The following is a 144,179-nucleotide window of genomic DNA, read 5'->3' as shown; positions in this document are numbered from 1 at the left end:
GCGTAAAAGAAAATATCTTGCCTGAAGAAAAACTCTCTTAACTCAAGAAAACTTGTTTTCTTGAAAAATTCGAAAATTTCTCTTGAATCTATTTTCATTCGACCAAGAGCAAGTTATTTTGTTTTAAGATAATAACAAAAATACGCTAGGAAGTACTTCATTCAAGAAACATGGCCATTTTTCCAATAGCTAAATACTCTTTTGATGAAAAATAATAACGACACGCCCAAATGAAATTACGTTTCTACAAGGGAGACACATGAGAAACAAAATATGTTAAAGTAAACCTAAGTGTTCATCTAGTTCTAGATACACGCAGGTTTATATTGATAGAATTGTGTGATACAGTGTTTACTAGTTGTATACCGTATGCACTCAAGATTCTAAAGAGTTTTTTGTAACGTAACAAATAATTATTAAAATGATGAAATCTGACGTCGGTATATGAGACATACAATGTATAAGTCATATGTATGTGTGATACTTCGTATCATAGTTGTGCCTATGGTACACACCTTGTAAAAATGTGACGTATACACATAGTATAAATATCTATATAGACACTTTGTAATAGTGTACAGTTGTGTCTACATTCTAGCATGAAATGAATGTGTGCGCACGCGCGGATAGCCTCAGCGTAGACACACCGACCAAGTGTATCTTATGTGTCCTCTCTCCTTTCTCCTTTCTCCTTTCTAGGAGTGGTATGTGTTAGCGGCCATTATTGTTTTATCATTCGGAAGCTCTATATAAATGTTCTGTTTGTGTGTAGTTTAAAAGAGATTTTAAGGTAAGTTTTTAATTACCTTGATACACCTTCCTAAGAGTATTATTAATATTATAGCAGCAACTCTTCCCTTACTCGATACCCAATTTACCAAATTTTGACTGCAATGACTGAAAACTCCAAATATTCTCGTATAATGATAAAGAGGTTAGCTCTGCAATATAATTTTTTTTAATTTGGAAATAATAAAAATCTAAATGGACCAGAGAAAGAAAGATTTAAACACTTCAAAGAACTTCTTACACTGATATTCGGTAAGTTATTGATGGATCAATATACAGATATGTTTAATATTCAATAATCAGTTTCATATAAAATTTAAGGGTGAGACTGTTAATCTGGAAATAAAATACAACAAAGACCAACAGAGTGCTCGATGAATGAGTATGCTAACAAACCAACTGCTTGGAGGGAAAAGAGGAGAAAAAAATGATTAAACGAGGTCCACCAAATCGTGGCGATATACCAGTGTTTACCATTTTAGTATGTTGTTATACTAGGTACTTATATTTTTAATACATTTTGATTCAAATTCTGTTCTTTTACACTGTTTTCTTACTTCTGGTTTCTGCAGTGTAAATAATTATTATTATTGTGTTATTTGCGCTATTGCGTTCCGTGATATAAAGAAATATAAGAATTTTATTTTTTAACCACTTAGTCCATTTTATGGAAGAAAAATGGTACATTTAATACAAAACAAAAATGGAACAATTTTAAGGCTACTTCTCTTGAACTTACGTTCGAGATACTTTTGGAAAATACAAAGTTTTGCCTTCCTAATTTTCGTTCTAAAAAGATATAATTGGTATCATTGAATAAATATTTCTTAAAAAAAACGAAAAGTTAGGCATCAAAACTTGTATTATTTCCTAAATTCGTTCATAAGAAGTAGTTTTATCTAGCACAAGATGTATATACGAAGCAAAATACATACGTATACACGCTGTAGTCACAACTGCAATGTGTAAACAGAGTTTAAACGTAATACACAAGCACTGTGTATCCTACGGCACACTGTGTATCCCTTACTTTGTGTATACGTTAATGCTATACTGTGGCTACATTGTGAGGCGGACGTTTAACCTTTGTGCATACGTGTTGAACTACAATGTGTAAACGTAGCAGATTTACATCGGGGGAATTGTGTCACCCTGTGTCTACATCTAATAATGTAAACACATCGTAAATGTGATTTGATGTGCTGTATGGGACGTCGCATTTCATAGGTCGCACATCATATTACGTTATGGGTTTTGTTGCTTGGAATTTTCCACTTGGAATTTTGCATAATTTGCTTTTTAAATGCATATCGTATAACAAATTTGTGATCGTTATTAACATGCATTTGTTATTTTTATGGACAAATTTTAGGATATATGGATTTTTTAAAGGAGTTTCTGAAAAAATAGAAATTAGAGCATTTATTTGCTATATTTCAAGGTAAGAAACATTTACCTAATGCACCTGTATAGATAATGCATGCGTGACTATAGATAGAATAAGAATATAGGTATCGATTTTTTTATGCAAATAATTACAAAAATTTTAGAATTTCAAGTCGTCGTATTAAAAAATTCAAAATGTGACCAAAGCTTATAATTTTAATAATTTGTTTGCTTTACTTTGATTAATCGTGATGTAACATTTTTTTGTAATTTGTAGGGAGATGAACCACACCAAAAAATACCAAGGAGTGAAGAAGCAGAAATAACAACCTATTATCGAGGAAAATAATATCACTTTACTTACTACAGACTAGGAAAACCTAAATTTATCAGAAAATAATATACCTCGTAATATGCTTGTGACTTCTCTTAGATCAAAATAAATTTTAGTTGAGTCAATGGTATTCACTATTGGTTTAAGAAAAGTGTCTCTTTAATCAAGAAATGTCCCTTTTCAATCAAGAATTTTTGCATGAATCAAAGAGACTATTGTTCTTGTAGCAAGAACTTCTTTGCATGTCAATTTTAGGTCAAGAGTGAAATACTTTGGACAGATAGATTCTTCTATTCTCTAAAGTAATTTTTTAAGCTTAAGAAAAGATAGTTAATGCTTTGGGCAAAGAAACGTCGTTCTTGGCCCTATTGAAAAGCGCCAATCTTTTGGGTCAAAGTCATATTTATTTCGACTGAGAGATCCTTTTTTTCACCGAATATGTCCATGATTGGCAACAATTAATTTAAAAATCCTGCCCTCGATGACGCAACTAAAAGTTTATTTCATATAAACAGTATCTGATATTCCGAGAGAAATTACATATAAATTGACAAAATAAATATTTAGCTAACCCTGTTCCGAAAAATATACTTATATTGTAATTATTAAATCAATAATGCATGAAAGTTTAACGATTGATTGGACAAAAAGATCTATAAAAATGTATATAACCCATAAAACATAAATAGAACTTTAACATAAAATTATTTATAGTATTGTAATTTACAGTATGTCCCCGGATTGTCTTTACAAGAGGAAAAACTTTTTTATTATTGACATTTTCAGAAAAATGCATTCTTCATAAACATTTTTGCTTGTTCTAAAATGATTAATTCCCTTTATATATACAGGATGTTCCAGAAATAAGTGCAAGTATTTTAAATGGTAGTATATTTCGGCCTTAGAAACACGCCTATAAGGTTTTGCGAAAAAAATCAAAAATTCAAGGCGGCGCGGCGCACGGTGGGGTATTAGCATGAAAAAGGTGATCGAAATTCGAAAAAGCAAATGTGGTTAAGATTTCCCAAAAAAAGATAAATGATAAGTTTAATCATCTCTGCCATGAATGGCGTTGCTATGGGTGTGTTTAGTTGCATTCATTTGTTTCAACGAAACGTCAAAGTTGTTACTTCTCACAGATAAGAGGTAAATGGCAAAATTTTATGTTTAAAATTATAAATTGTTGTTGTTCTTCTGCTCTTTTTACGTTTATATTATTGTTTTGATTCAAAATGGCTCAGCAAGCTGCAGGTATGTATTCTACAAAAACGTATTATTTATTTTGATATTCTCTATACTAACGATTTTTTTTTGCAACTAAAAGTTAGGCGTTCAGAAAATTTGATTAAATTTGTGACATTTTTATTATACTTAGAGATTTAGTTGCGCATTTCGAAGAATTCAGCATATTGTATATATACGTTTAACTTAGTAAACATTGGGCTTTCATACAGTAAAATAAAATACTGCGACTTTTTGCGACTTTGCTGATAAAATGAGAAAAACATTCTTCGTTTCCTTTAATTTGCCAATCAGTGATATACTAATGCGAGGTGTAAACCGCGATGGCATTGTTGTGTACAAAGCGATCGCATTAGTGCCATTAGCAGTATAGCACAATTTGGCATTAGTAGCGACTTTAGTAGTATGGGCATTGCTCGCGGATCAGCTCGCGAATCGTAGCATTAGTAGTATTAATTGCGATATTACTACTGGCATTAGTGGCATTGACCGTGGAAACACTGGAACAGTGATTTTTCTTTCTTTTTTTAGAATCGACGAATTATTCTTTATTTTGTTCATATTATTTCCTCTTTAATAGAAAGTAGCAATAATTTATATAAGGTCTACATAAAAAAATTTCAATCAAATATCTGTGTCAAATACCCTACTGTGCGGCGGCATGCCACGGCTTTGAATTTTTACTCCTATCGCGCATAAAGAAGTTTCACTTCATAAACACAACTTTTTTGCTCTAAATTAAACTACATACGATCTAAAAATTACATTACAATACAAACTGCCGTTCATCTTGGAGCGCCACCTTGTATAAGATATTGTTTGTTCCAATATTTTCAAGTTTTTGAAATTTGTTTGATTTGGATTAAAAAAGACGACATTATAAAAACCTTTTTTAAAAATAATCTATAAAAGAAATTTATTCGAAAGCGTAAATATAACTATATTTTAACGTTCTATTAGTAATTCCGAACATCTGATGGTAGAAATAAAAAGGCCGACACAATAGCCTTTATTATTTGTTTTATGGCAGTATTTTATTGCCGGAGGTGTAAGTACCCAGAAAATATAGGGATTTTCCAAACACGGAACATTTAAATACCACCTGAGACGTGCCAATAACTGCCTGGCCTGTACGTTCAATAAAAGAAGATAATATATTGTTCAGGTTTTATTAATAATTTGTTGCAAAGAATACTGTTCGCATTTTATCTTTGAGACTAACGGTTACCAGTTTCCAAACTTAAATCGGCACTGTTTCTTTGTTACAAAAGATATGTTGTGAAATTCGACAAAAAAAAGCAAATTCAAGCAAAGAAAACCTCATAAAATCTAAAGTCCGGGTTAGTCAATTAAAGTTTGTTTTGAAAATTTTGAAAACATGTTTTAAGTAGAAAAGATTTAGGGAAGTAAGATACACAATTTATTATTAATTTTGAGTACCTATACAGGAAGCTTAAAGAAAGAGTGGCTGACATAACAGTTATTTTGAATGCAACACTCTATTTTTTATTTAATTTTTAGAAGCGTAAAATTTTATAACTTTTTTATATACCGGGTGTTTTTCAGGAGTGGCTCACGCCTATAAATTTTTTATTTTTTTTTCAGTTAGGAAAGTTACATTTGGTATGTTACTATATAACATAAATCAGGATTGATGGTGGTATTCAATTACTTTCTGTAACTTACTGTTTCACCGGAAATGATACTTTTGATTTTTAAATGGTACCCTCGGCATTTTTTTACTTTGTAGGGTAGAAAATGGCATTCTGAATACAGGGTGGCGCCTCTCATACGCCGCCGAGGCGGAGGCCCCAAGGAGAAGGGTAACCTAGCTAAGTAGTAACCTAGCTAAGTAGCTAAGTAGTACCTAAACTAACCTAACCAACTAAAAGGTTTTTGACATATTTAACATTTTCTATAAATAAAGAATGTATAGCCTGATATTTAATTACTATAACCATTATATGTTATACCAAATTAAAATTTTACTCGAAAAGTTATACAGGATGAGACACAATTAATATGGAACATTGGTCACTTTTAAAAACAAGTTCCTCCTTTATTTTAAATGAAACACCCAGATATTATTCCACTGTTCAATAGGGAATTTATATATCTTCAAAATATTATCAAGGTTGCCTACCCCTTAGACAAAGATTCTCCTAGATATTTTAATTTTTATGATTTTGCGTCAGTAGATCTTTATTATTTGATAAAATCTAGGTGGCTGTGATATACCTTTTGTTAATTTAACACAAATTAAAGATGTAGAGTAAAATAACCATCGGTAATAAAAAGATACACGTTTAAAACATATTTCAATTATTACAGAATTAAAACTTGATATAAATCTATAATTATGTGACGAAAATTAGCTAGATGAAATTAAATGCTCAAAATGCTTCCTTTCCTGTTAACTGCACAAAATGATTCTATTTTCAAAACATATTTTCATTTAAAAGGCATATCTGGAGTTGTACTTCGAAAAGCAGCTATAATTATTTATCTCATGTGTGGTCGACCAAGTATGTCAAGTTTTGAGTTCTTTAGGATGCCCCCATATAAAAACCCAGATTAGATAAAATCAAGAGCAATTATGTATTCTATTAATTAGTAAATGCACACTGTATTTGCCAATTAATAAAATAATATGGATTCTCTATTCTCTCTAGTTCGCATTTCCGGCAAATTTCTGAGAATTTTTTTCTTTTACAAAATGATAACTAGTTGTTAAAGTTGGACTGATTAGACTTAAACTGCTATGTTGAAGTAACGTCAGACATATCTCAGCCACCTAGATTTTATCAAATAATAAAGAACCACTGACACTAAATCATAAAATAAAATTATCATGGAAAATCTTTTTTTGGCGGGTAGGCAACCTTAATAATACCTATTTAGAAGAGACATGAATTCCCCATTAAATATTGGAATAATATACTGGGTGTTCCATTTAAAATAAAAGAGTAACTTGTTTTTGGAGGTGACAAATGTACAATATTAATTTTGTCTAATCCAGTATAACTTTTTGAGTCAAGTTTTAATTTAGTTTAAAGTACAATAGTTATTTTAACAACATTTGTCAACATTTGATATTTTAATTAAAAATATGGTATTTTAAATACAAATCTAGAGTTTCATGGCTGTGTTTTTTGAACCAATAATTTCTAATCAAGGAGCTTTGCAAAAATCGAGGCAAAAATAGATTGGATGGTCTAACATTTTTCGTATATTTTCCTGACGAGTTAAAAGATGCAGAAATAGTATTTTTAATCACAACTCAATTTTTTTCAAATGGAACGAGGGTGGCTTATTAGCATACCGGGTGTTTCTCAAAAGTGGCTCACCCCTATAACTCTTCTATTTTTTCAGATAAAATAACGTTAGTATATGACATAAATTAGGATTGATTGACATATTCAAAATTGTTTTTGATCCCTTCCTGTTTCACCGAAAATTACTACAACAAAATTATTTATCTAGAAAAAAGTTATAGAAGGGTTTTATAAAAATATGTATTTTATAAAACCCTTCTTCTTTTATTAAGCATGATATTAACTTTTATTTTATAAGTTATTAACATATTTGTAATAGTTTGCGATTTATTCTGATTTTTTCTCTTTTCATCCTATTTTCAGCACATTTCGGCTGTAACACCCTATTTACCATAGCAAAAAGTTATAATTATAGAACTGTGACATTTCTGATTTTTAAGTATGCAACTAATGTAGCCTATAAGAGAAATGAGTAACCTATTTAAAATGAATTCTATATCCATCTCAAAATTACTACTCGTTTACTATGTACTGACAATTATTTGTAAGTTAAATCTGATTAATTAATTAAAATACTTCTTTTTAATAGTTCATTTCTGTAAGCATTATAATGTTTTTGTTTGAAAAAGACGTTTTATTTAATGGAGTTTTGAGAATCATAGTTGTAAACGTCAGAATATAAGGAGAATCGCGTGAATGAGAATTACGAATGTCACGAGCAAACTCGAAAATGAAATGAAATGTGGTTGCGGGACAGAATCAAATTTGTTTAACGTCTAAACGCGTGTAATACATAAAATGAACAATATTTCGGATATATATCAAATACGATTCCATCTGTTTTTTTTAATATTTCTGTTATAAACAAAAGTAAGTCAACTATATGTATAGAGAGTATCAATTTTTCTTTTAGTTTTTTTTAATATTTGTCTCAGTTTTCAACAAAAGATATATTTCACGTTATGATATTATTAATAGCGCTCATTGCAAAATTAGAACCAATATATTCTTATGGAGCCGCGTCCACATGTAATCAAATAGTCGGCCGATCGTACAGTGCAAAATCCAAATTTTAATTCGAATTTAAAAGAATCGTATGAGTTCATCACCCTAAATTTACAAAAAAAAATAAACCTATCGTAGCTCAAAATATATAAAATAAAATTATCAAACTCTAAGTAAGCTTTAAAAAAACCGTATCAAACACATTTTGTGTCAAGTAGCCTTGTATTTGAACATTATAAATCTGTGATCCGTTGCTGCTACTAACATGCACTTTTTGAGTTTTTTTCTTTTTTTTAAGAAAACGCAATTCTTGTTCCGAACGCGGCTTTATTTGATATTATGGGTATCAGCAAAAAATGAAGACGATATTCGAATGCTAAATAAATTAAAATTGGAAGAAACTTTCCAAATAAAAGATAGCCGGGATGATAGGTATTTCTAAAATATTAAAAAAATATATATTTTTGTATAAATGTGGAAAGGCTTTGGAGAGACTGCTCGAGGAATATTATCTTAATTTAGAAAAAAAAAAACATCAGACTTTTCTTAAAGGTAATTTATTGTTTCCGTCGGATATAATGAAATATAAAGAAGTGTCAGAACTACTAGAAGCAGACAATCAACTAAGGACAAGCTGCAGTAAAAGAGGCCGGCCAAAAATTAATTTTACAGAAGCTTGTCAAAAAACGAAGCTACGAAGGGTTGGGAATTTCCTCACAGAATATTCTACGGAAGGACGGTCTTTTGCTGCGGAAAGGTCCTTAAGAGTCCAATTCACTAGTCCGAAAAAGTAGAAAAATAAGCGTTCGGCATAGGTATTTTTACACAAATGAAGAAGGAAATTAAAGATAAATGATTATAATATATACGTATTGTAGTACATTTTGAGGCAACTTCTTTATTTTTAAGATTTTGATAGTCAAACATCAACAAAATATTCCTTGTTTGGACTAAATTTTCTTGAAAATAAAGATATAATTTAAAATTCTGTTACAATGAGGAAGTAGATTGAAGTTTTGTGATTACAGTGATATATAATTAATATGGTTTTGTAACAAATTGCTCGCTATTTTATGGCAAATGCTGAAGCTCTGCAAACCTTAATCAAGCCTTAATCAAAGCACGTATGTTTGGAATTTTGGGTGCGGCTTAACACCACAGGATTGGGCTAAGCCTTAAGCAGATTTCTGAAATATTATATATATTTTCTTTGGCCACACACCTGCTTTACGCGACCCCTGAGAGCGACCCGACAGCGTAATAGACTCTTAAAATTAAATGCATCTCATCAAGACAATAAAACAATTAACTAGACAACAAACTCTAGCATATTACGATTTAGATCTTTCCGTTAGGAAATATAATCTCTTGCGTTCTTAAGGTTGATTCTCATTATATCTCCATTCCATATCCGTTCAAAATGACCATTTTCGCAACATTGTGGATCGGTTTCATAAGAATGTATTGTTTCCGTTTGTTTAACTAAATAATCGGACCAAAAATTGTATCACAACGCATAGCCTAAAGGTGGAGATTGACTTGAGATAAGCGCTGTAATGTAATGCTTGTTCGCTGTTCGCGACGAGCGTTTTGTTCGGAGTCGAAACGCTAAAATCTCGTTCACAATGCTCAACTCGCTGTGCTCCAGTATTTTATCAGTCTTTGTGTGCTACGTTTATTCAGACTTTTTAGGTATTTATTATATTTAGGAGCACCTTTAACCACAAATAAAGCCACTGTATCAACTACATCCCGGTGGAGCATCGTCGTTGGAAACATAGGAAATCGCATCGCATGAAAATTTTAAACTGTCCAAATATTGGCTCTCATGTTGATTTTACAGCGAAGTGTCGTAAATAGGGTTTTTAAAGGTCTGTGGGGAATTAGTGTGTATGTTGAATACACATGCCAAATTTGAATAATTTTGAACAAACCGATTTTAACTAATTTAAGAAAAACTTATGCCATTTTGAACAGATAACAATGCAAAACCAGACAAATGCCAACATGTCAATGTCAAATGGTATTTTCTCTACTTTTTTTAATTAATTTAGGCTTTTGCTCTATTCTAACATATTTTAAATTACAAAAACGCACTTTGGGGATACTCACCGTAGGTACTATAACTTAGTATTGTACAGGGTGGACCATTTCGGTTGTTTCTATAGGGTATCTAGGAAACCGTGAGAAATATTCAAATTTTGATACTCGGGTTCTTTTTTTGAAAAAAATACAATGGCGCAAACGGATCGTGGCTATCTTGATCGGTTTCGAAGCTACAGGGGGATTCTCAAATTTTGTACTTTTTGAAGATGTCCGATAGTTTGTTTATTTCAGCCAACCACGAAAAAATGAATTATACATTCTAAAGGCACTTTTTTGCGTAGAATGCAGTGGCGTAGTCAGACTTTTTTCGAAACAAATATTTTTTGAGATATTAACTATACTTATGTTTTTTTAAATAGAGCCCCCTGTATATTTTTAAATTTTCTTATTCAGCTTGGCATGGGCTTCTCGAAAATATATAACACTCTATATTTATTTTCACTATTAACGTCAACATTTTTCTTAAAATATCCACTTAGTAGATAGTAGGCCGCGCCGAGTAACAAAGTAAACGGTTGTTATGGTGATCCGGATATACCTTTGATGGATGCGGCACATTTCATTTCAACAGATTGAAGTGTGTGTATTTTAAATAATAAAAAATGAGTAAATTTGAAAATTTTGAGAAATATAATATGTTAGAATGTTATATTGCGTCTAACAAACATAGGCAAATGGCAGCTGATTTATATTTTGAGCGGTATCCAGAGCGCGAGCAACCAAACCCAGCCATTTTTAAAACGTTAAAAGATAGTTTAATCAATTTTGGATCTTTTCAAAAACCGCGTCTGAAAAATTATCAGAAAGAAGATGAATAAAATCAATATATTGTAATATATGAAACAACTAAAACTGTAATATATGAAACAACTAAAATGGTCCACCCTGTACATAGCAGAACAAATTACATTTGACAATGATAAAATCATAGGTGACAACTTAAGGTATGTTGAACATTTGCCAGGTTTTACATTGTTACCTGTTCAGTTTTAATTCATTTAATTCATTAATAGATGCAGTTTTTCCTAAATTAATTAAAATCGGTTTGTTCAAAATTATTCAAATTTGGCATTTAGAGAAAAAACATGAAAATGAAAAAATGGGAAATACTTACCGCAATTTTAGTAAACACAAAACCATAAATATCAAAAAGATCCCTTCTTGACAGATAGCTATAATATACCTAGTAGTATGTATAGTTACTAATATTTTTTTTTTATCTAGTTGCATTCCTAGTAATAATTATTATATTGTTTTAACTGGGATTGAAATAAAAGACAAACATATATAAGTTGATATTTTTTTTATTAAATAAACGATATTTTTTCTGTACTCCATTTAAGAACACACATACGAGATTTCGCTAGAGGACTGTAAAATTTTCTAACATTTGGTCAACAGTTTGCAAATGATCTTTTAAAATTATTTATTTCCGTATAAAAAATCTCAACTAGAATAAAGTACAACGTCACATAAGATTTTCTATTTCAAATTGATATACTTTACGTTAAACAAGGGTGGGGAAAAATTATATTTTCCAATACAAAAAACTGTAGTGATACTTTATGGACTTCTCAGTGAAAAGTACTGTAAATATAATTTTTAATAGTACAATCTAATTACAAATTTACCTAGCAGATACATATCATAAGGACAACATTCAAGGACATTCGTGTTTATTTTACTAATATGGTACTCTACATTAGGCTGGAACGTATAAGTTTCAACCCAACATATATGAAGTGTGGTTTCCATGTCTACAGGGTTGTTCACCACGTACGACACGGAGTATTGTAGCTAAACGATTAGATTTTTACGAATTGTAAGTTTTGGGTTCGTTGAAGGACTATTATAGCTACAATTTAAAAATATTTTTACAGGATGCAGAGTGTCCCAAATAAATAAAAAATATCAAAATTGTTTTTTTAAATGGAACGCCCTGTATATTATTACATTTTTAGTTTCTACAATTAAAATAAAGGTAAATTTAATTAAGGTTTATCACACTTAAACCTTACCGTTTTTGAAATATTTTAAATTTTGTTAAATTGCAGTAAAAAAATTAAGGCTTCATTTCTCCAAGGGTATTAAAGTTTTTAATACTAAATATTTACTGAAGTTTATTTATTGATTAGTTATTGTGTTGTAATAATAAAAATAATACTACCTCATACAGAGTTTCTAAAAATAAATTTTAAATAATTTCTAGCTTTAAACGGCAATTACTTGTTTAATTTAAATAGAACACCCTGTATATTTTAGAAGAATCAGATGCACAATTTAATTATCTATCAAATTGTATTATAACATTTTTTACCTAATCTTTCAAGTTTTCGTAGAAAATGCATTTTCTTATAATTTAGACCTCATTTATCATATACCCATGAAATATTGACATTTTAGATTTAGTGATCTTAATGATTTTTAGTTAATAAACTATTCTAAATAAATGTGGATTTGAATCAGAAATCAATATAATAATAGGTAAGTCATGAAAATGAACGTCTCTATTGTTAGAAATAAGCATTAGTCAAAATATGAAGTAAAAGTTGTAATGTGTTACTTTTTACCACATTGTCTAATAGACATAAAAAATTCAGTTTTTTAGTATTTGGAACAATTATTATTAATCAACGCAAACAGTCAATTGATGTAGTTTGAATACTGGGATCATATTAATTGGTCCTCTTTAACAAATATTTAAACAGGTTTTTTTATTCTTTAATGAAATAAACAAACTATATCGACAATATTAGTATGTGTACTCTTTAAAAATGTGTTACATCTTTAAAAATAATCTAAAATGTCAATATTCCATAGGTATATATATAAATTGTGGTCTAAATATATAAATAAATATAGATAAATGTGGTCTAAATTATAAGAAAATGTATTTTCTACAAAAACTTAAAGAGATAGGTAAAAAATGGTAAAACACAATTTGATAGACAATTAAATTGTACATCTGCTTCTCATAAAATATACAGGGCGTTTATGCCGTTTAAAGCTAGTAATTATTTAAAATAAATTTTTAGACACTCTGTATAAGGTAGTATAATTTTTATTATTGCAACACAAAATTTAGTAAATACTTCATTCAGTACAATATTTGGTTTTAAAAACTTAAATACTCCTAGAGAAAATGAAGCATTAAAATTATTACTGTATTTTGACAAAAACCTAAATATTTCAAAAAACGGTAAGATTAAAATGCGGTAAACCTTAATCGAATTTACCTTTATTTTAATCGTAGAAACTAAAAATGTAATAATATACAGGGTGTTCCATTTAAAAAAATACAACTTTGATATTTTTTATTTATTTGGGACACCCTGTATCTTGTAAAAATATTTTAAAATTGTAGCTCTAACAGTCCTTCAACAAACCGAAAAATTATAATTTGCAAAAATCTAATCAATTAGTTACAATACTCCGGTCGTATATGGTGAACGACGCTGTAGAAATAATTTATTTTGTTATTATGATACTGATGGCTATCAGTTATTGCTAAAGAATTATTATTGCAGATTTAAATCGATTCTTTTTTGCTAATTAAGGTGTTATTTAACCATTATCCTTGTTCCCAAACGTTGAAAAAATTATAAGTTAGTTACAAACAAAAAATATGATTGATCAAACCATATGACTTTGGCTGTACAGTCAGAATCCTCATTCTTGATTACTAGTAAGACAATGCTAACTTCAGAATGTTTATTTTGTTCTTCCATTACATTTCCTAACACTATTCTTCTATGTCGTATAAGTTTTTGATCACACTATAACGCCCCCAAAGAGAAAATATGTCTGAAAACAATACGTTCCAACCATTAGCCTAATCAAGGTGCTATCATCCCACGAAACTATAAGAAAATGTAGTCCTGGAATTGGTCCTAAATGCTCTATATAATTTTTTTATTATCCTAAACATTTTTTTTGTTTGTATGTAGCTTACAATTGAAAAATGATACGAACATCGAAATATTTTTTTGGGTTATTACCTAAAGTGTCAATGAATATTTTTTTAGGTTTCTTTACATTTATATGTACCGATAATTATTGTACTTCTTCATTAAGTTTGGTAGTTTAAATGATGCCATGCAATATAGAAAAAAAATTGTAAAATCTCAATGGAAATTTATTTTTAAATTAAGTAAATGAGTGTCATATTATGTTAAGTTATGAATAAAATAAAATATTTAAAATTTGTTTTGTTATTAATTATATATTATTATTTATTATGTTTACAGTGTATTAATAACAAAATAAAAACACTAAATCACCACAATACACCAAAACACTTTTACTTTCACACTGGACGCGCTACACTCTGCTGATGATGCTAACATTGTTAGCGAAACGCGCGTCCAGTGTAAAAGTAAAAGTGTTTTGGTGTATTGTGGTGATTTAGTGTTTTTATTTTGCTGTGTAACACCAAAGGTTCCAACCCTCAACTGTAATAAAGTATTAATAACGTTTTAGCAATGTACCAAAACGATTAACTACTAATATTTAGAATTAGATAGTTCACAAAACAATGCACATTATTTGATTTTTTTTTTCGTTCATTTATATGTTTTATAATTACGAATCATTTATGAATTATAACACCGGATAACAAAATTAAAGATTTATTATATTTTTAGTTGAATTAAATAGTTTGGTTCCTAAAGACAATACCTAATTCTGTTGTTATTTTTCAAAAATTAGAGATTAATCTTTTGACTGCCGTAATCCTGTCTGAATTGTAGTCCTACCTAATTGTAGACCTCCGGACTGTAATTCAGTAATTACATTTCAATTAATTAAAAATTTAATTACTTTTTTTGATATCTTTTTTTGATATCCTAAAAAATCATTAAATAAGTTGATCTCAGTAAACATTGATCTTAGTATTAGATCTGATAACGCTAAAACATAATATGTGTAACACACTTAAAGGAATTATGAATTCATTGACGTTTAGACCTTGGCTTGATATGTTTTATTTTTTATTGCGTAAATTGTTTATGTTATTATAAGAAATTTTGATCCCTATCTGATATGAATGAACAATAGTTGACAAAGCAGTATCATTTGCAGATACTTCTCAAAGAAATTTTAGAACAGAGACGCATACTCTACTATAAATTGCTTACTGAAGACGGTAACTTCATCATAAATTAGAACAAAATAATAATAACTATCATACTATACGGCATTCCTTTACAATTTAAATTAAAATTATTATTGCAATCTGATATGTAGCATAAATATAAATAACACAGTTTTAAAAATAACTAGTCTTATTGTATTTTGAAAATAATGCGATATGTTGAATAACAGCAAAGACAACGCAAAAAATATTCATTGTCATAAGAGAGGACCAAGCAGACAGATTTTTTCCTTAAGTTAATACAGTTTAAGCGTTAACTATAATCGCCAATTAAAGCTCTATATCCAATAATTCTGTTCCTAACATTCTAAAAAAGATATGTGGTAATTTATTTAATATGTATATAAGACTGATCTGCAGTAAAAAATTGTATGAAATCTTATTTTTAGAGCTTAAAAAATGATTTCTGGTTGTGCGGCTTAGACTGCGATTTCAAGCCTTTTCCGCTAATGCTTGCAACTTTATTTTCTGCAAATACGATCCTGGTTAATAGAGTATTTATAGTCTTAAATGTACTTGACTATTAATATAACTAACTAATTGGTATAACTGGCCAGCTGTATGTATTTATAATGTCTTTTTTCTAGTAAAGATAATGCTTGTGGGATATGTACAATATGATATTAAGATATTGAATTTTCTTAACAATCAATAATAAATTTAGTAAACTGGAATACAAATATACAGGATCAGGCAATAGAGTGTCGGGTGCCTGTAGCTCCTAGAATTAAAAAATTGGGAATTTTGTTTAAGTGCGAACCTAAGGCATGTACAACGATGTATTTGAGGAAAGTTTTTTCACTTCTACAGGGTGGCTCAAAAAATGTGAGTGGATGAGGATAATTTATTTTACATGGAATATCCTATATATTACTGCATTTTTGGCTTCCTTTCGGATTACTTTAGATAGTCCTAAAATATGAGTAAAAATGTATTTCGATAATTTTAGAGAATTGAAATAAATAAAAAATGTTTCAGCCTTTTTTAAAAAAAATATTAAAAATACAAGAACTCTCCTGATATCAAAAAATATTAGTTATTTACCTTAGATGGTCTGTCCTAACTTTGATATAAATATCATAATCTCTCTTAAATCATACAAGATGTTCAAAATTCTACTCTAAACTTTCTAAAATATAAAATAGTTTTTCTTTCCTCTTTTAAATGGAACACCCTGTATATTATTTTTTATTAGATGGAGAATTAAAAAATTAACATTTTTGTATTTAGAAAATTTCAATATGTTTAACAGTTAACAGTCATATGGCATTTTCCAGAGCAAATTTTTATCAAAGCCACCCAATGTTTTTTCTCTGGTATTTTACCGTTGAAAGAGCCATATGAAATAATATCCCGAGTATCTGCGAAACCGTTAACAATTTTGAAATACTCTAAATACAAAAAATGTGATATTTTTAATTCTTAATATAATAAAAAATAATATACAGGGTATTCATTGAAAATAAAAACATTAAAAAACGAAGAAAAAATATTTTAATTATTAAAAAGTTTGGCGTCGAATTTTAAACATCCTGTATGATTTAAGGTTACGATATTTAAAAGTAAGTACAGAATATATAAAGTAAATACCTAATATAGTTTTGATTTCAGGGCAGTTCTTGTATTTTTAATATTTTTTTTAAGAATAAATATTTTTTATTTATTTATTAATATCTCTAAAATTATAGAAATATATGTTTACTCATATCTTGGGAATATGTAAAGTAATCTGAAAGGAAGCCAAAAATGCAATTATAAACAGGGTGTTCCATTAAAAAAAACATCCCGATCCACTCACATTTTTTGAGCCACCCTGTAGAAGCTAAATTATTTTCCTGGAACACCTACTACATAATCTAGGTTTACACTTTTCAACAAAATTTCTTTTATTTTATAAGCTACAGATATCCGACGCACTATTGCCCGACCCTGTAGAATTACAAGTGGACAACATGTTTAATAAACAAATATATTATGTTGCATCGCCATATAGGACACAGGAAAAACCATGTAAATGTTAAATATCACTAATCAAACTGTTGCATCTAATAAGAGAATTATACTTCTGATGTTGGTAAATTTTACACAGTTTAGTCTGTTTTTTTGTTCAATTGCAGCAATTAATTCATATATTATGTATAAAAATATTCAAATGTTTTAAATGAGAATAAAATTGAGCAAGTAATATTTAACAAGGCATTTGATTTTACCTTTAAAATTAACGAAAATGTAATAATTAATTCAAGTATTTAAATTGAAAGGAAACTAGTCGCTTCCAGCAAAATAAAATTTATTTTTGTGAAGAGATTATCCGGTTATTCGCCAAATACCCTAAACTTCGAAAATTTAAATGAAATGGAAATACTCGCAAACTTTTAAAGCATAACTCGGTTACCTAGTTATTCCTTTCTGAATATAACCATCCAAATCGCTAATAAATTCTGTTTAAAATACGGAAGAGTATTTGAAAAAAATAAAGCTGTAGCTTATATAAATTAGACTTTGTTTTTAAAAGAATTACCCATGCAACAACTGTAGTTACTTACTTTCGTTGCTGTATCAAAATTGTTTATTGCGTTCAAATTAACGATAGATATGGTTAATATTTGAGAAATTGCTTGGATCATTCGTTAAAAAACAGTATTTTATTATATATTTTATATATTTATTTAATTAACCATATTTAAATCGACTTTAAACCGGTAGATGTTATCTTTGCCCATCCTGAATCTAGGTCTCCTCATTTCCTTACTTGCCTGTCTAAAATGGAAGGTTGTGCTACTATCCAATTACTCTAACTGGATAATTTAAAATAGCCCAATCTTACATATAAAGTTACGTTCTTCTACACCCATATAGAAAATTTTACTAGAACTAGCTTAAGAGTAATAGCCTTACCTCTATGGTTTTTTTCTATACATATACAAGATCAAAAGTGTTACTTAGACAAATAGAATCTGTTTTAAAAACATTTTATTATCATTTTTAAGTCTAGTGGAGTTCTAAATAGTCGTCCTAGGGGATAGCAAGTCGATGGTAAAGGATTAAAAATATTTGTAGGTATCTTGACAAATGAATAAAAAAAATGAAGTACTTGTTAATTTCAGCCTACTTTGCTTTTAAATTCTTAATTGCCTAAAATGTAATAAATATTTGAAATATTACGATATCCATAGGTAGCAATATAATTTAATGATTAATTAAATTAAACATTATCTACCCAGAATGAGACTACAATGTCCATTACATCAAGTAAAGAAATATAAATAACCACAAATGCTACAGTTATATGAACAATTACAAAAATGTGCAATTAGATAGCGCCACAATTGGTCAGCATTATTTCTGTTTTATAATATATACACATCACTTCTTTGATGAACTATTTAGTATTTGACACACACTCGCCAGCACGAAAAACGAGCACCTTAAAATTTTCATCTATTTTAAAGTTTGATATATTGTGTTGTAGAAACCCGATTTTGATAACTTTTTAAGCAATATGTAGCTAAATTATTTGACTTTCTAGTATTTCTTTCTAAATTAAAAATGAAAGGCATCTGTCAATTATACTAATATTTTGGTGAAAGTTTTAAACGTTTAGGGAGGTACGTTGGAAAGCAAGGAATTTAAAATTTTTTTTCTAGGTCTATATTTTCTCAATAGTTTGTTTTTTCAACTCAATAGCTTTATTTTTTTTTTTATATCAACATAGGAAGATCTAGAATGTAGAAATGAGTTTGTTTTCACTGCGGCCTTCAATCTTGTGTCCTTGAGAGTCATCACAGTCTATAACCCATCATACCCCTGTTGTAGAGGGGATAGGGTATTTCCCATCCTCCTCTGACAACAGTTCTTTCTCCGAGGGTACACACCCTTCCACGGTTGGAATTTGGCCGTCCGTGCCGCCCTTCACAGTCGAGGAGCTTGCCTCCGGCTGAGGAACCCGTGAGGTGGAGGCTGGAGGATCTGTCTCCATTTTCTCCACCTCTTTAGCTTGGTCTCTCCTTAGACCTGATACCGGTGTTGTCCCGTATCTATAATAGAGGATATGTCCCTTTTTCTCTATTGAGGACCTGACCATGACCCTCCCCTTCGAGTTGATGACTCGCCAACTCGATGTCCTTACATTGAATTTCTGACCCTGGAGGCTCAGCAGGTAGGTGGTGCTTTCCCCTTGCTCTTCGGCAGAAAGACCGTGATGGCCGCCCGTTTAGGGATGTTTTCTCCCTTCACTGCAACCAGTTCCGGCCCTCGCCAATTTTAAGAAGATACTAACATTTTTTCGTATTTTTTACACTAAATTCATGCCTTTGCCTTTGGTCTTAGTCAACAAACCTATAGAGTAGTGGTTATGATTTATGTAATATCACTGTCTTTGAAAAATCATATTATTATTGAGTTGAGCAGTTACTCTAGCAAATATGGTTTTAAATCCAAAAGTTGATCTCTCCCATGATTAATTAAAGCAACAATAGCCTCTACTTCAAAATTTAAAACCATCTCTACCAGAGTAAACGTCAATAAACAATAATAATATATTTCAGTCACAGTGACGTTACAAAAACAATAAACACTATTATCAACAAACAAACTATCGAGAAAAGACGTACTACCTAGATGATAAAATAATTTTTGAATTCCTTCTTTGTTAACATATTACACAGGGTGTTTCAAACTTTCACCAAAATATCAACATTTTGTTTTCCCTCGTATAATTGACAGATGGAAACTTTCTTTTTTAATTAAGAAAAATACAATAAAAAGTCAAATAATTTAGCTACAAGGTGCTTAAAAAATCATCAAAATCAACCTATTAGAATATGTATATATTAAAGCTTTAAAATACTTCAAAATTTTAATGTGCCCATTTTTAGTGCTGGTGAGCGTATTTGTGTATAAGCAAATCTATTTATTTTAGTACCTACAGCTATACTTCGATTAATGATAATTGTTGTGACAGTTAGATGTAATTGTAAATAATTGTTGTGATAGTTTAATAATATTATCTGTCATGTAGACATTCTACTGTGTCCATCCATACAAAAAGACAGATTTAAGTAGGTACATAACTTTTACGGAAAAATGCAGAAGGTATTTTTTCCTAAATATTCCAGGCTATCCAGATTTAACTTTTTCCAAGATGATGGGCAAGTTTTCTTTAAATTTCGTTAAAAATACCATAGAACAATAATAATATTTTTGATTTGTATTCAAAATATATTTCACCAAAAGTTGTATTTCCTTAGCTGTGAGTTTTAAATAGAAACCTGTATGTTTATATTTTTACATTATAAATAATTAAACAATAATATAATCGAAGTATGACTGCAATTATTTAATATTACTAGTATATAATATGTATACATTTTTATTATACACCTAACATATTTTAGACGAAGATACTATTTCATGTTCTATACATACATATAAGTACACCGTATTGTTGTAAAGAGATATCAATTTACAGATGTTTATTAAAATGATTAAAAACTCTTAAAAATTCCATTGAATTTGTTACTTGATTTGTCTGAAGCATATGATACTTTAAATAATGAATGACTTTAAATTATTGAATAGTCCTAAAGACAATATAAATATACTCACCGGCAAAAAAAACCGGCCACTAAACACTAGTCCCAATTTCAAAGTTGGATTTCTCGAGAGCCACTCATTAGATTTTAATAATTTTTTGTTAAATTGTAAATTAATTCCTTCTTAATGGATGCTACGTCAGAAATTTCTATTCCGAATTTATTTTGAGCATATACAGGGCACAACAATAAGACGAAGTTTTTTGCCCGAACTTTGTAACACCCTGTAGGGTGTAGCAGCTGTAGTAGCTATTGCTAAATCAAATCACATTGTAGCCTCATCTTTTGTGAGTATTATATTATTTTAATCACGACATTATCTCTGTTTGTATTGGAGATACGCTGCTTTAAAACGAACGTCTCGGAAAAATGCTTCGCAGGCAGAAAGTTTTATCTATAAATAATCAAGGGAAGGAGATTTATGAATATTGGCAATATGAAAACGACGATTGTCAAATTAAAAAAAATACCATTATCTGTGTTGATTGTATGTTGCTCGTATTGTGGCTTTAATTTAGGATGGCCGAAGTCAACGTTATGTGCCCGATACCCTGGGTATACCTCGAACAACAGTCCAGGATGCCTGGAATCGGTATATGGAAACGGGAAATTTCACCAGGCGAGTGGGTTCTGGAAGAAAACGGAAGACAAATGCAATTGACGACCGCTTTATTATCCTGAATACTTTACGAAATCGTAGAATTACAGCGTTTCAGAATCAACATCTGCTACAAGCCGTGCGTAGAACTCAAGTCAGTGAGAGAACACTCCGACGAAGACTAAAAGAAAACAGCTTGTCTGCAAGGAGGCCTGCCACAGGACCCCATCTACTTTCAAGACATCGTCGAGCACGTCTTCAGTTTGCGCGTTTACATGTGAATTGGGATATTGAGCTATGGACTAAATCTTTTTTTGAGGCGTTTGTTTTAAAGCAGCGTAGCTCCAATACTTCTTCTTCTTCTTTACGTGCCGTCTCTTTCGCGGGGATAGGCGATCACATTGGCAAAATCTTCACGATTCTCGGCTTTCCTTATAAGTTCTTCAAAGTTAGGTGAGTCCAGTTTCTGATGTTTCTCAACCAAGATAGTTTCTTCCTGCCGAGACCTCTCTTTCCTTCAATCTTACCCTTAACTATCAATTGTAAGACGTGGTATTTTTCATTTCTCAATATATGCCCTAAGTATGATGTTTTTCTTATTTTTATTATATTGAGCAATTCTCTCTCTCTGCCTATTCTGTTGTAGACTTCGGTATTTGTGATATGGGCTGTCCATGGAATTTTAAGCATTCTTCGATATATCCATGTTTCGAACGATTCGAGGCGATTCATCTCTTGAACTTTCAGTGTCCATGTTTCTGCTCCGTATAATAGGATTGACCAAACATAACACTTAACGAGCCTAGTTCTCATCTCTAGGTCCAACCTGGGGTTCTGGAAGACGTCTTCATTTTTAAAAATGCATTTCTTGCTTGTTCTATTCTGGTTTTTATTTCCACGTCGTTGTTCAAGGTGTTAACTATCCAGGGCCCCAAATATTTGAACTTGTAGACCTGTTCTAAGGTATTGCCCTCTATTTTAATAGGAATTGGTACATTTTGGTTCTTTCCAAATATTATGACTCTAGTTTTAAGAGAATTGATCTTCATCCCGTATTTCTTACAGGAGCCTTCAAGTCGTTCCACTAAACTCTGGAGACCAGTATCAGAATCGGCAATAAGAACTGTGTCATCGGCAAATCTAATGTTGTTAATGACTTCGCCGTTGACTTTAATACCGCAATCTGTTGAAGAGAAAGCTTCCCGAAAAATCGCCTCAGAATAAACATTAAATAACGAAGAAGACAGCACACATCCCTGTCTTAGCTCCAATACAAACAGAGATAATGTGATTAAAAAAACAAAATGCTAACAAAAGACGAGGGTACAATGTGATTTTATTTAGCAACAACTACTACAGCTGCTGCACCCTAAAGGGTGTTACAAAGTTCGGGCAAAAAACTTCGTCTTATTGTTGTGTCCAGTATATGCTCAAAATAAATTCGGAATAGAAATTTCTGACGTAGCATCCGTTAAGAAGGAATTAATTTACAATTTTAAAAAAAAGTCATCAAAATCTAATGAGTGGTTCGCGAGAAATCCAACTTTGAAATTGGGACTAGTTTTTAGTGGCCGGTTTTTTTTTGCCGGTTAGTGTATAATATTTGGGTCAATAAAATATTTCTACCAGCAGAAAACACTTGGGAGAACAAGTTATTAAGAAACATATATGTATAGCGAAATACGAGTCAAATGTCAAGATACAGATTCCTAGTTTCTATATATATGTAAAAATATACAAGGTGTCCCAGGCTGAGAAGTGCATTTGAAGTTTATAGAGAATTACAATATCTAGATCTGAGACTTTTTGCACATTATTGTTTCACAATGAGATCTAGCGATTAAAAATATTTTCAATATAGCGGCACTTCCAGAAATATCGGAAGTTAGCAGCAACTTTCTTATTTTAAATGGGTGCTCCCATTTTTATTACATATTCAAATTCTCTGTAAAATTTTATGAATTTTGATATAAACATTCTATACCTAACATTAACCGTTTTTAAGATTTTTTTTTGTTTATCGTAAACGTCAAATGTAGTGATTACCACAGCCACTGTGACATAAAGAGAAGACATATGGCTATCTATTTCAAAAATTAAATTATTCGAATGTCATATAATATTGTCCGTAACTGTCATGGAATTAAGCGATTAACAAATTTTCATAAATGATGTTTTTCAAGTAAAAACTTACTTTTTTATTTCACTAGTGAAAAGCTTTTTCAATACGTTACTTTTTCAATATGTTACTTTTTGATTATACATGTTCCTATACCTAAAATAAATCGTTATTAAGTTATTTAAGATTTAGTGTTAAAGCAATATTTTTCTTGATTTTATCTAGCCTCCTTTGACATTAAGTGTCAAACAATCAGACAATTTAATTTCTTCTGTCAAAAAACTAATTATTTGAATTTCGTATAATACATATGCTTAGTGTCTGCTTAGAACTTTATAACGTGTGTTTATAAAAAATATATCTCGTATTTTTGCTCTTTAGAGATATCCATTAGTTGATATTATTAATAATATAGCGTATGATCAAAAAAAAAGAGTAAAGTTGGCTTGGAAATGACGATCGATGACATATTGATTTTTTTAACAAAATGTCACATTATGACATTACCAGATATATTGTTTTACATCGCTTGACGTTTAAAGTAATAGGCTACTGGTTAAAATCAAGAAAAATATAAGCTTTGAAACTAAATCTTAAATAACTTTACGAAAAACTTTAAGTATGTAATATAAAATTGAAATAAAAACTTACTATCAACTTCCAGTATTTCCGGAACTGTTTCCCGGAATTGTTTCTGAAAAATATTTTAATCCATAGATCTCATTGTGAAACAATGATGTGCTAATTATCCCCGATCTAGACACTGAAGCTATCTAAAAACTTCTAATGCACGCTCAGCCTGGGACACCCTGTATATGGTAGTAGCGAAATTTAAGTGTGGCCAGTAGTTTCTAAGACAAGTATAGGTGCTGATGTAGCATATATGAGCATATATGCAAATATTTTTTGGCTCCCTGTATGTCATAGTAACTGTGTTTAGGTATCGAACAAACCCTTGACCATCGACGTACCAGACCTTATCGAGTTTTTTAACTACAGGGCGGCGTCAAAACAACTGAGGCCCCCGACGCTCTTAGAAAAAAAAACGATACGTTAAAAAACAACAAAATCTTGTGTTGTATTTGTCTACGTTGGCGGTGTGCGTCCGTTTTACTTATTATACCTGTGTAATTTCTTTATCCAAAATTATCATCATCGCGCTATGAAGATCTACGTCCTAAATGTCTATGTCGATCATGGATTAAATTTAAATATTAAAAAGTACTACAGAAAATAGCTATAGTTACACCAATTTGAAATTTTATAAAATTTAAAATGCGAACCTAAAAAATGTTCATAATTTTTTTTTTTGTAATTATTATACATATAGATATTTTTAAATCACGATTTAACAAATGTAATACAAACACTAAAATCGTATAAATATTACCAAATACTTGCCAAATTAAAATTTAAACTCTAAAGAGTAGTAGGTAAAAAGTAGGGAAAAGTAGTCAGAGTCCATTACACTAGTCCGAAAAAGTACCAAAATAAGCGTTCGGCATTTAACGTTTTATGTAAAACTGGCTAGGTATTTTTACACAAATGAAGAAGGAAATTAAAGATAAAGGATTATACTATATCCGCATTGTAACACATTTTTAGACAACTTCTTTATTTTTAAGATCTTGATCGTCAAACATCAACAAAATGTTTGGACCAAATTTTCTCGAAAATAAAGATATAATTTAAAATTCCGTTACAATACGGAAATAGATGGAAGTTTTGTGATTACAGTGATATATAATTTATATGGTTTTGTAACAAATTGCTTGCTATTTTATGGCAAATGCTGAAGCTCTGCAAACCTTAATTAAGCCTTAATCAAAGCACGTGTGTTTGGAATTTTAGGTGTGGCTTAACACGACAGGATCGGGCTAATCCTTATGCAGATTTCTGAATTATAATATATATTTCCTTCGGTCATACGACCGCTTTACCCGACCGCTGAGAACGACCCGAAAGTACAGCGTAATAGACTCTTAACCAAGTTCCCCTTTTTATATCAGAAAATATAACAAAAAACTCAGACAACCTTTTTTTTAACTTGAGTTGTGCATCTTTGTTGTGCAACTCTTGTGCCTCTTTTTTATATCTAATCCAAGCTATTAATAAGCTTTCGATAATAGACCAATAGGAACGCAGTCGCAACGGCATGCGGCAGTTCAATAGCTGACTGTGACGTCACGACGATACTTGCGCGTGCCGAAGTAATGTCAGTCTTTCGCCATTTTTAAATTAGAGGATTAGTGGAAGGTATAAAGGGATTTTTTTTTCAATTTTCTAGTTTATGGGTCACCATTTCATTTGAGAAATAAACGTAAAATATAGGTGCATTTCGTAGAAAGGAAAATATCGCGAATAAACGTTAAGTCGTCGCGTTCGCTCGACCAAATACAAAAATACTTATCGTTAAGATTCGCAAGTTGTTGGAGGAGAATCTAGAAGGAGAAAAAGGTGGCGACAGTCCGCTGATAGGTGGCGCGGACGGTCGATATCGTAGGGATCTGCGCTGGACGCCGAGCGCTGGGTTCGGTGTTCGCTCGGCTCACCCTGCAGGCTACGACCCGGATGCTCCTGCAACAAACAGAATATATTTTCTATATTCATATCTCATAAAAACTCGAAGAAGTATATTAGGTATACCATGCTGGCAACTGTTACTCTTGGGTCGGTATTTACGTGTGAGGAAGTAAATCGCATAGGGATTAAGTCGGAGTGAGAGAAACGCGACGGTATGCTGTTGCGGAGTTGCCTGTACGCCTTTCCCTATCAATAAAAAAAGTAAAATCACGATCGCAAACCGCTTATTTTTAAAATACTTTTTTCAAAAAGATAACTAGATAAAATCATTAGATATGTTTCTGAGCATCTGAAATGGAATTATAAGGATATTGTTAGGGTGTCCATTTTTTTATAACGAGTAAACGTCAGTAATCGCGATAATTTAAAACTCACGTTTTTAACACATAACACGTCATAACTTAAGAACCACTTTAGATATTGAAACTTTTTCTTTTATTTTGTAGACCGGATTTTTTACAGTATGTTTAAATAAGAAAAAATCGATAAGGTTGTTTTTTCCATTCTAAAATTTTAAACAGCCCATCCTTTTACTTTTAGTGCATAACAATTTTCAGCAATCGTGTAACTTTTTTTATTTATAAAGATTTTCACCATACTGTCTGCGAAGAAAAAACTTTTGAAAAAACTACAATCAATTATTTCTAATATATTTCGAGATATAGATTTTTGAATTCAGAGTTCTAATAGCGCGACCACTGTCAAACACCAACTCAATTCCACTTATTTTTACCAAAAATGCAAGTGTTTCTAACTTGCACTTAAAATTTTTCAAGCTATAGGCAAAATTACAACGATTCGTTAATAAATAAACAAATAAAGTATCACGAGACGTAATTAAATCGTGCAGCTGGACGCATAATGTACACCTTTCCCTGGAACTTTAAGTACTGACAGATGTACTGTCAATACTGATTGGGTCGACCGGTCGACAGCGACAAATCTGCTATATCCCCTTCCACGTCTCTGAGCAATGTGCACAGTTTCTAGGTTTATTTCTTACGTTTGGCAACGTGTTTACTGTTCTCTCTTTGTTCAGTACATTAAAAACGCGTTGTACTCTTCTTACATACGGAAATCTCGACCCAAGACTAACCTTTGCCAGCCCTTGGTATAATATTAGGAAAGGTATGAAATAAAAAAAATATATAAAAGTACTAGCAGACCCGGCCACGCGTTGCTGTGGCTAAGGTCAGTGATGGGAATCTACCTGGTATATTGAAATTTGAGTAAGTACCATTACACTCGCTATAGGTATACCCGATCTTAATTAAAGGTATTCTATTTTTAAAACCAATTTGTAATATCGCTATTAACAAATAGGGGTTGATGGTAGAATGCTGAACATTTAGGGTTGTATGTGTTTTTTAATGCCATATCATAAAAAAATAAAAATAATTTTTTTTGGGTGAACCACCCTTATCACTTAGAGGTGTAAAAAGTAGATAAGAACAATTCAATTCTCAGACCTACTGAATCTGAATATACATATAAAATTTCATCAAAATCCGTCTAGCCGTTTCGGAGGAGTATGGTAACTAAAACTATTAAAAAAACAACCCCTATTAAAAAATAGGGGTTGATGGAAGAAAGGTGAAATTTTAGGATTGTATGAATATTTTAAGGCATCATCATAAAAAAATTAAAATAAAAATTTTGTCCCAAAATAAAAAAAAATTGGGGTGAACCGCCCTTATCACTTAGGAGTATAAAAAATAGATAAAAACTTTTTCTCAAACCTACTGAATATACGTAAATTTTTTTATCAATAATGGTTAAACCGTTTCGGAAGAGTATGGTAACTAAAACTATTAAGAAATAATTGGTCAAGTGCGAGTCGGACTCGCGCACGACGGGTTCCGTACCATTCATTATCTACACAACATTAGACACTATATTATTATAAACTTTTTTTCCGATTTAGCTAGAATTTTGAATGCGCGTATTAAAAAATATAATATAAGTATTAATCAATAATAAATATGTAAAAAGTAAAAAAAAAATTGGTAAAAATATGTAAAAATTAAAAAAAAACGATTAAAAAGTCACCTTGACCAGGATTCCAACCTGCCTTACTACGCCTGCAACGTCATAGCAGCATAAAGTCCTAACGCTTTAACCACACGGCTACCGAGGACTAGAAAGATTCTATGTAAAATTCTTACTTAAAAGATAATGTTTAATGAAAGTACTTTTTTATTTATAAACATTTATTTACTTCTGTTTTTAGTATTTGTTCTTATAGCGGCAACATAGATACATTATCTGTGAAAATTTCAACTGTCTAGCTATAACGGTTCATAAGATAGACCTTTGTGACAGACGGACGGACGGAAGGACAGCGAAGTGTTAGTAATGGGAACCCTATTACTAACACTTCGTTTGTACCCTTTAGGTACGGAACCCCAAAAAAAAACTCGTATTAAAAAATAGGGGTTGATGGTAGGAGGGTGAAAATTTAGGGTAGTATGTATTATTGTGTTTTTTAATGGCAACTCATAAAAAAATAAAAATAACAAATTTTGTCAAAAAAGTAAAACAATGGTTTGGACCACCCTTAGACTTATATGTCTAAGTCGAATTATTGAGTGTTAAAAAATAATTTTGCTCTATTTTAAAAATAGCAGAATATTTGATTCAATTCGGTATTTTATTTTTTTGTTTGTCCTTTTATGTCCATTTACGGTAACATCATTTCTGCAAAGTTATTCGACAATAGCGGGTTATTCCATATTCATAAGTTGTCTCTCGTATTTGCATTATGTTGATGGAGCAAAATCTGCCAAATTTCAGAATTAATTCGCTAAAATTTGCTTTTAAATTATCATGTTAATATTGTGCATATATGGAGAAGAAAGCTCATAATAAATTCTGGAAATCATATTTACAAATAAAACATTCTAATAATATTTACAAATACAACATACATGAAGATATTTAAAAAATTGCAATTTTCTCACTTGTGCATTGAAGTTATAAGATATACAGGGTGAGTCTTAAATAAGTGCAAATGTTTTCAGGGCCGGTAGACCTCGATAAAAGAAACATATTTTCTCTTTACCATTTTTGAGATAAGTCCAAAATAACCGAGTTATTGAAGTTTGAAAATTAAAAAAAATGATTTTTTTTTAAATTATGAGAGCCACTGGATTTTTTCTACAATTGCATCCCTTTTAGTGCCAAAACCATAGAGTAAAGCCGTAACGCCGTAACTATGGTAATATCAGAGATTAAAAAATTATACCGTGGGAAAATTTGCGGTGAACAGACAGTTCTAAAAAGTTTTCGAAAAATATACAGGGAAATTTAAAAGAAAATGCACGATTTTCAACATCTTTTTTTGTGAAAAAAACCTCATAGACGTGTTCCTGGGGTCGAAATATGCCAGCCCTGAAAATATTTACACTTATTTAAGACTCACCCTGTATACATTATAAGATACTTGAACCTTATAAGATACATGAAATGACTAGTGTTGCTGTCCAGTACTTGGTTGATTTCAATTCTTCTACTTCCACGTTCGAGGGACTAATTGTTGGAGCGTATGTCTGTACCACTTGCAAGCAATATTCTCTGAGAAACCTGTTATTTTTATTCCTTTGTCTTTCCAGTTCTTGATAAGAAATTCTATACGGCTTATCCTTCCCGTGAATACCAAACGGTCGGATGTACCTTATAGTCTGTTTCAAAATGACTAAGAGCACGAAAAGGGCTAGGGCCATAAAACAGCACAAACATAATCATAAATCACATGCGTTACAACTTTTTCAAATTTCATCAGCCGACTTTTTTATTTAATAACATAAATTGCCCGTGAATGAGTCCCTAATAGATTACAGAAAAAAAAATGTTCACTTTTTATTACGTTGGCTGATCGTTCTCTAGTTATTCTTTGGTATAAAAGATCACGTTATGGTTATGAACCCGCCAATTTATACCTGTAAAAATATATTTAAATATACCTGCCAAAAATTACGCGCATTCTGTATCTTTGTATCTACCGACCTTGCTGTGTCAATTTGCAAACATGGAGACATTTATTCCAAGCAAGATAAAAGGTATTCTTGATTTAAGAGCGAAAACTATACTTTTAAATGTTCATTGTAACGTTTTTAGTTCGTTACATGTCTTTGTATATGATATATATGATGTCAGACCTGATATTTTATTAATTTTTTGCGTAATTTTTACGTCCTCTAGTCGACAACCCTGTTATCGTTTCACTGCTTCTGTGGAGGCGCTGTCAACATCGCTCCAAGATTTCGCTCTCCGCACTTAACTTCATTTTTGGTCTGGCCTCTGGCCGGACGGTCGCCATCAGTCCCAGCTTTCAGAAATGGTAATTTAAATCTTGCTATTTAATTTGAATCGGCTGCTATTTCAAAGCAACAGGGTAGAGTTTTGGATTAGCCCACCTTAACTCGTATTTGTATTTTGCTGACACGTTGGAAAAAAGGACAATTGCCTTTGTTTATTATTGAGCCCTCGGAAGTATTTCAAGGGTCCAAGGAATGGACAGTGTCCAAGGTACGGACATTTTCCAAGGTACGGGTAGTGTTCCCATGTATATGTAATTTTCCTATGGACAGGTGTCCGATGGACGGATGTCCTGTGTACGGGTAGTTTACCCTATGTTTAGATTGCCCCAGTGCAGTGTGGACGTAGCGTAAGCCGCATGTTGCTTCGTTCCTGTTTTTAAGCCTAGTCGATAGTTACGGCTGTATTGGTTCATGGTGTCCTCATCCTGGCCCCTTTTGTTGCATTGGCCGAGAGAGAGAGTAGGTACAGAGATACAAGTCCCACCTCACGCTGCTACTCTTTGAAACAGGATTGCTGCAAGAACGAACAGCTAAGTTTAATTTTAAGTTCTGGTTTAATGTTTTACATATTCTCTATACTCAGTCTTAAATAATATCGTACAGACTTTACGTTTAGTGGTTAACCTTTTTATATCAGCTTAGTATTTGAAATATGATTTAGATCTTAGGTTTCATTACGAACATAATATCTTGTAATGTGTATTATAAACACTATAGAAAACTACAGAAAATACTATTTTTGTAAGATGCTTATATGCTATTTAGACTCAAAAATAAAGAATCACTTTAAAATTGTTTATAGGAAACGCCACTCATTTGTGCTTAACCATATGAATTTCCATTTTGCTTATAGTTTTGTGCAATATTTATTAGAGTAAAAAATGTTTTACATCAAGCTAGTTGCAGCACTTGCATAAGGGACGGTACTAACCTACTGTTAGACGAACCACTCGTCCTTCTGCGCGGGCCCGTCGCTCTGACCGTTCTGGGGGGCGGCGGGCGACGCGCCTCGGCCTACCCTGCCGGGCAGTAGGGGCGGTCCCGGGCCGGCGGCTTGCGGAACCCGGGCGGGCCCGCAGGGCGGCGCCAGTTTCCCGACGACGGCGGCGCTATCGTGGCGGCGGCGGCTTGGTGGTGACCGTCGGCCAGCGTCGTGGTGCTGCCGCTGCTCACCTTCACCACTTGGCCGTTGGATCCGTACATTTGACCTACTGGTGGTGGGAAGAGAGAGAGAACGGATTTGGTGAGGTGGTGGCGGATCAGAATCCGAGCTGTAAGTTTGTTACTGAACAAGAAGCGTCAGAAGGTTGTTGAATTGTTTATTGTTTCCCATAGGAGTATATCAACAAATTACCAGATTCTTTATAAGCTCTAGATAATATCGCCTAATATGAAGGTAAAACGTAAATAATATACAAATTTGATTTATATCCTAAAAGTAGTCATAGTGATACAAAATCAACCATACTAATTACTATTGATAGAAGTACTGGTACCACATGTTAGAGATGAGCAACAAATCGCAAACTGCGATTCAATCGCAGCGATTTTAAAATCGCAATTGGCTCTCGTAGGAAAACTGCGATTTCTGCTATTTGCGAGTTTCAATTTAGGCAACCAATATTATCTATTATTGTTGCGAGTTGCGATTTCGCTGCGGTCGTGCTTTTGTAAACTAGTACCGTGATAACCTTCTATCTTCGCTATTCGCGATTTTGTTGCGAATATAATTTTGTGGTCCATTGAATTTTGTGGTGCAATTGAATTTTTTCTTTGATTTTATTTATTTATAAAGGGTATTATTCAAGAACGGTAAGATGATCATCCTCATAAGACGTACGTTCGCCTCTTCCCGTGCTTCAGCTGACAGTTGTGACGTCATTGTAGCCCTTGTCAAAGCATTCGTGGCCTTGTCATGATAGTGTGTATTATTAGTTGCCTATGGTAAACTTATAAAAATAACAGCTGAGAAATTTTGAGTTAATTATTTTGTCAATTTTAAATGTGAAAAAGATGTCTTTAAAGTTTTTAGAGCTATAGAGTGTATAAATACGTTCATTTTGTGTTGTGGATTGTGACAAAGTGCATACTAAGTGCCCACGATTTTGTTTATTAATTATTTTAAAGCAAAATATGGAAGTACTCTAAAAAGAATGCTTGCAAAAGGTGACGCTGGGACCTGCTGTTCATAAAAATGCATTATCCGAGTATTTAATACGATTTATACAGTTAATTTTCTATACTGCATACATATAAGGTGTTTAAATAAATAAACTAAATAATGAACGTTTTGCATTCGGTAACCAATAATGCACGTGTGTGTATTATTGGTTGCCGGATAATGACTAATAACCATGACAAGGGCTACTATGACGTCACAAAGCGAGTTTTCGCATGCACCTGGCGGACACTTTTGGCTGAATGAGCAGTCCTATTAGGTTAACTGTTCTTGGGTATTATTATTCTAGCGCCAAGATCATAATATACCGGGTGTTTCTCAAGAATAGTTCGCCCCTATAACTTTTATATTTTTTTACTTTTTTTATGAAAAAACGAGATTTGGTATGTTAGCATATGACATAAATTAGGATTGATTGACGTATTCACTTCGTTTCGATCACTTCCTGTTTCACCGGAAATAACTACAACTTTTGATTTTTAAATGGTATTTTTTTACTCGGTATTTTTTTACTTTATTCGATAGAAAATGGCATATCATATGTCACCTTTTTACATTTGCGCTAAAAAAATCGTATTTTAATTTTCAATCTAGAGTGACATGGCTGTGTTAAAAACACTAATTTTTAATCAAGGATCGTCGGAAAAAAAATTAATTGTCTATTGTTTTTTGTGTCTTGTCCTGGCCGATTAAAAGATGCCTCAACCGTATTTTTAATCATATCTCAATGTTTTCAAATGGAACAAGGGTGGCTCATTAGCATATTTAGAAGAAGCATTTTTACGAATAATTTGGTACCACACATTTTGTATTTTGAGTCAAATTATCGTTATGAACCGCATGTTACAATTTGCAGTTAAACCATATGCGACAATGTCAAAAGTTGATATTATATGTCATACTATTCAGAGTCAGTCATTTTCTATCGAATAAAGTAATAAAAATACCGAGGGTGTCATTAAAAAATCAAAGATTGGAGTTATTTACGCTGAAACAGGGTTGAATACAAATCATTGAATGCGTCTATCAATCCTGATTTATGTCATATACTAACGTACCAAATCTCGTTTCTTTATCTGAAAAAATAAAAAAGTTATAGAGGTGAGCCGCCTTAAAAAAATAGTTCTTTAAGAAATGGATAAAGAATTAGATAACTGAGAACCGTAGAAAAAGTAGGTATTGGAATATGTAGTTGCAGCATATTATAAAGTTTTTATACCTATACTATGTGTAGCAGATGTTAAAAAAACTTAAAAACTAAACAACTGATTTTTATTAACTTTTTTGACTGTTAAGCTATAGGTTCGTACACAATCATATACCTAGTACAATATTTAAATATTAAAATCGCAATCGCAGGTTGTGATTGCGATTTTAAAATCGATTTAAAAATCGCAATAGCAGTTTCAATTACAATTTTCCTTCATCTTCCACTTGTTATCAACCGCTCATGTTTATTGTATGAATGTGCCCTACCTAATTGTTTTTCTACCAGTGAAATAAATAAATTGTTATTTCTATTAATAAGGCCACATTATTTATTAAATTTTAAATAGGCGTATAAAATATAGGCCACACGCAAATAGTAAAAAAACATTTAGTGGAAGAGGATTGAGTATACGTAGTCATTTTTTCGTAAAATTGATTTCAACTCTTCCAGAAGATATAATATATACTAGTGAAGAAACGCAAGAATAAATCCAACAGTTGGTCCTGAACAAATATCTTAACTAGCGACGACTCAGAGAACCCAATTTAAATTTTATTATCGTCATTAATAGTATGCGAAAAGGTCATCATTCAACTCGGAATTGAAATGAAAATTTATACAAGGTGTCCCAGAAATCAGTGCAAGTATTTTAACTGGTAGTATAGTTCAACCAGTAGAAACACGCCTATGAGTGTTTTTTTTCGCGAAAAAAAATATTAACATACTTATTAGTTGCTACATAGGTATTAGATTAAATTTACAAGAAAGAAAATCCAGAAAGCATCCAGTGGTCAAAATTTTAGCAAAAATTATATTCTTTGGAAATTTTCAAAGCAAAATAACTCCTTTATTTTTGGACTTGGATTTGAAAACGATAAAGAGAAAATATATTTCTTTATCGAGACTACCACCTCTTAAAATACTTGCACTTATTTCTGGGACACCCTGTATATTCATAGGAAAAGAAAAATCATCAAAAGGATAATCTGCAATATTGATGAGTTTAAGGAAAAAGCATCAAAAGTCACACTTCTGATAAATAGTGAAAATTGCTTGTAAGAAGATACAGAAATCCAGTGATTGAGTGTAGTGCAAAATAAATATAAAGAAAAAGCTTACACAATAGTGATTTAGTGCTCGGAAACAAAGTGTCAGAAAAAGACATCAGTGTACAGGGTGGGTCAAATTCGACGCTTTTAAATGGAAACACCCTTTCCTATAGGAAATAGACGAAAATTATCGGTGTGTCTGGAGTTCAATTTTCATCAAAACATGATGGTGAAAAACCGCACATCGATATCTGTAACCGTTTCTTGAGTGACGGGTGTTTTTCAAAATATGCATTTTAAATCGCTGTAACTTTTTGCTATGAAAAAAAAAATTTTGTATTTCTATGCACCTTTTTATGTAACATTTCCAAAGCACCTTTTATGTAGAATTCAATAGTTTAAGTATATAATTTTTAAAATTAATTTAAGAGTTATCACCAGAAAATTAATTTTTTATTTGGGACACTTGTTTTACTAATTGAAAAGAATTTAAAATTACTTTTCCAAAAATATAGCAATAATTTGATATTTTGTTATAATCCCCTTCGAAATACAGAATTTTAAAAAGCCGCCACTTTTAACTAGTATATAGGCTTTGGACACATCTTAGTGATGATCGGCCCCTAATGGAACTCGAAAACATATTTTTCCAGCAAGACGACGCACCGCCTCAGAACGCTGAAGTTATCAGCAAATTTTTGCAGCCAATTTCGAGAATAATAATTGAATAGCTAACCAAGATCCCAGCCGTTGGCCGTCGAGGCCGCCTGTCTTAGTGCCCATGGATCTAATTCTATGGATATATTTGCGAAAGAATAAAGGCTCCTAATTCTTCCGTATAATCTAGACAAGAATTAGAAATACTTAGCAGTTATGAGAGGGTATTTTTCACCTCCACTGAGTTAATGAATTCCGCGAGAAATGTTCAAAACTGCCCTGTCTGTCTGTCCATAACAGAAGACAGTCGATATGTCGAACACATGTAGCAAAATCTTATGTCCTGGTTTGCTATTTATTTTATTGTTATTAGATATAGTTTAAATGTGTTGATGTTGGTTAAATATATTTTAAAATTGTTATGTACCCTGCATCTCTCTCATAGCAAATATTATTTTCTGTTTTAATTGATGCTCACAGCTAGAATTTTTTGCATTACAGCCGGTGCCGTTCAAAGCCTACTTATTTAAAGTGGGAGAATTTTTATATACTCTATATCTGGAAGAAGAATCGAGCAAAATATCATGTGTTATTTTTTAGAAAGGCAATTTTTAGTTTTCAATAAATTCAAAATATACAGGGCGTCCCATATAAAAAATCAAATTTTCTGTTGATAATTTCACTATTAATTTTAAAAAAATTATACTTAAAACCATTAAATTTACGTAAAAGGTGCTTTGGAAATGTTTTCATAAAATACAAAAATTTTCCATAGCAAAAAGTTACAGCGATTTGTTAAAATGCATATTTTTGAAAAACACCCCGTCACTCCGAAACGGTTACAGATATCGATATGCGGTTTCTACCATCATGTTTTTGACAAAAATTGAGCTCCAGACACCAATATTATATTTTGTCTATCTCCTATAGAAAAGGGTGTTTCCATTTAAAAGCGTCGAATTTGATCCACCCTGTACAATAACTTACAATATTTATTTATATTACAAGGTTAATTTAAAACATAATTACTTATTTTATTGATCCTTCATTGGCTAGATGAAAGCAAACAAACTTTTTAAACGCATATTTGTCTACTCGTTCGTGGAGTAGTTTTATTAAAATAGTCTTAATAATTTTAGTTAAAAGGTTTATTTTTATAGGTTTATCGTTAAATTTCTAAGTCACACCGGGTAATTTTGACATACAAATTTCCTTTCGTTTATCTAATTTAAACAATATAAGTTAAACATCGTTAAGGTTAGTAACTAAGGTTAGTATTACTTGGTTAAGTGACTCTTAGGCAAAGAATATTATAGTTAACACAGAATTACCTTTGTCTTAGGTCAAACAACCATACTGTTAATTTGCGACAGTTAGTAGTATTAGAATAGCAATTTTTTATATAAACTTTGTTCAGTAACAGACACAGAAAGCAGCAATCCTTACATGAATAAGAAGCGTTTTGTTGGGCGACTGAGTTCCCTGGTCGGTGACTCCAGCCTCCTTTTCTACAAGCACAGATGGAAACGCCCAGAATGAGCATTAGGAACACCAGAAAGGTACTGATCACTACCACTACAAACCAGGTCACTTCTAGACCAAGGATGGTTCCCGTGTCGTTGTCTGAAAAGAATTAAATAACATTAAAAAATATATTTTTTCCCTTGGTATATACACTAAAATTGGAGTAGGCATTAGGGTAATATACAGGGTGTAAGTTCGAAATTGTCTGCTCGGCCCAATCATCGGTGGGCGCGTAATCAGAAGTTTCTTTGTATATTTCTATCACCGATTTGCTTGGTACGAACATCACCTTGGAACATAACGTTACATCGCCCTGATTTTAATTGTTTTAATTAATAAGGTTGACTATAAGAACATGTCTCTCTTTTTTTTTCTTTTTAAGCTTTAAAATGATAACTTACTTTGGCAAAGATTGTTGGACGATTCATCAGAACCATCCGCACAGTGATTAATGCCATCGCATACTAAGTCGGTGGCAATACAGAACTCCCGTAGATTGCAACGGAACTCCGTACACGTGTGCTCAAAATTAAAAAGAGACTTATTTTACAAATTAAAAATGATCTAATGAATAAAAATTTAAAATGCATCACCCAAAGAGATTAATTTAATGTCGACAAAATTATTTGAAAATTTATCGATAACATACTGAAAACATCGTCTGGCATTTCAATTTCACGATTCTGTGATCCCCGGATCGTTCTTATTAGCTAGGTTTTTCGATCCCCAGATCCCTAATAAATAAACTATACATATCGAAAACTAAACCAAACCAAAATCTGGGAAATTTCTCATCTGGACATTTTCAATCTAGGAGTGCCATGGCTGTGTTTAAAATACTAATTTTAAATCAAGAGGCCTTGGAAAATAGATTTAATGGTCTAATATTTTTTGTATCTTCTGGTCGGTTAACAGATGCCCATGTCATATTTTTTAATCATATCTCAATTTTTTCAAATGGAACGAGGGTAGCTCATTAGCATATTTGGAAAAGCATTTTTATGAATAATAATGCTATTTTTTAATTGAATATGTCAAAAGTTGGTATTTGCTATGTAATTCTATTCAGAATGTCATTTCAATCGAATGAAGCAAAAAATAAAAGAGTGTCATTTAAAAACAAAAGTTGTAGTACTCTGCTGGTGCAGGAAGTGACCGAAAAGAACTGAATACGTAACCAATCCTAATTTATGTCATATACTACCAAATCTCGATTTTTATCTGAAAAATAAAAAGTTATAGGGTGAGCTATTTTTGAGACGTACCCGGTATAATATTGTTGTAATATATTTTAATTAAAAAGATATGGTAATTAGGAAGGAGTCTCGTAACCCCGTTCAACACGTGGCTTGACCTTATCCCTAAGGAAGGTGTACGTTGGTGTAATCGAGAAATTCGAGATTAATTCAAAATCCACAATAAGCTATAAACCCCAGGGACCACAAAGGGTCTATAGTAAGTGAAATAAAACCTTTTCTCTGTAGAAAAAACTCAACAGAAAGCGAGTTTACAAATTTTATGCGGGTCAAAAGACCAAGGTTAATATGCACATTTGATAAAGCAGCGTTGGGAGAAGCATATTGCTGGATCTGGCATGATCAGCTAAATCTATATATATTTTTTTATGTATGCTAGCTGTCATTTAAATTGACCCTTGTTAGCTTTTCGCTAAAGCTGACAAATTCTGACAATAATGATAGTATGTAAAACCTGATCAAAAATCATGTCCATAACTCACTAAATTCAAAATATATGGACTACATACAGTTTAACCTATAAATAAACGAGACAATATAAAAAATGTTTTCTTCATATAGGTTGGTATTTTTCTTTTCGTTCGTTTGTATTTTTCTTCGTAATGGTTACTTCGTATATTTTCTATGTCAAGTCTATTAGTTTTCAATCATTGGCAAGTTCCAAACCAAAAATATTTAGTAATTTGTTTGTATTTATTGGTAAAAGTTTTATATTTCCTATTGGAGAATATTTAGCGATTGCATTCTATTCTTACTGTTGAAATTTATCTATACTATAGACGAATAGGTACTCCTTATTAACTTTTTATAACAAAATTTCACTCATCAGTATCTTAAGTAATTAATTATACTATTGCAACGCAACAATCCACAAAATGTGGGTCAACTGCATTTTGCAGAGATGCACTTTCTGGTGGGCATGCTCCACATAGATTGTGTATCTCAAGAATCGACGGTTTGGTTGGTAAAAACGGCACCTAAGCTTAAGAATTGGCAGGGGCCGGAACTAGTTACAGTGAACAGAGAAAACACACCAAAAGGGGTGACCATCACGGTCTTTCCGCCAAGAAGCAAGGGGAAACACACCACCTACCTGCTGAGCCTTATCCAGGCTCAGAAATCCAATGTAAGGACATTGAGTGGGCGAGTCATCAACTCGAGAGAGGGAGTTCATGGTCAGGTCCTCGCAGTAGAAATTGACATCAAATCCAAGGAGGCAATAGAGAAAGAGTTATAGTAAATATCCTCTACTATAGATTCGTGACAACCTCTGTATCAGGTCTAAGAAGAGACCAAGTTAAAGAGATGGGAAAAATTGAGCCAGATCCTACGGCCTCCCCTCCACGAGTACTTTAGCCGGAGACAAGCTCATCGGCGGTAAAGGGCTCGGAGGGTCAAACCCCAACCGTGGAAGGGTGCATACCCTTGCAGGAAGAACATCTGTGATAAGAGAGGAAGATGGAATATCACTGTGCCCTCTATAACATACACTGTGCCCTCTATAACAGTAAAGTCCTCAAGTATGATGAATTATAGACTGTGTGAAGAGTTTTCTTCCTTGAAACACAATGGATCTTTAAGGACACAGTTATTATCGTTTGTGGACAACACAGGCTTCCGACCATTTTATGTTGTGGTGCTTGGACCACACATGAACAGCAATGCCCGGTTTCATTGTTTCACCCCTTTGTGTATGTTTTTTATATTCGTCAAGTCGTACATGTAGAGGACATTTTGTCTCTCCAATATACGACTCACCGCACTCGTAAATTACCTGGTAGATGCACTCATTTTCTTATTTTGATGATTTTGGTTTTGTTTTTGTTAGGATACTTGTTCGAGTAGTCCCAGACTTAAAAATATTTTTTTCAAATTTTATACTGCTTAGCTATTCGCCTGATCTTCTCCGATGCTCCTTTCACATATGCAATCGTCAGGAGAGAGAGAGAGAGAGAGAGAGAGTATGATGTATGAATCGTCAGGAGAGAGAGAGAGTGTATCTCTTCTCAGGCTGGAGCACCAATACAGATCATGTGTGGTGCCAGCCACAACATAAAATGGTCGGAAGCCCGGGTTGTCCACAAAGAACCCCATTGGAAAAAGAGCAAATTTAAAGAGGTCGTATTCATTTCCAACAATAATAAAATATTTAGCAATCCAAATATGGAAAAAACAATATGGCAACTCATAAGATGCTTCAATGCAGGTATTCTTAGTGAAGAACCTCATGCATAACTGCACCCAACTAATTCACAGATGAATGCTCGACTCTAGTATATAAGCTCAGTAGTTTTAGAATTTAGTTTAGTTCACACTTGATAACGGCCAGTAATACTTCTGACCGAAACGTTGTTTAAGCAAAATAAATAAAGAGATTGCAAGTCCGAAATTCTTTTATTTTTAATACTAACCTTATAATATTTTTAACCTATCTTTACAGCTTCATGTTTTAATACGAGTTTCTCACATACAATTCGGAAGTCATTAGAATAATGCCATTGTTTATAAAATAGTTAGTATATTCTCTCGTCTGCAATAATTCAAGCGGTAGTAATCAGCACGACTCCCCTAAACACTCTATTTTTGTCTACATTAACGTGTTATACAATCAAGAATCAACTGTTAACAGAATTAATATAGTAACCCCGGCAAAGTTGGGGAAATATACATCACCGACGAAGACAACTTTCGCAAGCCGCCGGCAACAGCTCCGCCTTATGGGGAGAGAAGCCCTAATTAATACTCGCTTGGATCTTTAACGGCCATTACCAACAACTTGAAGCTGTTTTGCTCAATTGCCAGCTATATATTAAGGCAAATCGGAAGTCGCAGTGTCATAAACTACGCCTTGTTTGCATAGAAAAATGGCGTTAAAGAAAGGTGAATAGAGTATATCGTTAATTGAGTTTAAAACCTATATACATATATTGTTATACAAGAAAAAAACATTTCCTATACAGGAAAAAACTGGGTTTCTTGTAGCTAAAAGAATAAAATATGTAGTTACAATTTGTGATAAAAAAAATCCAAAGGAAACCAGGCTTATACCGTATGATCGAAAAAAAAACGGCGTCAGCGATGGTTATAAAACGAAGATCGCTGTCGTTCTATACATAAATTTATGTGGGAAATGTCATTGATTGTGATTTCCCAGCCAACTGGACGCCGTTTTTTTCGATCATACGGTATCAGTAAATAAATTTGTCAAAAAAAATAAAAGCAGGGTTCGCAACTCTCAACTCTCCCTGCCGTCAGAATTAAAAGAAAGTAACATGTATTTAAAATGGACTATTTCTTCTTGGGTACGATTATCTTTGGTACGAACCCCAGATATATTTTAATATGCATATTTTCATACGCATCAGGGGTTCAAAAATATCATTAACATGTATTTAAAATGGACTACTTCTTCTTGGGTACGATTGTCTTTGGTACGAACCCTAGATATATTTTCATATGCATATTTTCATACATATCAGGGGTTCAAAAATATCAGGGTTTCGATATGATATGCATATAATTTAGCAAGAACTTAAAATATAAACCATTAAATTTGTTTAAATTATTCAAACAGCAAAACATTAACGTATAAACAGTGGGTCCCTTGCACGTGTCGGGTAAAATTTAACTATTTATGATTACTAACACGTTTTGAGATAAAACATGCAAATATAAAATTAGTCCATACAAATTCCATCTGGAAAGTAATTAAATTAATTATTGACGTTGTTGTAGGTGACCTGGCGTGAAAACACTCTTCTGTTGGCGGTATGTCACAGCTTCGTAGATACATAAGTTATAATTAGGTAAACCATCCACCCAATATATAATATAGGACTCACCATTAGACCCAATACAGACACACAACCATAAAAAAGAGGACCTAGACTACCCTTTCAGGGTACAAGACAAATATTCAAGAGAAACCCCGAGGACGCTTTCACGAGCTTCTTGTCTTAATTGAAGAAGAAGCACAGGATAGGAGACTATCACCTGGCCGTATAGTTCCTGGAAGCTTAGGCCGTAAAACCAATCAAGAAAGAAAAAAGAGGTAAACCATATTGTTCTTCTATCTGCTTTTTATACGTTTTATTATTTATCTGTAAATTCTTCCGAATATACCTTGTTGGCTATTATATTTTAATATTCTATTTAAATTGTGTTTTTGTCAAGTGTTTTCCATTTTCCATTTGAATCATGACCAAACTTGATTATAATAAAGCCCATTCTGACAATTTATCGAAAGACGATTCGATGGTGATCGCCGACTTCAAATTTTCTTTTCAATAACACTTCCAGAGTTGCGTTAACTGAAAAATGCACAAAATTTTAAACAATTTACTGCAAATAGAAAAAAATAACCGCTTTGAAAATCAGCTAGCATCAAGGTAAAAACCATAATCAGTGTCTACAGGATGAGTCAACGATAGAGTAAAGTCCATTATCTCATTTGTTTCGCCGTTTAGAAAAAAAATGTTAAATATAAAAGTTATAGGGAAGGTTAAGATACCCATTTTAAAATTATTATAGAGTAAACAACATGCTTCAAAAAAGTATGGCTGATAAAACATATGTTTTTTAAATACAACACCTAATTTTTTGTTTTATTTAGAGATTCTGCGTGAAATTCCATAACTTTTTTATATATAATGTTATCTACCAAAAGTTAATAGTTTTTGTAATATTTAAATTTGTTTAAAGAAATGTTAAGTTGCAGTGTGGTAAAATTGTTAGTGGTGCTATTGTTTCTGAAGTTGGAGTACCAAAATTTGGGAGGAGAGATTTATAGAGACAGAAACAAATATATGGCGTAAATATATTTTAGTTAAATCCTACAGGGTGTTTAGAATATATTTATGAATTTCAACTAGTTAAAATTAAAAATCTAAAATTTTTTAAATGGTACACCCTATATATTATCATTTTTTCTGATAGATTTTACAAAACTCTTCAACTTTTATTACCTATTTTCAATAAATTGGGATTTATTCCAATTTTTCCTATTTTTACCCATATTTTTAATACAATTAGGCTATATAATAGTTGCCATGACAAAACAAAAATATTTATTACTTATCTTTAACAAGTAGTTTAATAATTAGTTACAATTGCTATTATTATCGTTAAAATTAATTAATTTTACTCAAATAAATTAAAATCGCAGTCGTGAATTTCTTGGTGTATTTCTATATTATCACAGAGAACATTCTCTGTGATATTATGAAAGATGAGACTTGGATTTTCCGTTGGGCGAATGGCCACAGATTAGGGTAATACTAGATTATCTAATTGTTGACGACTACTGATTTTACTACGGAATTTTCTTCGACATACAGTAATTAGTAATTCTTTTTCTCGTAATAATTCTGGTTTATAATGCATTTCGTAAAGCCAATATTACTAGTGCAGCGAAACCGTCCCATTACACACATTTCACACATATATATATATATATATATATATATATATATATATATATATATATATATATATATATATATATATATATATATATATATATATATATATATATATATATAACTCATATATACTCACTATATATATATATATATATATATATATATATATATATATATATATATATATATATATATATATATATATATATATATATATATAATATGGAAAAGTTTTCTGGATAATCTACATCTATTCTTATAGTACTTAACAAAGTACTATATAATATATAGTACTGCACCAAAAAATATGTTTTTTCTTGGCTTGTTCGTGTATATCACTCACATTGACTAATTCGTTTTCAAGAAGATCTGTAACTTACCTACCTTTACCATTTATACTTATAACAATACATCAAACTAATATTCAAATTTTTAGTTGATAATTATCACTTTTTGTCATGGTAACTATGATGTTAAAGCCTAATTGTATTAAAAATATGGGTAAAAAATAGAAAAAATGGAATAATTCACAAACTATTAAAAATAGATATACAGTGTGTCAATTTTAAAACTTCCCACCTTTAATATCTTTCTTGCAGTTAAAAATATGAAAAATCGGAAAGACACGTCAATTTTATTAGTAAGGGGGACACTTTAAATGTATATTTTTGGCCTTTTTCTTCCAACCCCTTAAGAGGGGTAGATGTTACCATTACAATCTTAAATGGGAATGGGGGTCAAGTGGCACATCGTTTTAAAGGACATTTCATTCTCTTTTCAGTGGTATCCTACTTTGTTGCTTTTTGTCCAGAGATTGCCGAATAATCGCGTTTCAAAGTTGCAGGAACAATTAAACATGCCTGCATTGAGATTTTGGTTTTCAGGCTAGTGTTTACACAAAAATTATTGCAGTGGATCTCCTTGTAGTACAAATGATTAGAAGATTAGGTGGCAACATGGACGTAGCCATTACATTTTTCTAGGGGGTCGAAATTCGAAATACTAATAAACAGAAAACATCATAAACATTAAAGTTTCCTTTCTCAAATTCGAATGAGTGGCAACCTCTAATCAGTTTTACAGGAGGATTTGTTAACATTCCAGCAGGACGGTCCTCCAGCTCATTATTTTCTTCCGGTCCGACAGTGGTTAAACGAGATATTTCCGGGTACATGGATTGGCAGAAGGGGACCAATTGAATGGCTTTCAAGATCACTTAGACTTTTGTTTTTTGGGGGGACACTTAAATTCATTGTTTATAAAACCCAATCTACTGATATTGATGATCTTAAAAGGCGAATTACCGCAGAATGCCAGTCATTTCCCGGTGTTTTCCGAAATGTTAGGGAGGTGTTTGAAAACAGACTTTATTACTGTTTACAGAAAAACGGACATTTTGTACAACTAGGCGACAACAAGATAGGGCGTAAGTGGTGTAACCTAATCTTCTAATCATTTGTACTACAAGGAGATCCATTGAAATAACTTTTGTGTAAACATTATCCTGAAAACCAAAATCTCAATGCAGGTACGTTTAATTGTTTCTGCAACTTTGAAACACGATTATTCGGAAACCTCTGGATAAAAAGCAATAAAGTAGGATAGGGTAGGACACCACTGTAAAGATAATTAAACGCCCTTTCAAACGATGTGCCACTAGACCCCCATTCCCATTTAAGATTGTAAAGGTGACATCTACCCCTCCTAAGGGGTTGAAAGAAAAAGGTTAAAAATATTCATCTAAAGTGTCCCCCTTACAAATAAAATTGACCAATTCCAATTTTTCATATGTTTAACTGCAAGAAAGGTATTAAAGGTGGGAAGTTTTAAAATTGACACACTGTATATCATACTTAATAAAAGTTGAAGAGTTTTGTAAAATCTATTAGAAGAAACGAAAATATATAGGGTGTCACATTTAAAAAATTTGAAATTTCTTAATTTTAAATAGTTGAAATTCATAAATATATTTTGTACATCCTAAAGCATTTAACTAAAATATCTTTACATACGTCTTTTTCTATATCTCTATAAAATTCTGCTATCAAATTTTAGTTGCCCAACTTCAGAAACAATGATATCACTAACAGTTCTTTACCATACTGCAGTCTAAAATTTGTTTAAACAAATTTAAATTACAAAAACTATTAATATTATGTATATGTATAACATTATATATAAAAAAGTTGGAATTTTACTCAGAATATAAAAATAAAATAAAAAATAAGGTGTTGCATTTAAAAAAAACAATATGTTATATTCGAGACACTTTTTTGAAGCACCGTATACTCTATAATAATTTTAAAATGTGTATCTTACCCGTCCCTATAACTTTTGAATTTAATATTTTTTGTAAACCTCGAAACAAATGAGATAATGGACTTTATCGTTGACTCACCCTGTACATTATAAGCTTAACATTCCTACCTAAAAATATGTTAGTAATCATAAATATTAAAATTTTGCAAACACGTGCAAAGTCCCATTATCTAAATAAAATACCAATAAATATTAATATTAAATATATAATATATTTAGAATTACCATCTTAGAATTATTTGCCCTCCCCCTTCTCAAGAAAACCACTAATAAATACTTACTGGGGTCCTTTACGGCCGTTATTACCAGCTTGAAGCCGTTGGAATCCGTGCCCCAACTGTCGGTGACGTATTTGAGGGTGACATAATTGGTTCGAGTAAACATAGCGCCTAAAGTCTGTTTCTGTGTTCTTGCAAGACAAATCAAACTGAAACAGAAATAGATAACAATAGATATTAGTATATGAATGAATTCCCAGCAAGATCTATTTGTTTGGGGTATTATATTACGTTAAAAATTATAATTAAGTTTGGTTTTTTGTGTACTGTGAGTTTTGATCGATGTACTAGAAACTAGTGATGGGAATACCGGTTCCACGTGAGTCGCATTACAATAGCGACCGTTCCAGAAAAATACCGGGACAAAATACCGCGATTTTGTAAGTGAGGTTCCGACTTCCAAAGTGTTGCGGTCTTCGCTAAAAATATATCTAACTTATCTATATTTGTAGATTAATGTAACTTTATCCGCCACTCATTTTCCAAATATCGAGTTTATAATTGTGTATAGCCAATCTATCTCATTTTAGAGAAAACGATGACATTCCTTGTTATTTTTTTTTTTTCTTATCAATTTTCGTTTAAATAAAATGAACGCCTCATATTTATGTGTATTGCAATATAATATATTTAATGTTAAAATCGAGAACAAAGTCCAAACCACTGTCAAAAAAAAATATTTATTGGTCTAACCTAACCTTAAAAATCGATATAAACAATAAAACTTATATAAATGTATAAAAGCAAATAAAATATTTTTATTTTATTTTGTTTGCTTTTGCGTTTCACCTTTCAAACAACACTATTTTATACCATGCCACTACATACCAAAAATCGCTATTTCGAAAGTAACGTAGCGACGGGAGCACCAACGCCAATAGTAACAGACCAAATAGCGACAGGCAAAAACCGAAACCCTAGAAACGCTCCAGCGACTGCTGGAACGAAGTACGTGGCAGCCGAGGTCGAGCGTCGATAATCAGTTACAGCAGTTACTTCTATTCGCGACAGGGAACTAAAACTCTAGAGCGCGACGGCTGGAGCGAAGTAGGTCGCCGCCGAGGTCGAGCGTCAATGCCCAGTTACAGCAGTTCCTTCTGTTCGTGACAGGGGATTACAACTCTAGGAGCGCGACAGCTGGAGCGAACAGCGAACACGTCCCGACCGAGATCGCGCGGCGCTACGAACATACCAGTTCCAGATACTACTGTTGGCGACCGACGAAATCGCGACGGCTGGAGCTAAACACGTCGCTAGGCGGTTACTACGGTTCGAGCTAATTTCAAGTGCGATTATAAATAATTTTATTTGCAAATTATAAATAATTTATAATTTTGTCGTCATTATGATCGTCGGTCTTCAGTAACAGGTTCCTGATTCGTTGTGGAGCGCGACACGACGTTACGAAAATACCGAAATACCGTACGAAAGAAAATACGAAAGACCGTACGGCAAAGATAAGCAGATACTTTGTTTAAATTGTTGTGCTATGAGAAACTTATTTACTTATTAGTCTAATTTTATAAAAAGATTCCAAAGTGTGCACCAATTTATAAAATGAACAAAAAAAGAAAAAAAGTTTTTTGAACCGTTAATTAGAAATATCGCGACTTATAATATTGTGTGTAAATTTTAAAATTATCATAGGCTTCTGTCAAACTTAAGAAACAAAAAACTTAAAGGAAAACAAAAGGAAATATTTAAAAAATTAAACATTCTACAGTAGAGGTGGGTAAAGATTGAACTGGGAAATTGGGTGGGAAAAATTGATTTTGTCGTTCATTGATGTCTCCCTGTTATGTGCTGTATTTAACCGCCGTTTACCTACCACTTCCCTAATGTCGTCCACCCAACGTTTCTGTGGACCTCCCACACTTCTTTTAGTTTGTCTAGGCCCCCACACTGTTTGGGCGCATAGAATAACAGTGTGGAGGCCTAGATTCAATAGAATAATTAGAAGTAATTTTCTAATTAAATATCATTTAAAAAGCACTTAGACCGTGCACACATGGGTCGTCTCAACCTCGAAGCGGAAGCGTCTCGAACTCTATTTCCTACGTAAATAATAGTAGATCCACGAACGGGTCGTTTGGCGGTCGACGCGGAGTCGATGTGGTTGGTATTATTATTTACATATTTACATACGAAGGTAGAGTGGAGGGAGATTCGGTTGGAGTTTGAGATGCTTCCGCTTCGAAATCCAGACGACCGGTGTGCGGACGCTTGTAATCTCTGCTAACTGTAATATCTACACTGTAAATTTTTTGCTGCTATGTTAACGGACCCTTTTTCAATGCGTCTGATTTTTGTTTATTTTCTTACTTCGGTTATAAAAATGTTGCAATTAGTTTAAAATATATTTAAAAAAAATTGTGTGCACTATGAGCGCATATTTGAAGTTAAACTTCTTACTAATAGCTATTAAATTGAAGGTTTTGAAGGACATGTTCGGAAAAGTTTAGTTTGAAATATTGAAAAAGTCATAAATTAAAAAAATATTTTTTTACGCGTAAAAAATTGTTTTTTGCGTGTAACAAATAATTTTTTACGAGTAACAAATAGTTTTTTGCACGTAATAATTTGACTCGCCTTCATGAAATTTGTATTAAAATAAAATTTTGATAAAAACACATTTTGATAAACTCGTGGACTGCTCACAAATTTACGTTGCGTCACTACGTATTTCTAAGCCGTAGGGCTGTCCTTACCACTTTTTCGATCGTTACCACTAGCTCGTGTGTCACGGCCTTGAATTTTTACTATCAGCACGCGTGAAGAAGTTTCACTTCAAAAAATTTATTAAGTTTTTTTTAATGATTAATATGAATTTGCCACCAAATATACACACTACATTATACCGTATGATCGAATAAAAACGGAGTCCGGTTGGCTGGGAAATGACGATCGATGATATTTTCCATATAAATTTACATATAAAATGACAGCGATCTTCATTTCATAGCCATCGTTGACGCCGTTTTTTCTCGATCATACGGTATTATTGATATAATTATTTTATTAATTAATCATTTTATATGCATAGCACTTAATACAGATTTAAACAATTCTCACCCGTATAGAAAATTAATTTAACCGATATCAAATGAAAAAATTACACTTTAACTCATAAATCTATCAAAAATAGAGAAGTTGCGGTGGGAGGAAACATTAAACATGACAAACGTTTAAAGTTTACTATAGTTCCGCTCTGTTCGGTAATATATCGTTAATTTTGCACTTGGCTACAGTTGGTTGTTTAATTTTCCTCTGCTACAAACATTAAATATGATAAAGTTTTAAAGTTTTTTAGTTTTGCGGAGATCGTAGTAGTAATTTCCTGGGGTTATTTAAGCGTTATTAAATTAAAAATTAATTCTACCACTCGGCATGCATAAGTTAATTAAATTTTGCAATTTTCGAGGGTAAATTAGTTTTCAAAATGCAGAATTTTTAATTAGTATTAATTAGATTGATATATATACTTTTGCGTTTAAAATGCATTTCAATTAATCAAGACCTTTTTAATTAAAATAATAATTTAACATAATTGGTTAATAATAAAAAACCGGAGTAATAATTGTTTTAACATGGATTCTTAAAACCCGACATTATATAACAAGATAATCTCTAAGTAGGTACGTAGATTTTAAAGCAAATGTGTTCGTAAGCCGATAAACATAGTACGAATAAACTGTGGGTATATTGTGTTTTCACAATTTTTTTGGGTATGATGAACATTTATTTATATGGAATTGATCTTTTGTTTTTATTATATCAATTTTTAAAAATATAAGAATTTAAGAAATTCTTATGATATAGTTTTAGATACTTTCATATTTAATATCATAAAATACCGAATTTTAATATTAAAATGGTCTATTTCGTTCAAATTTCCAAAAGTTTTCTTTATGTTATAGTTATTCTGAAAATGGGCAACTAATAATACTACTAATTAAGACGTGTTTCCAATTCTGTCTCTTTCTGTATAGATTAAAACAAAATAGTTCTTTTGATCAGAAGAAATACTGGTGCCAATAACATTCACCTTTGCATTTTAAATTAAAATTTGTCTATCAGCAAGATTTACAGTAACTTGAATGTTCTCAGTTTATTATATTATTAGATATTTTAGATTAATTTGAGTTTTATTTGATCTAATTAAGTTATTTTTTTATGAAATACTATTTTCATTAGTGATTTAAAATAGTGATGTGATCACGACTTCCAATCTATTCCATGACTTTAGTGAAAGCAGGCTCTCGTGATAACTTATATCGTGATTTCTAATATCAGTGATTTAAAAGCGTGATATGATAACGACTTTCGGTTTGTCCGATGGCTACTGTAGGATAGTGATGGGCATTACGATTCTTTTTACTGAATCGAATCACACGATTCGATTTCTCATATTGAATCTACTCCTACGATTCGTTCATTTGAACGAACTACATGCACAATTTACGTTTCATAAAAACAAGAATCGTAACTGGCACTATCGGCGATAATTTGGTCTGACAATTATTGAAGGGACCAGAAAAAGAAATATATAGTTCTTTCATTTGTTTTACAACACTTTGTGGCACTGGCGGGCGTAATTGGATTGATTATTTTACAAATAATATTAAATTATCAATCCAATTCATATACAGGGTGTCCCACAATTAGTGCGACAAACTGAAAGGGGTTGTAGAGGGCATCAAAACAAGTCATTTGAGTATAGGAACCCATGTCCGGAAATGTGCCGTTTTGGCAGGAGGTAGAGTGAAACGTAAATTTCAAGTTGCATTATTCATTCAAAACATTTACAAAAACTGCTCAAAGTGCCGTCCATTCTGTTGAAGACACAAATGCACACGCCAGTTCGCTGTTGATAGTAGGGCGTGCAGTCCGTGTTGGTACCTTAGTGCACGTCCAGTCAAGTTCCTTCCGTTCATTTTAATAATACCGGACATGGGTTCCTATACTCAAATGACTTGTTTTGATGCCCTCTACAACCCCTTTCAGTTTGTCGCACTAATTGTGGGACACCCTATATACCATTTATTAAAGACTTCTTAATACCACTTTAATATTTTACCATGTTTTAATTCCGATTTAATAATCATATAATAAATAATATATAATATCCTATGATCAAAAAAATGGCGTCCAGTTGGCTTGGAAATGAACATCGATGACATTCCCCATATAATTTTAAAATGACAGCGATCTTCATTTCATAGCCATCTGATGCCATTTTTTTTATCATGTTGAGCAGAGGCCAATAATATTTATATGAAGTTGCATAAAAACACGATTTCGTCTTTTAGTCCCACATTTAATTTTAACAAAAATATTAACGTAAACATTTTTCTTGTAAATAACTTTTCTTATCGTTTGGGTTTTATACCCATGATGTTTGTTTAGGGCTTTTTGCTCAAGTCTAAATATTGATGCCCGACTCTCTATGCCTATATCACCACCGCGCCCAATAATCGCATTGTGATCCGATTCAATTCTTACAACTCTTTTTACGGCTCATCGTTCAAATTTTATAGACCCGTGTCGGCCACGATTCAATTGAACAAACCGGATTGTAAGCAATGAATCAATTCTCACGACTCTTTGAACGAACAAGTCGTAGAAACGAACGATCGCATTGTGATTCGATTCGGTTCTCACGATGCTTTTTTACAACTCGTTAGCTCAAATTTTATGGATGCTGGGTAGATAACCAGACAATTCGGTATGTAGCAGTATAATTCAAATTGTGATCGTATATCTACATTAATATTATTAACAATGTATTATCGCCCACTCACCTTGTAAGTGCCTACAGCATGGGCACCATCGTATATAAAAAAGATGATCATTACAGTCGAGTTGCAAGCCGTCGAAACGCAACATAAACCTTTGCAGTATCGAATGCGTTTGAAAGGTGATGACGCAATCCAAGTTTCGTTCGTTTTGACTCCACAACACAGCTCCGTCGATTTTTCTATAAAGCTGTTGCAAAAAGTGGTTCTTGCACAGCGTTTGCATTGAATCTGTAACAATAGAATATCTAGTTAGAGTACCAATAATTAAATAAAACAAATATATTTCATATCAATTAAGCTTTTAGTTACGTAATCAAGACCGCGATTTTTAAATTCATTGTTGCCAACCATGATCATATTCGGCGCCGGGCTGATTAACTGGAATTTAAATTTCGCGCAGGGCATTCAAAATCTCAAGTTTCCACATTTATTTATTTATTTATTGACATTGTTATTCGTTTTGACACTTTAGTTTTGTATAACGAGTTTCTGGTTTAAATAAATAGTGTTGTGATACTTTAACCTTAAAAATGTTTACTAGCAGACATTACTGTCGAATATTGTTCTTTTTAGAACCTCTTTTAGTGCGAAGTGGACAAGATAGCTTAATAGCCGTAAAAAAACTCATCGCAACTTTATTAGAATATTTTGAACGGGAAAGCGGTAGTAATGGTCCTTTATGTTCCTTAAGTGCTGTTAAAAAGATGAGTTTTGTTTATGTAAACATTAACTGTTTATATATTTATAATTAGAAGGGAAGAAGACCAAGAGGCCGCTCGCCCTCCCGATGGATAGACCAGCTATCAAAAATCACCCACAAACCACTGCACACGCTTGTACATAAAGCACAAGACAGGGAATTATGGAGACAAACCTCACACATCACCTGACCACTACATTCCTTTTGTAGGAATAAAGACAGAGAGAGAGAGAGAGAGAGATATTTATAATTAATTCATTTTTGTTTCCTAGAATATTTTGATTAAAAGAAAATATGTAGACATGACCAACGCCGTGCCGGTCAAGTTTAATCACGTGACTAAAAGTTTATTTGATATGAACTGTAACTAATTAATTACTAATTAACAATATTTGAAAATTACAAAATAAAGTGTACCCATAAATTGGAATGTTTGAAAAATCCCTTTTTGAAATTTGTCTTCCCCATAAGAAGTTCTATTAAAAGTATTTTTCATTAAAACCTTTATTTCATATATGACAAAAGTTTAAAGAAATACAGTTTTAAATTAAAAAACATAATGGAAATATGTATTTTTAATGAGATTTGGGCTATCTAAAATAACACTTAAAATATATTTTTTTCCTGCTGCAACAACTAACTTAAAACTAAAAGAATTTCGAACTTCCATTGTCTTTATTTTTGATTAACACAACGTTTCGGTCAGAAGGATCACTGACCGTTATCAAGTGTAAACTAATCTAATTCTTAAAACTAGTGAGCTGTTATACATTCACCTTTAAAAAAGTTGGGAAGCAGTTAAGCATGAGGTTGTCCATTTAGAATGTCTGCATTGGTGTCTTATCAGTGGTTGTTATATCGTAGATATTTATGTACTAGAATTGGTAAAAACGTTGTTATTGTTAGCAATAAAAACAGCTTCTTTAAATTTAAGCTTTTTCCAATAAGGTTCCCAGTGGACAACCCGAGCTTCTGACTCTATATTGTGCAGTTTTGACCAAACATGGTCCGCAATACCTGACTTCATTGTTTCACCTTTTTATATATGTTTTTTGTGCTCGCTAAGTCGTACATTTAGAGGACGTTTAATCTCTCCAATAAACGACTCACTGCATTCACAAAATGCCTGGTAGATACCTGGTAGATGCCATTTCTCTTGTTTCAATATTTCCGGTCTTGTTTTCAAGGGTGGATTTACAGGTGAATGCCTAGTTAATAGCCTAGTTTATAAATAGAATAAAAAGACAATGAAAGACCGAAATTCTTTTAGTTTCGATACTGAATCATTGTCTACCATATTCAAAGTAGCAACTAACTTGTTAAAAACATCAACAGAAAATATTTAAGTGGTTTACTTACAAAACCTTTCGTAATATTGTTTTTTTACTAATAAAATAGAATTTTTTTATGGTTCCTGCGGTATGCCGGTAATTATAATATGAAAATAAACCATATAGTATATATTATTAATAATAAAAATATTTGTATAGAAAATATTGACTTAAATGATTTTTCACATTAATTGATGATGACTGATTGATGATCGAAATAAACAGCCAACTCGAAATTGCATGTCGGGGCCTAGCCTAAATCCATCTAAAATTAACTTATTTAATCACAAACAATTGACTTTATTTTAAATGCTAAATCTATAAATAAACATAATCGCCTTAAAATATCTATAAGCAATAAATCATCTTTTTTAGTTTGATTGACTTACTGTATTCTAAAAAAACCGTTCCGTATAATTTGTCAAAACTTGGCAAAAAATATCAATAGGGACGACAAAATGTTCCAACGAATAACCTTCAGAGTTCGATACAAATGGCAAGTTTCCATTCATTTGCCATGATTGGATAATATCGTTATAGCTTAGCATTACACAATAAGGTATTAAACCATTTTCAGGTTACGAAAAAAATTATAATCATTTACAAAAAAACTTTTTTAAAGAATAATTTTATAGGTAAATTTACATAATATAAAATATTCACTCACTCGATTAGTTATTTATAAAATAATGGTTCGTTATATATTTATTATTGATCAACGTACAATCCAAATATAATAAAATATTTATTTCTGCGTGCCAGTGTACCACTTAAATTTAGATTAATGTATGTATTTTCATAATTCATAACTTATTAGATTATGATTGACCGTTTCTTATTGATTGTTCCAAAAAATAAAATATCAAAAAAAATAGCAAAAACACTTGACAACGATATGACTTGGCAAAGATATTGAGAAAACCAGTTTTGTTAAAAATGATTAGAATTAAACGGAAAACCTGAGTAATTTAGCATCCCGCAAATCAGGAAAGAGAGAAGGACCTCAAACGATCAACCGAAATCGCATAATACATGAGAACGGCCTTTAAAAAAAATATTATAAAAATAAATTACCAGGGCACAAAAGTTAGGCCGTTGCCACTGAAGAGTTATTTCAAAATAACCGGTTTTCAAAATAATCTTAATTGATTTTTTAAGCGACAGATACCACTAAAAATGTAGTTGTCTAAGAACCTTTAATACAAACTCAGCTCAACACTCGATATTAAAAGTATACATGAAGGAAGTACAGATAGAGATTAATAGTCACATTAAAAACCAATTATGCTATTTAAAATAAAAATAATTAAAAATGTTATATTGTAAAAATATCAGATTCATAAACGACTTCATTGAATTCATAATGATTAGATCATGATTGACCGTTCCTTATTAATTATTCAAAAATGTGATTAGTCAAAGGTTTAAACTTTGACACATCATGGACACATCAGTCATTACACCGTGCTGGCAACTGTTACTTTTGGGTCGGCATTTACATGTGTGGAAGTAAATCGGATAGGGATCTTATTAAGTCGGAGTGAGGGAAATGCGACGGTCTGCTGTTGCGGCGTTGCCGGTACGCCTTTCCCTATCGAGTAAAGTAAAATCACGATCGCATAAACCGCTTATTTTTAAAAGATTTTTCAAGAGATAACTAGATAAAATTATTAGACATATTTCTGAGCATCTGAAACGGAGTTATAAGGATATCGTTAGGGTGTCATTTTTTTATAACGAAAAAACGTCAGTAATCGCGATAATTTAAAAACTCAACTTTTTAACACATAACAGGCCATAACTCAAGAACCACTTTAGATATTGAAACTTTTTTTATTTTTCAAGATCGGATATTTTAAAATATGTTTAAATAAGAAAAATTCGATAAGGTTGTTTTTTCCATTCAAAAATTATAAACAATCCATCTATTTACTTTTAGAGTATAGCAATTTTCAGCAATCGTGTAATTTTTTTATTGATAAAGATTTTCACATACTGTCTATAAAGAAAATACAGCAAAAATATTAACAAAGTTCTTGAAAAAACGACAATCTATTATTTCTAATAGATTTAGAGTTAATAGCGCGACCACTATCGAACACCCACTCAATTCCAGCTAAAAATGCAATATCAGCAAATGTCAACATACCTTAAGTTGTGAACCTACAATAATTGAATACAATTTGCTGTGTTGTCTACACTACTATGTTATAGTACCTACGATTAGTGTCCCCGACATGTATTTTTGTAACTTCAAACTTGTTCAAATTAGACAAAAGCCTTTGACAAACATATAACTTGACAACTGACAATATGTTGGAATTTCTGGTTTTACATTTTTCCCTGTTCAGTTTTAATTTAAGAATAGATGCAGTATTACCTAAATTAGTTAAAAATGGCTTGCCAAAATTGTTCAAATTTGGAATGTTTTCAGCATACCTAGACCTTCAAAAACCATATTTACAACTTCACTGAAAAATCAATAGGAGAGTGAGTCAATATTTATATATGTTTTCTAATGCCGATGGTATATAATCATATGAAAACTGTGAAATTTGATCCGTATTCCTAATATTTTATAGTTGTAAAAACTCTCGCATAATATTCATTTTAACCGAGATTTTAACTTATAGAATTAAAATAAAAGTCATAATAATAGCAAAAACACTTGAGTCAAAGATATTGAGAAAACCAGTTTTGTAAAAAATGAGTAGGATTAAACGGAAATCCTGGGCAATTCAGCATCCCGCAAAATAGGAAAGGGAGAAGGACCGCAGCCGATAACTCGAAATCGTATATTACACGAGAGCAACCCTTAAATCAAATCAATTACCGGGGCACAATGGCAGGCCACCGTAACCGAAAACTACGTTCGAAATGGCGGTATCGCCGCCGCCGCGCCGGTGCGGAGGTCGAGGGGCGGATGTGAGATCGAGCACCGGAAACGACGTTCGCGTTTACAAAAATGGGATAGAGGCGGCCGGCGGCCGACGTAGATGGAAGTTAAATTGGTCAATTTTTTACCTGGGCGTCTATGAATCGTAGCACTTTTATTCTTACCGTACAAATAACAAACGTATTAAACTTTGTTCAGCGATCGTTACGTCGTATTCTTTTTTAACAGATGAAAGAGATTATGGTGGTTATTACGGCACACAGAGGTCATTATTGCAGAATTAGGTGGTAATAAATACATGTTCAAAAAATACATGTTTTGAAAAGTTGAAACGTCTATTTTTTGAATGATAGCCGGTAAGTGATGTAGATTATATAAGTAAAATAAATTAATCGTACTTTAATACAGGGTGTTTGTTTAAATAAGTCATGGGAGTTCGTATTGGTGGACTAAATGACATGCTAGTAAATGACACGTCTAGGACTAAATGACATGCTAGTAATCAGGAGATGATTCTTAGACCCATGTTAAGAACCAAATGTGATTACGTCATATATTGTCGTACTCTTTTTTAACAGATGAAAAAGATTATGGTGGTTATCACGGCACACAGAGGTCAGTATTGCAGAATTAGGTGGTAATAAATACATGTTCAAAAAATACATGTTTTGGAAAGTTGAAACGTCTATTTTTTGAATGATAGCCGGTAAGTGATGTAGATTACATAAGTAAAATAAATTAATCGTATTTTAATACAGGGTGTTTGTTTAAATAAGTCATGATGTTCCTAAATGACATGCTAGTATTCAGGAGATGATTCTTAAGGTACATTCAGGCTGAGAACGTCGAGCGTCGCGTCGCGTTTGCGTCGCGCCTGCCCCATTGAACTCGAACCCCGACGCTCAGCGGACGCTAGCGCAACGCCAAACGCAACGCTGTCTGCCTGAACGGTCTAATTTAAGTTAAATAAATTGATTCCATTTCGACACGCGGACGCGATGCAAACGCGACGCGACGCTCGACGCTCTCAGCCTGAATGTACCTTTAGACCCATGTTAAGAACAAAAACCTCATATGAAAATATGTCTTAACCGTCATAACTTTTAAGATACAGGATAGTAAAATTTTCCTAAAAAAGTATAAAAATTAAAATAAAAAAATATATATCTTAGGTCGCCCCGGCATTTTACTACATAGATTGTGTTCAAAACATATGTCAAGACACGTGTGTGTTTCTCTTCAAAGGAACTGCCTGTGGACTGTACCGAATAGAAATCAGATAGCAACACAAATAGCACCCTCATTGAATTCATAATTTATTAGATCATGATTATCCGTTCCTTATTATTAATCAAAAATGTGATTTGTCAAAGGTTTTAACTTTCATACATCAGTCATTACTGTGGTATGGAAATTTTGAAATTTGAACCGTATTATCAATATTTTATAGTTGTAACAACTCTTGCGTATTCATTTTAACTTATACATAGATTTAAAATAAAACGTCAAAATAATAGCAAGAACATTTGGCAAAGATATTGAAAAACCAGTTTTGTGAAAAATGACTAGAATTGAACGGAAATCCCGAGCAATTCAGCATCCCGCAAAATAGGAAAGGGAGAAGGGCCGCAGCCGATAACCCGAAATCGTATATTACCCGAGAGCGACCCTTAAATCAAATCAATTACCGCACGGCACAATGGCAGGCCACTGCAACCGAAAACTCCGTCCAAAATGGCGGTTTCGCCGTCGCCGGTCCGGAGGTCGAGGGGCGGATGTGAGATCGAGTACCGGAAACGACGTTCGCGTTTTGAAAAATGGGATTGAGGCACCAGCCGCCGAAGATGGAAGTTAAATTGGTCAATTTTTTACGTGGACGTCTATGAATTGTAGCGCTTTTATTCTTACCGTACAAATAACAAACGTATTAAACTTTGTTCAGCGATTGTTACATCTTATATTGTCGTACTCTTTTTTAACAGATGAAAGAGATTGTAGAGGTCATTACGGCATTTCGTAAATTATTGCAGATTATATAATCTGCATTAATTTATAATATATAAAAATAAATAAAAGAATAAACTAAAAATATCAATTTCATAAGCAATCTCATTGAATTCATAATTTATTAGATCAGGATGGACCGTTCCTTTTTAATTTATCAAAAATGTGATTTGTCAAAGGTTTTAACTTTTATACATCAGTCATTACTGTGGTATGAAAATTTTTGAAATTTGATCCGTATTCTCAATATTTTATAGTTGTAGCAACTCTTGCATATTCATTTTAACTTATAGAATTAAAATTACACGTCAAAATAATAACAAAAACACTTGAGGCAAATATATTAATAAAACCAGTTTTATGCAAAATAACTAGAATTGAACGGAAATCCCGAGCAATTCAGCATCCCGTAAAATAGGAAAGGGAGAAGGGCCGCAGCCGATAACCCGAAATCGTATATTACACGAGAGCGACCCTTAAATCAAATCAATTACCGTAGCACAATGGCGGGCCGCTGCAACCGAAAACTACGTTCAAATTGGCGGTTTCGCCGCCGTCGCCGGTCCGGAGATCAAGGGGCGGATGTGAGATCGAGTACCGGAAACGACGTTCGCGTTTGGAAAAATGAAAATGAGGCGCCGGCCGCCGAAGATGGAAGTTAAATTGGTCAATTTTTACCTGGGCATCTATTAATCGTAGTACTTTTATTCTTACCGTGCAAATAACAAACGCATTAAACTTTCTTCAGCGATCTGTAGTTCAAACCAAACAGTAGTTGTTACCCCACGAAGTTATATGGTATAGAAAATATTAAAACAGAAATATTTCAAATCAATATTTTACATTACTGTTAGTTCTTCTATAGATATATTCTTCCAGATCTATTGATTCAGTCTTTCTTCTGTTCATATCACTTTTATGCAATATTAATATCCAATTTTAAATTATTTTTTGCAATAAAACCTACCTGTTTGATATTAAATACACTTTATATATAATAATTTAAAAGCATTCGTTTATATAAAATTAATTGCCTTATTACCACAATCCAATAATTGGTTTATTGAATAGTAATTTTAATCAATTTTCGATAATTCATAAATAAATATTAATTAAGAGCTGAAAATATTTCTGTATAGAATATAACATATTAAATTCCATATATAGCAGTATTATAAAAATGAATTAGGGTATTATTAGCATTATGATGTTCAATTACACAGGAAATATTTAATTTTGAATTATAATAAACTAATATCTACTTTTATCCATTTATTTTTCGAAACTATTGCCAGGTATCTGGCTTAGTTTTAAAGATAGATAGATATCACAAAAAAAGGTTATAAAAATTTGTTGATGACATCAGCAGTTTCCTAAAAAATTATGGCAAAAACCGCATCCCTGCAAAAGTGTAAAAAAATTGACATTATGTGATACTTTACAGTGCAGGTACTGGTACTGGTATTAATTTAGTGTATCAACTATGTATAGCCGCCCATAAGTATGTTAATAAAAAGTTGGTAGGCAGTTATTTTAGTTTCAAACTAAAGGAATTTTTCCAATTTTTTTTATCTCAAAAACTACAATTTGGACTGATTTTGGTGTTATTACTAATTTTGTTGCAAATATTATTCCTAATCTTAAATTGAAAACCGCATTTCGCTAGCTACTGTAATTTTGGAGTTATGATTTTTTAAAATTTTTATCCCGCTCCCATACCCCCTTACCAACCCCCCACCCACACCAAAAACTAATAGCCAGATTCTCGGGTGCCACAGTATTTTTGTGCCAAATTTGGTTAAAATCGGTTTAGCGGTTTTTGAGTTATCATGTTAGACACGGACAGACGGACAGACAGACAGACACCATGAAAACATTTGACACATGACATTTTTTTAGGTCATTTATCCGATCTTAATAGCCTACCATACTTGTTGGTATGGTCGGCTAATAAAGATTAAAGTTTGGAAAATACAAGTATTTATGTCACAAAACCAACTAATAATGGCGATCTTCAAATATTTTATTTTTTAATAACCATTCTCTAACCCAGTATGAGTTTATAAAGGAGTTTATAATAAATTTAAAACCTCTAGCGACGGGAAGGAGACTCATACGTCACAATTTTTTGGAATTATTTATTACAAAAAATAATTTTTCTTAGGTAATGGGGCAACATGTTTCGGATTAATTATATTCCATCCCCAGGTCCAAAGCTAAAATAATCACAAAACACAGTCAAAATAGGTAAATATTTTCGAGAAAAGTCATACGAAACAATGTCAAGTGATAAAATACAGTTACAAACACAAATTTAAAAATCATTACAAACATTTGATCATAAAAATGCTATAGTACGTCAAGTTGAGAATTAAAATTACTAAATTACAAATACAAATGACAGCAATTATTGTCAATTTATACTTTATCCAATAACAAGAAGAGTAATTAAAACATGTTCTGAAGAAAGGGAGGAAATTAGTTTATTTTTTGTTTGTCATTTACTATTATTTCAACCGTATTTAATTTTACTTTTTTATTTTTACTAATTTAATTTTTTTATTTCATTTTTTCTATCGCTAATATAACGATTTTAAATACACTCAGATGCGAAAAACGCAACGCAAACATTTTTTGTCTTGTTGAAAATGTTTTATTTTTTATTTTAGCCCCATTTCCTTGATTTTTTTAGCAAACTCTATATAAATATTAAATATATCAACTTTATTTCATAAACACAGTTTATTATAAACTTTAGTGTTTGACTTATACAGGAATAATCGAAGAGTTGTTTTATACCTTATTTTTAAAACACCCTGTGCAATAATTTCGCGAGCAAATTTTCCTAAAACATTATTTTTCGTTCAGAACCATGTCACCTAAATATTTTGTTTTTTGGCTTGTGTCAACACATGCTTTGCTTAATTTTTAAGAGCAAAATGTCAACTGAGAGCAAACTTGTCACAAACATTTTGCAGTTCTTTCAATTATCGTTACTTTGTGATGTTATTCTTCATAATGACGAGGTGGCTTTGGTGATTATTGTTGTATACGATTGAATATGGTTCTTAGTGTCGAAGATTGTGCAAAAGTAATTGATCTTATTGAAGATGGTCGAAATTATAAATATATTCACTGGGTTCTTTAAAAATGATGTTTTAAGAAAAGTTACTCACGAAATGATTGCACAGGGTGTTTTAATGTTAGGGTAAAATTACACCCTTCAATTAACCCTGTATAATAAGCCAAATACTACAATTTATAAAAAAACTGAGTTTATGAATTACAGCGCTTTCAGATAGAGCGGAGCGTTCGCGCTGTTCGTGTTTTTTTCAAGATAGCCGTCGCGTCCGCGTCGGACGAAATCATACGAACGGAGCATACGCGACCCATGTGAAATTGTTCATATAAACTCATGGTCCTTGATCGAAGTCGTGGACGCTCCGGAAAAATAGGATTAAAAGTAAAAAAATATAACACTTTAAACTTGACGAAAAAAATCTCCATTGCGTTTTTTGCACCTGAGTGTAGTTTATTAAGCTTAGTTATATTTCTTATGATCGGATAATATTTTTTAGGTTATAAAATCTACTGATAATGTTTAAAATACAATTTAGAATGTTGACTTAATTTATTTTATCTACAATATGTCCCCGGATTGTGTAAATACAAAAAACAGGACAAGAGAAAAAACTTTTTTATTATTGACATTTTGAGAAAAATATATTTCTTCATAAAAAAATGTGCTTGCTCTAAAATGGTTAATCCTATTTATAATTTTCCAAATTTCCATACCGTTTTAAAGAAAATAAAAAAAACATGAAAATTTGGTTGAATTTTGTGAAGTTCTAAAAACCAAAGGCTATGGTAATATAATTTCGATTTCGTTCTATGATGGTTATTCATTATTAATTTTGATTAACATCATATTTTTTGCAGTTAAGGTATCACATTTTCTGATAACTCTTATCACATATTTTAGAACAAGCCAAAATTTTTATGAAGCAGCCATTTTTCTCAAAATACCAATAATAAAAAAGTTTTTCCTCTTGTAAAGGCAATCCGGGAACATACTGTATATAAATCTTATAATATTTAACAGATAAACACTATCAGTTTCTAACTTTAATATACTATGATTCATATGTTAAATTATCTAAACTCCCAGACTAATTTTGGTTTGATTAGTAAATTAGCTCTAACTTGTCTTTTGCAGACTGCTCCTAAACAATTTCAAAGTTTGAACGAACACGACATGGCGAATTTCTTGCCCCAACGATCAAAGCGATCGCGGTTTGTTCTGTCTACTGAAATTTTGTCTGTCAAACGAGGACAAATTATTTGTGCGGTTTGTTTGATCCGCATTTAGAACTTGAAGCTGCTAGTTTGCTGGATATTATAAATAACAAAAGTATTTTTTCAGAAAGCAGAACATCGGTCTCTAAAGTGGCTCACCCGTATAATTTTTTTTATTTCTTCAGATAAAGAATCGAGATTTGGTACGTTAGTATATGACATAAATTTGGATTGATTGAAGTATTCAACTCTTTTCGGCCACTTCCTGTTTCACCGGAAATGATTACAACTTTTGATTTTTAAATGGCAACCTCGGTATTTTGTTACTTTATTCTATAGAAAATGACACTCTGAATAGAATGAAGATATAATTTCTGAACTTTTGACATTTTCGAAAATGGTTAATTTGAAATTGCAACATACCAAATTGAAATACCAAGTGTGTGGTACCAAATTATTCGTAAAAAAATGCTTTTACCACATATGCTAATGAGCCACCCTCGTTCCATTTAGGCACCATTTAGGATTTAGGCATCTTTTAACCGGCCAGGACAAGACACTAAAGACATTAGACGATCAAAACTATTTTTCCGAGGCTTCTTCATTAAAAAGTAGTGTTTTTAACACAGGCATGGCACTTTAGATTGAAATTTAAAATACTATTTCGTTTTAAGTAAAAATGTCATAAGTTGACATATATGTTATTCTATTCAGAGTGTCATTTTCTATCGAATAAAGTAGAAAAATACCGAGGGTACCATTTAAAAATCAAAAGTTGTAGGAATTTCCGGTGAAACAGGAAGTGGCCGAAAAGAATTGAATACCGTCAATCAATCCTAATTTATGTCATAGACTAACATACCAAATCAAGTTTTTTTTATCTAAAAAATTAAAAAAGTTATAGGAGTGAGCCACTTTTGAGACGCACCCGGTATAGAATACCTATCTGTTGTTTTTCAATTTCAATAAAAAAAAATTATGAGAAAAGTAAAAAATATTTATACAACTGATAATTTAATTAAACAAATAATTTGTGTGTACCCTGTATATAAAAGACATTATTCTAATATTGCTAACATAAACATTTTTTCTCCCCTAGCCATTTTTCTATTGTAAATCTGTTATCTTTTCTATTGTCTTCCGTCAAGGTTCTGTCCCCGAGCTGTTAACACCTATTTTTTTCTTGTAAAATTTAATTTAGATTAAAATATTTTTAAAAAACAGTTTATTTGTTTATTAAAAGTTGAGTCGCGTTTATTCCCCATATTCGCCAGAGTGTACCATCTTCTTATTATGAAAGCGACAATAGGAATTATTTACTATTAGTAAATCATATTTAAAAAAATAAATTTATGATAATATCTGAATAAAATTCTGGGTGTTTTGCCACTGTAACAGAAAACTGCAAATAAAGAAGTAATTGAAGTGAAACTTTTTAAGCGCGCTGGGAGTAAACTCAAGGCCGTGCATGACACACGACAGGAAAAGTGGCATGGACAGCCTACGTCTTAGAAAAAATCGTCCGATTTAGATGAAATTTTGTATATCGATAGATTGGACTAAGGCAAACTGACCCGTGCCACTGTGACAATTAGGTTTGACGTACATAAGAAATGTCAAAAGTTGATGTCGTCCGATCGCGACCAATTTTTTTGAGTAGGCTATGTGAGCGACGGTGCACACAGTCCCACCCTGCAAATATATGACTGCTATGACGTTGGGTTTACATCTTCATCAGGGTGGGACTAAGGATTTGATATTGAAGAAAAATGTGGGTCAATTTCGGCATAATTGGCGACGGGTTACAAGATGAGGCCCTCAACGTTTCGAACCAATACCTGTAAATGGTCGAAATCATTAGGATTTCTTAATTATGGGTCGATTGAAACCGATTGGAACCAAACTCGGCACGTGGATAGAGGTACCCGAATAGAGTCCTCAGACGAACAGATGGACAGACGGACATTTTAATACAAATTTTGTAAAAGTGAATCAAATTATTTATTAATTTTTAATTTATTACTTTCTTAACATTTCAAACTAGACTTTTTCAAACATTTTTCAAACACAATACGCCCACATAGTGCACACACAATTTTTTTCTTATAAAGTGTCACTGGGTTAAAATTCAATCTAAAACCAACTTTTCAGTGGTAAATAAACTGGCCTAACCAACAAAACACTTAACGCTGCAATATTAACCAGTTTCATAAAATCGTCATCTAGTTATTATTTTATTTTATTATAACTAAACTTTATAGTAAATAAACCACCATCGAAAAATTGTAATATATTACAAACACTTCCCTCGGAGGCTTACTATAGGGTGAGCGGTTATTTTATCCATCCCCTGCATCAGTGTTCTTGTCTATATGGAAATGAGAAACATTGGGTTTCATACTTTTTAATCCTTTGGGTGAATTCCAAAATAGGGTTATTAATTTATAAACTCGTATGAATTTAAAATAGATTGCGTATTGTGAAAACTATAAAAGTTCTATACATGAATTTGTTAACAAATTCAAATTTTTCGAACTAATAGTTTTATTTATATATTACTTTTCAATCATTGTAATTTTAATACAAAGTGGATAAATTGCCTGCTGGTCGGAGTGTCTTTCCAAGAGGAAACACTTTTTTATTATTGACATTTTGAGAAAAATGTATTCTTGATAAAAATTTTTGCTTGTTCTAAAATGGTTAATCCAGTTTGTACTTTTCGAAATGCACATATCGTTTTAGAGAAAATTAAGAAAAACATAAAAATACGGTTGAATTTTCCTAAAAATCAAAAGGCATGGTAGTATAATTTCGATTTCATTCTTTAATAGATGGTTATTATTAATTTTGATTAACATCATATTCTTTGCTGTTGTTAAAGTACCACATTTTCCGATAAATATCATACCATTTTCGTAGCGTTGCACTAAATAAATTTTGTGCTTCTTTAACATCTTAAAACATCACAAAATATTGCGTTAATTAAAATTATATGAAAACCAAATTATGTATTACTATAGAAACGCGTTTTTAATTCTAGGACTTTCAACTATATTTGAAAATTTTTGAAAAATTCAACTATATTTTAATTTTTTTTTTAATTTTCTCTAAAACCCTTAAACTCATTTTTAATCTCTATCCTTTTTTAATCTTTCTATAATTACTGTTAAATTTTATATTAATTTTTAGTAAAAGACGTCTAGAGATTGACCTTACAAAAATTATTATGGATTTTATCATACCCAAGCCGTCTTTGGCGCCGTTTTTACTAACCTCCAGAGTTTTTTTATAAACATTCAGTTAAGTTAAAATTGAAACGAAGACTTATTTCTCATGGCTTTATATTAAAGTGATTTTTAACAAACAGACCATTTCCTACAATGACTATAGACAATTGTTTATTTTAACAAATTTTAACTATTGTCCACGAAACAAAAGTCAGAACAATAAATAGCCAATTTGAATCGTTTTTGCCTCGCCATTCCTTACCAATAAGGATCCGGAAAAAAAACCTACTTAACTGCCGTCCTGAGGGAGAAACAAAGATGGAGAGATTCGTAACCTACAAAAGGCGACCGAGCTGAAGAGGAAGTCTCCGTTCTCCTTTATTTGTCTTTAATTCGCCGTTCTTCTGTTTGGATAGCACAAAAGCGTACGCGGCTTTTGTCCCCAGAAGAATCGAGTCGGGGGTGTCGGATATCAAAACGAAAATGGAATAATATATATTTAAAGCATGGCGTAAGTAACGTGCGTCACACCGATATAATATTGTGGTAAATTTGTCGAGTTTTTCTTTAGATAATAAAATAAAGTATAAATTCTATAACTCCTAATTGGAGTAAAAGGCACCTAAAAGACTGATCGTAAAAAAAAGAGTGCTTTGTTTTTGATCGCTTGTTTTATTTGGTTTCACATCTTTCCGGCCTTTCTGGAGCCTTCTAGATTCCATTCTGTAGTTCATATCAAATAAACTTTCAGTCACGTCATTAAGCTTGACCGGCACAGCGTTGCCCACTTTTACTTATTTTCTTGTAATTAAAATATTTTAGGAAACAAAAATAAATTAATTATAAATATATAAACTGTTATTATTTACATTAACAAAACTCACCTTTGTTACAGCACATAAGGGATATAAAATGCCATTACTACCGATTTCTCGGTTATTATTTACTCCTGGTTTATTCTAATAAAGTTGCGATGATGTTTTTACGGCCATTAAGCTATCTTGTACACTTCGCACTATTCTGTACCGCATTTATATTTTTTAAATATTCTGTAATTCAAATATTTTATTGTAAAATTAATTATATAGCATGCTAAACAGTAACAAGCAACATTTTTAATACATATTTAATTTATTAGCACATAAAAAAACTTAAACGTATTATACAACATGGAACCGAACGAAACACTTTTACTATTCAAAATAAATATACCTAACTTTGTCCACTCACAAAAACTAAATCATACCGAAAATATAATAAAATAAACCAAAGAGAAACTTTTAAATATTCAAAAAAATTATTTTTAACCACTGGAAGAAGATGAAAGTATTATCTAAACGTTTAGTCCTCTTCTATAAGTAGATATCTACCGGTAATACAATTGATTGGTCTATCACTTTAGTTTTTGCGAACAAATCTGTTACATTAGTTGCAAAAACTAGTAGTTTCATGAGTTTATTGTCTTTAACTAGTACCTTTACCTCTGGAGCATATTTAGCGAGAAACTCTTTCCAGAGATTTCCCAGTTTTCCTCGCTAAATGGAAACTGGGAAATCTCTGGAAAGAGTTTGTATATTTGCCCTTTCCGCATTACCCTATACAACAGATTATTTTAAAAGCAACCGAAAAAATTATTTAACAATTTAAAATTACACCAAATAAAGAAAAATAATTAAATAATATGAGAACTATTTCACTCACATAAACCGGCGCGGCGCGTAGCGGCACGCAGTACCGCAACTTCTGTAGTTGCCAGGTTTATGACAGAATTGCTACTGAACCAAAACCGCTGGATAGACAACTACTACGACCCAGGGTGTCAAATGTCAATATTTTTCAGGGTGTCAAAAAATATATTTTTTAATATTAATAACATTGATTTTTTTAATAATTATTTTCTTACAAATAATAATATAATAAAGATATTCTAAAAATTAAAACAGAGTTTATTTTCTTTGGGTACACTATTTTTTATTATTATGAAAAAATATGAAGATTTTGGACAACGTATTGGTATACTCTTTTAGATGTTTTACATTAAACTGAAAAAATAACAAAAAACTGATATTTTAAGCTGTTATATATACTGTTATAAATAACAGTTATAAATAACACTAACTTTTTCAACCATTATTTTAAAATAACGGTTTTACCCACAACTGGTTCCAACCCCCCACTATAAGCTTTGTTTGAATAACAAATTACTAACATTTGCAGCAATAAAAGTAAATACACTAGAATCGTTAAACATATCTGTTGGTTTTCGATTCGCTAAACCTACCTACGAATTTTCACCCTGTTACAATGTAACTATGACTTTTATTCTCATCTAAACATAACTTATTTACTATTTTTATTGCAAAAAAAAACAACAGAGCATATTTGATTGGCTGGCACTAAAATACGGGTTGGAAAACTCCATTTGCAATGCATCATTTGACGAAAATCTCTACTCTGAATAAAACATTTTATTTGTCAAACCCTTTCTGTCTAAAATTGATTTTCAAAATCCTCTCAAACAAGGAAAACTACTCTGCAAAAGAACAACAAATGTTAAATTCTATTAAATCTAAAAGGAATGTTATAGAATGCCGAAGACGATTGTCTTCAATATATATGTCTTGGAAGTTTTCTCTCGGAATTCTTATTGAATCGGATAGAACGATGTTTGTTAAAAATCGATCTTATCTGTTTGAACGGCTGCAAAACAAAAATATATATTAGACTTGGGTTCTGCTATAGATCCTTTTATCCCATTAAAAGAAAAATAACTATCATCAATAGTATTTTTGTGGTTTTGCGGTAACAAAGAATATATGAAATAACAACACAATAAACTAATATAATATACTAAAATATTTGTATTTCTGTTCCTTGAAAGTTTATATCTATTTTTCTAAACTGTTACTCCAGGAGTGACTGGATTAAGAGTGAATTTAGAATCTAAATTTATCTTAATATTATAGATCACTTTTATTATACCGGGTGTTGCATCGTCGTGCGGGATATAGGAAATCCCATGTAAATTTTAATGGGGTCAATTATTGGCTTCCCTAATTATTTTAGAGAATAATTCTATTTAGGTTTATTGAAGAGCACTAAAACCCACATTCAAAAGAATAACTTTAGATATTTTTTAAATATTTCTCCTTTCTTATGGCCCTGTATTTACTTATATAGCCGAGTTATTTTACTTTGAAAATTTGAATAAAATGTTTTTGAAACTCACTGTTTTTCCTATTCTTTCCTAGCTCTAAATTTAATCTACTACTTATTATCAAGATTTTTTGTTTATTTAACTAAAAATTAAAATACGTTTTTCCAAAAAAATCCCAAAATATAAAATTGTCAAATTTTAGTTTCAAGAAAAAAAACTCATAGACTTGTTTCTAGTGTGGAAATATACCGCCACTAAAAAATTTTGCACTTATTTAAGACTCATAGACTCCCCATTTTAGACTCATACAGGGTGTTTCAAAAAACATGTGCCATCTCTCCTGGGAAGATTTCTCACGTAAAAATAAGATTTATTTAAGTAGCATTTTTAGACACAAAATCGAAACAAAATCTCAACTGTGAAACATTGCGAAACAGTTTCGTCACATATGTTTCGTAACATAAATCGCTTCTTGTTTCGAAACATTTTACCAAAATATGGTTTCGCTACATAAGCTATAAGAATAAAGATCTTAGTGTCACAAATTTTTCAAAACTTTTAAAGAAACAGATGTGGCTCACATTTACAATTTTCGTACCCGTTTTGTGCCTAAAAAGTTTCAATAATTTATTTGATACTCTGTCATATGAGAACACGACATGAGAACATACCCAACAGGAGACCGAAGAAAAATGTTACCAGCAAACGTTCTTATCTCTTTTTTCCACAATGGAATACATGTTTTTATGTTTTAATTGTGTTATAATAAGTAAATAAAAATGTTTTAATTATTTTGACCAAAAGTTTTGATTGGCGTTGTTGACAGGTGACTAGTTCGAAATTCCTACACAGATAGCGCTAAATCGAAACATTTTGGAATCAAGGTTTCCATTTATTGACGATTCATTTTCGAAACACGAGTTTCTCTCTCTCTCTCTCTTTTAAACACAAATATAATATAATGTAGATGATTTGTATCTGACTCCATGTCAATTTTATAAAATAATTTTTAATTTAATTGCTAGTGATAGCGTTTTTAACTAAAAATATATATTTTGATCTGCTTTTGAGCTTTTAAACTCATAAGAACGCGTTCTATTTACATTGATTTATATATTTTTATTTTCAGAACCATGATATAGAAATAAAAATACATACATACATACTTACATACATACATACATACATAATAAAAATAAAAATCTATATTTCAAACAGAAATATTTTATAGCAGCAAATAATGATACATAGAAGGGGCATTAAAAATATGAAAGTACATTATTAAATAAAACGATGAATTTGCTTTTGCCAGACATTTTTTGTGCGAGAAAACCTAAAAATAAAGGCTTTAAGAAAAAAATTTATCGGAGGTCGACATTGTTGATGGTTGTTTTCATTTTGAAATCCACACACAGATATAGGCTATATTAGTTTGATATTTTGTTTCTTCACATTTAGAAACAGTGGCTGCTGGAAACGGGAACGTCTTGGACACAAATGGCAGAAAATGTTTCGAAAAACTTCCTCTTAAAGTTTTGATTCCGCATCGAAACATTTGAAGAAACGGCTAGTGCCACCACATTGGAAACACACGCAATAGAGCCATATAAAATATATAGGTTTCGAAAATGTTTCCTATTTTCCTATACCGTTCCCATTTTGTGTCAAGAATTATTAAAAACAATTATTAGAAACATTACCTAAAATGTGTCCAAAAATGCTACTTGGGCTTGATAAGATAAACACAATTTTATTAATTTGCCTTAATCCAAGTATATTAACAACATTTAAAGTGTTTTAATGTCATTAACTGACCAAAGTGTTAATTAAATTTAATGTCATTGATAACCCAGACACGTTACTGGTGAATATGTGGACACTTTTTTTAGCATTAAAATGTGTTACGCTTATAGTCATTTTTACCTTCAAAATTTCATTCGCTAAAAGCATTTGGAAGAAAATCATAATAAATCGCAAAAAACTAAAACTTTAATACCCTGTAGCTACGAAACGAAGCTACAATCGAATCTATTTTGATATGAAAAATTAATCTTAGACATATATTTTTTGAAACGTCCTGTATAATAAAGTTTATTTCAATATAGGCGATTTTGATTTAAAAGTTTTCAAAGAACGTAACCTCCGCTTAAAAAACGGACTCTTGTAAATATTTTTCTCAGAATAATTAAAAAAAGTGACCGGCCGTAGCGCAAGCAGTTAGTAGTAAGTGTGTCGATGTGCAGTGTGAGAGATGGGATGGTACTGGGTTCGATCCTCAGCCAGTACGACCGCTTTCTTTATTTAAATAAAAATATTTATTTATCTAAATGGAGCGATCAACGAGCCACCATCTCAAGGAAGGCAATGGCAAACCACCTTGAGTATATTTGCCTTGTACAGCCTCTCAATGGTGCCGTTCGGATTCGACGATAAACTGTAGGTCCTGTGTACTTGTGAAACACTGATGACACACATCACAAGTACATGCGAGAGATAGCCGACGCTCTGTATAGAGTATGGCACTGTACGAAGAAGAAGAATTAAAAAAAATCTCTCAAGCATAAAGTATTTCCAACAATGTGGAAAATGTGCAGGATGCATGATAAAATATAGGGAGAATTCTAAAGAAAGCAACCAAAAGGAGATAGATAATTTTCTAATATATAACAATAATCTGACAGCAAAGATAACCCTAAGAAGTTAGCAGAGCCGGGCTTTGTACATAAACTCCAAGAAATGATAAAATCGATTGCTTTTCAATATCAATATGTCTGCCAAGTTTTATCCGAGAATTCCTATTGAATTTTCTAAAACAAGTCTGTCAAAGGTCGATCTTGATATGGTTTCAAAGAAGAAATAGATATTTTATTTTCTTAAATAGAGTTTTTCGGTTCGTAATGGAATCAGAAGTAAAATATAGGGTATTCCGTTCCATTTTTACCATTTTGCTGTCCTGTACTATGTGCTGTCACTGTTTGTACATTATGTAAAATTTATTAATGGATTTTTATAATCTTAAGGAATATATCACTACAATTGCAAACATGACATAAATTGATATGGTATTTTCCTAATTTTGTTATGTATGTTACATATGAAGGGTCCAGACGAAAAACTTGATTTTGAACTTGAATTTTTTCCTCTGGACCCTTTATAAGTAATAAATACAAAAAATGTAACAATCTGTAAATTTGTTACATTTACCCATATCTGATGAGCACCCATTCTCATTTACGACATTTTATAGTTGTAGTAAAATCATCTTTCACTTTAATTATTAATGTAATATAGGATAATAGGTATGAATGACAAAAAAAATCGACATAAATTTTTTTGGCCAAAAAAGTAACAGGACGAAATCACCCAAAAGGGTAGATAAAGTGGGATAATGTTTTAATCTATGTCCGCCATTTGTAACCTTAAGCCCTACTACTCCCTAGAGACCGATATATCGGTAGAGTAAAGTGATAATCGACTTTGGAATGTCTGTAGGCTTTTTCTGAAACAACTCGTTTGCTTCAGCACTTTTTAAATTAGGGCGAATCATGATGTCATTTGTTTTGCGTAGTTTGTATGCCATTAACAGGTGGCAGTATATATTAATTCATAACATAAAGTTTAATATAGTAAATTAATATATTAATTAATTATTATTAAATACCGAATCTTTCAAGTGGTGGTACATTTTCTTTAAGAGTACAAACTTAATAGTTACTGCAATTTATTACAACAATTGCGTTGTACATTGTACAAGTTGATTGAATTTTGGATTTTTATTCTCTTTACATGGCCCATCTCAGTCTTCCGAATTTTATTATTTTCACTATATCTGGCTGGTTATATAGTTCTTCCAATTCCCTGTTTGTTCTTATTCTACACTCAGATGCAAAAAAACGCAACGGAGAAAATGTTGGTGAAATTTAAACTGTTATATTTTTGTTATTTTTAGCCCTAATTTCATGATTTTTTTAGCAAGCTGTATATAATTATATCAACTTTAATTTGCAGACTCAGGTTTTTATAAACTTTAGTACTTGGCATATTATACAGGGTTAATCGAGGAGTTGTTTTTTTACCCTAACTTTGACATACCCTGTGCAATAATTTCGTGTGTAAATTTTCCTGAAATATAATTTTAGGGTTAGAACCTTTTGGATCATGCCAATACATGCCTTGGTTAATTTTTAAGAGCGAAATGAACTTGCCACCAACAATTTGCAATTTTTTCAATTATAATTTATTTTCGAATTTTTTTTTCAATATGACAAGGCAGCTTTGGTGATTATTGTGAACTATATACTACTAAGTTTTGGAAATGCTTGGCAGGAGGGTTAGAGGTCGCGAAGCGTTACCATCTTCATTAAATGAACTTCGCTTTGTTCTTAAAGAAAAATGGGAAAACAGAACGCAATATGATATAATATGCAGCCTCAATGACAGTATGAACAAACGTATACAGGCACTAGTTATAGCAGCCAGGGGGGGCAATACGATGTATTAGGGTATTTTTTACAATTTTTTTTCTGTTTGTATACTTTAGTATTACAGATGTCTTCCTTAATATCGTTAGTTCTGTTATCATTATTAATATTTATTAAAACCAGGACTGTATCTTAGCCTTTAACTTTATTTTTTAATTTAGTATAGACTATCTGATGCAACGTAATATGACGTTACAATAATAATCGCCAAAACCATCTCGTCTTTTAAAAAATCACATCAAAAGTAATGATAACTGAAAAAATTGCAAATTGATCGTTATCAGTCCATTTAACTCTTAAAAATTAACCAAAGCATGCATTGACGTGATCCAAAAACAAAATGCTCAGGAGACATGGTTCTTACCGTAAAGTTATATTTTAGGAAAATTTACACACGAAATTATTGCACAGGGTGTTTTAAAGTTAGGATAAAAAACAATCCCTCGATTAACCCTGTATAATATGCCAATTAATAAAGTTTCCAAAAACCGAGTTTACAAATTATAGTTGATATAATTATATACAGTTGGCTAAAAAAATCATTCAAATAGGGCTAAAAATAACAAAAATATAACACTTTAAATTTGACCTAAAATTTCTCTGTTGTGTTTTTTTGCATCTGAGTGTATATTGTTGTGTGGCGTTGTCCTTTACTGGTCCGTATATCCCTCTAACAATTCTTCTTTCTGCTATTTTCAGTCGGTTTTCATTTTGTTTCGTCATCGTCGATGATTCACTTGCATATGCCATTATGGGTCTTATAACTGCTTGATAGATTCTTATTTTCGTACGGCGGGATACATTTTTCGATTTCATTATTGTTTGAAGTGAAAACCAGCAGCGATTTCCTCCTTGAATTATGCTGTTAATCTCTTGTGTTATGTTGTTATTAGAGATGAACGTAGCTCCCAAATATTTGAACTGGTGAACTCTTTCAAAATTGTATTGGTCTATTGTCACATTCTGTCCTATTCTGTGTGACATACCCCAAAACATGTTATTTATTGTTAAGATTTTTTTTAATAATCAATCATTGGAAGATATTCATTTATAATGTACTCACATTGGGTCAACCAACGTTTATTAACAAAATTTTTGTTTTTATATTAAATAAAATTTATAGTATGGTCCTGAATCATTTTAATCTAAGGTCCTAAAAATCCACACCTGTTCACTGGTATGACTTTAAACCACCCAGTAATGTGTTAAAGACGTTGGTTACATATGAAACGACTCTATTCCTAATATTTTCTAAAAGCGCTCGAATATGATAAAATATTCCTATTATTATTGTTGTCATCGCTGGGGCATCATCTTTTTGATTGGCCGCAAAGCCTTTAAATCCTCGACGCTAATAGGGCTCGTGACCGTCGGATAGATGGCTCGTACGTGAGGTATCACGAGCCGCCGCCACGACGAAGACACGGTGGAGAAAATCCCGGACGTTCCTCTTTTTTTTTACTTTTTCATCGTAGAAACCGTTGCTATGCATGCATACTTACCTGGTTTCTTCGGCATCGTTTTAGTTTGGGAAGCTTAAATTGCCGCCGCAAGTTCTCTTTACGGCTTTCGAATTCGTAAGGAAGCGCGAATTTTAAGCCCTTTTTAAAAAGGAGCCTTTACTGTGCTTGAACGTTTTTCAAAATTTCTAGACGCTGTAGAATAAAGGAGTGAGATATAAAGATTATTTTTAATTTTAGTTCATGATCCTTTAATAGAATTTTAAAAAGGTTTCCAAATAAATTTTGATAACATTTTTTGATAAATACTACAGCTATAAACTCAGATGTTTGGCATTAGCATGGTGGAGAAATTCATGAGGACAGAGATATTTCGTTTATAGTACATTCGCCAAAATTCACGGCAGAGATGATATTCAAAGACAGAAAGACAGTCAAAGTGAAGATCCTATCAAGGCATTCAAAGCTGAATAGGCATCAAAAGCTAATGGGATTGACGGACGAAGCCAGGAGCAGGTTCTGCCAATCTGAAGAAGAAACGAGAGAATACATTTTATGTCGGTGCAACAGCCTGGGAAATGTGCGATTCTTTGTACTAGGCAGTGATAGGCCATTGATTTTTGAAAAGTAAGGACTGGAGTGTAACCGAAGGATCAGAAGAGGACCACAATAGATCTGAAAAGGTCCCAGTGGAACATGCTGATAGAATCTAAAATCTATAAAAACATTTTACTTTTTACACTGGATGCACGTTTTGCTAAGCTCTATTAAGAATTAATAGTCTGTTTGAGCTCTTACTTGAACGATCTTCAGAAAAGGTCTGACATGGTTTTTCATTTAATCGACTCATTTGAAAGTTATTGAAGGTTAAAGTTTAACTTCACATCTTATATGATAACTTCTACAATTTTATATATTTTATTACGAAATAATGGCTCAAAAACAAAAAATGTCATATTTTTCGTAAAGTTTTTTATTAATAATTTTTAACGAATTAAAAATAATTATAAGAAAAATAGATTTTTTTCTATGGTTAATCTTAAGTGGCATACGATTTTTTTAACCTGAGTAATGACTTAAAAAAATTAATAAAATTTCTTATAAAATCCTAAGCCAATAATATTATATTTTCTTAAATGTCTCATTTACACTTGATTATGAACCCATTACTGCCTACTGATGAAAATCTGCTGTATGCAAGGGACAATATATATATTTAGAGATAATATTTATTTTTTTGAAGATCGTTCAATTTCCTACAAGAATATGTATTGATGTTTGCAACACGCTGATTTGTTAGAACGCAATAAAATTCCAAAAAAAAATCCACGTGTTATTAAATGCAAAAAATATATTCAAGTTTTCGAAAAAAATGTATTTTCTTATAATTTAGACCTCATTTATCATATACCCATTAGCAAGGGCCGGAACTGGTTGCAGTGAAGGGTAAAAACATCCCTAAAGGGGCGGCCATCACGGTCTTTCTGCCGAGGAGCAAGGGAAAAGACACCACCTACCTGCTAAGCCTTATCCAGGGTCAGAACTCAATGTAAGGACATCTAGTTGGCGAGTCATCAACTCGCGGGAGGAGGGTTATGGTCAGGTCCTCACAATAGGAATTGACCTCAAATCCAAGGAGGTAATAGAGAAAGAGGGACACATCCTCTATTATAGATACGGGACAACACCGGTACGGAGGGCCTAACTCAAACCAGGTGTGTACCCTCGGAGGAAGAACTGTTGTCAGAGGAGGAGGGAAAATACCCTGTCCCCTCTACAACAGGGGTATGATGGGTTATAGATTGTGTGATGACTCAAAAAAGGGGGGCACACAATAGATCTTTAAGGTCGCAGTGATTAACCCCCCCTCTTACTCATTCTACATTCTACATCAATATACCCATGGAATTTTGACATTTTAGATTATTTTTAAAAGTGTAACAAATTTTCAGAGTACAGATACTAATATTGTCGATATAGTTCTCCTATTTCATTAAAAAATATATAACATGATCTCAGTATACGGATTACATAATTGATTGCGTTGATTAATAATTGCTCCAAATACTAAGAAAATTGAATTTTGTATGTGTCAGAGACAGTATGGTCTGGTTTGGTTTGTAACCCCTTATAAATTTCATTTAATTTTTTGACGAATACTTATTTATAACAACAGAAACGTTCACATTCATAACTTATTATTATATTGATTTCTGCTTCAAATCCACATTTATTTAGAATAGTTTATTAACTAACATAATCAAGTACATTTATTAATATTCTATTAAGATTTGGACGGAAATAATGTTAGTGTATTTAACTGGTATACACTTTTAAAAAGATTTAAATAGTTTTTTTTGTAAGCAAATGGGCTAGCAATATTATCGGTTTTAGCACCTGTATATTTTATACATTTGTTGCTTTAAAAAAATATCTAAAATGTCAATATTCCATGGTTATATTGATAAATGAGGTCTAAATTATAAGAAAATGCATTTTGTAGGAAAACTTGAAGAGATAGGTAAAAATGGTATAACACAATTTGATAGACAATTAAATTGTGCATCTGATTCATATAAAATATACAGAGTGTTCCATTTAAATTAAACAAGTTATTGCCGTTTAAAGCTGGTAATTATTTAATATAAATTTTTAGACACTCTGTATAAGGTAGTATAATTTTGATTATTGCAACAAAATTTAGTAAATAGAAAATCTTCAGTGCAATATTTAGTTTGGTTGGTTAACCAAACTTAGGCTTTAGGAAAGGGAAGTCCCCCATTGACGCATTAAACATGGTGGTCAACGAAGTAGATCGAATTAAAACTAAGAGTTACCGACATAGGGGATTTTTGGCATTACTCACCCTTGATATAAGGAACGCTGTCAATTCGGCTCCATGGCTGGGCATTGCAACTCAATTAGAGCATAAGAGAATTAGCCCATACCTTGTACGCATGGTACAGTCGTTCCTGTCACATAGATATGTCATCACAGAGTACGGCGGGAAACACAGAATGACGTGTGGAAGGTTCGATCCTCGGACCCACCCTCTGGAATATATTTTACGATCAGATACTTAGAACCGATACAGGCCTGGGCAACACGATCTTAGCTTACGCGGACGACCTAGCCCTCTTAATAACTGCATCCACCTACACGATCCTCGAAGAAAAGATTCAGACGGCTGCGCTAGCGATTAAAAATAAGTTGGAAAGCATGGGCGTCAAACTGGCCCCCGAAAAAACTGAGCTGGTCATTCTCGTTGGACAACGCAAGGCAAAAGACCTAAGCATAAAACTGGATAATTTAGTTATAAAACCTCAAAAGAAGGTTAAATACATGGGGGTTTGGCTTGAGTCGGGCATGCGAATGACTTCACACGTCACAGAAATGAGAAATAAAACGACTGGCATCATCCAGCATCTGACGAGAATAACTCCCAATATCGGAGGACCTCGCGCGGTAAAAAGAAGACTTCTCGCTTCGGTAGTTCATTCGACCATACTCTACGCATCGCCGATCTGGGACAGATCCATGCGCTATAAGCATTACGAAAACATGCTAGAAAGGATAAATAGGAAGTTAGCACTCAGGGTTGCATCGGCATACTGCACATGTCCAACAGTAGCGGTACTGTGTCTTGCTAAGATACCTCCAGTCAGTCTACTGATCCAGGAAAGAAATCAAATATATAAAAATGGAACTTCCTTCCGGAAAGAGGCCAGAAACATGGTACTAGAGCAATGGCAGACACGATGGGAAGCATATAGCGGATGGACAAAGACTTTCATACCCAATATTAAAGATTGGATAAAATAAACACGGACTACTACATCACGCAAGCCATGACTGGCCATGGAGTATTTGGCGAGTATCTGCACAGGATCCGCAAGGCTGACTCTGCTAAATGCTGATAACAGTTTGTGGTACGAAGATTTCTAGAGTAAACGTCGGAAACCTTCTAACATCATCTATTGAAAATACCGAAGCGATTTGCGGCATGTTAAGGAACATTATGAAGAAAAAGGCGAAGGACGAAAAAGACAAGATCTGGGTACAGACAAAACCAACATAGAAGTATGATAAGTATCTAATCTTGATGAAATGCCTTCGGCGGTACCGAGATTGGCTAGCTTAGAGCACAGATGGGTTTTTAGTGGGTAGACCCTCTCGCATGAGGGAGATCCCCACACTCCGGCCCTAAAGGCGTTTCCCACCTATAAAAAAAAATGGTTAACCAAACCATACTAAACCAAAAAACTTAAATACGCCTAGAGCAATAAAGCATTAAAATTTTACTGCATTTTCACAAAATTGTAAATATTTCAAAAATGGTAAGATTAAAGTGCGGTAAACCTTAATCATATTTACCATTATTTTAATCGCAGAAACTAAGAATGTAATAATATACAGAATGTTCTGTTTAAAAAAATACAACTTGGATAATTTAATTATTTATTTGGGACACTCTGTACCGAGCTCTGTACCTTTTGAAAATAATTTTAAATGTAGATTTTTCCTCCAAGGATCCCATCACTCACAATTTTTAAAAATATAATCATTTAGCTACAGTACTCCATGTCGAATGAGGTGAATAACCCTGTATAAAGAAAACGTACGTAACTATACTCTGTTTTTTTTCTCAGGTAAGATTTCGACAGACGATGACAGAAGAAAAGCAGATGACGTCCCATACCAATCTATTTATTTTACTAAAAAAAGTTTCTAATAATTTTTAAGTTATCTATAGATGGGTTTAAATATAAATCCGTCATGCGTCGTGTCTTGTTTTTTTTAACCAGTTTTATTGGTTTATTTAAAAAATGACAGATCGTATTTTAATTTTATTGGTTTGACGGAACGATGAACGACAAACGGACGCCGATGCGTATGAACACGCCTTTAGATTTTTGTCATTTTTGACGCTTGTCAAAGTCTTGCCAAATTATAGGTTAGAATTTTGTGTCAACTTTGTTAAATACCCTGCGTCTTGGAAGATGATGCATGTTGATTCGTATTATTACGTGTGTTTTTGTGTCTTTTGAAGTCAAGTGGAGGGAAAAATCGAGTGAAAATTAACTGTAGACCCAGAGCACAGTTTATGGTTTATACTCGCTGCCCAGGCAGAAAGTTTTATACACCAATGAAGTTGCCATCGATAAAGTTTGTATACCATTTCGTCATAGATAAGTGCATCTCGTATATGGTAGAAGGATCAAACTAAACACATACTAAAAACAGGAGTAGCTGTAAAATATCGACAGCACACGATAGGTAAATAATGGATTTTAGTACTGCAGAAAAATAATGTCAAAAGGTACTGGTTTAAAAAAATTAAGATTAAAGTTAATTAATCAACCTTTAAGGTATAAAATTTGGTAGGTGTTATTATTAATAAAATAGTTTGTTTTATTTACCTATGTTGTTTTATTTATTCCTGTGGAATATTACAAATTTGTATTTGTACATAAGTTATATTTGCATAAATGCCGGTAGTTTCGTAAAGCTTGAAAGTAAATAATAGTTCTTTTTTATATTTTTTTGGTATGTAGTGTCTTGTTCTTGTTTGTTTTGTATTAACACATACCGTTTTTATTAAATAAAATAACTCGATTACATTTTTTCAGTTTTATACAGTTTTATTCACAATATTTTGAAGTAATCACTTGTCATCTTGTCAATCAAATTTTAAATATATCCTGCAATGCGTTCCAGTTGTACCAACTTATTTCTTTGTAAAATAAAATAAACTACTTTGAAATTAAAATGACAGACACATCTATCACTGTCAAGGATCTTCTCGTTGGACAGACTATATTTTACTTCCAATTATACAACATCATCGTAAAGAACCCTTGCACTTCCATTTAAAATAGTTCGATACAATTTACCCTAATCCGACGTTTCAAAACGCCACGTGACTCAGCCCCAAATCGAGCCTTTCACTTGCAAATTGAGACATTCCCTTGTATCATCTTTCTGGGATTTTTCCGATACATTTCACAATCCTCGCGTTACTACGCCGGCCCCACTGCTCCCGTCTCTCTATGCAGGAATTATCCGGCCACTCCGATATTCCCGACACGAAATAAATATTCGACAGTCGGTCTCCAGAATGGGGCCAGACGTTCCTGGGGGACGCGAAGGAGGGAACGACCCGACCGTCGAAACGGTTTGCCGTGTTCCTGGATCGATCGCAAATTAGTTTACTCGAACCGGGCTCGTAGGGAGATAGGTCATATCAGAGTGAATATAAAATACATTTAACTGGATTTGCTTTAAACCATATTATTTATTGGTTTATCGTTAGTTCGACTTTGTTTTGAATGTATTTTAATATCCTATCATCATATGAATACAAATTATAACAAACAAAAAAAAATGTTTGCGTTAAATTCTGAATCCAACGTTTTGGTTTAGTGACGATATTATAAAAACATTGCTGTATTGCATTTTGCCCCTATCTATGATTTTATGTTAGTTCTTCATTAATTAAAATGATGTATATTTATTTAAAATGGTAAAACTTTAAATATTTTTAAAACCAGCAAATCTGAATTTTGAAAACAGCAACACGGATTTTTTCTTTGGCAAAAATATTCAGAAAGATCTGAATACAAATAAGGGAAAAGGTAAACAAAATGAGGTACATACTTAAATCATACGTATTAACCAAACTACAAAAACTTAGATCGTACCATAGGGTACGAACATAGCGGAGGCAGGTTTCTGCTTTCCGGCAACGCCGTCTCTGGGGACCTATTCTTGACCACATATCGCTCACATCTCGCATCTCCGAAAAAGCCATATAACAATACACGTGATGCGTAAATTTGCGTATATGCCGTGTATTGTTATATGGATTTTTCGGAGATGCGAGCAGGGTTCGGAAGTAGTTAATTAAGAGGAAATTTACCTGATTAACTAACCTAACCTAACCTAACCATATCCAAACGCCGCTCCCGCCGCGCCGGCCCCGCACGTAGGGGTATTTGGTCTATAAACCTGGCCAAAAGTGAAATATTTTTATTTTCATTTTTTATCTTAACTGAATACAAATCTATAAATACTAAATGTAAGCGCGTTTATTAGCTTTTTTTTTAGTCGTAAGTTGACTATCAAATAAATAATATATTGCAATTATAAGTATGAATTATCTTGAGTGTATTCTGAAAATTTCTAAGATTATAAAATAGTGGAATTGTTTGTAGTGCTTTTTGCAAATTGTTTATAATAACTGTCATGATGGATACAGAGCCAGCTGGCAAGTCCTGTTTTATGCCATATTTTTTATTTTGAAACGTTTCCTTCTATCTATTTCTTTATAATGTTTTATATTTAAAAAATCAGAGGCATTTTTATAAGGTGTAAGACTATTCGGCAATATTCCGCATGGAAATTAGTATCCGTTCAATGCTTAAAGTCTCCAGCTTTGGAATATGTACAAAAATCTTGCCAATATTTGCCACTGCCAAAAAAAACATTGATTTAAATAGATTCTTAAAGGAAATAGTCTTTACCCTATAACACCCATCCTCGCTCAAATATCGTCTATAATATACAAATTACTTTCTTGTTCTAGCATCCTCATCCAATTGCTTGGTTTTGCACAGAATGGCCCTATTTGATCGGTGGAAAGGGTTTCAGAATAGAGGAAAAAATATTGTGTAGGAAAAACAAAATGAGGTTCCATATTAGCACCCTCTCCTCTAATAATTAATATTACTAGCAAAAAAGCAAAAAAATCATAAAACATAATTTTGGCCAACTTTTAGTTCTTAATACCCTCTGTGCGCCGTCGGCGCCTGCAAAAGCAGAAATAAATAAATTTTCGTTCCGGTAAAAGCGAGAACGCCGATGAACGCTGGTTGACGGCTCCTACCTGCTTTCACTGTGAACTAGCCGATTTGATAACACGCTTTAATTTTTCAAGGTTATAAGCGCGAGGCGGCGCGGCGCGGCGCTACTATGTAACCATATACAGGGTGTCCCAGAAATACGTGCAAGTATTTTAACTTAACTGGTAGTATAGTTCAACCCCAGAAACACGCCTATGAGGTTTTTTTCTAAATATTTTTTTTTGAAAATTCGGAATTTTTTGAAAATATTTTTGGAATTTTTTTGCAATTTTTTTTAGTTTTTATTTAAAAAAATAATTTCTTGATAATATGGCAACATAGGTAGTAGATTAAATTTATAAGAAAGAAAATCCAGAAAAGATCCAGTGGTTCTCAAACAAATCTCGAAGTATTGGAAAGAATATGTAAGGACCAAGAACTATTGACTACAATAAAACGACGAAAAGCAGCATATTTTGGTCATATTTTTCGAAATAACAAATATAGTTTCCTACAGCTGATCGTTGAGGGAAAGATTGAAGGACGACGAGGCATCGGGCGTAAACGGTTTTCCTGCATGCGGAATTTGCGCCAGTGCCATGGTTTAATATAGGAGAGGCAAGTGCAATTATCCGTTTGGCTCAAGACAGGGAGGAATTCCAATTGATGGTCGCCAACCTCCGATGAGGAGAAGGCACATGAAGAAGGTTCTCAAAATTTGAGCAAAAAATCATTTTTTTTGGAAATTTTCAAAGTAAAATAACTCCGTTATTTTGGACTTATTTGAAAAACGATAAAGAGAAAATGTGTTTCTTTTATCGAGATCTACCACCCTTTAAAATACTTGCACTTATTTCTGGGATACCCTGTTTATAACAATACACGTGATGCGTATACGCAAAGTTGCGAACGATGTCAAGAATAGGTACCCAGATTGGCGCTGGCTACCAGTAAGCGGCAAACCTGCTTGCACTGTGTTCGCACACATATACCGTATACCGGGTGTTGCTTCGTCGAGCGGAACATAGGAAATCCCATGTAAATTTTAATGGGGTCAATTATTGGCTTCCCTAATTATTTTAGAGAATAACTCTATTTAGGTTTATTGAAGAGCACTAAAACCCACATTCAAAAGAATAACTTTAGATATTTTTGATTAGCCCGTTTACAAGTTATCGCCGATTTCTTTTTAAATATTTCTCCTTTCTTATGGCCCTGTATTTACTTATGAGCAACAGTCAAGGTAAATGATAATTGTCAAATGAAGTTGTCATTTCAGAAATTTATGTATTTAGTGCTTTATTATTATTATTAAAAACTCATACCTACATCGAAAATATTAGCCATGAATTACACTACCGAAGAAAAAGTATTGATGATTAAATGGTATTATCAAGGAAATAGTTATCAAAAGGTATCGGACATGTTTGCTGCTCTGTATCCGAATAGACTGATAACTGGAAAATCTACAATCGCAAGGAATATCCAGAGATTTGAGACCAAGGCAGGAACAAAGAGAAGATGCAAGAAATGATACCGACTTGGAAGTTTTATTGTGCGTGGAAGAGAACGATGGAAAGATCAGCACAAGGAAACTTGCGGATGAAATAGGAATAGATCACACTACAGCATTTCGAATTTTGAAACGACATAACTATTCCTATGAATTAAACTATTCCTTCAAATATGAAAAGCACCAAGAGCTACGAGATGGGGACGAAGTACGGCGACAGGCGTTTTGTTTTGATATGATGGAAAGAGCAAACACGGATAGGGAATTTTTAAAAAACATATGTTTCACTGACGAATGCACGTTTACCTTAAATAATGAACCCAATGTTCAAAATTATCGATATTGGAACAAAGAAAACCAACACAGGTTTGTCGAAACAAGGACGCTATATCCACAGAAAGTAAATGTTTGGGCAGGGATATTCGGACACAATATTATCCGGCCATTATTTCTTACGCGAAATTTAAATGCAGAATATTATTTGGAACTACTCGAAAATCATATTTTACCTGCTTTACGTGATGCCGCTAGGGAAAATCAGGAAGTTTGGTACCAAATGGATGGCTGCCCGGCACATAGTACCCGGCTGTTCGGGAATATTTAGACAATAGTTTTAACGGAAACGTTATTGGCCTAAATCATACAGTAAATTGGCCAGCAAGCTCTCCTGATATTTCGCCAAATGATTTCTTTCTCTGGGGCTGAGGATAAAACATACCCAAATCTAGACGAGTTAAAAAATGCTATTTCTGCCGAATGCAATAGAATTTCAGTTTACCAACTAGCGAAAATTCTCTTCTTATACATTGAAGAGAATTTTATGATCGCCTGAGTTATTGTCTAGCAGTCGATGGAGGAATTTTTGAACATAACAACACAACTTAAATCCAAAGTTCTAACAATTTAATAGTACCTAAATTAATAAGTTATTGAATATTGTAATAATACTATAATTAACCTTGTAATTGATTACTTTATTTTACTTTAATTCATATTAATTTGTATTTATAAATACATCTTTAAGATTTCTGATGTAGGAATGAGTTTTCAATAATAATAAAGCACTAAATAGGTAAATTTCTGAAATGACAACTTCATTTGACAATTATCTTTTACCTTGACTGGTGCTCATAAGTAAATACAGGGCCAGAGCGATGTCGGTTATTTCAATAATCGAGTACTCGAGCGAATTTTCTCTCGACTTATCCCATCACTACTTATTTTATAGAGGTTATTTTTATGGGGTAGCTAACGTTGCTATTGTATTCATAATGCTATATCTCTTTTTTTTAATGCAAAATCCTGTACCTATATTATTTTTCTTTAAATGCAGAGTTAAAAAAAGGAACATTGTTTGTATTTAAACTAATCCTATATTTTTAACAGTTTTTCAGATATTCGCGTTAGAATATTACATACCTATATAGCTATTTCATAAGGTGGCAAAATTTCTACTGTTGAAAGAGCCATATGTAATATAATACCGCGAATATATAATATGCGAAACCGTTAAAAATATTAGATTACTTTGAATGCAATAAACGTTAATTTTTTAATTTTGCATCTAATTGGAAATAATATACCTACAGGATATTGAATTTAAAAATAAATTGAGATATAACATTATAAATATAGAAAGATAGGCCACGTAAAAAATATTCTGTATAAGATAATGTGAGTTTTTCCATTTACGGATTTATTCCGTAAGTTCAACAGTGTTAAAAAATATAGTTGTAGGAAAATATAGGTTTTACCTTTGTGGAAGGTGCATTTCTTCGAAATTCTTCTTTTTGTCCTAACTACAGTGGGTCCAAATCAAAATTCAGCTGCTTCGGCAACATATTCTGCATTTAAAAATAAGAAAAAAAGTTCGTATACATTTATTTTCTAAAATGCTTCGTTCCGGAGACACAGGATGTAGAAGTTTAAGTTTCATTTCTATTTCGATTTCTTCCAAATAATTTCTGAACGAAAGTCGATATTTGGATGAAAATATTGGTGTCTGGGAGTTTTTGATATGAGAAATTTGATTTCGATATCCATATGACTCCTACTTGTAAGGGGAGCCACCTACATATTTTTTAACTGGTAAGATATTTGGAATCGAAATAATCAAGTCATCATTGACAACAATTGAACATGTTGATTAGATTTTTATTAGACTGAAATTATAAATGTGAAATGTTTTTTTTAATACAAGAATTTCATTTCTAAAAAAAATCATGATTAACATGAAAAAATAAAAAGTTTACAGGTTTATTATTTCATTCAAATAACTATCTAGTCAACATGTTTATTTTTTGTCAATGATGACGTGTATTGATAATTTCCATTCCAAATATCTTAAGAACAGTACATTTAGTCGTAGCGATTTTTACCAAGAGAACTTTTTTACTTATAAAATTACGGAAACGTATATTTTTTCACTCAGTGGTTCTATACGGGTAAAAAAAGTTATTACCCTCCAAACCAGTTAAAAAATATGTAGGTGGTGCCCCCTACAATTATGAGTCATATTGATAATGAAATCAAATTTCTGATATCAAAAAACACATTTTTCATCCAAATATTTACATTAGTTCATAAGTTATTTGGAAAAAATCGAAGTAAAAATAACACTTCTTCACCCTGGATCTTCGAAAGAAAGCATTTTAGAACCTTAAGTTATCCGAACTTTTTTACCTATTTTTATCGGTAGAATATGCTGACAAAGTATCCCAAATACAATTCCGACCAGCCTGTATAAAACAGAGTCTGCGCTGCTATAATGGAGTGTACAGATAAGGAGAAATATCTTCGTGCATTAAAAAAGGGAAGTTTTTTTGGGTAATGTTTGGTTATGTTACTTTTAAAGATCGCGCACACTATACCTGCACGGACCGGCACGGACCAGACCAGTAAAATCTACCGGTGAAGGTGACCGTGTTATTTAATAGAGTAGAGCACACTAGACCAGTACCAGCACGTACCGCCACAAGCCACGACCGTCAAAACAGGTCGTGTCGGTCAGGGACAAAAATGAAATGACCGGCAATATTTAAGCCTGGTCGTGCTGGTCCGACCTAATGTGCGCACCGGCGAACCAGCACACCTCCACAAACATGCAAATATTGAAGGGTTCGTCAGTATTTCGAGTACGCTAGCTGGCTCAAGTCGCATGATGTAGGTTAGATTTCGTTTATTTTTGTTCGAACCTTTAAATCGTTTTAAATATGAATGAAGAAAAGCTTATTTTACTGGTACAAAAGTATCCAGAGCTGTGCGATACGAGCCAAGCATTTTATATATAGAGACCAAGAAAGAAAAGATGCAATATGGGAGTCGATAGCAAAAAAAATAATCATATTTGATTTGTGACATTCGAAAATATTGGAAAAACTTTTCTTCGAATCTTTTTAATTCAGGAAACAAATGATGAAATTCGCCATATTGCTTTCTCTTTTGATTTATAGGGTGAACCCAAAATCTTCTTTTTTTCTTAGCTTCCTTCTCTTCCTCCTCTTCTTCACACAACATGGCTAAAATAATAATTTCTTCCTCTGAACTACTCATTTTCAATACTTCTATGTTGCACGCTCTAGTAGTTGAGCCTTGACAACCGTACTTTTTTCGAAACTCTCGCTTATGTTGCTGGTCTGTGGCGGTAAAGTGTGCGATGTCATGCAGGACGCAGGTTTGTGCTGTGCTGGTCCGTACTGGTCCGTGTAGGTATAGTGTGCGCGATCTTTTATTCTCTCACCTATGGTTACTTTTAATTTTTTTTAGATTTATGCGTCATTAGCGCCGCTTTGGTCATTTGGTAAATCCTTATTCTTCCCATTTTTGTGACAACTTTTTGAAATAAAGCCCCATACGAGACAATTCTTGTCATCTCTACACTCAAGATAACTGATACTATACTGGATAATCTCATGTTCGTCGCGACGCAGAGCTTTGATTGACCCAGTGCGCGCCCGATCGATCGCCTTTATTTTTTTGCCCCTGTGTAGAGAGACCTCTCTAAAAAGAAGAAGAACGCCGAGAAAGGAATGGAGAAGAAACTCGGTTGCTCGAGTCTCCCCGCACCTTCTCAATTTCATATTCATTGAAAATAAAGCGCCCTTCTATCGACGCCGGCGGACAAAAGGCGTCGAGTCTATACTTAATAAGAGATCAAATTTATTGCTATACGTGACGCGATCTCGTAATAAGCGTTTTTTTTTAGAATTTGTCCTTTTATTTCGGATGATGTTGCTGTCAAATTGAGTTAAAAAGTCTATCGTTCTTTTATAATTAAGATAACTTAATTAGAATATTGTTGTTTGACATGATGTGTCATTCTGATATACAGGGTTGATAATGTATATTCACCTCTTTCGACACGGAGTACTGTACCCAAATGATTAGATTTTTAGGAGGACTAAACCTTTTCCAACCCAGTGTGAGTACATCATCTCAATTGCAAAACCTCTAACGAGGGGTAGCGGACACAAAACCTCACAATCTTTTCAAATGTTTATTTCAATTAAAAATGGGACATGTGTTTCGGGACTCAGTTACTTCCCATCATCAGGCTCAGAAAAACAAAAGTCACGCCAAAAAGTCACACGAACGTCGAAAAAATAAGAATTGTAGATTGTAGATTTATCTTTGTTATAAATAAGCATAAGCATATTTGGAGCAATTATTAATCAACGCACACTGAGAATATAGTGCGAATACTGGGATCATATACAGGGTTGTCCACCACATACGACACGGAGTATTGTAGCTAAATGATTAGATTTTTACAAATTCTAAGTTTTGGGTTCGTTGAAGGACTATTAGAATTTAAAAATATTTTCACAGATACAGAGTGTCCCAAATAAATAAAAAACATCAAAGTTGTATTTCTTTTAATAGAACACCCTGTATATTATTACATTTTTAGTTTCTTCGATTAAAATAAAGGTAAATTTGATTAAGGTTTATTACACTTAAACCTTACCGTTTTTGAAATATTTTCAATTTTGTAAAATTGTCAGTAAAAATTTTAAGCTTTATTTCTTCAAGGGTATCAAAGTTTTTAATACTAAATATTTACTGAAGTTTATTTACTGATCAATTATTGTGTTGCAATAATAAAAATAACACTACCTAATACAGAGTGTCTCAAAAATTATTTAAAATAATTTATAGCTTTAAACGGCAATAACTTGTTTAATTTAAATGGAACGCCCTGTATATTTTAGGAGAATCAGATGCACAATTTAATTGTCTATCAGATTGTATTATGCCACATTTTACCTATCCCTTCAAGTTTTCGTAGAAAATGCATTTTCTTAGAATTTAGACCTCATTTATCAATATACCCGTGGAATATTGACATTTTAGATTGTTTTTAAAGCAACAAATGTACAAAATGTACAGGCTAGTAATATTATCGTTTTTACCAAACAGATAATATTGCTAGCCTATTTGTATCCAAAAAGAAAACTATATAAATCTTTATAAAAGAGTATACCATTAATTAAATATACCACCATTGTTTCCGCCCAAATACTAAATAATTACATACTTAACTGTGTTCGTTAATAAATTATTATAAATAAATGTGAATTTGAATCAGAAATCAATATGTTATAAGTATGAATATGTAAGTTATGAAAATGAATGTCTCTTTTGTAAATAAGCATTTGTCAAAAAATGAAATATCATTTTTAAGGTGTTACTTTTTACCACACTGTCTAATACACATACAAAATTCTTTTCGTTTTTTAGTATTTGGAGCAATTATTATTAATCAACGCAAACAGTCAATTAATGTAGTTTGAATACTGGAATCATATTAATTGGCCCTCTATAACAAATATTTAAACAGTTTCTTTTATTTTTTAATGAAATAAAAGAACTTTATCGACAATATTAGTATCTGTACTCATTAAAAATTTGGTACATCTTTAAAAATAATCTAAAATGTCATTATTCCATTGGTATATTGATAAATGAGTTCTAAATTACAAGAAAATGCATTTTCTACGGAAACTTGACGAGATAAGTAAAAAATAGTATAATACATTTTGATAGACAATTAAATTGTGCATCTGACTCTCATAAAATATACAGGGTGTTTCATTTAAATTAAACAAGTTATTGCCGTTTAAATCTAGTAATTATTTAAAATAAATTTTTAGACACTGTATAAGGTAGTATAATTTTTATTATTGCGACACAATAACTCATCAATAAATAAACTTCAGTAAATATTTAGTATTAAAAACTTTGGTACCCTTGGAGAAATGAAGCCTTAAAATATTTACTGCAATTTCACAAAATTGAAAATATTTCAAAAACGGTAAGGTTTAAGTGTAATAAACCTTAATCAAATTTACCTTTATTTTAATCGTAGAAACTAAAAATGTAATAATATACAGAGTGCTCCATTTAAAAAAATACAACTTTGATATATTTTATTTATTTGAGACACTTTGTATCTTGTAAAAATATTTTTAAATTGTAGCTTAATAGTCCCTACAATACTCCGTGTCGTATGTGGTGCACAACCCTGTATATTAATTGGTCTTCTTTTACAAATATCTAAACAGTTTTTTTTTATTTTTTATAAAATAAGCGAATTATGTCGACAATATTATAGCCATGTACTCTTTGAAAATTTGTTAAATCTTTAAGAATAATCTAGAATATCAATATTACATTGGTGAGGTCATAAGTCAGGTCATAAGTGAGGATTATAAGTGAGGTCTAAATTATAAGAAAATGCATTTTTCACAAAAACTTGAAGAGGTAAAAAATGGTATAATACAATTTATCGCGATTGCGATTTTAAAATCGCTGCAATTGAATCGCGGTTTGCAATTTGTTGCTCATCTCCGTGTCAAAAAGTTTTCAAAATCTCTCTATTTCTTATTCCATAGTTTTTATTTCTATATTAAATTTCATAATTACTTATAAGCCAATCAAATTAGAGGGTTCGTTTGGAAAAATGTGTTAGAAAGCTAATTATGATCTTGATTTGTTCAGTTGACATGAAAGATAAGTATCCTAGTTTTGCACGGTTGCTAGGCCGCCGCTCGACTCAGGAGGACCAAAAGGTGATAAAATTTTCTTTTTTTTTCGACCTTCTTCAGATTTTTGCCTATAATTCCGAAACGTTGCATTCTAGCCAATATTTCACTATTACAAAAATTATAGAGCATTAAATTCTGCATATAATGAGTATCAATTTGGTCTAGAAGTATAGTAGAAATCAAGAGATAAAGAATGGTGATATTTTTTGCTTATAAACCGCATTACGGTGACATTCAAACGTTCGTCACATGGAAACGATAATTCTAAATAATAAATCGTACATTAAAAAGTACAGAGCATCAAATTAGCATTTTCCATCAAGTAATACATACTATTTATGGAGAGTTGGACGGAACGCGAAAAATGTATTTTCCTCGGCAACCATCTTTTGATCCTCCTGAGTAAAGCGGTGGTCGAGCAACCGTGCAAAACTAGGATACCTATCTTTCATGTCAATTGAACAAATCAAAACGATAATTAGATTTCCAACACTTATTTCCAAGTAGCCCCTATTATATCGGGTGCGTCTCAAAAGTGGCTCAACCCTATAACTTTTTTATTTTTTTCAGATAAAAAACGAGTTTTGATATGTTAGTATATGACATAAATTAGGGTTGATTGATGTATTCAATTGTTTTCGGCCACTTCCGTTTTCAGCGGAAATGACTACAACTTTTGATTTTTAAATGACACCCTCGGTATTTTATTACTTTATTTGATAGAAAATGACACTCAAATCACATATCATATATCAACTTTTGACATATTCGCTCAAAAACAAATTGTATTTTAAATTTTAATCTAGAGTGTGTTAAAAACACTAATTTTTAAGCAAGGAGCCTTGGCAAAATAAATTTGATAGTCTAATGTTTTTAGTGTCTTGTCCTGGCCGGTTAAAAGATGCCCAAATCGTATTTTTAGTCATATCTCAATTTTTTCAAATGGAACGACGGTGGCTTATTAGCATATTTGGAAAAGGCATTTTTTTACGAATAATTTGATACCACACACTTGGTATTTCGGGTCAAATTGTCGTTATGAACCGCATCTTACAATTTCATATAAACCATATGCAAAAATGTCCGGTGAAACCGGAAATGACCGAAAACAATTGAATATGTCAATCAGTCCTAATTTATATATACTAACATAATATAGTAACATACCAAATCTCGTTGTTTCATCTGAAAAAATAAAAAGTTATAGGGGTGAGCCACTTTTGAGACGCACCCGGTAGATCTTATTTGACTGGCCTATTAGTACAATTTCAAAATTTAATATCTTTTATACAAAATAGACTTTCATTTTTATTAATGGCCTATAAGTAGTAAACTACCGTATGATCGAAAAAAAAACGGCGTCAGCGATGGCTATGGAATGAAGATCGCTGTCATTTTATATGTAAATTTATATGTGAAATGTCATCGACCATCATTTCCCAGCCAACTGGACGCTGTTTTTTTTCGATCACACGGTAAGTATTTAATAGTGCTTGTATTTAAAATCATAAATTCAATTCCATTTAACTTTAATACATAACCTAAAACGAAAATTTTATTTTTAAGTAATTTTTTCCGTTATTGCGATACTTAATTCACTGAAAAAACGGCAATTTGTGTTTTAGAGCAGAAAAAAACAAGATACGAGATGCGTCAGTCAGTTCCTTTGAAGATTATAAATTAAACGAAATCCTGCCTCGTAATCCTAGATGAAAAAAGAAATGGAGTCTCGCAACGGGAACTTTTTGCTCTGGGAAGTTTTTGGAGGTTGGTTAGTTGAGGTAATTAAAATTCGCTAGGTCTGTTTCTGACGGGCTGAATTTAATTACTTCAAAGTATTATCATTCGAGAATGTTGGAAGCTTTTTTTCGTACCTACAATATACAGTGTCCCATTTTGGTTGCAGCTCAGTTTTTTCGCTTACTAACGAAGATAGACCCTGCTGTTTGTATAAATCTATCTTACTTTTAAGTAAAACCTTTTAAGATACCGCAAACAAAATTAGCATAGCCTTATTTTTTTTCCCTAGGCATCGATCACCAGGATCATTAGCCATATACAACTCATTATTGTTAACAATGCAATTACAGGGATCTATCTCAATTGCAGATTAAAATAAGTAAAAAAGTTCGTATAAATGTATGTCCTAAAATGCTTAGTTTTGGAGATACAGGGTGTAGAAATTTCATTTTTATTTCGATTTTTTCCAAATAATTTCTGAAGTAACGTTAATATTTAAATGAAAATTGGTGCCTGGGAGTTTTTTAACATGAGAAATTGGGATTTTCATGTCAAATAACTATACTCAACGTGTGCTTATTTTTTGTCAATGATGACATGTATTGATTATTTTCATTCAAAATATCTTCAGAACAGTTGCTCGTAGCGATTTTTACCAAGAGACATTTTTTACGTAAAAAGCCATGGAAATGTATATTTTTTTCAGTCACTAGTTTTATACAGGTACGGACGAAAAGTTATTACTCTTCAAAACAGTTAAAACACATGTAAGTGGCGCCCCCTACAAATAGGAGTCATTTTGACATCAAAATAAAATGATTTTTTTTAATGGAACACCTTGTATGTTATTCCATTTATGGCTTCCTTTCAGATCATTTTATATGATTCTATAATATGAGTAAATATATTTCGATAGTTTCAGAGATATTAATAAATAAATAAAAAATATATATTTGTCAGCCATTCTTAAAGATATTATTAGAAATAAAAGAACTGTCCTGAAATCAAAAATATATTAGGTATTTACTTTAGATGATATGTGCAGGGTGGCTCGAATTCGACGCCCATCACTGGTATTTCGGAAACCGTAAGAGATACAGGATAGGTTAAATAGAGGGAAAGTTGCGCAATTTGATGCTCTATAAAATGCCGTATTGCATTTTGAAAAATTCCGAATACTTCCGAATATATTCGAAAAAAAAACGGAATTTTCAATTTTGTTTTCTATTGTTTCCTGGGTTTATTTGTTAAGATAACTTAAAATGAAAGAGACGCATTTTCATGGCCACTTTTTCTGCTCTATAACTCTATGTTATTGAATATTGACTCTGACGTTTCGGTTTCTGGCGACCATCATCAACTTAATTTTTTTAAATACGGACCTGATTTTTTTTCAATTTAATTAAATCCTTTCATCACTCTTAAAACACTATATATAGTCACTGTCATATTTGCCGACGTTTCGTACAGTAAATTCAATCACCAAAATATTTTATGCAAAAAAAAATAAAAAATAAAAATTCAGTACGGCATTTTATTGAGCATCAAATTGCGCAACTTTGCCTCCATTTAACCGATCCTCTATCTCTTACGGTTTCCGAAATCCCAATAATGAGCGTTGAATTAGAGCCTCCCTGTACTTAGTTTGCTGTAAATATGGTAATGGTAAATCATACAGGGTGTTCAAAATTCTACGCCAAACTTTCTAAAACATAAAATAATTTTCTTCATTTTTTTTAACGGAACACCCTCTATATTATTTTTTCAATAGAGGGAGAATTAAAAAATAAACATTTTTTGTATTTGGAGTATTTCAAAATGTTTAATGTTATCGCAGATATTCGCGGTTTTATATTCCATATGGCATTTTCCACAGTAAATGTTTATCAAAGCCACCCAATGATTTTTATCTCGCATTTTACCGTTGAAAGAACCATATGAAATAATAATACATGTATCTGCAAAACCACTAAAAATTTTGAAATACTTTAAATACAAAAAATGTTCACTTTTTAACTCTCCATCTAATAAAAAAATAATATATAGGGTGTTCTATTTAAAAAACGAAAAGTAAATATTTTATATTTTAGAAAATTTGAGGTAGAATTTTGAATATTCTGTATGATTTACGATTACCATACCTTTGCTATAAATCAAAGTAAGTAACGACCATCTAAAGTAAATACCTAATATAATTTTGATTTCAGGACAATTCTTGTATTTTTATTTTTTTTAAGAAAGGCTGAAAAATATATTTATTTATTTATTTACTATCTCTAAAACTATCGAAATATATTTACTCATATCTTAGAATCATGTAGAGTGATCTGAAAAGGAGCCAACAATGCTATAATATACAGAGTGTTCCATTAAAAAAACATCTTGATCCACTCATACTTTTTTGAGCCACCCTATAGAAGTTAAAATATATTCCTGAAATACATTCTCGTATCGTACATACTTTAGGTTTGTACTTAAACAAAAGTCTCAAGTTCTTTATTCTAGGATCTATAGATGCCCACGCACTATTGCCAGTATAATAATTTAATTTTTATAATAGATTTATTTTATATAATAAACAAGCGATAAAATGATTTTATAAAAAAACAACGCCAAGTAGGCTTAGTGTTTAATGAGAAGAAAACTTGTTTATTGTACGGCTAATACTTTCCGAGATACAGCGTAAAATTATTCTTAGTGAAACACCCGGTACAATACACAAATAAATTAAATTCATTGTTAAGCGTTTTTATTTTAGAGTCTTTTTATATACTTATTTTATTTATTTTCTAATTAATGTAATTGTACTGTGTTACTGTAGAAGTAAGCAGAGACAATAAAGAATAACACTTATAAATAAATTTTCCAGTTTTTAGTCGAGTCTAATGGAAAATTTTAATTAAGCAGCGCGCTATTTATGTTCAAAACCACGTCTGCTTGGCGAAGACCCAACTGTTTACCTTTTCTCCCCCAACAACTCCATTTCTTTAATTGCTTCAAGCCGAAATTAAAATATTTACTCGACTACTAAACAGCTTTGTTGCTCTTAGCTTGTAATTGCTAGCTTTTGTAACCCTAAAGTAGACTAATAAATTATTCAAATATAAATCATAATAGCTTAAGAAAAACCAGAAATTATTTTCGGTTGATTTTTTTTGTACTTTTTTTGTTTTAAACGTAAAACAAACTAGAGTAGAATGTAGTATAGGAGAGGGGTTGGTTGGTTGGTTGGTTGAAGTGGCGAGTGCGACCGCTTGTCGAGCTCCAATTAGCAGAATTGTCGTTTTAAAGTTCTAAGGATGGAAAAGTTCGACCGTTAACCGTTTATAACCATTCGGTGGCATTAAAGCAACGGGTGACTTCTGTTATGCTCTTCCCGGCAACATCTTCAAGATTTACAAAGCTGTAACCACCGAGGAAACGGTTGTGGGTCCTATACAAAGCAGAACAGCGACACAGAAAATGCAGAACCGTTTCCCCTTCGTTCGGATCTTTGCAGCTTCGACAAACTTCCTTAAAAGGGATACTCATTCTCGCGGCATGTTCACCAATTGGCCAGTGTCCTGTATATACCGCCCGCCGCTCCGTAAGCCTGGCGATATCCTTACGCGACTTAGTTATGAGCTTTCCCGATTTCTTGAGGTCGTATTTGTGTGCCAAGTTTTCCTGGCTGTCCTGAAGGTGCTTAAAGTTTTCCAACTACTGTTCACCATAGACAGAAAATGGTAATATCTTCTTTTTATGGTATTGACGGGAGTAAAAACTTCCTCTGATGCATCTAGCTCAAGGCACGATCCTCGCCTTGCAAGTTCATCAGCGCGTTCGTTCCCTTCGATGTTGCTGTAGGCTGGAACCCAAAGCAAGGTTATATCATACCTATTTGCTATGTAGGATAACTTGTACGTTTTTTTGGCTATTTTGGAGGATACGTTAGATGAGTTCATCGCCGACATGGCTGTAATATCAAATTCCTTCACTAGTTTGTGAATCTACCACTCCTTTCTGGTTGGAATTCTGCCCCCAACATGCAGTCTCAGGCCTCCATCATACAGTCTCAGGACTTTGACAAAAGCCGGTATCTGAGACGGCTTCACAGAGGTGCCAGTTCTCGATCTCCGATATCAGTCAAACCGAAGTTTATAGCATGAATGGCTGTCTCGGCACACTCGGTGATGAGGTGGTCCAGTATTTCCCTATTTTCCCATAGAATATGCATTCGCCGTTGTTTCATAGCTTCCATCTACTGAGGTGTTTGTTGAGGAAACAGTGTCCTGTTAAAAACCTCGTGAGAATCGCAAGGTTGTTCTTACTTAAATCAAGGAAAATCTCTGATCTTTCTCGGTCGTAAGTTCTGAGAAATTCTTCGAGTGCCTTAGACCGTTGGAGGATTCCCATTTCAGGGTACGGATGAAATCTTCCAGGTTCTTAAGTTTCGTTTAAATTGATTTCCACTTGGGAAGCAGAACGGTTATGGTCTAGTTAGTGGAATATTGGCTCCTTTTCTAGCTAGAGCGTTTGATTTTTCATTGCCTTTTATCCCTTGGTGAGCTGATACCCAGAGTAGGAGGAATTTATTTTCTTTGCCTAATTTGTTCAGCTTCTCTAGGCATTGTTTGACCAACTTCGAATTGATGGTTACTGAGCTGATCGCTGTTAGTGCTGCTTGACTATCGGATATAATGAATATTTCCTGTCCCCGATAGTTCCTATCTAAGATAAGTTGTACGCATCTTTCGACACTGTAGATTTCTGCCTGAAGGATGCTGAGGTAGGTGCCTATTGGTTCGGAGTTTTCGGTGCTTTGGGTTTGGAAGCATTTAATACAACTATAGTGTTCAACACGGAAAAGAAATATATAATTATATTTATTGTCTATTTTCTTCCAGGCATTCAAAACAGCTTAACATATTCGGTGAAGTACCTTTCAGCCAATACAGAATCACATTCTTGAAATATGATACGCTCACATAATGGTACATTTTTCTTTTTTAATTTAGAAAAAAAAATTAAAACTTTTTACAACTTTCATATGTATCATATTGTATATTAAATACCTTTAAACAACAAATCTTTGGCATCAAACTGGTTTATACATTAATATGCATAATATGCAATATCAATATGCATTTGATGATCAAAATTTATGAGGCTATTGATATAATTTTATCTATTTTGAGATACTTTAAATAAAAATAGAAAACTTTCAAATCAAATCCATTGATTTCTCATATCATTTTAAATCAGCTCACTTATTAATGATAACTAATATAAATTATTTACTTTTTTGTTTATTTTGACGCTAATGATAACAGCTAATAAATGGTGACGTTTCGTAAATTTATTGCCAAGCAAATTAGCCAACAATTTCAATAATTTCTTGCCTCTTTGGAGAATTTTACAGGGATAGTCTTAAATAAGCGCAAATATTTTCAGGACTGACAGAAATCGATAAAAGGAATATATTTTCTCTTTATCGTTTTTCAAATAAGTCCAAAATAACCGAGTTATTTTAATTCGTAAATGTCCAAAAAAATATATATTTTTTGCTTAAATTTTGAGAACCACTGGATCTTTTCTGGGTTTTCTTTCTTCTAAATTTAATCTACTACCTATGTTGTCATATTATCAAGAAATTATGTTTTTTAACTAAGAACTAAAAAAAAATCAAAAAAAATTCCAAATTTTAATTTTTTTTCGCGAAAAAAACTCATAATCGTGTTTCTGGGGTCGAAATATAGTAGTAGACTCTGTATATTTATACTATATTTATAGGTTGGGCATGGAAACCAATATCGCTACTATGTTATAATGTCAAATTATATGAGAAATGATATCCATCGTCAGTTCCAAGACTACTTTTTTCAATCTCACGGTATTTCTGTTACATGTACGGTATTTTTGTAACATGTAACTGTTATTTTTTAAAGTAAATATGTTTTAATAAATACCAATCCACAGTGTAAAAAATCTATTCATATAACACAAAATCTGTTATACGGAAAAGCTTCAATACTTTCTTCTACACTTCCTTTTAAGTTTTTTTAATTAAAACTTCTATCTAGAAAAGTTGGACCCAGATCTTAAATAAAAGTGGATCGAAGCCAGCGAACAAGCTGGTCAAGTTAAATTTGTCAACATGGCGTTGGGGAAAGAACAATCGAAGGGGACGGAAGAAAAGGGTGTGGGTCAATTTATTTTGCTAAAATAGCATGGGGGGAACGAATATCTTTCATTCTCGAGCTAAAATATTTATTACGGAGCGGCTTTTTATATAAAAGAAATATTTTTTATTTTTTAAATGCCCCTCTTTGTGTTTCAAAAATTCGCAACAAATGGAAAAATAAATTATCCAAAAAAAACAGTTTTTGAGGAAGGAAAGCATTTAGCATGTAAAAAAATAATTTTGACATATGGAATGAGCGGAAAATTTAAAATTCATTTCTTTTAAATCCTTTCATCACTCTTAAAACACTATATATAGTCACTTTGATATTTGCCGACGTTTTGTACAGAAAATTCCATCACCGGAATATTTTATGCAAAACAAAATAAAAAATAAAAATGCAATACGGCATTTTAGAGCATCTAATTGCAGCAACTTTGCCTCCATTTAACCGATCCTCTATCTCTTACGGTTTCCGAAATCCCAATGATGAGCGTCGAATTCGAGCCACCCTGTGAATATATGGTCACCTTCATACAGAGGAGAATAATTATTTTAAAACAAATCTAAATTATTTGGTTATCTCTTTCATAGGTAAAAATACAAATTGAAGTTCTTCTTATCTATAGAATATTGCTTCAAATAACTGTTAGATCATCAAGATCTTTAAATCTCACGATTTCGTTTTTCAACGATTAGTTACGAGAGACATTATTGTTGTGTGAGAATTTAAACAAATATCTTTATCTTAAATTCACAAAAAAATAAAGATAGATTCTTAACAACATTTTCTTTAGTGCAATATTGCATACAATTTACTTTTTAGTTCTAAAAACTTAAAAGAAAAGCCAAAGTCATTTTATTGGGAAATTTCAAAGCATAACCGCTTTCACAACGTTCCGCTTCTCTCTAAACGGGATGTCGCGCTTATAAAGTTATTTAGTAATTCCATCGCCGTAAACAAGATCACAATCTGGAAGAGATTAATCTTTTGTTCTTAAACGACCGTCAAAAAGTTTCTTAACAATTTTTCATTAGTGCAAGATTCCAATAATGCCACGGTCGTAGCGAGAACTCCGAGTGAAATACGAAAGTAGTAAAGTTAAAAGAAAAAATAAGAATATAACAATCATAGTTTTATGAATTATGAAACAATATCTTTATTTGCGAAAAATACTAAATCTAACTAAACATAAAATAGATATTTTGCCAAGTTGAAACACTATTGCAGATCACCAAATTAGTTCAAGTACGAGCAAAAAACAAGATTTCTCTACAAATATCAAAATATATTTGTATTAAAATGTCATAAAGTTTCATATTTTTTACCAAAATAGTAAAGCTAAAATAGAAAGCAAGAATACGACGCTCATGGTTGGGTTGCTGCTTACAGTAGTATTCTATCAGCCTTTGGTAAATAAAAATAGGTAAAAGTTAACTGTAGTAACTCGCACGCTTTACTTTTCTGTAGTAAGATGAAGTAGTTTTATAATTTCGCAGAAAGGGTTTTTTGATCGATCAATTTCTACTGCGCATGTTAACTACTGGTTAAAATGCCTTTGTAGCGTTACGCCAAACTTACTTGTAACCGTTTATACCCATTTTGGGCTCAATTACTATTTTCCATGATGTACAAATGAACTTTATAGGCTTAAGTACAAAATTCCTATTATGCCTCCCACTATGCATTCCACAATAACGGTTTCGTATCTTTTAAAGGCTAAAATTCCTACTTTATGTCATACTACGCATGTATCCTTTAGAGGCACAGACGCAGTAACGGCATTGTTTTAACACAATTCCTATTGAATGTCAGTTATTATTTACATTTGAGTAACAGTTCCTTTTGTGTCTACACAATTCCTATTTTGTGTAATACTACACACATTGTTCCTTTTTTAAGCCAGTTTTGGCTCCAGTCGTGACGTCACTTTCAGTTTCGCGTCCTATTTGACGCAAAAGACGGGCCTGTTAACGTAACATTTAGCCTGTTAACGAGCACATTTCCCTTAAAAGAATAGAATGCTCACTGAGAAAATATTAGTTATTTTTGTTATCAAGTTAAAAAAACTTATCACCAAATTAGCTCGAACATGAGTAGCAAACAATATTTTTCCACAAACATCAAAATATATTTTTATTGAAATGTCAGAAAGTTTCTTATTTTTTTGCAAAAAATCAGAGTAAGATGCAAAATTGGTAAATTTACAATATAAACCAAGAATAAGGGTATCACATTCTCAAAAATTATGAAAATTTCAAATCTATTTCAAAACACTATAAAGCACATCAACACAAATTTTTATGTTACCAAATCATTTGTTTTTCAAGAGGCGAACGAAAACTATTCGAGATCACCAACATACAGGATCCCGGTACCGGTGTGGGCGGTAGAGCTCTCGTCTACCAAGCTAAAGTTTCTGTGTTCGAATCCTACAGCCGGCAGTTCATCAGCGCACTATTTTTAATAAAATAAAGATTTATATCTTCCGTATTAGATTAGTCTTTCATAGGCGATAAACTAGCGAAAATCATTCGAGAGAGGATTAAATGTGCCATCCGGGATCAGGCCAAACTTTTAACGTTACTTGGCGAACTTCTAATTTATTCTCGATCGCTCTCCGAAGCGCTCTCATGTTCGACATGATCTACCGTTCAATTACTTGAACTAATATTAGTGTTGTGTTCGAGAATCTGACATTATCATCATTGTAATTCGTTATTCTTCATTTCCTTTTCTCCATTAACTGATTTTATTACTAAAGGTGAGAGGATTTTAGTGATCTAATTTTATTGAACTAACCATTAAACAATCGGTAATGCATTTATTTCAAAACTGTTCTCTCAAATAAACAGTATTTTAATATGTTTATATTGTATTAAATTTATTATATAAATAAAAGGCTAAGAACTTAAGAACGTTGTTAAATATTTATACAGCTTTACTGACTTTCAGAGATTTTTTTAATAGCTCCTATAATAGCTGTGCAATTTTTATCTGAAAGGTAAAATTTTATTACGGTAACAAACACATACAATCACATACCAGCCCTTCAACTGTAAAATTCAATATTAAGTTTAAATTAAGACATGCTACGAGTATAGTAGTAATGGTTAAATGTTTTTTTTTACTTAACTTAGTACGAGTCGAGGGTGATGATTCGGGTCTCGGCAACTACATACTACATACATACATAAATTTACATGCACTACAACGGCAACTACCAAGGATACAAAGGTGGTCTAACTATAGAAAAATACGAATGTAAAATGTCAATACTCAAGACACTGTCAGTGTAAAAAGATATATTATTTTTTAGTTAACCAAGTTAAAACCACCCCAATATTTGGTTTAAGGCTAATCATCACATCCACCTAGATACACCTAGACAATGTGACAGTTGAAATCAAGATACAATAACCCTAATAAATAAGTCTTTTTCATCTGTAATTCTTGGCCTAACCAAACCAAATAACGATATTTTTCTAAATGAAAATTAAAAGGAGAGAAATTTGCAAGAACATAAAATATCTTTGCCCCAGGAGTTCTAAAGTAACGTGAAAACTAACAAGAAATTAAACTTTAACCTCCGAGGGTATGCTTAGCTGATGATTTATATCTTCTGAATTGGGTTAGTCTCTGGCTTGTCGCAAACTTTTCGTTGATTTAAATTCGGAACACTCGGGATGTAACCGATCCCATTTTTATAGCGATAATTTATTGTTTCCATAGGCGATAAACTAGCGAAAATTATTCGAGAGAGGATTGAATGTGCCACCCGGGGTCAGGCCAAACTTTTAACGTTACTTCACGAACTTCTAATTAATTCTCGATAGCTCTCCGAAGCGCTCTCAAGTTTGACATGCAATCCGTTCAATTACTTGAACTAATATTAGTTTTGTGTTCGAGAATCCTACATTATACTTCATTGTACCTCGATTCTTCATTTCCTTTTCTCCATTAACTGATTTTATTACTAAAGGTGAGAGAGTTTTAGTGATTTAATTTTATTTATTCATTTATTGTTCTCTCAAATAAAGAGTATTTTAATATGTTCATGTTCTATTAAATTTATTATATAAATAAAACGCTAGTTTTAAGTACGTTGTTGAAAATTTCTACAGCCATACTTTCTTTCGGCGATTTTTTAATAGCTGCTGTTTTACTACTATTTATCTGGAAGGTAAAATTTTATTATAGTAATAAACAATCACATACCTGCCTTTCAACTGTAAAATTCAACATTAAGTTTAGTTTAAGACCTGTTGAGTAGTAATGTTAAATATTTTTCTTTAAACTTAGCAAGGTGTGTCTCAAGTTCGTGGGTGACCATGCGGGTCTCGGCAGCTACAAAAAATGCGAGGTAGGTCTAATTATAAAAAAATACTAATCGTTTGATTTAAGGCTAATCATCATAGATACACCTAGACAATATTGCAGTTTAAATCAATACGAAAATCCTAATAGATATATTTTTTATTTGTAATTCTTGACAAACCTCCTATAATTCTCTAAATGAAAATTACAAGGAAAGAAATTTGCAAGAACATAAAATATCTACGCCACAGGAGTTCTAAAGTAACGTGAAAACTAACAAGAAATTAAACTTTAACCTCCGAGGGTATGTTTAGCTGATGATTTATATCTTCCGACTTAGGTTAGCCTCTGGCTTGTCGCAAATTTTCGTTGATTTAAATTCGGAGCACTCGGGATGTAACCGCTTCCATTTTTATAGCGATATTTTTTTTGTTTCCATTGGCGATAAACTAGCGAAAATTATTCGAGAGGGGATTGAATGTGCCACCGGGGTCAGGCCAAACTTTTAACGTTACTTGGCGAACTTCTAATTTATTCTCGATCGCTCTTCGAAGCGTTCTCAAGTTCGACATGCAATCCGTTCAAAATTACCTGAACTAATATTAGTTTTGTGTTCGAGAATCTGACACTACCCTTCATTGTACTTCGATTTTTCATTTCCTTTTCTCCATTAACTGATTTTATTAGTAAAGGTGAGAGAGTTTTAGTGATTTAATTTTATGTATTCATTTATTGTTCTCTCAAATAAGGAGTATTTTAATATGTTCATGTTTTATTAAATTTATTATATAAATAAAAAGCTAGTTTTAAGAACGTTGTTGAAAATTTCTACAGCCATACTTTCTTTCGGAGATTTTTTAATAGCTGCTGTTTTACTAACATTTATCTGGAAGATAAAATTTTATTAAGGTAATAAACAATCACATACCTGCCTTTCAACTGTAAAATTCAACATTAAATTTAGTTTTAGACATGTTATAGCAGTAATGTTAAATATTTTTCTTTAAACTTAGCAAGGTATGTCCCAAGTTTGAAGGTGACCATTCGGGTCTCGGCAACTACAAAAAATACGAGGAAGGTCTAATTATATAAAAATACTAGTCGTTTGATTTAAGGCTAATCATCATATCCACCTAGATACAACTAGACAATGTTGCAAATCAACGTACGATAATCCTAATAATTTTTTTTCATCTGTAATTCTTGACAAACCTCCGATAATTCTCTAAATGAAATTTAAAAGGAAAGGAATTTACAAGAACACAAAATATCTACACCCCAGAAGTTCTAAAGTAATGTGGAGACTTGGAGGAAATTGAACTTTAATCTCCAAAGGGATTTTTAGTTGTTGATTTATATCTTCGAAATTAGGTTAGTCTCTGGTTTGTCGCAAACTTTTCGCTAATTTATATTCAGGCATTTGGGATGTAACCGGTCCCATTTTTATAACGATATTTTATTATTTCCGTAGGCGATAAACTAACAAAAATCATTCGAGAGATAATTGAATGTGCCACCAGGGGTCAGGCCAAACTTTTAACGTTACTTGGCAAACTTCTAATTTATTCTCGATCGCTCTCTGAAGCGCTCTCAAGTTCGACATGCAATCCGTTCAATTACTTGAACTAATATTAGTTTTGTGTTCGAGAATCTGACATTACACTTCATTGTACCTACTTCGATTCTTCGTTCCCTTTTCTCCATTAACTGATTTTATTACTAAAGGAGGGAGGTTTTTAGGAATAATTTTATTGAACTAACCATTAAACAATCGATAAAGCATTTATTTCAAAACTGTTCTCTCAAATAAAGAGTATTTTAATATGTTCATATTCTATTAAATGTATTATAAACTCACCGGCAAAAAAAAACGGCCACTAAAAACTAGACCCAATTTCAAAGTTGGATTTCTCGCGAACCACTCATTAGATTTTGATGATTTTTCTTTTAAATTGTAAATTAATTTCTTTTTAACGGATGCTACGTCAGAATTTTTATTCCGAATTTATTTTGAGCAGATACAGGGCACAACAATAAGACGAAGTTTTTTGCCCGAACCTTGTAACACCCGCGCAGCTGCGGTAGTAGCTATTGCGAAATTAAATTACATTGTAGCCTCAACTTTGTAAGCATTTTGTTTTTTTAATCACCACATTATCTCTTTTTGTATTGGAGATACGCTGTTTTAAAACGAACGTCTCGGAAAAATTCAGAATACATCTCGGAAAACGCAGAAAGTTTTATGTGTAAATAATCAAGGCGACATAGGCGAAAACGGATTTATGAGTATTTGCAATATGAGAAAAACGATTGTCAAATTAAAAAATGCCATTATCTGTAACGGATGTTGCTCGTATTTTGCTTTAATTGGGGATGGCCGAAGTCAACGTTATGTCTCCAATACCCTGGGTATATTTCGAACAACAGTCCAGGATGCCTGGAATCGGTATATGGAAACGGTAAATTTCACCAGGCAAGTGGACACTAGATATTAGTTTCTTAAAATTTCTTTACTTTTTTTTTAATTTTCATGTTTTAGTTAGTTTACGTCTAAGTCCTGATGTTTGATTTGATTTTAAAGGGCCTTTTTCGAGGCCTTTGTTTTGAAGCAGCGTATCTCCAATACACAAAGAGATAATGTCGTGATTAAAAAAATAAGATGCTCACAAAAGATGAGGCTACAATTTGATTTGTTTTAGCAATAGCTACTACAGCTGCTGCACCCTACAGAGTGTTACAAAGTTTGGGCAAAAAACTTCGTCTTATTGTTGTGGTTTATATATACTCAAAATAAATTCGGAATAAAAATTCTGACGTAGCATCCGTTAAAAAGGAATTAATTTACAATTTAAAAAAAATCATCAAAGTCTAATGAGTGGTTCGCGAGAAACCCAACTTTGAAATTGGGACTAGTTTTTAGTGGCCGGTTTTTTTTGCCGGTGAGTGTATAAATAAAAAGCTAAAAAGTTAAGAACGTTGTTAAAGATTTCTACAGCCATACTGACTTTCAGAGACTTTTTTTAATAGCTGCTGTTTTACTAATATTTACCTGGAAGGTTAAATTTTATTATGGTAACAAACAATCATGTACCAACCCTTCAACTGTAAAATTCAACATTTAAGTTTAATTTAAGACATGTTATAAAAGTAATGTTAAATATTTTTTTAACTTAGAGCGGTGTATCCCAAGTTCAAGGGTGACAATTGGGGTCTCGACAACTACAAAGGATGCCCAGAGAGGTCTAATTATAGAAAAATACTAATCGTCTGCTTTAAGGCTAAGCATTACAACACGCACCTAGATACGATAATTTTAATAAAGAAGTTTTCTCATCTTGGCAAAACACCATATTTTTCTAAATGAAAATTAAAAGGAAAGATATTAGCAAGAACATAAAATATCTACACCCCAGAAGTTCTAGTGTTCCAGAAGTGACGTCGAGACTTGGAAGAAATTAAAATTTCACCTTCCAAGAAGATGTTTAACTGATGATTTATATCTCTCGAATTAGGTTAATCTCTGGTTTGTCATAAATTTTTCGGTGATTTAAATTCGGAGCACTCGGAATGTAACTGGTCCCATTTTTATAGCGATATTTTATTATTTCCGTAGGCGATAAACTAACGAAAATCATTCGAGAGAGGACTGAATGTGCTACCCGGGGTCAGGCCAAACTTTTAACGTTACTTGGCGAATTTCTAAGTTATTCTCGATTGCTCTCCGAAGCGCTCTCAACTTCGACATGCAACTCGTTCAATTATTTGAACTAATATTAGTTTTGTGTTAGAGAATCTGACATTATACTTCATTGTAATTCCATTCTTCATTTCCTTTTCTCTATTAACTGATTTTATTACTAAAGGTGAGAGACCCTTCATAATTTAATTTTATTTATTCACTTACTATAACCATTAAACTATAGGAAATTTATTAGTTGCAAAACTTCTCTCAAATATGGAGTATTTTAATATATTAATATTTTATTAAATTTATTAAATAAGTAAAAATGTAGTTTTAATGACGTTGTTGAAAACCACCTTCCCCCAATATATTAATTAATATTAACAGAACTGTCAGTCTAAGAAGATATATTATTTGTTAATTAACCATGTTTAAATCATCACAACGCAACATTTGGCTTGCCGGCCCAACAAAGGGCCGGCTACACGTACAGGTTTTACCATAAGCTTACCTGCACGAACCTGTTGTATCAGGAACTCGCTGTGTGTAGGCAGTAAAACGGTAGCATGCACAAACCAAAAGTATCAATCAAACCAAATCAAACCAAAAAGCGCGGCTTGCATAAACGGCGCGTTTCTAAAGATTTTAGTTTGTGCAAACCAGTTTATGCAGTAATATCATACGTGTAAAAGTAAAAGTGTTTTGGTGTATTGTGGTGATTTACTTTGCTGTCCTCTGTATAGTAAAAAAGTCTAGCTGTCGGATGATTATAGTAAGAAACAATGTTCTAATAATAGACGCGAAAGTGTTTTAAAGTTATTATATCACTCATCAAATACTACAGAAATTAAACAAAATATATCTAAAATACATCTAATGACTGATATTGCTCATATATCACGTAATACACCACACGCGATTTTAATTAAGGAAAGCCGAAATAAATTAATACCGGTTTTAAAAAAGACATGTAAAAGCGAGCGTGTGACGGGGAAATCTCACGACTGGATGAAATTAGCTGTCAGTTACTGGAATTGGATCAGCTGACCGACGTGAAGCTATTTTTTAGGGGAGGCTAGACCCCTCGTTCTTGTGAGGGGAAGCCGCTGGCGACGCGACGTAATCGTCTCCGCTGGCGTAAAATCGATAAGGTCCGTCACCCTCGGGCTCTTTTGTGAGACCGTTTTTGCCGCAGGGATTCGTGCCCTCCACCCCCCTAAATCCATCTAGGAAATCTCAGATATAATTAGGCGAAAAATGTTGTGGCGAAGTAAAGTTCTAGATAGAAGCGGAGTTTCTTTTACCAACTTTACTTCTTTCATCTTCATCCTTTCATCTTTTCCCGAAAATAGAAATAAAATTATTTATTACGTATTCAACAAAATTCAATAAACCGATAAAGAAATGCTTGGATATCGGATACTGTGACATTATTGTCAATTTAAAAATGTCCCATATTTTGCGAACTGTGTGAACTTAAAAAACTACATGCATTCTGCCATTACTCGCTGACGAGTATTTGACACGCATCAGAAAATCGTCACGCAATGCGTTTTCTTTCATGAGCTTTTCTGTGACTGAAAAGTCCGATACGTGATGTTATCTGTCTACCGCACTCCGGACATTCAAAAATCGCATTGCTTTGTTGCCTCTTTACTTTTTGGTTGTCGCTGTTAACTGAGTTTACAATTCTTCTCCATTCCGTTCTATTGTGAGCTGCGTCTTCCCACTCATTCTGCATGTTAATTCCCTTTAAGTTTTCGTGGAAGATGTTCTTGTACCTTTTGAGTTGTCCACCCGGCCTCCTCTTACCGTCTACAAGCTCACCGTAAAGCAGAGATTTTGGTATGCGGTTTTCTTGCATTCTGCATACGTGACCAGCCCATCTTAAGCGGGATTTTGTAACCATGACTTCAATACTCCCGCATTTAGCTTTTGTAACAGTCAAATTTCCTCGCAACGACCTCTGTGTGCTAGCTCATAAAATATCGCAAATAGCTATTATTTTTGCATCACGTTTACTATAATTTTATTGTTAAATATTATTTTATTTAAATTTTACGATTATGCAACCCGATATACACCGCAATATTATACACATTATTGTCACTGATGCCGACCAGCAGTAGGCTTTTTGTCCATCTCTCTATATCTTTCATCATCACTTTTGTCCGTCACTTGTCACTGTCAGATCAAATCAGATGTTTTTGGATTTATTTATCCTTTGTTTTGGTTATTGAAATTTTATAATTATCAGATAAAATTTCGTAGTTAAATTGGTTATTTTTGATGTGGATCGCAGTGTGCAATTCGTTCATATAATTGTGGGAATTTGTGAGTTTAGTTCGTTCATTGACCGGATATCGAAGATGGCTGTGAAAATAATCTAGAACATCATTTTTTATTTATGCCTTTTTGTGAGTTGGACTAGTCACGATATATAGTTCTCTATCTATATCCTGGAGGGAGATTTCCGGTTGAAATCTGATTTTCTGAAGGAAATCGAATCTTTGCATCACTTCTTGTGTACTCCCCGACCGAGAATATCGTCGTGAAGAACTGGCTGCCGTTTCGTGTATCATTCCCTGTTGGTGAATAGCAGGTCTTCGTAAAGAAGGATTAAGGCTTCCGAAACACATTTGGTCAGAGACGTGGTTGGATTTTGTTGAGTTTACATGGACCACCGACCAATTTCCGCAATGGGGTTAAAATAGCCAAATTTTTCCGACCGATATCCCGATTCCACGTGCCCAAGAAGTCCCCGAACAGTTCCAAGAGCAAGAAGACCGATCCAGACCGTAGTGCACAGAACAGTCCAGAATTCCATCCTATTGCCCGTGTAGAGGTACCCGTTGGACATCATAAACCCTCGTTGAGGTAAAGTTCAGATTTGATTAGTCCTTCTTTATTACCTTTATTAACTCCTACACGTGGTGCTAGTCCTTGTTCTATAATTGAGGCTCTTTTCTAAGACAACCAATATTATTTAGGGTTTTTATGTTCACCTTTTGAAGTCCTACACCTGGCTGGCATCCGTACGTCTGCTGACATCCGTGAACTCCAGTGACAGTACACCGAGCTGCTGTGCAGCGCCGTAGCACCCTGAAGCTATACACCGTAGCTCAGCCGGAGGAACTTCCGAGTTGTTTTCAAGTATGTCACATCGAGTAGAGTAAGACTGTTTAGATTTTAGTTAGGTTTAGATTTGCTATTTGTATTGCGCCCTTAGAGCATACTTAGTTTAAGTTAAGTGGGATGACGTCTTAGTTTTAGTATAGCTTAGATCATTTTCATTTTTCATTTATTCTTATCGATTTAAACTTTACTTCATTTCATATACATTTCATCATTTATACATTTAACCTTTTTGATATTTCAATAAATTGCTTAAATATTTTTAGTAGTATTATTTGCAGTCTAGTCTCATAGTTAAGTTAGAGTCACTTAAGTACAAATAGTTATAGAATATTTGAAGTTCATTATAGTTGCACTCAACAGTTCGAGGTTAGTGTTGAAGTCTACTTAATAGTTACATCTTTATTGCCGAGTTCATAGAGTATAATCTCGTGGCGCCCTTTTATTAATATCTTTGAACCCCGACCACCCGGCTGTTAAAATTAAAAAGCTAGTGGCCTCTATGTAACTCATTCTGCATTAAGTAAACTTGTGTTTTATTGAACTTCAAATTAGAAAGGGCGTGGCACTTTTTCAAGGACCGATACGTTTATTAAAAATGAGATGCAACCAAATCCTTCTGTGTTATAGAAGTATTTTGCTCTCGAATAGACTATTAGACATATCACCTACAGCGATATTTAAATTATTATTCCTTGTGGCGTTTCCAAGCCATTTTTCTTGACAAGATAACCGTTTATCACTCAAAACGTTAGTTTATGGTCACCCGCTAAACAATCTCGAACGCCATTAATCTTTGTCGCGTTGCTCAAAAGTTAACAAGGGAAAATACTTTAGACGCCTACTGTATACTCTCATTTCGGGATAAACTATAGCTGCCCGTTATTTATTTTATAAACAGTATATCACGTAACGTACCCTTTTAGTTCGGATGAAAAATTTCCTTTTTTTTTCTAGTCTCTGATAAACTCACCAGCAGCGACTGAATCCAAACGACTATAGTTAAAAAATTCGTGTGAAAAGCCAGATGTTGTCGTCTAATTAATTTAAATTAAATACGACTCTGTTTTTACCCATATAAATTTATTTTTATTGAAAAAATACGTTTTATACATTTTATACGGTTATTTTTTTATTGCTTTGACGGATATGTCGACTGCGTTATAAAAGTGGCTCACCCCTATAACTTTTTTATTTATTCAAATAAAAAAACGGGATTTGGTATATTAGTATATGACATAAATTAGGACTGATTGACGTATTCAATTGTCTTTGGTCACTTCCTGTTTCACCGGAAATGACTACAACTTTTGATTGTTAAATGGCACCCTCGGTATATTTCTACTTAATTCGATAGGAAATGACACTCTGAATAGAATATTACCTATGTCAACTTTTGGCATATTTGCATATGGTTTATTTGAAATTATAAACTGCTATTCATAGCGACAATTTGACTTAAAATACCAAGTGTGTGGTATCAAATTATTCGTAAAAAAATGCTTTTTTTCAAATATGCTAATGAGCCAACCTTGTTCTATTTGAAAAAATTGAGATATGATTTAAAATACGATTTGGGCATCTTTTAACCGACCAGGACAAGACACGAAAAATATTAAACGATCAAATCTATTTTTCCAAGGTTCCTTAATTAAAAATTTGCGTTTTTAACACAGCCCATATAAATACACTCTAGATTGAAATTTAAAAAAAAAATACTCTAGATTGAAATTTAAAATACGATTTAATGTAATTTTCTATCGTTTTACATTGTCATTTCCTATCGAATAAAGTAAAAATATACCGAGAGTGCCATTTAAAAATCAAAAGTAGTAGTCATTGAAGGATTTGAGGGACATGTTTAAAAAAGTGTAGTTTAAAATGTTGAAAAAGTAATAAATTAACAAATAATTTGATTCACTTTCATGAAATTTGTATTAAAATATCAGTATTTTTGATAAACACGTGGACTGCTCACACATATGCGTCGCGTCACTAGATATTTCTAGGCTGATTTCGTCTCGCTAGCTCGTCGGTCTGTGTCACGGCCTTGAATAATTACGTCTTGCACGAGTTATGTACTCTCTTTATGCCATAATGAACACTTTGTAATATCCGCAACTGGTCTTTGTATATCAGCACTTTTCCAGAAAATGACATAAGAATAATTGTTAATGTTGCGAAATTGAACGAAAAGAGAATTGAAAAAAAAAGAAAATATTGAGAAATAAATATGCCAGGGCACTCAAATGACTTACCCTTTTTTTGCCCACACTTTTAGGATGCGCGTAACGTTTTTGCGAAAAAATAGTACCAGAAAAATAGAAACAGTGTCGGATCTCTGCACTAGTGTTTGCGACTTGGTCTCTGCACACCGGCCGAATTGCGAATGTCTTCTCGTAGTACGCGCACTTTTATCGCGCGCACTGGGCAATAGAGAAATCATCTGAGTTTGAATTTTGAAACGAAATTTAATTTAATTTAATGATTTATGCGATCATTCTCAACCAAACAATTAATAATCGAGTAATGTAAAGAAAAATAAACAAAAAATTAAACTACTTATTTTTGCACATCACTTATATTGTATAAATGATTAAATATTGTAAACCCAAACCCAATTAAAGAAAACTAAAAAAAAAGAATAATGAGATGCATGAACAGTTAATCCGATCAAATAGTTTGTAGTAAATTCGTACCGTGAAATGGGGTGACTTTGCCTCTTGGGGTGACTTTTCCAAATTCCGTCCGAAAATATGTTAGACGTAGCCGTAGCCACTACTTGAAAAGAACGCGTTATGTGTTATCGGTAAATTATGGGTGGATGCGCCCCACGTCTCGAAAAGTCGCTAAACGCTTGCCGTCAGTTGCGATGTAGCATTTACAGTGCTGTGAAGCCAAATCTGTTTTTAAAGCCTATTTTGTGCGTTTCAAACTTAGTTTAGTTAACCACGCTATATTGAGGTAAGTATTATGCAGAAGTTCGTTATAATATTGAGGGTGATGAAGCATATTTTACGTAATTATGCTTTTAAATGGGGTGGCTTTGGTCTATCAATAAGAATAAGGAAGAGGACAAAGACACCCCATATAAGCAACTAACTTTGCCCATCCAGTTTTTTACTTTTTATATATATTATATATATATATATATATATATATATATATATATATATATATATATATATATATTTGTTTAATAAACAAAAAAGCGTATTATTGTTGTGTTGTCCTTATTACCACTTATAGCATAGACCATGCGCATTTGAGAAAATACAACAATTTTTGAAATAAACACGATTTAAAATTCAGAATTGGGTAAAGTCACCCCACTTCACGGTAATATACTTTCGCCGAAAATAAAGTTTTTAGTTTTATTGTATTTATTTAAATCAAGTCGGAAACATGCAGGCTTAACTGGCGCAGTCGATAGGATTAGACAAAGTGTTTCACTTCAAAACGAACATTTGAATTTTTCGACTATATAGTTTCTCAATGAAGTTTTATTAGTTGCAGTAGTTGCTATTGCAAAAAACAAAGAATGACGCAACTTTATTAGTGGCGTCATTCTTTGTTTTTTTTATGGACACATATAACAAGTAGTGCGTTTTAGTGTTGGGGGTTCCTATAAATCTGTCTGCAAAGGAAATTCTAAAATATCACGAAGTTTTATCATTCATGAATTCCTTTTTTGCTATAGGATTAGCCCATTTCTTTTTAGATTGTGATTAAGAATATACCACCAATCATCTAATGATTGTCTTTCGTAACCGCTATCAATTGGGAACGGTTCCAGAGATAGTGTTTCTAATTATGTTTGTGTTTAGGCGTCTTATCTCTTCCCACCCAAACCAAAGTTCACATTTTTCGATAAATTCGTCTTTGGAATAAAGAGCAGCTCGAGAATGTCCCAAAAAAATATTAACGTGCATACTAAACTTTTTTAAGAAATACGACGCAATGGTGATTTTGGTTATATCTATACAATTAGGGTTCAGAACTGGGAAATCCGGGTTCTTTTGGGACATCAAAGAACCGGAACTCGAAATTATTAATTCCCGGTTCTTTCGGCACTTTCGGGACTCGGTAATAATAATTAAAAACATATTTTTTGTTACGTGCGAAAGACTTTTTATACTTTCTAACGGTCGAACCGGAATTCCCGGTTCCGAAAAACAGCTCCGGTTCCGGAAACCCTACATACAATAAACTAATGGTCGTCGTATTACACGCACCAGCTCATCTAGCCGATTGAGGAAGCTAGACGAACACTCAAAATTCTACGACAAATACATAGTTCCTAATTTTTGAAAAGTTGGATAATTCATGTAGTAAAATTTACGAATTTACAAAATTTACGAATGGTTAGTATTCTAAGGTGGGTATTCTAATAAAACAAATATCTTTTATTTCACATTTTATAAACCATTTTTTTCTTTAAATTTTTAAACTACAGTGTGCTTAAGGGTATTACAATACATTTAAGCGTCTAATTCGATGGCACTATCGCGCTAAAACCAATATATCGAATTTAATAGCTTAAAGCTCTATTTTAAAAAGGGTAGAAAAGAGGGTTTGCGGCGATCGATGAGGTTGGCAAAAACGTTCGACGGTCATCCGACCCTATTTTTTTTCTCCATTTTTTACAACCCTCGAACGGCGGACATAAATTAATAGTCGCGGTCGCCGAAGCATCTGTTTCGTAAATTGCAAATTGATTCTGTAAACACGACAATCAACGTCTTTATTGTTGTTTTATAGATTTAAATAGCATAAGTTTGTTATTTTATAGAATTAAATAAAATAAGTTTGTGGTTTTATAGACTTAAATAAGATAGAATGAGGTTGATATTTTAGTACACAAATCCAAAATCTTAACCTCACTCACAGGTTTAAGTATCTCGGCTCTGTTGTCAATAACATATGGGACTGCGACGAGGAAATTAAAATTCGAATCGGCATGGCCAAAACAAAGTTTTGAATGCTTCAGAATATCCCCCTACAACAACGTTTACCATTGTGCTTACCTCCGACTAAGAGTAATTATGTACTCCATAGTACTATCAAAGAATATTATAGTTTTTGGTACTATGTATGGCCCATCCTGTTGTATGGTGCGGAAACATGGCCAATCAAAGTAAAGTCCCTAAATCGCAATCGTATCGAAGCGTTTGAGTTGTGGACTCTCCGCAAACTATTTAAGATCTCGTCTATCGATCAGATTTAAAACGAAGAAGTCCTGCGAAAAGCTGGTGTCGAAAGACGATTGCTTAATATAGTAAAGACCCGGAAAATGTCATATTTGGGGCACATTTTGAGAAGAACTCGCTGCGCCATCGCCATTCCGAAACCAGGCCTGCAGGGCAAAATTGAGGGTCGAAGAGGGCAAGGAAGAAAACAGCACGCATGGCTCCGGAACATCAGGGATTGGAGCGGGATACCGGACGCGATAACCATATTCCGACGGGCAGAAGACAATAACCCTACAATCAATTGAAGAGAGTGTACAAATGATCTCCAACGTGCAAGATTGCATATGGGACCGTAAGAAGAAGAAATATCATAAAATTGCACAAAATTTTCAGTTTTCTTATATAACAGTAATAACTAATAACCGAACAGTTAATTGTGTATATTAAATTTTAGGACATTTTAATAATAAATTTCTAAAGTAGAACTTCATTTAACATCCTTTATATTCTGAGCTTGTGATAAGTTACTAAATTTATTGGAAAATAAACTCAAGTTTCGTTGGTACCTATAACGGAATATGAAGGCTCTAGATAACAAGAAACATGTTAAGTACCATTCTAAAATAGATGGAGCTGAGTCATTCGTGAAACCAGAACTACCCTTTACCGTTTTCACCATTTGACCCATTTTCTTCGTTCTGTAAAGCTAAATTCTTAAGATCCATCTTCTTCTTTCTGGTTCAATCAATACTTTCAATATTTACAATCATTCAATACTTTCGGTAGTGACTAATTTTTGTTCAATGGTGGTGCAGTTCATCAATCAGAAACCAAAGGATGGGTTTTCAAAGTAAAATGAATAAAAAAATTGAGATTTTTAATGAAAATAATATCAAATTTTTAAGTAATCGATCACGAAAAAATTTACATGAACACAAGTAATGAAAAAAGTATAGGTAAAAATTTCACATCAAACAACATAAACCAACTTAACTGAATTTGAGACAAGAGCCCTAAAATATTAAATTAAAAATGCAAATATCTATTAAAACGTAACATAATAAATATTATAGGAACTTCAAAAGAGAAAAGAAGCAAGAACAATAAAAGAAACAGCATCATTACTTATTTAGAAGAGTTTCATTTCGATCGCTACAACGTATCAAAGGACTTTCTCACGTAACAAAAAAATATTTTTTTTTTAATTATTGTTACCGAGGCCCGGTTCTGTGATGATCAAAGAGATCTGAACCCTAATTACTATTAGTACTAAAACATTTTCAATGTTTTAGATGTAAAAATCGAGGTAATATTCAAACGAAAATATAACTGTTATGTTATGTAGGTATGTTCTCATTTATAATTGGCATTATTTTTAACTTACTTTACAAAAAAAAATATTTTTAAACTAGTAGGGATAATAGTCCTAAAAAATTAAAAATAAATATTTTGTGTAAATAAATTTCGTATTAATCAAACAGTTTATCAACATTTGTCAAGTGTAACTACTTTAAAAACACTATGTATTGTTGGGAACTCGAGCTGTCAGAAAAAGAAAACTATATCGCCTTTGCGCTTTAGTTCGCAGACATCAAAGTAAACTCCCCTTGTCGTTCTTTCAATCTTCCATAGAACCACTTTAAAATTTTTAGGACTCGAAAAAAAAAAGGTGAGAAGCAAAAAGAGAATGGGAATATTCTTGTATCCTAGTTATAAAAGTTTGTCAGAACTTATTTCTCTTATGTTTTTATGTTGAAAATTCGCTATTCTTTATTTTGTTGGCACTTTTATATTCACAAGGAAAATATAAATGGAGCTATAATATATAATAATAAAATAAAGATTTTTTTTCAAAACTAGGGTCACATAAATTGTATATGTTACAGTAAAAGTTGGAAATCAGTGATTGTTAACAATTACTAGTAAAAGCTCACATTCACTGATTTGCTAAGACTACGCCAGTAAAAGTTCAACAGCTATTTTTGAAATCAACTTTTACTAGTGAATGTCAGCATTCCCTGGACAATAGGAGTGAGTTTGAAAGATTCAGTTAGCGCGGTTGCCACATGTTGTAAAATATAAGAATAAATAAGGATAAGTTGAATAATAGGCAATATAAAGATAACATTAAATTGGGCTAAACGTTGGCAACGTTGACGGACATCTGGCGTAAATTCGCATTGTTTTTTGTGGTTATGTATAATAGTTTCGTTATCATTGTAAAAAGTGCTGTGCGGTATTTTCCCTATGGAAGAAATTTTCTGTGAAAAATTAAGCCAAACTAAGCACTCGCAAGAATGTAATAATGCTTGTTTTTCATTCTTTGCAATATAATGAAATCATAGCAAAAGTTAAGTATGCAAGAGAAAAATATAAGGAACCTAGTGACTATGAACTTATTAAACGTTTTGATATACCGTATGATCGAATAAAAACGGCGTCCAGTTGGCTTGGAAATGACGATCGATGGCATTTCCTATATAAATTTACATATAAAATGACAGCGATCTTCATTTCATAGCCATCGCTGACGCCGTTTTTATTCGATCATACCTTACTTAAAATAGCGGGTTTGAAAAAACGAATAACTCCCGGTTGAAGAAAATTCGGGCATACTTTATTTTGTCCACGGTGAAGAACTTTATTAAAAAAACACCTTGTACCAATAAGTAATCTTATGTTTATAAATGTTTTTTTTAATTGATTTGTACGCTTCAAAATGTTTACTATGTTTTCTCTTTTTATATTTTTAGAAAGTTATATCGTTATTTAATAATTATTATTTAATAAATATACTAAAGAAGTAAATTGTAATTTTGAGATATGTGGATCAACTTGAATATTGAGGTGATCCAATATATATCTTAAAAGTTTTATTTGTTCTAACTCTCAACAACATTCTTCACCACTCGCCCTGTACAATAGTAAATGTTACTTTCACTAGTGAATGTTAGAAATTACTAGGAAAAGTCGACAAATCTCTTTAAAATACCACATTCTCTGGTCCAATGCGTAAATGTTAGTATTTCCTAGTGAATGTTAACAATCACTGAATTTTCGACTTTCACTGAAAACATATACATCTTTATGTATTTTTTTTTTTGGTCTTTACCAATACCTATAGAGCTATGCCGTTGTTTTATACTATATACCATTTAATTCCTAATATTCCCACAGAATCTGCATTCGCCGTTGTTTCTTAGCTTTAATCTACTGAGATTTTCCTCAGTAAAAAATTGAGATTTGGTATGTTAATATATGATATAAATTAGGATTGATTGACGTATTCACTTGTTTTCTGTCACTTTCTGTTTCGCCGGAAATAACTACAACTTTTGATTTTTAAATGGTACCTTCGGTTTTTTGTTGCTTTATTCGATACAAGATGATACTCTGAATAGAATGACATATCATATGACAACTTTGACATTTTCGAATATGGTTAATTTGAAATTGCAACATGCGATTCAAAACGACAATTTGACTCGAAATACCAAGTGTGTGGTACCAAATTATTCGTAAAAAAATGCTTTTTCCAAATATGCTAATGAGCCACCCTCGTTCCATTTGAAAAAATTGAGGTATGATTAAAAATACGATTTGGATATTTTTTAACCAGCCAGGACAAGACAGAAATAACATTAGAAGATCAAATCTATTTTTCCAAGACTCCTTGATTAAAAATTAGTGTTTTTAACACAGCCATGGCACTCTAGACTGAAATTTAAAATTCAATTTTGTTTTAAGCAAAAATGTCAAAAGTTGACATATGATATGTCGTTCTATTCAGAATGTCATTTTCTATCGAATAAAGTAGAAAAATACCGAGGGTGCCATTTAAAAATCAAAAGTTGTAGTAATTTCCGGCGAAACAAGAAGTGAAAACAATTGAATACGTCAATCAATCCTAAATTATGTCATATACTAACATACCAAATCTCGTTTTTTTATCTGATAAAATAAAAAAAGTTATAGGGGTGAGCCACTTTTGAGACGCACCCGGTATTAATAATATCTAAAAACTACTCTAAAGTTTGACACCAAAGATGGTAAAACATTAGAAAACGTAAAAATAAACTCGTATAACAGAAAACATTATATTTTCATGTCTCCTCTATATTGGATAAGGCACACACTGTCACCGGAGAGATTCCGTTTGACAAATCTCGATAAACTGCAGACTACTACAACAACCAGTCGTAATACACTTCAACGGTGTCCCGTAACATCCTATTAGCATACATATAGAGCCAAGAAGCCAAATTTTGGAATCTGTCTTCATAAATTGTAGGTAAAATGGAGAACGGTCGCCATAAATTTCCAGTCGCTTCGACCGGTAAACGTGAAGTTTTCCGTTTTGCAACTCCACTTTTTTAGGAAAAGCTATTCGGCTCTTATTTTCCCTGCCTTCGCCGCGATTAATTGAACATCCCAGTAATTTATTGGAAGGACCAGTAAATTTTAGTTTAATTAAAAAGTATTGTAGGTGGGAACATTTATTTCATGGGATAAATCTGTAGCACCGCCCGGTATCGTTATATGTCTTGGTGCAATTCCCTGGCCACGACACTACAGTCAGGGACAAGACGATGAGTGAGATGCTTCTTAGACCAAGCCAAGTGCTAGGGGGGATTTCCCCCAGCACCTGATCAGGAGCTTCCCCACCAACGACAAGGTCTTGCATCTCCTAGGGGAAGTACCCTGGATATACCACGAACAACAGTCAAGGATGCCTGGAATCGGCATATGGAAACCGGAAATTTCACCAGGAGAGTGGGTTCCGGAAGAAACCGGAAGACAAATGCAATTGACGACCGCCTTATTGTGTTGAAACGTTTCGAAATCGTAGAATTATAGCGTTTCAGAATCAACGTGTGCTACAAGCCGTGCGTAGAACTCAAGTCAGTGAGAGAACAATCCGACGAAGACTAAAAGAAAACAGCTTGTCTGCAAGAAGGCCTGCCACAGGACCCCAGCTACTTCCAAGACATCGTCGAGCACGTCTTCAGTTTGCGCGTTTACATGTGAATTGGGATATTGAGCATTGGACTAAAGTCCTTTTCACGGATGAATTGCGGTTTTGCCTGCGAAGCATTTTTCCGAGACGTTCGTTTTAAAGTAGCGTGTATCTCCAATACAAACAGAGATAATGTAGTGGTTAAAAAAACAAAATGCTCACAAAAGACGAGGCTACAATGTGATTTGATTAGCAATAGCTACTACCGCTGCTGCACCCTACAGGGTGTTTCAAAGTTGAGGCAAAAAACTTCGTCTTATTGTTGTACCCTGTATATGCTCAAAATAAATTCGGAATAAAAATTTCTCTCGTAGCATCCGTTAAGAAGGAATTAATTTACAACTTAAAAAAAAAACATTAAAATCATGAGTCATCAAACAATTTTTAGACTAACGTTGATATTTTGATGAAAATTTGTGTCTGGGAGTTTTTTGACATGAGATATTTGATTTTGATGTCAATATGACTCGTACTTGTAGAGGGCACCACCTACGTATTTTTAACTGGTTTCAAGAGTAATAACTTTTCATCTGTACCTGTATAAAACTACTGCTAAAAAATATACATTTACGATGTTTTTTTTACGTAAATAAGTCTCTTGGTTAAAATCGGCTGGTCCAAAATTGTTCAAATTCGGCATTAGTATTCAACATAGGCAGACCTTTAAAAAACCTATTTACGACTTCGTTGTAAAATCAATAGGAAAACCAATATCTCCATAGTTCAAAATTCCTATAGATCCTATATTTCCAACGATAATGCATCACCCTGTATATGATCTAGGCGAGTAGATCTGCCAATGCCGTATGCCCAATAATAATTCATACAGATAACCCATTTACATAATCTAGTACACATAAAATAGGACCCTAACCATGATTAACCTGTATATTACAACCCACGTTTTAATTTTTTCAATAAAAAAGTGACATGGCAGCCATTTCAATTCCATTAAATTTACAAAAGACATAAAAATAGAACGGCTTATTTCTAACTCTTTTTGCGTTAGTAACGAGAAAATCACTAAAACATTAGTTCGTTCCGATTTATTGTATAAACCGACCAATGACCAATTACAAATAAATTGTTTTCGCTTCCCAGTACGCTGGAAACGATTTACAGACGTCTTTAGAGAACCAGCAGAAAGGTTTTGTTGAGATGAAATTTTAAGTTCCTTCAGAAACTTTGGAACATTTTATTCAACTGGTGCAAAACAATTACTTTTTAGAGAGACTTTATTTGTATGCTTGATAACAAAATTCCAAGTATGTTAAGAAATTATCTAATTAATGTTCTCAATTTCAAATATTTTCAAAATGATAGATATATTTTGAAAGATTTAATGTAAAAGCAATAAAGCACTAATTCACCACAATACACAAAAGCACTTTTGAACACTGAACGCGCATTTTGCTAACCATGTAATATCATCATTAATTCCCGTTTTTTTCGGCACTTTCGGGACTCGGTAAAATTAATAAAAAAATATTTTTTGTTACATGCGAAAGGCCATGATACTTTCTAGCGGTCGAAATCAAACTCTTCTAAATAAGAAGTGATGCTATATTATTATTCTTACACCCTAGTTCTTTTAAAGTTCCTATAATGTTTACCAGAAGAATGTAGAATGAGTGGGAGGGGGGTTAATCACTCAACACCAGAACGCCTCATCACTGAGTGCGCCGAGACTACAACCATTTATGCCATAAACTTTGGTACGACTGATATTGGAGATGGAGAACTACCCTCTGTCAAACCGTCCCAGATACTGGCTTTGGGGGGACTTGGAAATCCCGGTTCCTTAGAGAATCCCTTAGAATCCTTTAGAGAATTCCTTAGAGAAATTAGGGTTCAGAACAAGGGAAATCCGGGTTTTGTCAAAATGTCATTATATCAACATTTTGATAGTTTCAGCAGCGTTTTTTACCTTTTGATCGCTTTTCTAAAAATGCCTTTATTCTAAAGAGGAAAAACACTGCTAAGAATATCAAAATGTTGATCTAATAACACTTTGACGTTTATACTATTACGTCAAAAGCAACTTTTTTCCAAAACATACAATGACTTCACTGAAGCGTCGTTTCTTATTCACTGTCAATCTATTCAGTCTATTCAAATTCATATCCTAATTACTAGATATTAATGCATCTGGAATTGTGGTATTCTGGTATATTGTCGATTTTAGAATAAACTAATCGTTTCTATCTTATTTTTTGTCAGAATGTTCATAATTAAGAGGGCTAGTAATACCATGTTAGAAAAATAAGGTAATTAAGTGCTTATATTTTCGTATTTATTATAATATTGCTAATATCTTCGGTCTGTAAAAAAAAGATGCGGTTTTCGGTGACTTTTTAAGCTTTTGTTACTGTTTACCATCAGCTAAAATTACATATTATACTATCGCATTTAATTTTTTTGAAAAAACGCGCAATGTTTGTTGAGTTGTAAGACAGTGCCCCCCTAGCGTCCACATTCAAAAGCTTTTTATTATAGTTTATATGGTATAATATATAGTAACAAACGCTATTTTAAACGAGCCCCCGTTTATTGGATTCCGTTTGTCCAGTCCGGAGTTACTAATATTTAAATTGAATCAGATCTAACCTCCCCCCACCACTTTATTTTAACAGATAGGGGAAAATGCTTCTAAGAGAAAATATTCAAAATTTACTGAAGATTATGAAGCTATTATTTATAGTACCAGTTATCTAGGCAAAATTGTGTAAAAACTCCATTTTCTTATTTTTTATAGCAGTTGCGTTCACTAGCGGCCGTTCTACAAACTGAAAATAATTTTCAGCAATTTCTCATAGCCTCTTTGTTAATAAATATTTTTTTTCACAGGCCCTACGACTTTCCGAGATACAGCCGAGAGCTATTCTTAATGGGACACCCTGTACTGATAATAATTCTAATAATTCTGCGTGTCGCACTTGTACGCTACTTGTAGAGTATTGACTATTTTATCCAAGTCGGAATTGGAAGTAAGATCAAAAAAGTAAGATGAAAGTTGCTTCAAAGTAGTCTGGCTGTCAACTTCCTTGGACTCTATGAAGCCTTCCAACTCGACTTTGATAAAACAGTTGATAGCATAGAAAAAACGGAAAAGTGAGACGCGCGCAACATCCAAACATGTAATTATTATAATTATGTGGCAGCAAAACCAGTTGACTTGGTCCAAGTAGACTTGGACGCTGCGCGCGTCTTACTTGGAGGTTGTTTGGATATTACCAACTGATTTAAATCGGTTGATACGATCCAAGTGGTGTTCAAGTAAGACGCGCGCAGCGTCCAAGTGTTTTTGATCCAAGTACACTTTTGCCGTGCCAACTAGGATTTTAGGACTGCTAAAAAAAATAACTTATAAAAACGACAAATAGAAGAAAATTGTAATATTTGGGTAAGATCACATCTCCTGCAATACAGATTACAGTACAGGAAAAATATTGTAGGGAGAAGAAAATATTCTTGGTCAAAAGCCATAAGAACTTATTTGTTGATAGCAACACAATTACTCCGAGCCGCAGTAAACAAAAACGATAAATTACCCAATATAGTAACCAACATCTGGAAGCACATACGCCTCTGAAGAAGAAAGAGGGTCTCTATAACACCTAATGGCATTCTTATATTATTTCCAAGTGTGAGCCCGGAGGCAATTTATTTGTAATTGCTTATCGATTGGTTTAAACAAAGACTGACTGATGTGCCGGCGGTCTCTGCAAATTTCCACTCGGTTCGTTCGGTGAACGTGGAATTTTCCGTTTTATAACTCACTTTTTACGTGAAAAATGGTTTACTCCTCATTTCCGCGCTGTAACCTACGGCTAATTGTATCTCCCAATTTCTGTGATATATTGTCAGTTATTTTTCACGTCAAAAAGCTATCCAGATTTTAAAAATGACCTTATATGAACAGATATCTTTTTTTAGGTTAATTGTAATATTTTTGATCCATGTATGTTATATTTCATCGATATAGTACGGTCACGTACGGTATGCTCGAAAATAGATCGGCGTCTTGTTGGCTTGCTAATGACGGTCGATGACATTTCTCATATAATTTTACATATAAAATGGTAGCGATCTTTATTTAATACACATCGCTCATCGCTGATTTTTCGATCTTATTGTATACATATATTATGTACATTTTTAAATCAAAGTATAAACGAGAATACGGAAAACGAAAGAAACGGAAAACATTTTAGAACAAGCAAAATTTTTTATGAAGAATGCATTTGCCAATATCAATGTCAATAATAAAAATGTTCAATGTCAATAATAAATCAAATTCCTCTTGTAAAGGCAATCCGGGGACATACTGTATGTAAAATATGTAATTAAATTCTTAAAGGTTAAAAACAAAATCTATCTTAAATAAGATAGACAATAAAGCTATGATTCTTTTATTCTCTATGACAGAAAAATATAAAAGGCTGAAAAAATATTTTATTGTACGGAATTTTTCCATCTATATTAAATAACTTTCAAGAGCATGTCCATGTATACTGTCATGTGTGAAGCTGCATAAAATGGAATTTTTCTTTATATACTTTTATTCATTTTATTTTCTATAAAAAGCTCATTTTAAATTTACCGGAATAAATTATTTAAAAAAAATGTACTTTTCAAATGTCAGTTTCAATTGTTATTCTTTTCAAATTTGAATTAAAAAGAAAATGAATTAAAGATTAATTTCCGGCTATCTAGTATTGAAAACTATGTAGATTAATCAATATAATAAATTAAATAATCATATTTTCATGTATTATTACGAAAATCATAACGAAATGACCATTTGGGTTATGATGAAAAGGTGAAGTTCTCATATATTGGGTCTGCATCGTGGTTGGAAACATAAGAAATCCCATGCAAATTTTGAACTATCCAAATATTGGCGCCCATGTTGATTTTACAGCAAAGTCATAAATACGGTTTTAAAGGTCTGCATATGATAAATGCACATTTCAAATGTGAACAATTTTGGACAAACCGATTTTATCCAATTTAAAAGAAAACTGCATCTATTTTTAAATTAAAATTGATCAGATAAAACCAGACCTAAGAAAATTGTAATATTTTGTATGTTGTCACATGGTTGGTTAGGTTCTTCTTCTTATCACTTCCTCTCCTGCCGAAGGTTGGCGATCCAAATGGCAATTGTGGCTCTGGAAACTGCAGCCCGGAACATTTCCGCAGACGAGCGTTCAAACCATCTCCTTAAATCTTTTAGCCATGAGTTCTGGCGTATTCCTATTGATCTTTTCCCTTGCACTTTGCCCTCTATTATGAGGCGCAGTATTTCGTATCTATGACCTCTCATCACATGATCATTGCATTTTTCTTTCCTTGCTAGTGTTCAGTATCTCTTTTTGTTTCTGCATGCGCTGGAGTTTGGTTCTAATTTCATCGTTGGTGATCCTTTGTACCCAGAGATTTGCAGCATCCGTCTGTACACATACATTTCAAAGGCTTCTATTCTCTTTTCGGTCTGTGAATCCAGTGTCCAGCTCTCACATCCATAGAGTAACACAGAGAAGACGTAGCATCTGGCCATTCGAGTTCTCAGTTCTACACTGAGGTCTCGTCTTGTAAAAAATGATTTCATACTCACGAAGATTTTTCTCGCTTGCTCAATTCTTGAAAATATTACTCTTTTCGGGTCGCGCTGACTATTAATGTTAGCTCCTAAATACTTTATTGAGGTCACTTGTTCGATTGTTTGTCCCTTGACAAGCTGGTGTGCATTTATTTGAGCCTTAGAAAAGAGCAATAGTTTGGTCTTGGAGACATGGAGATGCAGTCCAAACATCTCACTATAGTGGACTACGGAATCTATGATGCTTTGCAGTTCTTGTATATCGTTGGCTATTACAACCGTATCATCGGCATATCTGATATTGTTTATTAGGATTCCATTGAACTTGATTCCGCCCTGGATTCGATCCAGTGCTTCTCTAAATATAGTCTCCGAGTACAGGTTAAACAGGATATTATTATTAGTTAGGTTAGGTTAAGTTTATTTAATAATAAGGTTAGGACTTCTCCAAAATTGTTCAAAAAATTAATTCTTTAAAAAAAATATATTTATGACTTTGCTGTAAAACTAACGGGGAAATCACTATTTGGACAGTTCAAAATTTGCACTGGATTTTCTATGTGTCCAATGACGATTCACTACCCGCTGGAATGGAAAAGGTGGAAACGTAACTTGGAGAATAAACCAGAAGATATATTTGTGACGTTATAGAGAAGCTGACCAAAATAGGCAAAGAAAATAAAGTCCTCCTACTCTGGGTGCCCGCTCACCAAGGGATAGAAGGCAATGAAAAAGCAAACAATCTAGCTAGAAAAGGAGCGGACACTCCCCACTAACTGGACCAGGACCGTTCTGCTTTCCAAGCGGAACTGAAGAACATGGAAAACTCCATCCGTAACCTGGAATGGGAATCGTACAATAGTGTAAGATACTCGAAAAATTTCCTCAAAACCGACCGAGAAAAATCAAAGATTTTCCTTGATTTAAGTAAAGACAATAATCGGATTGTCTCGGAGTTTCTAAAAGGACACTATCTTCTGAACGAACACCTCTATAGATTGAAACTCAGAAACAACGGAAAATACAGATTCTGTGACGAAAAGGGGGAAAAGCTGGCAGTCCCAGACACTGACTTTTGTCAAAGCCCTGAGACTGTATAATGAATTACATACAATATGCATAGCAACAATATACATACATTATAGCAACACACAATATAATTGTAAGATCACGGCGATTTTAACTAATTAAACATTCTACATTATACAAATGACGTTGCTGTAAAATTTTTGTAGTGTTATTAAATAGTGTATTGTAGTTTGTAGTTATTTCATAAATTAGTTAAGTGTATCAGAGTGTGTCTTAAACAATATTTAGATGTCTCAATTAATTCGAGCAACTTTTACAGCAAATGGTTTGTTTATTCAGGGCTAAATGTTTACATCCTATTATAAAATGCGTAGAATAATAAAACTAGAGCACTCTAGTCAAATAAATTTCTACGATTATTTCACACAGGTCTGTCACAGATGTCGCCAGATCTCCTTAATTCTAATTTACAATCCAATTAAAAAATATATAACCAAAAATATTTACATTCTCTCAATTAAAGCCAATTAAAATGATTCTCATAGTAAATAATTCCAAATATGTTCTGCCACTATATATATATCGACATAAAACGCAGTACTTTTTTAATATTTTTTTGAATGTACCAACACTTAATGAATGCGAAGCTATCGTAGCGGTATTAAAACGGAAGTATTACACATTTATTGATAAGTTTTGCACTTAAAACTAATAAGATATAACTTTATGAAAATACAACATTAATTCTGGATAACGTAATCATCAAATGATCTCCAGGAATTGTAGGTGCATGTAGATGTGCATTGTATGGGAAGGGGAAGTTAACCAAACCGACCTTATAGATTTATTGTGTCCCCCTTTTATTAATTATTACTTATCATACAGTCTCAGGGATTTAACAAAACCCAGTATCTGAGACGGTTTTACAGAGGTAATCTTCGATAGCAGTCGTATCAAAGTTTATAGCACGAATGGTTGTCGTCTCGGCGTATTCAGTGGTGAGGTGTTTTGGTGTTTCCCTATTTTCCCCACAGAATTTGTATTCGCCGTTGTTTTTTAGCTTCATTCTACTAAGGTGTTCATTGTGGAGATAGTGTCCCCTTAAAAACCTCGTAACTATCGGAAGATTGTTCTTACTTACATAATCTTTGATTTTTCTTGATGTAACATTGTCGTAAGTACTGTGACATATTTTCGAGTGTCTTAGACCACTGGAAGATTCCCATTCCAGGTTCGGATGGAGTCTTCTAGATTCTTGAGTTGTAATTTAAGTTGGTTTCCACTTGGAAATTAGAACGGTTCTGATCCAATTAGTGGAGTGTTCGCTTCTTTTCAAGCTAGATCGTCTGCTTTTTCATTGCTTTCTAACCCTCGACTGGAATTCAGAGTAGAAGCATCCAATTGTATATGTAGCTACATAAATATATTGAAAATCAAATTCAAAGAATCCAAGAGTTATAACAGCTTTAAGTTACCTAAGCCCAATTTATTTCTCCATTCCAACTAGTATTGAATAATAGCATGAAAATGAAAATTGTGGTTTTCTTTTCCGAAACCCACGCAACTAACGAAGATGAAAACGAAACAATTTTCATACATCAAAATTGTTTCGTTTTCTTAGAAAATAGTATGTTTTTAATTAGGAAACAAAGAAATTATATTTTCAGTATTTTCTTATATCTGGCCCGACCAATCTGTAGGGAAAAGAGAGACACATCAAAACCACTAGAATAACCACATAATATCAAAACCTAATATTACATGTTATAGGAATATTGTAGGAACTATAACTATTTGTGTTATATATAGATGCTTTTCTATTTGTTTTTTTTAACATACTACGAGTACATATAAAAACATGAAATAACAATCCTCATTTTTTTTTTGAATGTGGTAGACAATGATTCAGTATTGAAAATAAAAGGATTTCGGACTTCCATTGTCTTTATTTATTTTGATTAACACAACGTTTCGGTCAGAAGGATCACTGACCGTTATCAAGTTTAAACTAAACTAATGCAACACTACTGAGCTTTTTATACTCCGGTCAGGCATTCACCCATGAAAAAGTCAACCGTGGTTGTCTACATTGAATGCATATCGTAGGTATTTCGGTACTAGGCTTGCTAAAAATGTTGTTATTGTTTCAATAAAGACGGCATCTTTGAATTTACGCTTTTTCCAATGAGGTTTCCCTATGGACAACCCGAGCGTCTGACCACATTCAAACATGGTCTGCAATACCTGACTTCATTGTTTCACCTTATTGTACATGTTTCCTGTGCTCGCCGAGTCGCACATTATGAGGACGTTTATTCTCTCCAATATACGACTCACCGCATTCACAAGGAACCTGGTAGACCCACTCTTTCTCTTGTTTCGATGATTCCGGTCTTGTTTTTGTTAAGACACTTCTTAGAGTCGATCCGGACTTGAAGACAGTTTTAATTTTATACTTTTTCGCTATTCGCCTGATCTTTTTTCAAAACTTCGTTCTCCAGCAATTGAAATGATATAAATATCCAAGGATTTTATAAGGAAGGACATAAGAACCAATTAAGGTGACGATAATTTAGGTGACAGTCAATTTAGTACCCCATTGCAACTTGCACTAGATAATAAAATATAAATAAAAATACAAGATTGTTGTTTTCTTTACAATACCAGCACAACTAATGATAAACAAACATCCTTGATTCTGGTCAATATTTATCTTCCAAAGTCGCCGTTCTCCAGCAATTAAAATTAGATAAATTTTCAAGAGTTGTAACGGCCTTAAGTGACATAAGGACCAATTTAGTTTCCCATTACAACTTGCACTAGATACTACAAATACACGACAAGAAAATTGTTGCTTTTTTCACAATACCTGCACAACCAACGAAGACAGAACATGAATTACAGATGCAACAAAATCGGTTGTTTTGTATACATAATAGTATCAAAACAAAACCGTACTAATAGAAGAAATCCTAATTTTTTCACAGGAAATAAAAATTATCGCAAGGAATGTAAGTACTATTTTATAGATAACAAAGGGAAAATACTTACAGGACTTGCTTTTATCTATTCCGACGAATCCATATCGTAGAAAAAGCTTAGATAAACATACCAAAAATCACTAAAAGGGACCAGTAGGTTAGGAGGCCAAAATCCTACCTTATTACGAAACAGTCATTTCGTAAAAACAGGCTATGTTAATATTTCATACAACGTGAGATTTTTTTTCTGATTCTTTCAATTTCATTTCGATCATTATTGGAATCATTATATTATCAACCATGATGAATGTGGTAAAAATATGTTACCTACCTTTACATTTAGTACTAGCATACACCTACTACAGATTGAGTAGCTAAGGAGAATTTGATCATATTTTTATTATTAACAATTTAACAATACTATCGTGAGGTTTGTACTTAATATTGTCTAGGAACTCTGAAAGGCCAATAGTGCTTGAAATTATTATAATATGAGACCTATTCTTCTATTCTGTATTCTTTTCTAGTTTAGTTTAGTGTGTTACTAATCCTAAAAAGAAGAAATAAAAATTCTTCTTATGCTTAATGCCAATTTTATTATTTATTATATTATGGCATTAATTATTTCAAATGATAACTTATACAATTTTAATATGTAGTCCATTTACCGTTGAGTTATAGTCCATTTATCGTTGAGTTATAGTCCATTTATCGTCCAGTATAAGTCCATGTATCGTTGAAATATTATAATATAATTGTTTTTTAAGTGGACAGGTATTACATTAAAGATATATCTAGTCTCTTCCTATCCTATTCTCTATCTATCTTTGGGTGATCGGTGATCGTTCTTTACAAATATAGATTAGGAAGTATGATTTCTATTTATAATTAAATAAAAAAATAAAAGAATTAATTAGAATTGACAGTAAAAATTAAAGGTAAAACAAGATAACTTCCACGAAAATATCCTTTATTCTGGGCAACATTTATCTTCAAAAGTTTTCGTTCCTCAGCAATTAAAATTACATAAATATCCAAGGATTATTGCGGCCTTAAGTAGTGACATAAGGACCAATCTAATACCCCATTGCAATTTGCACTAGATAATACAAATAAAAGTACAAGAAAATTGTTGTTTTGGTTTCTTTGACTCTAAGCAACATTTATCTTAATAAGTTTTTCTCCTAGGTATTCTCTCTAATTCTCCAGCAATTAAAATTACATAAATATCCAAGAATTTTAACGGCCTTGAGTGGCATAAGGACCAATTTAGTTTCCCATTGCAACTTGCACTAGATACTACAAATACACGACCAGAAAATTGTTGTTTTTTCACAATACCCGCACAATCAACGAAGACAGAACATGAAACTACAGATGCAACGAAAATCGGTTGTTTTTTTGTATACATAATAGTATCAAAACAAAAATGTAGTAATAGAAGAAATCCTAAATTTTTCACAGGAAATAGAAATGATCGTAAGGATTGTACCATTTTCTAGATAACAGATAGGAAATACTTACAGGACTTGCTTTTATCTGCTCCGACCAATCCATAGCGTAGGAAAAGCGCGGAGAAACACAGGAAAATCACTAAAAGGGCCCCGTGGGCCGGGGGTCCGGGACCCCACCGTCTCAGTATCATGTCGCACTACACTGGGACCGTCCCGATGGGCACTCCCGATCCGTGGGTCATCTCCGGGCCGGGTCCTGGCACCCGGTTCCCCAAGATGGACGCTAGTTTGGCCGTAGTAGAGACACGAGTCCGGCGTTTGTAAATTTACGGCGGACGTCCGTCCGCGCAATGCCGTTATCGATTCGGCGGCGTCGCCGACGACAACGACGGCGGCGGCGGCGGTGGCGGGGTTGCCGGCTCCGGGGTTGTTTGGCGGCGGTCGCGAATGAGCCGGCAATGAGGCAAAGTATGTTTTCCTGACAAATAAAAAACTACGACACAACTTGATCTTATTCTGTAATCAGACTAATGTTAGATCTGCAAGATCTAGACAAAGGCGAAGGCAATGCAAGACATACGCGAGACCAAAACCCAACATGCAAGACTCTTTTAACATTCTCTTTATTACAGATCTATTGTATGTTCCCCTTTCTTGAGTTATAACTTAGCCAAGGAAAGAGAGGGGACGGGTAATACCAGTAGAAATTTTGTGAGCGCTAAATCATTGGGCTCCTCGCCAAGACCGAAAAGTGTTTTGTGAAAAGTGAGTCTTGGTCCTTTCTCTCATTACGGCTCTTACAGTTGTAAGCACAACAAAACACCATATTTAAATAATAAAAATTTCAAGTCTTTAAAAAGCTTTTTACAGCACAAACTACAAAAAAACACGCAATCGGACACCATTTTTAGGAGCCACGCCATCACAAAACTTGATAATGGCCGTAGATGTCGATTACGCGTCCTCCTCTTTCCTTGTCTAAGAGTTATAAGAAGTTAAAACTCATCATAAAGCACCAGAACTTTGTCAAAAGCCAGTATCTGAGACGGCTCCACAGAGGCCAGCTCTCCATCTCCGACATCAGCCATGCCAAAGTTTTTGGCAGGAACGGTTATTGTCGTCTCAGCGCACTCAATGGTAAGATGTTCGGGTGTCCCCCATTTTCCCCCAGAATCTTCATTCGCCGTTGTTTCTCAGCATTAACCTTTTGAGATGCTCGTTGAAAAGACGGTGTCCTGTTAGAGATCCCGTGACAATCCGAAGGTTGTTCTTACTTGAATCTAGGAAAAGCTTTGATTTTTCTCGGTCGTAAGTTCTGAGAAACTTTTCGGGTGTCTTAGATCATTGGAAGATTCCCATTCCAGGTTACAGATGAATAGTGATGTAAAATTACCGCTAATTTATAAATCGGTAATATTACGTAATATTACGGTAACATTGGTAATTCAAAAAAGAACAGCTTTTTAAATAATATTTTTTTTTAATTCAAAACTAATAAAAAAAGGAAAAGGACGTTTGTTAACCTAGTCAGAGTCAGAGTCGCCTATGTTATTCAGAGTCGCTTATGTTATTCGAGCAAAGCCGGTGTCAAGACTATAAAATTTCTTTGTCAAAAGATTTTATTTTAAAAGATATTTTATGAGGAATTTGACAGTGTAATATGTTTGATTTTATAAAATATTGTAATTAACACTGTCAAATTTTTCACCAAATATCTTTTTTATAAGATCTTTGACAAAGAAAGTTTGTAGTGTACTAGCGGTCTACCTAGTAATAGAGTGGACAATAGTAAATCATCCCCAAACTCGTCATCTGATACTTCTTTTCTTTCGTTAATTGTGTCAAGAAGTATATTACTTCGAAATAGATATCTTCTTCTTTTCCATTTCTTTGTCAGCAGCTTCTACCATTCTTGGATGTTCTCTATTTGCCAATAACTAAAATTTACTAATTATAGTTATGGGCAATATAAGTTTGTTTTCCGCTCCTTTCCACGGTAAATCGGTTTCTTCTTGACCGATGAACAAATCCATCCGAGTAATAAAGGTTCTTTTGGTTGCGGCTGTTGATGATGGTAAATTTAAAATATCCACAGCCAACATACTCATTTTAGAGCTGGGTAAATGAAAAAGAGTAGAGCGGAAAAAAGCAATATTTCCAATGTTACCGATCTTGTGGTAATATTACTAAAATTACCGGTAACATTACCGCGGTAATGTTACCCTTTACATCACTGCAGATGAAGTCCTCCAGGTTATTGAGTTCCGCTTTAAGTTGGTTTCCGCTTGGAAAGCAGAACGGTTCTGGTCCAGTTAGCGGAGTGTTCGCTCATTTTCTAGCTAGATCGTTTGTTTTTTCATTGCTTTCTATCCCTTAGCGAGCGGGCACCCAGAGTAGGATGACTTTATTTCCTTTACCTAATTTGTTCAGCTCCTCTAGGCTCTAGGTATTTTTTGACAACTTCGAACTGAAGCTTCGTTGACCGATTTTAGTGCTGTTTGACTATCGGATAAGATGACTATTTCTTGTTTTCGATAGTTTCTATCTAAGATAAATTGTATACTGAGGTTGGTGCCCACTGATTCGTAGTATTTAATTTTCGGCCGAAATACTTCTATCCATGTCCCTCCTTTGGTTTTGGAAGCATCAGTATACCACCTTATGGTATGATCCGTTACATGCTGAGCAAACGTTTCTCTCTTCCAATCCATTTTATTGCTCAATACTACAGTGAGGTGTTTTTCAAAGTTGTACATTCTTGGTATGTCATCTACTGGGGGATAATATTTGATACTAAAAATAAAGAAATATTAATTACTTACCCTTTCCCCCCATTAGCCCAGACAAATTAGACAAATCTTTAAAATGCTTTAAAAGATTTAAAAATACCCGCAGATGGGTGACAAGAAACAAAAAACATTAGACAATCAAAACTCTTTTTCCAAGGCTCCTTGATTAGTGTTTTTAATACAGCCAAGACACTCTAGATTGAAATTTAAAATACGATTCTTTTTTAAAAGAAAATGTCAAAAGTTGACATATCATTCTATTCAGAGTATCATTTTCTATCAAATAAAGTAGAAATATACCGAGGGTGCTATTTGAGAAACAAAAGTTGTAGTCATTTTCGGTGAATCAGGAAGTGACCAAAAATAATCGGATATTTTTTTTAATTTATGTCATATACTATATGTCAAAACTTTGATAGTATATGACATAAATTATGTCATATACTATCAAAGTTTTAGGGGTGAGCCACTTTCGAAACGCACCCGGTATATCAGTCATATTGCCTAATTCACTTTTAGGAAAATCCATGCTATAAAATAAAAAATCAATATAACATTTAATTTACAAATTAATTTTAGTAATTGGCTATTCGTTTCGGAGACCTAGGTCATCATTATTAGACCAGAACTACAACGCAGATCAGACTACAACCAGACCAGAAAAAGGAAAATAATAATTATAAACATTTTGAATTATATAAATATATTTTTAAAAATATTTCTTAAATATTCCAACATAAGAAAATATAAATATAGCACATAACATTTTAGTTTAAAAGCGTGTTAGAAAAAGGATTTTCCGAAAATAGAGCGAGAAATTTGAAATTTCCAGCCAAGGAAGCCGTTTCTAGCATCTGTACACCAATTTAAAGATAGTTTTAAAATGACACCTTCATTCTACAGTCCCCATAAACTATAATTTAGGAACACAATTTTGTCGCTTAAAAGGAAAACAATGACAAGATGTTTCAAAAAATGTATGTGAAATAGATTTTTCCTTCTTTATAAAAAACAATGTCTATCTCGAGAAATATAACAAGAAAAAGAAGAGAAACTTCCTTATTTAAAAATGATTCCATGTTAATGGCGCCTTCTATTGTGGGGGATGGATTAATATAGGCTCAGTTATATAATTGAACTCTTAATTTTAAATATGAAAACCGTCTTAAGAGTATTAAGAGTCCTACTTGTCACTAGTGATGATTTCACCAGTCCCAAAAAGTAGCAAAAATAAGCTTTCGGCCTTTAACGTGTTATGTAAAATGGCTAGGTATTTTTACACAAATGAAGAAGGAAATTAAAGATAAATGATTATACTATATCCGTACCGTAGCACATTTTAGACAACTTCTTTATTTTTAAGATTTTGATGGTCAAACATCAACAAAATATTCCTTATGTTTGGATTAAATTTTCTCAAAAATAAAGACATAATTTAAAATTCCGTTACAATACGGAAATAGATTGAAGTTTTGTGATTACAGTGATATATAATTTATATGGTTTGGTAACAAATTGCTCGTTATTTTATGGTAAATGCTGAAGCTCTGCTAACCTTAATCAAGTTTTGATCAAAGCACGTGAGTTTGGAATTTTGGGTGTGGCTTAACATGACAGGATCGGGCTAAGCAGGCAGATTTCTGAAATATAATATAATATTGAAACGCATGGTGTTATTGATGACATGCAACGAAAGTTGTTTTAATTTCTCTTTTATAATAATATAATATATATAAAATAGATTTGAGTGTCTGGAAACGATTAATCCTTTTTAATCCTTCTATAATTAGTGTTAATTTTTGATAAGTTTTATGTCAATTTTTAGTAACTGACGTCTAGAGATTGGCCTCGACAAAATTATCATCGATTTTCATTCCCCAGCCGTCTTTGACGCCGTTTTTTCTCGATCAAATGGTATAATAATTGAATAAATATTAGATTAAATTAACGCATAAATCAATAATATTTTAACGAATTATTAGTAATTTATTATATGTTTTATAAGTTAAAATAAAAAGTAACCACTGGATAGAAAAAGTCAACATCTAGTCTCGAGCATGTCACCGCATTATTGCTGCAAATGCATTTTTCAATGTATTTAAAACAATAATGCATTATTTCTCTAGCCAGTGTTGACTAGTGTTATCAATTTGTATATTGGCACTTAAAATTAGTAAAACAAAAACTATTATCTATGGATGTGATATGCAAGATAAACGATCAGTAAGTAGTTAATCCTAAAATAAACAGTATTAATTACAATTAAAAAATAAGTCATATTTCTTTTCATGGAGCTATTAGAAATATACTTATAACATTCACAGAATCGTTCATCAAAGCTGACCAAGTACGATTTTGGTTAACTGTATACTGTATAACAAATAGTTTAAATAAAACAAAGAAAATTACAGTTGGGGGTTGGAACCTTTGGTGTTACACAGCAAAATAAAACACTAAATCACCACAATACACCAAAACACTTTTACTTTTACACTGGACGCGCGTTTCGCTAACCATGTTAGCACCATCAGCAGATGATTAAGAGTCAAAAGACTCAGTCCTAATCATCTGTTGATGATGCTAACATGGTTAGCGAAACCGGCGAAACGCGCGTCCAGTGTAAAAGTAAAAGTATTTTGGTGCATTGTGGTGATTTAGTTTTTAAAATAAAGAAACCAGCGTTGTGTTAAAAATATATTTATACTGACTTCCCACGGATACGCCCGACAAAAGCAAAATTAGTGATGATGAGACTCTCATGAGTGGCTGCAAAATGTTTCCTTTCGTCTGAATCGATATAGTTACTTCAAAAACGCAAGTGCATGGAATGAGTAGGTTGTCGAAAAATCACAGCTTTATATTATTACCTTTCAAGAAATAATCTAAAATAAAAGATTATGAAGTAGAAATGCACGGGTAGCTTGTAGCTTAAAAAAAAATCTTTCAGAAACTAGATTCAGAAACAAAATACCATTAACAACAATAAATGCTTTGACTCTTAGTAATATTATAAAAACAAAATATTCTCTCTAGGAAACTATTCTATTCTATTAAAACTCACAGAACATACAAATAATAGACAATCAGTATTGTTTACATAAATCCAAGTTTCAACGTGAAAATTGACTTTTAAACGTGGATTTTCAGAAGTTAGGGTAGTCGTAAATAATACTTGTATATGTAATAATAATGCCATCTTAAATTAAATACCACTGTCGTGATTTAGGTAAAGGAAATTTTGGATTTGTATCAATAAATATTGCAGTTGGGGGTTGAAACCTTTCGTGTTACAACAGCAAAATAAAATACCAATTCACCACAATACACCAAAACACTTTAACTTTAAAGACTGGACTTGATTTTCGCCACGCGTGCGTGCTCTAAATACTTTAGGCGAACGTAACATTGTTACCTGTGATTGTTACGTTGGCCTGGGTACCAGGGCACGAGGGTCACAAGGATAACGAAAAGGCAGATAAAAAGGGCCAAGCAAGGCTCATCAATGCCATTCATAGGTCCAGAAGTTCTGCGGCGTTGCAAAAAGATAGTCACGAGGTTGGCGACGGAACGATGAGTGGCTAACAAATATCTAGAAGGGTGGAGAAACTCACCAGGACAGAGACAGGCAAAAAAGTTCATTGTAGAACATTCGCCAAAATTCACGGTAGACCTGATAAGCAAGGACAAAAAAAACAGTCAAAACTGTAGTGGGTCTACTAACAGGCCATTGTAAGCTATGAATAGGCATCTAAATGGTACTGCCAAACGAAGCTATGTGTAGGTTCTGCCAATCTGAAGAAGAAACGACAGAACTCATTTTATGTCGGTGCGACAGTCTGGCAAATGTGCGTTTCTCGGTAATAGGCAAAGATAGGTCATTGCCAGGTAGTTACATGGAGGATTCAGTCTCCAAATTGCTAAACTTTGTGAAAGGGATAGGACTAGAGATTGTAACATAAGGATCAGAAGAGGGCCACACAATAGATCTGAGAAAGTCGCAGTGGATCAGGCCGAGAGTCACCTCTAGGAATCTAACCTAATATAAATAAATGTATTGCTCATGTATCTGCAGAGATTAAGTTATTGTATGGCTATCGCTTCTTTGATTTTAATGAACATAACATAAGTAAAAATTAAAACAAATAAAAAATAATCATATACAGAAAGTTTGAGGCTTTTTGGTTTTACCGCATTAAGTAATTATTATTATCAGGTAGTTATTATTAATTTTGAAGTTTAACTTGATATAACGCCATTTTAACAAAACGTCAACGGTTTTTATAAACGTATCTGTTGAAAAACTAAAGTGTTCTTGGGTAGTTGTATTTAGATATTTTAAATAGTTTTTTTTATTTGTCTCTTTTTTTGCTTCCGACGACGAGAAGCGATATACTTCCCGAAAGGATAAGCATTTTTTGTCCGTTAGGCAAATTTGTTTGTTAGTAAATCACTGTTGACAAGATGGTCTCCGTTGGAATAACGCAGTAGTCTTTACAAAAAAAACTATTTTATTTTGTAGATTTTCTTACAGTGCAAGTGGCGAAATACCCTTAGAACTGTTTTGAAGAGATGAATCCGCCATAGATGTATAAACATGTTTCTAGACGTTCATATTATGTCGAAATATGACACAAATCTTCTAGATATTAAAATATATAAAAAAGAAGAATGAAATTATTGGGCAACCTACAGTAAGATTAGCCACGAAACATGGCTAAAATAGGACTACCCGTAGACACTTAGTGTTTCTGCCTTCTAGCTTCATCAATACAGGAGAAATCAGCAATGATGAACTAGCGATCTTGAAAAAAGAAAAGGAAAAGCAAACGAGGCACTAGGCACCATTTGCAACCTGGTTAAGCAGTAGCTCACAATTCGCAAGGCGAGGTATATTAAAGTACCTCCACAGCGGTTTTTTTGGTAGTAACGCCACGATAACATCTTTTGTTTATTAAAATATATAAATAGATGTAAAGTTATTTCGTATTGATATAAAAATTAAGGGGACAGTACTGCCTTGCAGATTTTATACGATTTATAGGGACCGGTTGGACCTACTATAATATAGTAAAATCCAATGACATCTAAATTTTTATTATTATAAATTAATATAATATAATTAAATAATAAATAAATAATTTAGAATTAATTATTTATTTAGATGTCTTTGGTAAAATCCTAATATTAAGAAATTGGCGCTTATCAAGATTTTCCCCTGGGCCCTTCAAATGTGATCGTCGATCCCTTATTTGTGGAGAAATTATGGCACGCAATTTAAATTCTATAAGACAAGCTACAGAACTTGCATACGCAAGTAAACAGCAGATGATTTTACTGAAAATCACATGGATTTGCCAACAATCACTCTTGAGACCGTGCACTAGTCTCCATAGACTGAATTAAACTAAGTGTTCCCTATTAATTTTAGGTATTTTCCATTTGAGTATTATTTAATGTTATCACTGTAATTTTAGATTGCGATCTAAACAATCTCAAATACTAGTATTATTAAATTAATAAAGCAAATTATGTTTTTTTTTAATAAATACAACGCATTTAAATTCAAAATACAAATCTTGAAAGATCTCACGTGAGATTAGGGTAAGTGAGAGGTGGTCAAGACTAATCTTACCACATCTCATTATTGTGGGGGGGGATTATTGAAGGCGCCTCACGTAATTTATGGACACGCCTTTAACTCTGTTTGGGAACATCACTAAAAATTAAGATTTGCAAAAGTTACTCTTAAAACATATCTAATAGTAAAAAAAACAAAATAAAGTCAGATAATCCTAAAAAGAAGTTTGATTCCATCCAATTTTTGTCACCTCTGTTATAATTTACAAATAATTATATAAATTTATTTAGTTTATACTAATCCTAATCTTTTTATGTAATTTTAAGTATCTATGCGAAATGATAACTGTTTTTACCAAAAATTTATCAGGTATTGTAGTTAATATAATTAGATTGCAATTGATAAAGTTAGTTGTCAGTAGTTAGAACAAAATATGCAATTGATATTGCAATTGAACGAAAATTTCGAAAATTGCAATATGAATTAGTTTGTGTTCGAGACTACTGATGACCTTTTGCAAAAGTAGCCACATTTTTTTAGTAATTAATTATTAAAAATAAAGTGAGAAAAAATTCAATTTTAGAAATAATTATACTAGAACAAAAATTGAAATCTAATAAAACATGTCTTTCGACTTCTAATTGCTTGCTTGAAGTATTTTTTTAAGTGTTAAGTTATACAATTAAAAAATAATAAAAAAAAACGACGCCAATATGTCTGAAAATAATGATTTTCTTGATTGAGTTAATTCCTAATTTGAAAATCCAGTATATTTTCTTGCTTTTTTCGAAAATCTTAAAATTAAAATAATTAAGTAGGTAATAAAAAAATTGTGAAAAGTGAAAAATCAAATTCGTAGCGATTTAATCTAATGAAAATAAATCTAAAAACATCTAAATTGACAAAATGGTGAAGGTATTATTTAAAACTATCAAAAATCTTTTGGCTCCCAAACAGAATTATAATTCTTTTTAATTCTTAATCTAAGATAATTCTACGCTCTCAGAATCGATAAAAAACACAGTACCTTTAAATAAACTTTTAATTTTTACTTGCATAAAAAAGCATTATACATTATCAATCTTATTATAAACTAATTAACATTTAAAATAAAACTTTACTGTAAAAGTTACAAAAATACTCATAGGCATCACACATATACATACCTTCAGTAATTTATTTATTTAGCAAGTCTATTATTTCCAACTAATATAAATTCAGTACTAACCATTCTAAATTTAAATAAAAATATACAGGGTAGCAACAAAATTAATGCACAAATCATTACTCCTTATTGAATCATTTTAAAACTTGAGGGGCTAAAAATATCAAATGCAATTAATGCAAATTATTAAATATAATTTACACACACTTTTAGTTAAACCGGAAAAGAATCTAACGAATTGATGTTAAGAAGTTGGTATTATTTTTTATAAAATTATTTGAATAGTATTGGTATGCGGTCTGTGGTTAATATAAACAAATTTACTTACTCTTTAATTCTTTATAGTTCATCAATTATTTTTGACATCATCAGGAATATCATCATCCATTAAGCTAAAATATAAAATGTCGGATATCAAATGTGACGAACTTCGTGTCTATTTTTTGGTGTATTATGCTAATATATTCAAAGCAAAATAGACATATTTTACCCCAACAAATTACAATTAATTGAACTAGTTTGTCTATATCAAACCTTGAGTTGATACAATTTTTTCCCTATTAATCCACACCATTCCTAAGAAGGTCTTCTTTTTATACGAACTTTCACGTTCTTAAGATGGTCGCATTTGTATAATCAAATTTAGGATTTTTGTCTAGGCAAAAATTATACTTGGCATTTTTTTAGGTTTTAGCTGTTGTTTAATTATATTGTGTGCCGAATATATATACCGAAAGTACCGGGAATTCCCGGTTCTTTTGAGACACCGAAATTATTAATTCTTTATTTTTCCGGTTGTATAATTCCGATTCTTTCGGTACTTTCGGGACTCGGTAATAATAATTAAAAACATATTATTGTTTATTAAAAACCATATTTTTGGTTACGTGCGAAAAACTGTTCTTTCTTCTGAAGTTATATTGAAGTTTCTATAATGTTCATTAGCAATTATTGAAGCATATTAGCAATTAAATATGTTGTTTTATTATTTACTATAATATTGCTGAATGTATTAGTTATATTTTTTTATGTTATGTTTTTATAGGCATTTGGATCTTTAACTGAAAATGTAAGTTTTTTTCAAATTTAGTTAAGTTGGTTTCGAGGTTGGTTGATTTTGTTTGATGTAATTTTTAAGTTACCTATGTGTTTTCGTTTTATTTCGCTTGTGTTCATTTGTGTTCATATTTACTTTCTCATGACTTAATAATTTGATATTATTTTCATTTGAAAGTCAATTTTTTATCGTTTTTTTTTTCTTCTTTTCGAGTTCTTTTGAGAACCATCCCTTTCTTACTGATTGACGAACTCCACAATCATTGAACGAAAATATTTTAGTACAGTTCCGGAAACTCTAATTAATACTACCAGTTAGGGTTCAGATCTTTTTGGCCATCCCAGAATCGGGCATCGAAATTAATTCCCAGTTTATTCGGGACTCGGTATATAACAATAATTAAAAAAATATTTTTTTGTTACGTGAGAAAGTCCTTTGATACTCTCTAGCTTTCTTTCAAACTCTTCTAAATAAATAAGTAATGATGCTATTACTTATTGTTCTTGCTTCTTTTCTCTTTTGAAATCCCTATAATATTTATTATGCTATATTTAATAGATATTTGCATTTTTAATTCAATATTTTAGGGCTTTAGTCTCAAATTCAGTTAAATTGGTTTATGTTGTTTGATGTGAGATTTAAGTTACCTACACTTTTTTCTTTACTTGTGCTCATGTTTGTGTTCATGTTAATTTTCTCATGACTGATTACTTAATAATTTGATATTATTTTCATTAAAAATCTCAATTTGTTATCCACTTTACTTTGAAAAACTATCCCTTGCTTTCTTATTGATGAACTGCACCACCACTGAACAAAAATTAGTCAGTACCGACAGTACCGAAAAAAACGGGAAATCCCTGTTCCTAAGAGGCGCGGTACCGAAATTTTCGGTTCCGAAAAACAGCTCCGATTCTGGAAACCTTACTTAATAGACAATATTTATGTCAAACGTCAAACATTATAAATTTCTTCTATAAAAACAGGGAAACTGAAAAAGTGCAATTTTAAGGAAATAACAAACAATAATAGCGTTTTTAAAAATTCAGATGCATAATCAAAGTCTTTTGGCATCATAAAAACCCTTTTAATTTACACTTTACGCTTTTTACATCAAACGAAGTAACTCC

At 32.4% G+C, this 144,179-nt stretch overlaps 1 pseudogene; it reads right to left on the bottom strand.

Annotated features, from left to right (window-relative positions):
• Positions 1-25,513: 25,513 nt before the first annotated feature.
• On the bottom strand, positions 25,514-132,747 carry LOC115879682 (annotated as a pseudogene).
• Between the last annotated feature and the right edge of the window lie 11,432 nt (positions 132,748-144,179).

Source organism: Sitophilus oryzae, unplaced genomic scaffold (genome assembly GCF_002938485.1).
Source record: "Sitophilus oryzae breed Bouriz unplaced genomic scaffold, Soryzae_2.0 scaffold_1583_pilon_pilon, whole genome shotgun sequence".
NCBI classification, from domain to species: Eukaryota; Metazoa; Arthropoda; class Insecta; order Coleoptera; family Curculionidae; genus Sitophilus; species Sitophilus oryzae.
This window is presented reverse-complemented; position numbering and strand designations above follow the sequence as displayed.